Genomic DNA, 143,646 nt, shown 5'->3' with positions numbered 1-143,646 from the left:
GAGAAGCAAGAGTGACATGGGGGATGTAGAGAGGGAAGGATGGCTAGCCCTCAGAGATGCCTTGATTTCTCACCTTGCTGAGGTCTTTTCCTAGATTGCATTGCAACCAGGAGAACCATAACTAGAACTCTGATCTAGAACCTCAGGTGAGAAAGATGCCATTTCCTGTCATGTCTTCAAGCCTGGCATATACCTGTCCTCCATCTCAAATGCACTTCCTTTTCCTCTCTGTCACTCGCACTTACTTCTTTTTAAAGAACAGTTTGAATATCACTTCTGCTGGGCTCCCTCAGAACAAGTTACAACCCACTCTTTGCTCACCTTTGCTCACCCAGGATTTTGCTCATATCTTTATTCCTTTCCACATTAAATTATAATTTCCTGTTTACTTGTCTTCTCTACTCGATTTTGAGCTCTTCAAGGATAGAGGTTATGTCTGATTTATATTTTTCACCAGTATCTAATGTAGTTCTTGCCATATAGAGTTGCTGAATATAAGCTTACTAATTGAATACATTCTTAAAGATCAAATGGGCCTGAGTTTGTTAAACTTTCTGTTTTCTCATAAACGTGGAAAAGGATTGATAAACATAAAGTCTTCCCAGAATTCCAGATCTGAAGCTTGCAAGTAATTTTCCCCATAGTTTCTTATTTAAAATATCTACTAAAAACCCTTAGCAGAAAATGGTCCTCTTCTGTCTTTAAACATAATGCTTTCACAGAAAATTTAAAACAGAACTAAGACATAAAAATAATAAGATTAGTTTATCAACAACAAGGTCCTACTATATAGCACAGGGAACTATATTCACTATCCTATGATAAACCATAATGAAAAAGAATATAAAAAAGAATGTATATATATGTATAACTGAATCACTTTGCTGTAGAGCAGAAATTAACACAACATTGTAAAACAACTATACTTCAATAAAAAATTTTAAAAAAATAATATTTATTAGGCTGAACCTGTTTTGTTCTTTAATGGCAGTATGCCTTTACAAATTAATTATCCAAACAATTAAAATGAGCCAGTTAACATACTGCCCCAAACATTGGGAAACTTGCCAACTTAACGGTTTCTACAGTGACACAGTGACTCGAATTACATCAGTGGTTGTGTAAATACTTGACACCTGGAACCAAAATGGAACTATATTTTGCATACCTATCTGAGCCAATTGTGAGATACCTATGAGTGTATCTGGAACTCTGCGGATAGCGTATAAACCTCATGGAAGTATGTTTTTTTGGCTGTGACCCTTCATTTATGACTTTGGATGCATTCAGTAAAGAGCTATAGGTCTTGTGTTACAGTCCACTGCTGGCAAGTCAACCTCTAATGAGCCAAGTGTGAACCAACTGAATTAAGAGTATTTTTTAAAATTTAAAACTTTTTCACCTATTAACAAAGTATATCCTTTATCCTCATTTCTTCATTCCCATTTTCCTCACCTTTCCTACCAGCAAGCAATTTAATCTGCTCAGTTTCTATTTTCTGTGTGTGTTCTTGGAAAACATATAATCATGCTTTGTGTGCAGATGCTTTTATTTATTCTTTAAAATTTTTTGTTTTGAGATAATAGTAGATTCACAAGAAATTTATAAGAAATAGTACAGAAAGATCCCATTTGCTCTTAACCCAGTTTCGCCCAATGGTGACATCTTAAAAAACCATACAGTAACCCCCCCCCCAACCCCCATGTACAGTTTTGCTTTCTATGATTTGTTACCCATGGCCTATGTGGTTGACATGTTGGTCTAAAAATATTAAGTGGAAAATTCCAGAAATAAACAATTTACAAGTTTTAAATTATGCATTGTTCTGAGTAGTGTGAACAAATTTTGCTCCATCTGACAAGATGTGAATCATCCCTTTGTCCCGCACATCACGCCTGTTATTCATTTAGTAGCTGACCTGGTTATCAGATCAACTGTTGTGGTATCACAGTGCTTGTGTTCAACCCTTATAATGTAACCCTTGTGCTGTAACCCTTATTTTATTCAATAATGGCTATACCTTTTTACCTTCCCACCAGCAATGTATGAGTGATCCGTTTCACCACATCCTCACCAGCATATAGTGTTGTCACTATTTTTATTTTAGGTATTCTGATAAGTAAATCTATGATGGGTTATATCTGATTGTGATTCTATTTTCCCAGTGGCTAATGATGTTGAACATCTTTTCATGTGCTTTTTTTTCTATCTTTATATCCTTTTTGATTAAATGCCTTTTCTTGTCTTTTGCTAGCTCTCTAATTGGATTTTTTGTATTTCTAATGTTGGGTTTGAGAGCTCTTTATATATTCTAGATTATAGCCCTTTTTTGGATGTGTAGTTTGCAAATATTTTTTCTAGTCTGTAGTTTGACTTTTCATCCTCTTAACAGATTTTTTTCCAGAGTAAAATTATAAATTTCGATGAAGTCCATTTTATCCAATTTTCTCGGTATGGATTTTGCTTTCCATGTCAAGTTTGAGGCCTCTTTATGCCTAGCCCTAGCTCCTGAAAAAATTTTCTCCGTTACTTTTTTTCTACGAGTTTTATAGTTTTATGTTTTATATTTATCTATGATCCATTTTGAGTAAATTTTTGTACAAGTATGGGACTTGGGTCAGGGTTCTAAGGGTTTTTTGTTTTTTGTTTTTAAATCTATGAATGTCCAATTGCTCCAGCACTATTAGTTGAAAAAGCTATCTTTCCTTCATTAAATTGCTTTTGCACCTTTTTGAAAAATCGGTTGGATGTATTTGTGTGGATCTATTTCTGGGTTATCTGTTCTGTTCCATTTATCTGTGTGTCTACTTGAATGCCAGTACCACATAGTCTTGATTATTGTAACTATATAATAAGTCTTGAAATTGGGTAGAACATTTCTTGCCACTTTATTCTTTTCCAGAATTGTTTGAGCTTTTCTAATTCCTTTGCATTTCCATGTAAATTTTAGAATAATCTTGTTGATATCTATAAAAAATCTTGCTGGAAATTTGATAAGAGTTGTGTTAAATCTGTATACCAATTTGGGAAGAATTGACATCTTTACTATGCAGAGACTTCACATCCACTCACATGCCTGTCTTTCTATTTGTTTAGATATTTTGATTCTTTTCATCAGTATTATGTAGTTTTCAGCATACAATTCCTATATGTATTTTGTTAGATTTACACCTATGTATTTTACTTTTTTAAGAGATTGTACATGGTATTAGATTTTAAATTTCAGTATCTTCTACGTGTTCACTGCTAGCATATAAAATATAATTGATATTTGCATATTTATCTTGTATCCTGCAACCTCTGAACTCACTTTTTAGTTCTAGGTGGGCTTTGGGGGAAGATTTCTTAGGAGTTGTACATAGACAAATATGTCATTTGCAAGTAAGAGCATTTTAATTTATTCATTTATGACATAAATGCCTTTTATTGCCTTTTTGTATTGGTTAGAACTTGTATTGGTGCTATGTTGAATAAGAGTAATGAGAGCAGACATCTGTGCCTTATTCCCAGTCTTAAGGGCAAAGCATTTAGTCTTTCACCATTAAACACAATGTTAGCTACAGGTTTTTTTCCTGCAGATGCACTTCATCAGGTTGAGGTAGTTTCCCCTCTGTTTCTATTTTTTTGAGAGTTCTTATTATAAATGAGTGTTGAATTTGTCAAATGCTTTTTTCTGCACTGGTTGATATAATCATGTAATTTTTCTTTTTTAGCTTGTTAATGTGGTAGGTTACATTGATTTTTGAATATTGAATCTCCGTGATATCACTGGAATAATCCCCACTTGGTCATTTTGATAATTCTTTTTACATATTGCTCAATTCTCTTTGCTAATATTTTGTTAGGGATTTTAAAGAATATGTTCATGAAGGATATTAGTTTGTGGTTTTCTTGCACTGTCTTTACCTGGTTTTAGTATTAGGGTAATATTAGCTTCATAGAGTGCATTGAGACATAGCGCCTTTCTATCTACTTTCTGAATGAGGCTGTATAGGACTGATATTAATTCTTCTCTAAATTTTTGGTAGAATTATCCAGTTAAACCATCTGGGCCTGAAAGTTTCTTTTTGGAGAGTTTTAAAATTATGACTTCAACTTCCTTAATAGTAATTGGGTATTCAGAATTCACACCTATTTTATATTGGGTGAGTTGTGCTAGTTTGTGCTTTTTGAGGAAGAGGTCTATCTTGTATAAATTGTCAAATTTATGTGTGTAGAGTTGTTTGTAGTATTTTCTTATTATCCTTTTAAGTCTTCAGTGTCCAGAGTGATATCTCTTGCTTCGTTCCTAATACTGGCAATTATGTCTTCTCTTTTTATTGTCTGCATTTTTAGAAATTTGCCAATTTTATTGATGTTTTCAAAGAACCAGATCTTCTTTTCATTGATGTTCTCTACTGCTTTTCTGTTTTCAATTTTATTTATTTACGCTCTTGGTTTATTATTTCATTTCCTCTTTTGCTTTGGGTTTATTTTACTTTTCTTTTTCTAGGTTCTTTTTTTTGTTTTTTCCATCATGCTAATCAGAACCACACACAATATAAAACTTAGGAGTCTATTCAAGTCATTTGCTCATTTTTAATTGTCTTGTCTATTTGTTGTTGAGTTTTAGGAGTTCTTTATTCTGGAAATGAAACTTTTATTTTTTTCTTTTTCTTTTTTTTTCAAAAAAAATTTTTCTTTTAATTGAGGTATAGTTGTTTTACAATGTTGTGTTAGTTTCTACTGTGTAGCAAAGTGAAGTGAAGTTCCCTGTGCTATACAGCAGGTTCTTTTTTTAGGTTCTTAAGGTGGGAGCTTAGATTATTGATTTAGGACTTTTTCTCTTTTCTAATGTATACATTTTAGTGCTATAAATTTCCCTTTCAGCACTGCTTTATCTGTGTCTCACAGCTCTGTTCATTTTTTTTCTGTCCATTTTCTTTATTATTCTGTTTCCCAGTTCACTGCTTCATTCCTCTGTTTCCTCCATTCTGCTGATGAGCTCATCTGCTGAGCCTTTTATTTTGGTTTCTTTATTTTTTTATGTCTAAAAAAACCCTAATTGTTAAATAAATATTAATTAAATGAACAAGTTGTTAATTTTAATGAAATAAATGCAATATCTATACATATTAAATTATTTCAGCAATATTAATTAAAATAATAAGTAGAAATAAATACTATTTTATTTAGAAATTAAAATGAATTTTTTCTAAAATAATAAATTTCTAATATGTCCATTTAGTTCTTCTGTAGTGTTTTCCAGGTTGATTTTTTTGGTCAGGGAGCTAGCATCAGTTCTCATTCTTTTTCATAGAAAAAGGAAGCTAAATCAGAAACATAATCATAATAGAACAATATGCTGTAACACTGCCCTGTTTCTACTACCATCTTTGCTAGTAGAAACAGGAGGACTTTAAAAAAGATAAGATTATATTTAGAGATGCTGTTGCAACACCATAGCTATCAGCAAAAGATTCTTCTGATAGCTGTCCTCTACTATTCATGCTAAAGAATTAACATAGAGCTACTCCCCAAAAGGATAGAGGAGCTTTCAGAGAAGGCAAAGTTCAAAGGTATATTACATAATAGGCTAGATGATGCTATAGTAACAAACATAATAAAAATAGGAGTGGATTAACACACCCAAAGTCTCTCACTATGCAAAATCTACCATGAGTCAAGGGCAGCTATCTTCTGTATGGATATGGCTCAAGATTCTAGGTGCCTTTCTTGTGCATCTCAATACAATTACATGTTTCCTTAGTTAATATGGTAAGGGAGTAGAACATGGAGTCTCTTAAATGTGTGCACCATGATTGAGTCACGACATTTCTATTCATATGTGCCTGGTCCAACAAGTCACATGACCATGCTCAAATTCAGGGGTGTGAGAAGAGAGAGAGGGAAACAGAGAAAAAGAGACAGAGAAAGAAAACCCTACTGTATATAATGCACCTTGTTAGGCAATTGTATACATATTACAGTGCAAATTACTTTTAATTTATGCAACATTCTTGTGGTGTGTTTATTTTCTCCACTTCTACAGAGAAGGGAATGGAGGCTCAAAGAGGTTGCCTAAATTGTAAAGTCAGGATTTGACTTTGTAAAGCCACCCAGGGCTCTCCGACTTTAACACTCATGCTTTTTAACATTTACAGTGATAAACAACCTATAATGCTCAATCCAACATCCTCTCTACTGATTCTAATTTGGTTGAGCATGGAATAGGCGAGGTGTGAAAATTAATCACACTAGATGGAGGCAATACAGTATAGTAGAAGAGTTCAATTTAACAAATTTTTAGTCAGCCCCTTCTATGTACAAGTTACCAGGAAAGCTCATAATCTAAGAGAGATGTAACCTAATGGACACCACTTGGTATATAATACAGTAGAAATTTTCACAGAGTGCCATGCAAACATTTAAAGATTCATTTAGTACAATAAGTGGAAGTGGAGTCGGTGCATTCTTCTTGGAAAAGATGATGTCTGAGTTTAGTCTTTTAAACTTGATTATCTCTGCTACTTTGGGGCTAATTTCATTCATTATATTCTCCTTTATCACTCCTCCCTGTAACCTGTTGGTCTCCCAAACATCAGCGAAGACTTTGGCATCTGGCTGGGAATTATCTTTCTCACCCCCTGTTATGCCATCATTCCAGGTAATGAGTATGTCTATGTGGATAATCCATTCAACACCTTGGCCTCTAGTGATCTTCTCAACCCCATTGACTTCTTCCTGAATTCCACTCCAATGACTTGCTTTCATCGTTGTCATTAAGAACTCAGAACTGTGGGTATTTAAGTTACAGATCAAGTCTGTAAATTATAATTCTATCAATTAGCTGGGCCATTCGGATTGTGTCCTATTCCACCATTCTCTAACTCCACAATTCATTATTTCTAACCAGGCACCTGAAAGATAGGGGGACTACAGGGTTTTGTGAGACAGGCTGAAGCTTGGGGGTATGACCCCTACAGATGCATCATTTTATTTAGAGATAGCAGCAAGAAAGATGAGGAAATTGATAAGAAATTTAGTCTATAATCTGTAGTAGCTGTGGCAGTTTCAACGCCACTTCTTTACTGTAACATCTTCTGAGTTGCTTTCCTAGTCCAACCAAAAATGGTTCTCGATCTGGCTAGGTGAACTGTCAAAAGAATATGAAATAAATTATCAAAGAATGAGGAATAATAAACAGGCCTTCCAAATTTCATGAAAGGAAAAAGTTTGCTAAAAAAGTGTGTATGTTTCTTCTTTAATTTATACCACACCTCCCCAGAGAAGAATGGGGTGAAGTTTCCAAAAAAAGTCTTAGGGCTAAATAAACTTAAAACTGAACTGAAAACATATTCTGTTTTTTAATACAACACTTGTAATTAAGCAAAACTGAAGAACAATAAATTGAACCTAGAAAAAAGAGTGTCCTGTGTTAAAATTTGGAAAAAATAGATTAATAAACAGAGAATGAGGACAGAGATGGGAAATTTCCTGGTTCTCTGAAGGGATCTTCTATGCATGTGCAAGGGACTGTGGGATGATTTCTCAGACCTGGCATTTTGAATTTGGTTCAAAACCTATGATTTTCCAAAATGGTGACTCTCATTTTCTTTGGGTAGATGGATAACAGGCAATTTTTATTTCTATCTTCTGGTAATCAGAAAAAAAAAAGCACAAATTATTTCTAAAAGAAACTGTTTTTCTTTTTTCTTGTTAGACACAATAACTACCATTACTCTTATGCATCTTGGTCTTGACTTGGGTAGTTTGGGTACATAGAAAGGAGGTAGAGAAAAGGAGTGCTATCTGAGCTCGGAAATAGGGACAAAAGAAGACCTGTTGTGATGTAAGCATGAGAAAGAATGCCTGAGGACTGTAAGAGGTGAAAGGCAAGGTGAGGAAGTGGGAGACAATGGTTTACGCATAGCTCCTCTGTGTAGAGAGAAAGTAGGTGATGGGAAAGATGCTCATTGGATAATTCTTCATTTCAGCTCCTACGTGAGGAGAGGTGGGTGTGTTTGGAGGGGTAGAGATCAACAGGCCCTTTATGTTTATAAGACAGCTATAAATTTTCACAATCACAGTCTTATAACTTGTACTTTTATTGTTTGGACCTAAGTTTCCTTAATCAAAGCTGTTATTGCATTTAATTCTAGAACTTGCCATTTATTTCTAAGTGTTTTTCCTAAATAATGTTCAATTATTTGCCAGAAAGCTACAGGCAGACGTACACCATTTTGCTGACATAAGTGTTTAGCACCCTTTTGGGACAGCATAGCTTCTCTGCAGCAATTTCACGGTCAGGGGATGTAATACGTGGTGATGAGGATGCTTTGCTCCTTTAGAAATAAAGGGCTGGTACCTAAGAGCTTAGTGAAGAGCTGCAGGGGCCTGCCTCTTCAGGAGGCTCTGTCTGTGGATTGCTTGGGATGAGGAAAATTCTTAATGAGTGCTTTATTCTCATTATGAGATAATTTAATTTTCTGGGTATCGAAGAACAACAGTACACTAGCACCTTTGTTAATTCTCATCAATTTATAATTTCCTGCTAGTTGCATTTTCTTCTTTCCTCCCAACCTCTCTAAGATGTTAAAGTGGATTTGACCCCTGTGTAATCTAAGCCCCTAAGTGCTATATGGAAGATCAAAATGAAGTGACATTAGCAGTTAGGATTTTTATGATAATGGAAAGAGACTGGCAAGTGTTTTTATGTGTGGTAGAATGTGAGGTGAGGAAGGATGTGATGCAGAATTTCTAGGAGGAGGAAGCAACTAAATAGTATCAATAGTTCCAAGAAAAGAAAGAACCTGTCATAATAAAGAAGGTAAACTGATTTGCTTGAATAGGAACGGAGATTTTGCTGGTGACATGGATGAAGGATGTTGTTGGATCAGGGAGTGGTAAAGAGGCAGTTATCGTAGAGCTTCTGCCAGAGTGAGGCTTGTGAATTTGACCTAAGGGTTAATAAGAAACCTAAGTCAGTTTTGAGCTGGCGATGCTGCGGCTGTGCACTCAAGGTTACCTAGAGGACTATGGAGGAAGGACATCCGATGTCTCAGCCTTGTGGATAAAAGATCCAGGGCCCCAGGAAGAAGGTGGAATCAAATGTGCGTGTGTGTACAGATGCATAGATGGAAGGGTGGTCATTATTATTTCAGAAGGAGGGGATATGCAAAGGTGTGTTTCTAAAATAAAGTTAAAAAAAATCACTGCTATGTTTAAAAAGGATAACCAACAAGGACCTACTGTATAGCGCAGGGAACTCTGCTCAATGTTATGTGGCAGCCTGGATGGGAGGGGAGTCTGGGGGAGAACGTACACATGTATATGTATGGCTGAGTCGCTTTGCTGTGCCCCTGAAACTATCACAACATTGTTAATCGGCTATACTCCAATATAAAATAAAAAGTTAAAAAAAAAAAAAGGTGTGTTCCGTCTCAGAGGAGATCATTGCTTCCACTTATTTCTTTAGGTTCTAAGTCCACACGAAGTGAGAGTAATTAGTCCCATGAGAGACAGAGCATAGATATTGTACCCATTTATGGGCCCATCTCCACCATCCCCCAAGCCCCCCAAATTCCTAAGGTAATTCTCAACCATACACTTGTTACTGGACTAGTTTCATTTGCTCGATGTGCAGCAAGTCAAATGCTGAGACACCGAGGTTTGCAGCAGAGAAAGGGTTTATTCACGAGGCAGCCAAGTGAGGAGACAGGAGAACAAATCTCAAATCTTCCTCCCCGAAGGTGAGGGGCTCATGATGTTTATGGGCTAGAGCTGAGGCATGGAGAATGTGGGGAAGGGTGATTAGAAATAAGAAAAATTTGAGATAATGGAAACCGAGCAAAGGGCTCATATGCCCGTGGCACAGAAAGCTGCACTCTTGACAGCAGGAGTTTGCAGCAAAGTAAGGATTTTATCGCAGGGCGCCAAGTGAGGGAGTGGGAGTCTCAGATCCACTCCATTTTGGTCTTTGTGTCAGGGGTTTTAAAGGGGAAGAACAAAAAAGCTAGTGATTAATCATCTTCTTGTGCTATTTCTTCATCTGTTACGTGTTTTTGGTCTACTGGTCCATGACCTGAGGTCTGACCCTACTTAATCTGTGAAGGTCACCTTACTCTGAAAGATAACTCAGAACAGCACATAAACAGGGATGCTTATCAGAAAGCTGTTCCTCAAGACACCTGACATTCATTACTCCTTACTGATTAGGCAAACGTGATCAAACAGGCATGGGCTAGGACCAAAGGGAACGAAAGGGGAACGAGAGGAACAAGAGCAGAAATCCAGGCATTAGCTTTAATTATAAACTAGTCATAGGACTCAGTTTCATAATGGTCGTTCTGTGCAGGTGCAGCTAAGCTACAGGATTCTTCACGGGGCGCATGTTTAGAAAATGGTGGCATTAGCATGTTCTGAGTGTGGAATTGTTGGCCCTCTAAAGTCAAAAGGTCACCGAGACAGGCACCCACGCATGCCCAGTTGGAGAGTCAGTGGTTCCAACCAGCTTCAACTGGCCAAACTTGAACTGGACGCAGCTGACTCCAAGTTCCTGGAAAACAACTTGAACAAACAGCTTATTGTTTAGGCTACATGATGCTTGAAGGACATGCAAGGCTTTTGTAGCAGCAGTTAAAGTGAGCTTGATCGGTGAAGGCAGGTTCCAGCTCATTATTTATTAAGCAAGTTACAGTTTAATGGATCTGATAACTACCCTTTGGTTTCACATTCACCCACCTACCAAGTACTCCCCTCCAAGGAGGCCAGAAAGTGACCAAAGTCTCCTTGAGCAGTCCCAAATTCAAGATTCTCTTCCAGGCAGATTTTTCACCCCATCAGCTTTGGGACATTTTTCTATTGCCTGTACAGTAGGAAGGGGGATGACATCAGAGGGTGATGTTCTTTTTCTAAAACAATGTCCTGTAATTCCTGACTTTCTCCATTTCTCTTATTTACGGCAAGCTCAGAATCTGCTCACAGGCAAAACAGCTTAAGGAAAATGTAAGCAGAGTTTACATGCAGTTGAGATAAATTACAGGTGCCTCACCTTTACTAAGTGTAAGCTTGAAGAGGCAGACAGTCACTGGTGGACTCCCTGATTTCATTCTCCCTTTAGCATGGCTTGGGGTCATTATTTTAAGTCAGGAAATCACTTACTCTCACACTCAGGAAGAGCTTGTTTACTGGTTAATGTTATTTCTCTCTCTATTGCTTTCACTCTCTTTTCTCTAGCCTTCTCCTCCTCCTCCCAAATCTATGAGAAAAATACATTTTTCCTGCTGGAGCTGCAAATCCATCCATGAGCTTTGCCCTCAGACTTTTCCTTGGATTTTTGAGCAGCATCTCTTCAGAATCTGGGCACTCAGAACAGTTACTTACATTTGATTTGCCAAATGTCTTACCTTAGCATAAACCAGAATCTCTTTGGTAGTATTTCTTCATCTGTTCTCTTGTTCTATCTTTGATATTTTTCTTGTGGGATGATTATCACAGCACCTCCACTTTATTCAGCTCTTCTTTTGTTCCTTGTGATGACTTTCTAAATCCAGTTTCTTTAAACATTTCCCACTCCCCCAATTTCTCCACCTCACCTCATTCTCTCTCTACCACCATTTCTTTAACCTCAGATAGATCACTCACAGCTTCTAGATACAAGTAAAATATGTTACAAAATTGCTTATAAATGATTTGGGGGGGGGAGGGGGAAGGGTAAGCTGGGACGAAGTGAGAGAGTGGCATGGACATATATACACTACCAAGTGTAAAATAGATAGCTAGTGGGAAGCAGCCGCATAGCACAGGGAGATCAGCTCGGTGCTTTGTGACCACCTAGAGGGGTGGGATGGAGAAGCAAGAGGGAGAAGATACGGGGATATATAAAGCAGAAACTAACACACCATTGTAAAGCAATTATACTCCAATAAAGATGTTTTAAAAATTAAAGAAAAAAAATGATTTGGGGGTTCAAAACCCTCTCCATTTTTATTACACTTTATCATTTGAACATTAAAGTGATGATAGTTGTGCCCATCACCATATTTAAGTGCTCATGAACTTAATGAGGTATTTGCAGCTCCAGCATGAAAAACTTATTTTTCCCATAGATTGGGCAAAAGGATGAGAATTGTAGAAAAAGAGAATGACAGGTATCCCACAGAAGCACGGCTGTCGTATTTCCTTTAAATTCTGCCTTCAGATCTTTTCTTCCAGAGCTTAGACAAATGTTCATGGGACTCTACCCTGGAATCAGCCTTTGAGATAGATGTACCGTGTTTTTTTCCCCCCAGAATTCTTATGTAAATTCATTATGCAAATAGAAGTTCACCAAGCTTGGACTATTACTCTCACAGGTCTATGGGGAACATACTCTGTAAATCAGATCTTTGGATGGGAAGAGCTATTCTATGTCAGGTTATGGGGAGTTAAAGAGCCAAAAGGGTGATTAGGGGACCAAGAGAAGATAAGCCAAATGGAAACAGAAGAGTTTTGAATAGAGGATGGAGAATGAAGAAGAAAAGGCAAGAATGGGAAGTCTTGCCGGGAATTCTAATTATCAACAGTGGACTCCAAAGTATGATTCCAAATGACAAATCAACAATTTCATCATTACCTGCAACTCAGAGCTGTCTCATTTGAGGCGTAGGATGGGATATTAAGGGTGACCATACAGTATCTTCTGGATATATGTAAAATACTAATAGTGGAAAAACAGGAGGTTCCTCTTTGGTTCTTCCAGGAAAGTCCAAGGAATCCTGGAACAGGAGAAGTGTATCACCAGGGATGTAATTGAGGCAAGTTGGAGAAAGAAAATAAGTCCAGTGCAAGTTAAGTACCAGGATTGAAAACCTACCCTGTTTTTGTGATGAAATGGAGTAGGAAATCCTAAATGACTTCTCAGTAGCTATCCCCATATATGAGGGTGGGGCTGAGGGTGGTCTCCAATCTTTGGTTGGAGGCTAGCAAACACAGAGAAGCCTTCCCATGGTCATGACTCATGATCTTGCCTTCACTCTGCACCATGTGTCATCTTTCCATCATGGCCTTAACAGCCATCATGTCTACCCATTTCCCTTCATAAAATGGTATTAGACCCCCCCCCCCCGCCCCGCCACTTTGTTGCATGGTCTCAGGGAAGTGTACTCCTGCTTCTCCTTAGCTGTGCTTCTGATTTCTAACACTTGGGAAGTTAGGGAGTAGGTGGTGTGTTCTTTTCACAATGTGCAATCCTAGGCACCTGTTCCTTCTCATTGGGCTCCACCTGCATAGCAATTAGCCCAAGTAATACAAGTTAACACACTACTTGGGTGACAGAAGGACTTTAGCTGCATATGAGGAGATTTGGGGACAGAGTAAGCTTAGCTTAGTCACTGAATTCAATTAGACACGGTTCTGGCCTTTCCTGTGTCCATCTCATCACATCTTTAGTGTGATGTTTTCTTCCCTTTCTACCTCTATTGATGAATTCCACCAAAAAAGACACCCCTACTCTCAAACTATTTCTAGCTGATCTATCAGCTGATGTACCTGGTTACATTATGCATTCCAGGATTTAAAAAATGTTACTTAATTTTGTTCTTTCCTCTTTGAACATAGAGTCAAACAGCTTTGGATTGAAGCCAAAAATGCTCCACTCTTACTATGCCTAATGTTTCTCAACATTGCTTTACTTGATTACGTTTATGAGATTTATACTTTTTTATCACAGGCATCATCACTTTTCAGTTTTCCATGTTCTCCTTTTATTATTTTCCCATTAAAATACTTAAATAATTGCACAGACAAAACTGAACTGTTAGATGGCATGGGACGCTGTATGAGATACTTGAAATGTTCATAGATTTGCAGATATATGAACTTGGCAATGTTAAAGGTGAGTTAGGTATGAGTGTGTGCAAGGTCATGTCTACAAAAGTCTAAAGTACACAAATCAAAGATCACTTGTTCTCTGCTCTTTGGGGTTCAAACCCAGGTGCTACCACCTAGGTGCGTCCTAGAGTAACGGCTTCCTTTGTACTATCAGCAAGGAAATGAAGACGCCAATAACAGCTGCTTCATGGGGTTGTTTATTGACTCAGATGAGACAGTGCCTGTGGGAAGCACATGATAAAGGTGTTATTGCTGTGAGAGAGATCAGGAGCAAGGGAGAAGAAGTATGTAATTCCCTGAGTCCTTAGGCAGTGGGGGTGATGCATGTCCTTGGCTTGGTGAAGAAGTCAGGGAAGCTGGTCTTGCTGATAAAGAAGTACAAGATGCCTTTGGTTTTGGTTTTCACAAGGATGGAATTCGACCTCTATTAAAGTGTTTCTTTGCAATATTTTTTCATTTCTTCATAAACTTATGTGATATACAAAATTATAAATAGTACGTGTGTGCATGTATTATTACTATTTCATAATTGTAAGCAGGTCCTCAATTTCTCACTTTGGTTTCAGTTGATATCTTTTCTCTGCTAACCATGACCATGATTCCTTCATCCATGGATTCCTCTCCTCCCAGTACCAACTCAGACATGGGCATTTAGGACTCATGTCCCCTGCTTAAGTGGGCAAACTGAAGCCCTGGGAGAAAATGCTCTGAAGATCATTCTTGGGCAGGAGAGTAAACCTCCCCCAATATCTTGATGCTCAGGTCCTGGTGATTCCTTTTTTTGTAAAAGAGATGTTTTTAGTACTTCAGCATCTCTCTCATTCCCAGTTTATAAGAAAAGAAGACAGTTGGATCCAGTTTTTCCCTCTGGGTTGACCAGAGATGAAGAGATTTCTTAGCTCATTGTCTTTGCTGCTGAGTTGTCTGTGTCTAAAGCAACTGGTGCCCAATGCTTTGCCCCTACTCCCTCTCTGCCTCACCCCAGAGCCCAGATCGCAGGGCTGTTGGGCTGCTCTGAGCCCCGTGCCCAGAGGGGACAGCAGAGGGAGAGAGAGCGGTCACAGCTCCCCGGGAGGCCCTATGGCCTCGCAGTTGCCTGCCTGCACCCTGGAGCCCCAAACTGAGGATGATGCTAGGCTGTTCCCAAGTCCCCAGGGGAGGCAGCTGCTCCTTCAGAACTGCTGTCGTGCTGTATTCAAGCCTGCTGGAGCACAGCGTCAGCACAGAGGAGAGCTGGGCGCTTCCACTTTTCCCAGTGCGTTTTGGGTTCAGATCTTCCACCCAGGAGTGCCTGGATAGCAGGAGGAAGGGAGTACAGAGAAAGGGGCCCGAGCAGGGTGAGGTGTCTCCATCCTGATGTTGTGTTGATTCTGTTGACTCTGGTCTGCCCCACAGGTCCTGGGTTTGGGAACTGCACCCGCAAGAAGTGTGAGAGGGACCTCTTTGCTCCTTTCAACCTACTGCACTTGCGCCGTTGTCCACCGGGTGCGACTACCATGGCGGAGTCCTGCATCTGGACTTGGGCAGCAGGATGGGACCTTACATGGGTGAGTCCCCTGCCTTCCCCCCAGTCTCTGTCATGCCCCTTTCATTGCCTTCATAGCACGTGTCATAGTTTGTCATTTTAAACTTATCTGTTGTCTGTTTTCCCAATTTGCCTGTAAGTTCTGGGTCTGTTTTGTTCACCACTGTATTCCTAGAGCACTGGTAGTATCGAGCGCTATCAGTCATATTTTTCTGAATGAATGAGTGAAGGGTGAATGATGAATGATTCGAGTTGTCTTTGTCCTCTTGCTCCCTGTGCTGTTGCTGATGTGGGGTGCAGCAGTGAAGCTCATGGTGAAAAGACTCCATTCCCTGCATTGGTTTCATCTTGCTCTTCCTCTTGGGGAGGAGCTAAAGGTCTTCTGTGCCGTCCCACTCCTGCTCCTTCCTTAGAGACCTGGTTTCAGGGGACACTCAGCCTAGATTCCTTCCTGATGCATCTCTGTCCTCTCTTCGGGCCTTCTTAGACTTTTCACTGCCTGACACGTCGTCCTCTTGCATCATTCTTCGCTCCAGTTCTTGCTGCCGGCTGGGCTGCTTGCCTCAGTTTGCTGTTTCCCTCTGTGTCCTCCCTCTGTCTCTGCCCCTTGCAAAGGCCTGTGAACCATAAGGGAATATTCAGGTACATACTCTGTCCATCCCTCTATCCCATTCTTCATCCCCACTTTTTCATTCTCTTGAGAAGCGTGACATGTCCCAAGACACTGATGACCAGAATCATTGCTACAAAAAACCGTGGTGGCAGTACTGTCACCCCCGTCTGCATTCCCAGTTATGTTTTTGTTTTTTTTTTTTAAGAGTCATTTTCTGGGGTAGGAAGAGAAGCCAAAATACATAGGAATAACTCAGCCAGGAGAACTGAGAAGATTGATGTGGAGAGAGAAAGATGTGTAACAAGGAGGGGTCTTTCAGATGGCTTCCAAGTCTCTAGAGGCTTATTATATGGAGACAACAGCTTATTATACCTGCTATTTGACATTTTAACAGAAATCTGACCTATAAAACCCACAGCATGAATGATTTGAATAAGATGAACAGGATCTCTTACCAGTGAGGATGCTCACCAGGAATGAGTAAGGGAAACTGAGGACACATCGGGGACCCCAGACTGTCGAGTATAGACAATGTGTGGCCTGGTCCAAAGCACGCACTAAATGGCCAACCAAGGCCTTGACCAGCCTGCTTTGTAATGTCTAAGGCGACACCTGGCCTGGTTTGATGGGGGCACCTCATTATCTCCTGACTGAAGTTGAGTTTGCCTGGGTCACAGGGATGCAGGACTCCTGGGCCTGAGAGAGGTTTTGTTCTGTAGCAAGGGCTTCCACAGAGCCTACACCGAGGAAACTCTGGTCTGCAGAAGACCCCGATGCAGAGAAAAGTTGATTCTACATTCAACTTAAACTTCACCTATGTTAATTTGGCAGTATCATAAGCAAAAACTTGAGATGTAAAATTACTCAACGAGTCCCCCACCGCGCACGCTCCGCCCACCCCAGAGCCTCGCCCTCCACCACGATGAGCAGATGAGTGGGAGCGAGGGCATGAAATTTAAATTCCACTCAGGGAAGGAAGTGCCGTGCTTTGAGCCTGACCCCACCAAGGCGCGAGTGCTGGACGATGCCAAGATTGTCGATGTTATTGTTGGGAAAGACGAAAAAGGCAGAAAGATCCCAGAATATCTGATCCATTTGAATGGTTGGAACAGAAGCTGGGATAGATGGGCAGCTGAAGATCATGTCCTTTGTGACACCGATGAAAATCAGAGATTACAGCGTAAATTGGCAAGAAAAGCTGTAGCTCGCCCGAGAAGCACAGGAAGAAAGAGGAGGCGCTTCAGGATGCCTGGTGTGGACTCTGTCTTAAAAAGCCTCCCTGCTGAAGAAAAAGATGAAAATGTTGAAAACTCAGTCAGCAGTTCCTCTGATGACAGTAGTGAAGAAAAGGATGAAGGAATAAGTGAAGAAAGTGATATTGAAGAAAAGACTGAAGTGAAGGAAGAACCAGAGCTGCACGCAAAAAAAAGAAATGGAAGAAAGAACAATAACTGTAGAAATCCCTGAAGTTCTGAAGAAGAAGCTTGAGGACGATTGTTACTATATCAACAGGAGGAAATGGTTAGTGAAACTTCCATGCCAGACCAACATCATAACTATTTTGGAATCGTACGTGAAGCATTTTGCTATCAATGCAGCCTTTTCAGCCAATGAGAGGCCTTGTCACCATTACGCTATGCCACACGCCAACATGAATGTGCGGTATATCCCAGCAGAAAAGAACGTTGACCTTTGTAAGGAGATTGTGGATGGATTTAGAATAACCTTTGAGGGGCTTCCCTGGTGGTGCAGTGGTTAAGAATCCGCCTGCCAATGCAGGGGACATGGGTTCGAGCCCTGGTCTGGGAAGATCCCACATGCCGTGGAGCAACTAAGCCCGTGCGCCACAACTACTGAGCCTGCACTCTGCAACAAGAGACGCCACTGCAATGAAAAGCCCACGCACCGCAATGAAGAGTAGCCCCCGCTCGCCACAACTAGAGAAAGCCTGTGCACAGCAACGAAGACCCAACACAGCCAGAAATCAATAAATAAAATAAATAAATTAATTAAAAAAAAAAATATATATATATATATATATTTTGCTCTACTGGTGTTAGCGAAAATCCTGCCATTAATATAGCACACTTCAAAAATATATATTTAAAAAAAAACAAAACAAAAAAGAATAACCTTTGATTACACTCTCCCATTGGTTTTGCTCTATCCATATGAACAATTTCAGTATAAAAAGGTGACTTCATCCAAATTTTTTTTTCCGATTAAGGAAAGTACCACAAACACTAGTAGGAACCAGGAGGAGCTCTCTCCAAGCCCACCTTTGTTGAATCCATCCACACCACAGTCCACAGAGAGTCAGTGAACCACAGGCGAACCGGCCACCCCCAAAAGGCGCAAAGCCGAGCCGGAAGCCTTGCAGTCTCGGAGGCGGTCCACACGCCACTTTGCCAGTTGCGACAGGCTGCCTGAGAGCAGCGCCTCGCCTCAGCCCAAGCGCCGGCAGCAGGACACGTCTGCCAGCACGCCCAAGCTGTTCCTGCACCTGGAAGAGAAGACACCTGTTCACAGCAGATCATCCTCACCTGTTCCTCTGACCACGAGCGAGGAAGGGAGTGCGGTGTTGCTGGCTTTGAAGGCAGAAGAACTAATGAAATAAATGAAGTCCTCTCCTGGAAACTTGTACCCAACAGTTACCCCCCAGGTGACCAGCCACCTCCACCCTCTTACATTTATGGGGCACAACACTTGCTGCGATTGTTCGTGAAACTTCCAGAAATCCCTGGAAAGATGTCCTTTTCTGAGGAGAATCTGAAGGCTTTACTGAAGCACTTTGATCTCTTTCTGAGGTTTTTAGCAGAATACCATGATGGCTTTTCCCCAGTCTGCCTATGTTGCTGCCTGTGAGGCACAGGACAGCACGAAGAACCCCAGGGCGATTTATTAAGGCTTTGGTGGCTCTGGAAGAACAGCATCTCTATCTAGCTTTGCGCTCTCGGTTCCCAGTAAAGAACTAGGGAGTTGGTGGGCCTTCCTTACAGGCAGAGCCAATGCGACACCCACCTTGGGGCGGGTGTGGCAGAGGCGGGCCCATTTGTTTGAGCTGCAGAAATAACTATAGTTATTTCTGTGAAGGATTACTTCCTAGGTGCCTGAACGGCCTCCAGCATCTGACCCTTGCCACGGTACCTGTCATCTGTGACGGCGGGAAAAGAGCGGTCGTGTTCACAGTGAAATGTTCACCAAAGTGTGTGTAGGTTGGGCTGTTTCAGGAGACGGAGTTACTTGTTAGCAATAACCACATTTTTTAGTTATATGTTAGCATTAAACAAAATTGTTTTGCAAACCGTTTTCATTCTTGTGATGAGGCTGAGCAATGAAACATTAGTTTTGCTTGGAAACCGCAAAGTAGTCCCAGAATATTTTAGAGGGAGTTGATATTGATGGCAAAAGAAAATTTGCAGCTGCACATTTGCTTGTTACAGTTCCTTTCCTATAAAACCTTATTTTTGGTGATTTAAATAAAGCATTGCCTGAAGGTTAAAAAAAAAAAATTTACTCAACAAGTACAGTGGGTCCTAAAACATAACTCCAGGGGGCTTGTCCTGAGCTGTGGGCTCCAGTTTGCTGAGCTGGAGTCTGGGGGGCCGTGGCTCAGAGTCTTGAATGAACATGAAGGGACAGGCATGCATCGTGGACAAAGAGGGGGCACCAGTCATCAACGCTGAGAGGGGAGGCGAGACCGTAAACTGGGAGAGGGAAGTCTAAGGGTGAAAAGTCCAGTAGACAGGAGAGAGGTTGGCAGGAGGAAGGCAAGATGGGTTGGGGGTGAGGGTATAATAGGAGGTCAGTTTGCAAAGGATGCTGGCTAGTGTGAGGTGGAGTGAAGCCTGCTGCACCAAATGGAGTATTCCTGGCTCCAGGGTCATCCCTGAATTAACTCTTTCACCTCTGATTTCAGGACTTCAGATGTTGTAGAACGTTGAACCTCCGGATGCGATGTCATGGAAACCTATCAGGTAAGAAAGATATTGCTTTCTGGGTGGCAGTGATGGTGAATGAAACATAAAATGGGCCCATGCGTTGAATTCCTCATCATTGCTCATGCCTTTATAACACCCACAGAATGTGACACACATCAGTATGGGGCCGGGTGGGGTGAGATCACAATCGGGGAAGCGGTAAGTGGAGGAGCAGCAGCCCCCTGAAAGCCTGACTGTCGTGGGTTCCCCAGGAGTGATGGAGCACGCAGGGCTGGACCTCTGACTGTTTCCACAGTAATGGCTGAGACCCAAGTTAGATCCTTTTTTTGAGGAAAGGGACACCCTCCCTGTCTCCTCCCCATCAGTGTCTCCTACTCATCACTGATGGTCAACAGCCAGAGATGGGAATTTATTCTTTTATTCTTTAGTACATTCCTTTATTTACCCTTTATTAAATACTCTCCCTGTTTGCAGACCTAAGCAATAGACTTTGAATCCTGTGTTCAGAGATCGGTATGGCACTGTTTGAAAACTGGGAAGATTTCACGTTTGGCATTTTAATGACTGTAAATGAGTAGGCATTGGAGTTAGAAGACTCTGGGTTCAAATCCCAGCTGTACATTTATTAACTATATGACTTGGGATGGAGATCCTTAAACATCTCGAGTCTCGGTTTTTATCACCTGTGATATGGAGATGGCAACTTTCACAGTTGTTTTGTGGTGTAGGAACCAGTACATGGTGGGTTCCTATGAATGAGGAACCTCAGTGAATGAGGTCTAACCATTCACAGCCCCTGATCCACAATGCTGTAATCAAAAATGCTTTGACAACTGAAAGTTCTTTTCTAATTTTGGGTCAAACTAACTAGGTAGTGAAACCTGATCTGAACTTACTGTGAGGCCATTTATTGCCTTTATTTATTCCATTTAGTGTGCATATTCGTGTATTTTGCTGCAGAAATAGTAGTGTATTTGATTATAGGGTGTACCCAGACCCTTCTGGGATTGGATCCTGAAACACACCTGATCTCATCGTGTCCTTCTGATAAGTAATTGTCAGGCCATGCTTGCCCCCTTACCAGCTATTAAAGTCTATAATGCACACATTCAAATAATCATGAAAGAAAACGTGAGTTTCCATTTGGCAAGACTTTTCTTCTCAGGACTAGGAATGAAAACCCAACAGATGTACTCATTCATTTGTTTAACCAAAATTTACGAAGTCCTTACACTTTGTAAGACATGTTGCAGCAGGGTGTGTGAGGGCTATAAAGATGAAAAGAGAGGCCTGCCACTGAGAAATGAGGGATCTAGTGTTTGGGGTGAGGCTGGCACAAGAAAAATTATCATGCAAGGAGGAACATGCTAACTTCCCTCGTTGGGAATTCCAGGCAGGACAAGTTCACATCTGGATAGAGGATGAAGCTTCATAAAGCAGAGACATTTGAAGTGTGGGTAAGAATCTGCCAGGCAGAGATGGCAGGACAGGGTATTCTGAGCATAGGGAAGAGTAAGGAAAGAGTGTGCAAACAGAGGGTGGACTTAATATTTGGAGAATAGCGAGTGGTCCAGCTTGGTGGAAGCACAAATCATGCAGCAAGAAGGAGGTGAATGTTAGGCTGGAGGGGTAGATGGGTAGAACTGTAGAAAACTGGGATTGCCAGGGAGAGTTTGTGCTTGAGTTTTAGACAAGGGAGGGAATAGATGTTGTTTAAAAACATTTTTTTTTCTGATACTGAAATAATATGTGTTCAAATAAAAAGAATTTGAAAAACAAGATATATATACATATGAAAACATTTAAATGCCTATAATCCACACCTAGAGATAGCCATTGTTAATATATTTTTGTTTTTTTTTAACATCTTTATTGGAGTATAATTGCTTTACAATGTTGTGTTAGTTTCTGCTGTATAACAAAGTGAATCAGCTATATGTATACATATATCCCCATATCCCCTCATTGTTAATATTTTAAAATGTGTCCTTGTAGTCTTTTTCTGTATGAAGGTAGATGACGTTGAAAGTAATGTATAAATGAAATAACATTGCCTCAGATTATTAAAAAAAAAAACAGCCTATGGACATAATACTTTAGAAAAACAAATATAACAGCAGTATATGGATAGGTTGGATCCAATACAGAAATGTACAAATACATATACAGAAATGTACAAATAAGAAAGCCATTAAGAATGCTGTTGTGATGATTAAGAGGAAGTGAATCCTTGAACCTAGTTGGTGGCTATGAAAAAAGAAAGGGGACAGGATGAGAAAAAATATATTTCTAAGGATAACAATTCAAGTGGTTTAGAAGAAAGAAGGAGGACTCAGAAATACCTCCCAGGGACTTCCCTGGTGGCACAGTGGTCAAGAATCCGTCTGCCAATGCAGGGAACACGGGTTCAACTACTGGTCCGGGAAGATCCCACACGCCGCAGAGCACTAAGCCCGTGCGCCACAACTACTGAGCCTGTGCTCTAGAACCCATGCACCACAACTACTGAGCCCGCGTGCCTAGAGCCTGTGCTCTACAACAAGAGAAGCCACTGCAATGAGAAGCCCGCATACTGCAACGAAGAGTAGCCCCCGCTTGCCACAACTAGAGAAAGCCCGTGCGCGGCAACGAAGACCCAACACAGCCAAAAATAAATAAAATAAATAAATTTAAAAAAACAAAACAAAACAACAACAACAAAAGAAATACCTCCCAGGTTTCAAGCCTGGATAACTGGGGGTTTGGGGGGCCATGAACACCATATTGGCTTTGGGGGAGGAGAGGATTATGTGTGTATTTTTTACACATGTTGAGTATGTGATAGTGTGAGATGTGGGCTGAGAACAAAAAGGCAGAGTCTCTTTTACATTTTCAAGATTGCTCTCGTTAAGGGAGAAGGTGAGTTTTCTGAAGGAGAGACTAGAGAGAGAAAAGAAGGATGAGAAGAGAGATCCGGGGACATTCGTATTTAGAAAACAGCAGAAAGACAAGGAGCTAGAGAAGGAGCCAGCCCAAAAAAAAACCTCAAGAGTTATTGGACAATTAAGAGTAGAGTGTCTCTACAGTCAGGGGTGGAAGCTATTTCAAAAATGTGTGATTCACAGCGTGCAATGTCACAGAGAAGGCAAGGAGGATGAGGACTGAGTACAAAGGATGAAAAGAAGTAACATATAAGGTACCAGATCCTGAGACATGGGAAGAACTCTGCTAATGGCAGGTGTTATTCTGATTGAAAGACTATTACATTTGGCAGTTAGGAAGGGTTTACCAGACCCAGCCAGAAGTCTGACACAGAGACGGAGCTTAACAAATGTGTTGAATGAAATAATGAATGAGTAGAAGACAGAAGTGTAGGAGCTTAGGAGTGGTGGTGATGTGGTAGTAGCCAGTTCCTAAATCTGTCCAGCAGAAACAGTCGGTTCCTTGCACCTTGGGAACTTCTGCCCTTTGGGAATGTGTCTCCTGGACATTGAATTTCACCATGCATACGGGCCAGTCTGCTTGGGAAGCCAGGCCAGCCATCAGGGAGCAAGGTCAAGAGAGCAGCTGGTGGTGATTTCCCACTAAGACTTCCTGGTTTCTCACAGATGGTACAGGGAATGGGCGTCAAGCGCAGTGAGTAACTTCAGCGTCGTCAGGGAGTTTGTGCTCCTGGGATTTTCTCATCTGCATGAGTTCCAGACCCTCCTGTTTGCTTTCATCCTATTGATATATGTGCTGACGGTGCTGGGGAACCTGGCCATTGTCACCCTCACATGCCTGGACTCCCGCCTCCACTCACCCATGTACTGCTTCCTCTGCAGCTTCTCCCTCGTGGAGGTGCTGGTCGCCTCCACTGTGGTCCCTAGGATGCTGGCCGACTTGCTGTCCACTCCCAGGACCATGTCCCTGGCTGAACGCTTGACCTGGTCTTTCTTTTCCTTCTCCCTGGGCTCCACCAACTTCCTTATCCTCACAGTCATGGCCTTTGATTGCTACGTGGCCATCTGCCGTCCTCCGCACTACGTGACCATCACGAATGGGCCAGTCTGTGTGAAGCTGGTGGTGGTCTGCTGGGTGGTTTTGTCATCTCCCTGACCCTGCAGAAAACCCAGCTCTGGTTCTGCGGCCGCAACATCATTGACCACTACTTCTGTGACTCTGCCCCGCCGCTCAAGCTGTCCTGCTCCGACACGCAGCACGTCGAGCTCGTGGACTTCTTCCTATCCTTTCCTCACTCTTCGTGCTGCCGCCCTGCTGCTTTTCGTGGTCTCGTACATCCTCACTGTGGCTGCAGTGCTGCGCATGCCCTCCTCCTCCGGGCACCAGAGGCCGTTCCGCCGGCACCTCCCACCTCACGGTGCTGCTTCTGGGCTACGGCAGCGCCATCTTTATCTACCTGAAGCCAGGCAAGGGCTACTCCACGCGGCTCAACGAGGTGGTGGCCCCATTCCTCAACCTCTTCATCTTCACCTTCCCGAATGAGAAGGTCAGAGAGGTCATTGAGGATGTGTCCGAAAGGATCCTCCTCAGAGACCCAGCCACCCACAGATGAGAACAAGGAATGAGGACCATCCACTGCAGGTGGCACCAAGGTGCCCAGGCTGGAGCTTCTCAGTCTCCTTCTTTCTAGTCTCTTCTGCTCCCTCACCCCCACAGAAGTCTCTGTTCACTCTCTACAGGGAGCTGATGAGTTCACATTGTCTGAATGTCTCAAAGGCAAGTGTCCGTGAGCCTGCGCTAGTTAAGGAGAGGATGATTTCAAGGAAGCTGGGGGTGAAAACAGTGTGATGATGTCAATTAAAAGAGATAATCCAAATCAAGCTCATAGCACAGGGTCTGGTAGGTACTAAGAACTCAGTAAATGTAGCTATTATTATGAAATGTGCTATTAAAATCTCTCCTCCCTGGTCCTGCTCTATGGTTTTGTTCACATTCCTTTACGTTTCTTTGTGTGCAAATATTTTTGGGGTGTGTTCTTTTCCCAGGAACTGGCTTCAGAGTCTAGGATGGGATTCTGAAAGTGGGAGATTCTTGGAGAAGAGCAGAGAGGCCTGGCATCCTCAAAACAGAAATAATGATGTGCCTTTTGTTGGGACCCCCATGTGGGATTGCTCCTGGAGTAGAAGCGCCACTCACACTCAGGCTGCCCACTACTCCCTCCTGGCCCCCAGACCTCTTACCTTTAAAGAGAAATGACTCTCTGGGGGCCACTTTCTCAATCCCCATATACAGCAAGGTCATGAGGGCCCCATGCCTAGAAAGAAGGGCATGCAATTTGTTCTTTTTTTTTTTCTTTCTTTTTTTCAATCCTTCCTATGCACTCAGGGAAGAGGGAAAAGCTGGATCCTTGACCCCAGACTTGCTACTGTCGTCTTCTCAAGGGCTAACACTCCTCTTCTCCCACAGAACCTTAGATCCGTGGCCCAGAGGGAGGGCCCTCTGAGGTTGGGTTTCCTGGAAGCCGCCTGGCCAGGAGATTGCCAGCAGCCCTGTGGGGTAAGGCAGAGGTGATAGAGGGCTGGTGAGGAGGAAATGGAACAGGACAGGTATTGTGGGTAATGGGCTGTGGGCGGATGAGGGAAGGCATTCCTTGGAAATCTGGGAACGGTTTAGGAAGTCCTGGAAGGAGGGTGTGAGTGGGAATAGCTCTGGTGTCTGATTTCTTATACCAGATTGAATCTGGACTGGGCTGGGATTAGCAAAACAGGACAAAAAGTACATGCAAACTTCCTCTGACTTCTGGAGCTAGCTCCGCCTACAGGGTGTCTAGAGAGGCCCTGGTCCTCGTTTGCAGTGGGGACAGTCACAGTGTGGGAGCCATCCCACAGACCCAAGCCTGTGAAGAAAGGGGGTAGTGGGAGGGGCAAGCATCCCAGGGTGTGTGGCCTGGAGGCCCGAGTCTCCTCTTATTGCCTGGAAGCTTGGTCTCCAATTAAGCTTTTTTTTAAAAAAATAACTACCACGGGACACATTCCCATTTGTGGGCCTCTCCAAAAACGTGGGCAGATACTTTTGGTTCTGCAGTAAAGGCCAGCTGGGAAAACACTTTTTTCATCCTGAGAACTTTCTTTCCTCTGAGTCTCTAGGGACTAATTACTTACCCTCCTTGCAAACTTTGTGAAAAACTGAAAAACGAAATGGGAGGCAATTATCTCCTTCTGATATGCAAACACTTTCCTTCAGCTTTTTCCTTCTCAATCAGCACACAAAGCCACTCAGATTTTCCTCCTGAGAGACACTCTTCTGTGACTCTCATCTCTGCACATTTCCTCCTAAAAATTTAAAAATAACCAACAGCCTACAGCAGTCTCTTGCCTGTTTTTCACAGTGTTCCTGCAGGAGTGGGGTCTCTGGCCAGATTTGGGGAAGGTGTCACATGCTTTGTTCCTCCACAGTGATTGCCCTGTCATAGTCAACATCTCACAGGCGTGGCATTCTTTAAAAACTTGCCTGTGGTCCCTTGCTACTCAAAGTGTGATCCCTGGAACTACATTGGCATCTCCTGGGAGCTTTTTGGAAATGCAGAATCTGGGCCCCCATCCCAGACCTGCTGAATCCGAATCTGCATTTTTAATAGGACCCCAAGGTGATTCACAATGCACAGTAATATTTGAGAAGTGCTGATCTAGACAATTAGCTGGTGGGATTTCCGATCAGGAAATTGTGTAAAAAGCCCTTGTCCCAATCTCAACAATGTGAAGGGCACTGGAAGAGGGAATTTGAGGGTGTACTTGCTATTATTGGAGCCATCCTTTCTTAATGACTTTTATCCCAGGTCCTCTTTCTGGAGACCGTAACCAGGACTTAGATCCCCAAGATTTTCATCCCAGTTTGACTTCAGGCTTCTTGAGTGACTTTAGCTTAATGGTCCAGCTTTCTACTTGCTGTTTGAATCCTGCGTGGACACGACCTGGAGATACTTTGGTTCCACACATTTGTCTGGATGTGACAGGGACCCTCAGTGTACACAGTGTCAAATGAAGCAACTGCATAGACATAACCTGGAAAGTAATTTGAACTTATTTTTCCAGCTTGCTGGAAGGAATATGGGGATCCCAGTTCTAAGACAGAGTGTCTGTACGAAAAGTCTCCCTAGGTTTAGAGTCATGATGTAACTAAACCACTGCCTCATGGAATTGCAGGGGAGTGTGTAGCTCATCCAGGTCCACCTCCTCTGAGCTCAGGCGTCCCCACGGCAGCACACACACAGGCCCTGCTGGAACCCAGTCTAGAGATGGAGCCCTCACAGCCGTGAGGTGGTCCCTCTCTTTGCTGCTGTGTGCTAATGTTTAGGATGAAGCCCTTATATCCAGCCTCACTGTGACTCTAACATTCATCCACTGTGCAATTTTGGTTCACACAGGCAGACCAGCAAATAAGTGAAGGCAGCTAGATATTCCCCTACAAAATATTCACATTTACTAGTGAAATGTTGCCACTGAACACTTTCTAGACCTCTCACTATCCACACTGCTTCCTCTTGTGCCTGTTGTTATGTGGGTCTTAACAACTAGTGCTAGTTTAGACAACTAACCGGGATAGAGGTGCAGTGGGGTAACTTCTTCCTGCGCTTTGGTTACCACACATCTATTGCTGTCAACTAAGATGGCCTTCCGTGTTTTCGTTTACAGAGTCCACTCATATTCCAAATTCATCTGCAAACCTCATTGCTAAAGACAGTTGGCATTTACTGAACATCTCTGTTGTTGGTACAGGAGATACAGAGGTAGAGAAGGCATGATGCCTAACTTGAAGAGCTGAGAATTTAGTGTGGGAAGACTAAACTATGTGTTAGTTACTAGGATATGCAAAGCACTCTGGGAATACGGGGAGGGAGTTGGTTAAATTGAGTCTTCTCAAACGTGGTGTCATTTGAGTCGAGCTTTGAAGTATAGAGCAGCTTCACAGGCTGCGAATGGGAAAAGTGAATTCCAGAGAGAGACAACTTAATATGTAAAGTAACGTAGAAATAAAAATGGCACATTGGGTAGGCAGTGCAAGCCCGGGGAGATGGAATTAATGAATGCTCTCTGGAGAGTGGTCATGGGTATCTTCACTAATCAAATCCAGGTCTCTTGGGGGTTTGCAAGTGTCCTCTGAAAGATGCTCCACTCACTCAAGATGAGTGATGGCACTTACTCCACTCAAGATGGCAAATTTTGTAGTGGGTACAGAGGTTATTGATGTGGAAACCTTTGCATGCTAGGGCAACTCTACTGTATTCACAAGGGTATTATTTATGGTCAGTGCTGGAATTTCATTGCCTTAAATTTTGAAAATGACCTAAGTAAGTTCATAGAGAGCTTAAGAATTGTTCTTTTAAAGGGCAATTCCATGAGGTTTCCTTCCATAGCATTTGATGCTTGTCTAACTCAAGGGAAGGAGAATGACAGAGATGCTGGGTTGAATGCAGAACAGGATCTAAGGGAAAACCCCGAGGCAGAGTACTACACTGATGGCCTGGAGCCCTCCTGAAAATTGATGGTTAAATTTTCAGGAATTAAACATAGTCATTATTAAAAATTAAATAATAGACACTTACAATCAAATAGATTTTTAAAAACAAAGGTAATCAAAACTCAAAACTCCTAATTATTTTACTGCATTTTACTTTGGTCTATTCCACTGAAGTTGTGTCACTTGTGTCAGTATGGTAGAAATACTGTATATAGTAGAGTGGGAAGCTGCCACATAGCACAGGGAGATAGCTCTATGCTTTGTGATGACCTAGAGGGGTGGGATAGGGAGGGTGGGAGGGAGGCTCAAGAAGCAGGAGATATGGGGATATATGTATACATATAGCTGATTCACTTTGTTGTACAGCAGAAACTAACACAACATTGTAAAGCTATTATACTCCAATAAAGATATTTTTTTAAAAATCAGAAAAAAAAAAAAAAAAGAAATACTGTATAATGGTGAGAATCTCTTCCCATCTCCACACTCAGTGATGTCATGTGGGTAGCTTGAAAGTAGACATGATGAGAGTGAAACTGACACCATGGAAACTGGTGAATGCTTCATGTCAGCAAATGCCACAACTGGGGAGCCAGTGATTAAATATTTATCGGCAGACTGCTGGGTCACTATCACTTTTCTTCTGTATTCATCAGGCGTGGTTGCAAGGACCCTATTTACATCAGGAAATTTAAAGCTGAAAGATTTGGTGAAACTAGACTGATATGAACATGGTGCTCTATAGGCAACACTCAAATTTTCCAACTTGGGCTTAGAAAGTTTTGCACTTCACCTAACTCCTAAAATCCCATATATGCAGGACGTTCATGGTACCACTGGTCATTCTAGGACCCAGGCCTGACTTTTATATGAAAATGATTTGATTCCTTTATCTTCCTTCATCAGAACTTCCATACCCTTGATTTCTTGCTCCCTAGTCCTCTCAGCTGATAGGAATAAACCTACTTTTATTTCCCACTGGGATTTCCATGTGTGACAATGGGCTCTTGTGCTAGCTGTTCAGAACCTTGTATTTCTAATGGTTGCTTACTGGGAGGACACTGTATCTCTGGGGCTGGAATGTCAGACAAACGAAGGGAAGATGGGGGAGGTGTCAGGAAATCCTGCCACTGATTCTACCTATATTTAAATTAGCTCTGGGTGGGGAGGGATAGATTGGGAGTTTGGAATTGACATGTACACACTGCTATATTTAACATAGATAACCAACAAGGACCGACTGTATAGCACAGGGAACTCTGCTCCACATTCTGTAATAACCTAAATGGGAAAAGAATTTGAAAAAGAATAGATATATGTATAACTGAATCACTATGCGCTACACCTGAAACTAACACAACATTGTTAATCAACTGTACTCCGATATAAAATTTTAAAAAAATCATTGTCATATGAAGAGACAGAAAAGAATCTAGACATTGACCTTACACTTTCACAAGGTTCAAAATGGCTCATAGACCTAAATATAAAATGCAAAAATAAAGATTCCTAGAATATATATATATATATATATATATATATATATATATATATATATATATAACTAGCTCTGCATGTTACAGTGTCATTCTACCTGCTGGCAATTATGTTCCAGTGTAAGCTACTTTGGAGTGGGAAGGGTGTTGCCTTCAGTTAAATGACCTTACATCAAGTGACTTTATGTAGACAACTGACTTTATGTAGACTAAGGATCAGATCGGTTGTTCCCATTTCCTTGCATTAACATTGCAAGTAGACTGAATAAAAATATTTCTTGCATATGTAAGTGTTATTTGCTGTCTTTCAAGTGTTTGTGAATACTATTGTGATAAATGCAAATTTTTAAAAGTGACACTGAATCTATAGTTACTTTCTAACAGTATGTGTTCCTTTCAAGGGAGGAATGTAAACATATAGTGACTGTTATGAAGGAGTTACTAGAATTATTGCCATTACAAGTCTATAAATTTGATGGGAACTTGATGGATACACGTTTAATAAGGGGCTAGAGGAGTCTATACCGAGTGACTTAAGATCCTAGAGATTCCAACTTTTAATTTATCCAACTTTGATCTGGACAGGAGAATTTCCGAGGATGGAGAGGTGGAAAAGAAGTTTGAAAAACCAGATTCTGTTGTCAGGTCTGCCATTGGTTTGACCAACTCGTTTTTTTCTCTCAACCATGTCTCCTTTATCCATTAGTGGGTCAGAAAACACTGCTCGGCTGCAGCCCAAGAATCAGTATTTCTCTTCTGGGCTCTTGGGGCACTGTGTTAGAATTAATTGTACTTTTCCTCTCTCTCACAGTTGGAGAACTCTTTGAGATTAGGATCCACATTTCTTTGATTTTTAACAGCTAGTTAAAAATAGGGCAAGGGTGGTTGATGAAGAGGGCATTCTTATTATCAGTTCAACAGACATTAGAAAGTCATTTGTTAAAATTCAATGCCCCTGTCCATTTTAATTTTATTTATTTATTTTTAATTATTTTATTTATTTATTTGGCTGCATTGGGTCTTTGTTGCTGTGCACGGGCTTTCTCTATTTGTGGCGAGCAGGGGCTACTGTTTGGTGCGGTACGCGGGCTTCTCATTGGGGTGGCTTCTCTTGTTGCGGAACACGGGCTCTAGGCACGCAGGCTCAGTAGTTGTGGCTCACGGGCTCTAGAGCGCAGGCTCGGTAGCTGTGGTGCATGGGCGTAGTTGCTCCGTGGCGTGTGGGATCTTCCCGGACCAGGGATCAAACCCATGTCCCCTGCATTGGCAGGCGGATTCTTAACCACTGCGCCTCCAGGGAAGTCCTTCATAAGTTTTTAAATTAAATTCTGTACATTGTATATAGGACAGTTGAGACTGAGGTTAATAGTATTTATTCCTCAATATGGACAAACCTTTTTTGGGGGGGAGGTCCACCTGTAAGTTTGAGGGGTTCAGTCAATCTGATGAGGAAGCTGAGCTGGATTGGGGGTATTTCGTTGCCTTTAGTGAACCACATGCTTCAGGTGTCTTTAGTGGTGGGCTGCTGTCTTGGCCTTAGGATTTCTAGACTGGGTATATGCATTATTTGGATTTAACACAAAACAATAATTGCCTTAATACTTTATATTTGTGAAGTATTTAAAAATCCTCCAGTGTTATCACAACTCTCCCTGACTCTGTTGACCAGATAGATGTGTTTGTATGAGGAATAATTCCCCTATCCCCTGGTCATTGTTCTCAAACAGTTGTTGCTGAGACAGTCTGGTCTTGGTGAAACAATATTTTTACTACCCTTTCTCCCAAATTTATTTTCTATTGTTCCCAAGGCCACAAATGTGCTAAGGCTGCTAACAGAAAAGAGATAACATCCATCAAAGCTGCTGCAGGAACTGCCTGACACACACTGGCAGACACTGGGAGAGCCTGCTTGGGAGTGGATCTAGAGGGAGGTGAGTCAGAGGGTGGTTGGAGTGTAAAGCTAAATCAGGGAGAGTCTGTTGATGGACTGGAGCCAGTCCGCCATCATGCAGGATTAGCACCTTGGCAAGGGTCCTGGGAAGTGGGTCTCCTGTAAGCTATTTGCTGACTCGTGGAATTCTGAAAAAAGTGCCAGCCTTCATTAAATTAAGCAGAGATGCCAAAAATTGCCTTGCAAGACTCTGAAGGAAGGGATCAGAGGTTTAGAAAAGTGGAAATGCTATTATGGGGCTGTTATATAAGACTGAAAAATCCACAGTTGACCATGTTCTTTGGGAGGGAGACCTGGAGGACCCTTTGCCTATTAGCAAGATCATAAAAATGCATGGCTAAGGAGGACATCAGCTGAGGCTGTTGTTAGGAGATGCTGTTACAGAACTGGGCATCCTAGTGGCCAAGGGATACAGGTAACCAGAGTAGCAGAGGCCATGTGGCAGCACCTGACTGTCAGATGCAGGGTATGCATATTTGCCCTGTTAGTCAGCAAGGTCTAAACGGCGAACAGGTGGAGCCTGAACTGCATGGACCTTTGCGTACAGCAAATAGAACATGGTATTCATGGGGCAAGAGATAAGGGTAAGGAGCAAGAGTACCGCTTAGCGTACGTAATTGAAAGAAATCAAGAATGAACAAGAAGGCTCAGACCAGCAACCCCAAAGAAGTCACGATCCCTTTGCCCAGTCTTCAGATTGGAACCGGCTGTCAGACCCAGCATCATCAAATGTAAGAACCTGAGGCACCAGAAGTAGGGCCCTATGATGCCATGACAAGTGTTTGGACTGGCCAGAAAGTTCGTTCGGGGTTTTCTGCCACGTCCGCTGGAAAAACCCGAATGAACTTTTTGGCCAACCCAATATATCCAGTGGGATTTCCCAGACTTGCTGCAAAAGCCTGCAACCATTTACTTGAGTAACCATCACTGGAGAAAGGGGAATACTCATATATTTTAAGAGCTGTGGGATGTAGTATGTGAGTTGAAGCTTGTACTCAAGGATCTAAAACCCCATCCAAGCTCCCCTTATTCGGGGAACTTGTGGGATCCAGGTAATTAATGTAGTGTGGAACCAGATCCATCTCACGGTTCCACTGGATCCATGTATTTTTAACTTTCTCTCTCCTTTTTCTCCTCTCTTTTCTTCTCCATTTTCCCTCTTTCCCTCTCCTCCTTTCCTCTCCTCTTCCACTTTTCCAGGTTCCTCTCACCACCCCTGCCCCCTGTCTCTTACACACACACACACACACACACACACATTCACACACAGTACAAACGAACACTCATTCTGCATCAGGCACTGTGCTAGATGCCGAGAACTCAGAGATGAAATCCAGTCTCTTCCATCAGATCCCTCACAGTGAAGAAACAGAGAGAGGTGGGTTGGTGAGCAGCACTTTGTAATAGGGTCCCCCAGAGAGTCGTGCACAGGGGGTGTGGCAGTACAGAGGGGGAACCTCCGACTCAGCCAGGAGGGGACGAATAAAGGGATGCTTTTCAGAGCAATCATGTCTGACTTCGTTCTTGAAAGAAAAGTAAGTGTTATCAGGCAGAAAATGAGGAATCCTCTGTGTACTTATGCTCATGTTCCAATGGCACCTGACTTATTTCAAGTTTAATCTCTTGGCATGTATTTCTAGTTACGTAAATAGACATTTCATGGAAGATGCTGTTGGTTTTCAACCAGCCATGAGAACACTGAGAAAGGCATCTTTAAGCCGGGACTTGCCCCTCAGGAGTTTGGATTCTAGAAAAGAACTGGCTTCTACCAGATTATTTTATTTCACTCTCACAGATGACCTACCTTCTTGAAGCCTCCCAGAATACTCCATGATTTGAGCAGAAAACTACTGTGGTTAGAGAAGCTAGAAATGCAGAAGACTAGCTTCCCAGTAGCCCGGATTCTTTCTCCTGAATTCAATCTTGCCTTTGGAAGATGATTAATGGAAAAACATGGAATTTATAACCAAACTTAGGCTCAAGTCTTTGCTCTACCAGCTCTGAGTTGCATGATTCTAGGGCAGTTATCCAACCTCTCTATTATTCGGTCAGACTCTTAGACAGAGAAAATTAAAAATACAATATATGAAGGAAGAGGTCCATACCAGATCCTCAATGTCAGAGGTGGAACGGCTGTCTGAGATCATCTCCACTTTCCTTTTACATAAATCATTGTCCAAATTTACATGGCTAGTCAGCGTCCACAATAGAAATTAAACCTGGGTCTTCTGAGCTACAGGCAGAAGGTAGACTGGGAGCAAACGTTGCAGGGGCGAGAAAGTACCTACTTACTAGGCAAGTTCATGGCAACAAACACTGTAAATTGATTAGGTTGCTAAAGGAACCAGCAGAAAACAGGAAAGATTCACGTTCAAATCCTGAAAAGAATTTTCCAGGGAACAGAAGTGTAGCTACAGTATGAAGGAAAGAAAAACAAATGGATGAATGGTGGTAGATGAAGGGATCTATTGATTAATCTGTAGACAGGAGTACAGACTGAAAGCAAGATGGCTCCTCTCTCAGATCACAGGCCAGACGTGATGGGAGCAGGAGGTTGGGGTCCATGGTGCAGAGATGATATCTACTTGACAAGCCTGGTGACAGTTGTTCTGTCCCTAAGTGTGGCAAAATCTGTTTCTTTATAAGCAGGAAGCTCAAGGGCCAAGCCATGTTAAAAGAAAAGGGAACCACACCAAAAATTTTGCTGCAGTGATTTGGGGGCCTCTGAAGGAAGGGAGGTCGTGGTGATGGTGAGCAATGCTTCTAGAATGTTGTGTGTGTGTGTGTGTGTGTGAGAGAGAGAGAGAGAGAGACAGAGTGTAAGCTCTTTGGATAGACTTCATTGAATTATGGAATGAATTATCCAAATAAGCATTTTGAAAGAACTTGGGGTATAGGAGTAATGTGTTAGAAGTTTAGAGAGATTAAAAAAAATTAGAAGAAGGTTGACTATGTTTAATGGCATGATAAATTGACCAATCTCTTATTTATATGTAGGTTACAATTACAGTTCTTTGTCTTGAATCAAAATAAAGAATTATGTGTGGGTGTAAATTTGAATAGGAAATTGCAAAGTCAAGGAAGATGGGGGAGAGACCTGATAGTGACTAGATATCAGCATCACTTAAGACCATGAAATGTGTAGAGGGAAAGAGACAGAAGGGGACTTGATGACCCAGTAAAGAGGAAAGTACTTAATATTAGAAAGGATGATTCCATTTAGAACAGAATGAGACTAGACTCGAGGAAGCAAAAGCGGGGCTTGGAGTGAGAAGCCGAGTCTGGGGCTGGTGCAGCTGGGAAGAATTTACGCAGACAGTATTCAGCTCAGACAACTAGCTCAGTCGGCTGACAAAAGAAGAGAAAATCCAGGGATCCCATAGGAAAGGATGAAGAATGTCTCTAAATACCACAGACAGAGCAAAACTGCTTAAGAGTGAAAGTTTTAACAATAAATACCACTGTTGCTGAGAACTACTTCCAGACCTCATGCTGGTGATATTGCATACGTTATTTCTAATCCTCACAACAACCTTGCTAAAAAAAAGTTATTATTACCATTTTACAAATAAAGAGTATGAAACCCATAGAGGTTCAGAAATACAGCTTGTGACAGAAGTTGTGTTTGAACTCAGGTTCAGTGCCAAGGCAATGCCATGGTGCTTCCCACCCATCATTACTGCAAGGTGCTCGCAAATGTGTGTGTGCACCAAACATTGCCAACACACCGAACAAATAATATGGCTATGTTTAATGCCTGGAGTGGATGCTCTGATAAATGCCCACCCATTGAAAAACACTGCTGATTTTGCCTTTTTGTATTGTACGACTTTTCTCAACTAGGGACGTTAAAATGATCCACTTTATAACTTTTAGTGTCAAGTAGGGGATTTTCATGATTTTTTTTTTCACCATTTCAAAGGGGGTCCTTTTACATAAGGACTGCATCTGCCTTTCCCAAGCCTGCCACGTCCTGCTTCATGTTAAGCCAGGTTGTATATAATTTGCAGGCCAATAACATGCACAGAGCAAGCACCCTTGTCAGCGTGCAAAAAGGCGTTGTATTCTTTATACAGATGTGTGACTATGAGGTGCATGAAAAACACATTATGGAATGAATGAGAAAGAAAGGCAAATGAACTCAGTCTGGGATGCTTAACTAGAATCTGATAGTGACCGGAGGTGATATGAGATGTCTTTGGCTTGAGATAGTGTCTGCTTGACTCTAGGTATCTTCATTATATTTATCTCATTTTTCCCAAGTTAATTAATGTTAACAACTTATTGTTGTTACTTCCTACCCTCCGAAGTAAGAACCAGAAACGTCAGAGATCAAGATACTAAGAATCGCAGGTGTGTACCTTCTCAGAAATGTGTGTACACCCCCACCTAGTGGCGGCTCTGAATAATGCATCGGCGGTACTGACCTCTCAGATCTCCCAGGCGATGATCTGCAAAGTGGGTTCCAGGGATGATGTCACAGGGAAAAGCGAGAACCCTTTTCTGGAGTGGGGAAGGGAGTTAAAAAAAAAAAAAAGGAAAATTTTAGGAACAATGTTTTGAAAACTTGAAAATAAAATACTAGATATTTCTGACATAAATTGGATTTTCAGAAATTGAGGGAGATTCATGAACAGAGAGACTCACTACCTGCGAAGAACGGTTTATTTCCGTGAACAGGAAAACACAATGTAACGACTTTTTAAGAGCTGGATTGAACTATGGTCTTAAGAAAGTAGAATAACTGAAGGAGGTCCAATACTGTATTGATTCCCTCCAGCTGAGCCGAGGAACTGGGGACACATGTTGGTGAAATGGTTACAACTGTAAAACCCAGGGGTCTGTGTCTGGGAAAACCAGATTCTCATATACATATTTAACTGGGTCGATTGGAAACATATGGGGATTGTGGGGAGTAGACATTAGACGGTTTTTACTGAATATGTTGCCCCATGTTAAGGATGAGGAAAACGGAGTTACAGGGATTCTGAATTACTTGCCCACGCTCTCCTAAGTACTCAAAGGCCAAGGTGGAGTTCAAATCCAGGTCTATAATTCCAGATCCTGTTCTCTCTACCACATCATGTTGCTTTTCTTTGAACCATATGCATTTAAAATATAATTTTAATGTTTATTTTAAATTGTACTTCTTTGTTGAATTATTGATAAGCTCAGATGATATAAAGTTCAAAAATTCTAAAAGTGTAAGAGCAAGTGAAAATCAAATGAAAACAAAAAGGGCAAGTGAAAGCAATCTCTCTCCTACCCCAGCCTTCATTTCTCCCTCCTAAGGCATTCCTCTCTTGCCAGAATCTTGTATATCTTTCCAGAGTATTTTATCCATATGTATAATTAAGAAATGGTAACATCAAAATGATGGAGTCTTCAACATTATAACAAATTTTATGATTAATGCAGAAAGTCACAACAGGTTAATTAATTTAAGCCTCAAAATTAAAATTCCCTTGCCTGCTCCAATAGACTTTAAAATTCAATCAAAATTAAGTATAGAGAATTTTAAAAATAAAATGTTAATTCACCATTCATTCGCTTGAATAGTTTTGAGTGACGACTAGCGTTAAGTCCTTAAAATGACGGTTTAATTTTTCTCCAAAGCTTATATGCATTCCCAAAACCCTCTTGCAGATCTTCCAAATACCCAGAGTCTGTCTCCCTTCCCTTTCTTTTATTAAAAATATTCTTCTTATTCCCAAATCCTTTTCTTGGTTATTAGATTGACCCTTAGCCAATCAAGTTGATTTTGGCTAGTGACACTCTCTCATCAGAGTCTGAGCCAAAAATGCCAGTTTGGATTTTATTTCTGGATATATGATGAGTAAGCTAGCTGGTCATTTCTCTAACCAAATGTCTTAAAGTTTTCAAAATGCTTTAAAACTCTTTTCCCACATGTTGTTTTGTCAGTATGGGTCCAGTTTTCACATGCAAAGTGAATCAGATCCACTGCACTCAGTTTTACAGTACATTTTTGCAAGATCTCCCATTTTTAGCCAAGTCACAGCTGAGCTTCACTTTCAGCTAATTAGTACTTGTTCTCAAATTGGGCAGTTCTAACCCAAGCTAGGAGATGAGATGCAATTTACTTCCCCTCTCCTCTCCTAAAATTAACTAAGCTGTAAAATGTGAGCATTCCTTTGCTTTTCCCTTTGCACCAGGGTTTGGTTCCATCATAAAGAATTTGACAGAACTCACAGTGTTCCAACCAATCTTGCTGTTCTGATTTGAACAAGAATGGAGTACTTCCTTTCTAAATCTCAGCTCTTTGGTTGCCAAGCAACCATTAATTTACTGTGACCAGCTAATATTTAAAATTATACATGATGATTAAATAGAACAGTATGCTTTCTCATATTCCTGAATGTATGTAGCACTGGCCAGATCGGAATGAGTATGGTTGGTCTTGCAGAATCAAAAACAAACTACAAGGAATGCTTCTTGAGATTAAAAGGTAATCCTCCTGTTGCTTGCCTGAGCCCTGTAAGGGCGGTCCTAGAGAACACAGTGTATGTGGGGATTATGCAATCCGATGTAACAAAATTGGAGGAGCCCCTGGTACTGGAAGACCCTTGTCCCTCAAGAGGAATGACATGAACTGTGAATAAAATATAGGGCTCCCTTGAAAGGCCCTGACAACACTTCCACTAACTTGGTTAGGCTGAGTCTTTTAATCCATGCTTTTTAATGTAAGGACGTTTCAAAGTGTGTGTAGCTGATGTATCAAATAAGCTAAATTTAATGGAATAGAAAAAGGAAATGGCTTTCTTTTTTTCCAACCTTTTCTTCCAGCAAGTTCCATCAGACTTCCCTTCCCTTCTTCTGTGTGACATTTAGGGGAGCTCCTGCAATTTTCCAGTCACTGCACTTATAAAAACAGCTTCATATTGTTCATAAAGACCCATTATCTGGTGTTAAACCATGCATCCCAGTCTATGTTAGAACCTCAATATTTTGTCTCATTTAAAGAGTTTCTTCTCCCCTGGTTGTGTCTGACCTGTGCCTTGGAGCCGTGCAGGTGGAGTGCAGGAACAGTTTGCTCTTTCTCTCCTTCTTGCTGGTCTGCTTCAATTCTCCATCTCTGCTCTGAGCCTTCTGGTGTCGGGACAGGAAAGAGGAAGTTAGGGGGAAAGAAACAAGTCTTTTTACTTGTCTGGAGCTGTTTATTCTTTGCTGAGTTGCTAATGCCCTTTGTGGGGCAGGGGTCCAAATGGTATCTTTCTCACTGGGCACATTTGTGGATTCTTTAGGTATCCTGAAAGGACATCTGCATTTCACATTGCTTAATGATCCTCTCTGCTTCCTGCACTGCTTGTTCAACGTACAGCTTCTCTGTGCCAGAGTCTCCTCATGCAAGGAAGTAGCCCTCTTAGACCAGGCACCTTGAAGATATCTCCCACCTTCCATAGTATCTACCTGGCCCCTTTTGCCATATCGATGATAGGCGTGAAGGCTTGCTATCATTGTCATATTTGATGAGGCAAGAGTTCTCCCTGCTCTCTCAGACTCTGAGGATAGTTGTTCATTTCTTTCGAAAACTCTGCCACCATGCTGCTCTTCTAGCGGCACCAGGGTAGGCCCATGGGATTTTGCATCCAGCCAGGCAGTGGGATAAATAACAGATCATGCCTGCATCTCTCATCTCTGTGGGGTTTTGTCTTGGAGACTGCCTTTACTTGCCTAGGGCATGTGGGACAGGGGGACTATAGAACTCTACCCCTATGAATTTCTTCCCTCTAGTAACTTCAGTCTTGTCTTTATAGCTTGGATGGATGGTGAAATGAAAGTCAATGGACTGTCATTCCATTTTTTTTTTTGGTCATTCCATTTTTAATAAGTCTTGCCGAGTTATATTTGGCATTTCTCCTTTAGAATTTGTGGTACTTAACATCTATTTCCAGAGCTTTGGCCTTTGAAACTCTGAGGTAATGAAATGTCCATTCAATATGTTGTTATGTGGACGATCAGAAAATGAGCAACCTTTCCACAAAAGAAACAAAACTGCAGGGCAGTATGATAGCTGCCCACCTTGGAGTCCACTGATTTCGCTCAGATGCCTTTGGTTTACTTAGGTTGAAAGGTAGATGGGAAGTTTAGAGTTGAGACAAGGTCTGGGATCAGGAGAATGAAGATATTGAGAGGAAAGCTATGGTAAGGCAGCAGGACATGTGGCTGGCAGACAGACAGAGGCTACGAAGTTTGGGAAAGAATCTGCAGGAGAGAAGATGGGGAATAAAGTATTCTTCTACCCTTGCTCCTATCCTTCAAACATGCTCAAGGCTATTACACTCTGTGTTAGACTGGGTCCTCCAAGAAGTAGACACCTCACAGGATCAGAAGCCCAAGACATCTCTTAGGGTAAATGCCTATGGGAGAGAAAGAAGAGGAATCCTGGGATTGGGAAGCCAAGAAGAGCCATCAGATTGTCATGCAGGTGTGAGCATTGTGAAGGAGAGAGGGCGGGTGAAAGAGTCTTACACTGCAGCACATTCCCAGCTAAGTTCACCAAGGACTTGAGTTGTTCTAGAGCCTAAGTGGCCATCTGAGCTGTCCTGAATATCCCAGGAACAGACCTGTCTTGGTGACCCTGTCATCCACAGTCATCAGCTGGGAGCAGCCCATGGGAAGTGTGGCCCCAGTGAAGACAAGGAAAGGGTTTCAGAGCACGGTGGCCCATCAGTTACACTCTCGCACTTTGAGACATGAGAGTTGCATTTGCACGGTCACCTCACACCCTGAACAAAGAATGAATGAGCACCCCAGTATTCATTGCAGCACTATTTACAATAGCCAGCACATGAAAACAACCTAAATGTCCATCAACGGAGGAATGGATAAAGAAGATGTGGTGCATATATACAATGGAATATTACTCAGCCATAAAAAGGAATGAAATTGGGTCAATTGTAGAGACATGGATGGACCTAGAGACTCATTCAGAATGAAGTAAGTCCGAAAGAGAAAAATATCGTATATTAATGCATATATGTGGAATCTGAAAAAATTGGTATAGACGATCTTATTTACAAAGCAGAAATAGAGACACAGATGTAGAGAACAAACATATGGATACCATGGGGGAAGGGGGGGGACGGTGGGATGAACTGGGAGATTGGGATTGACATATATGCACTATTGATACTACATATCAAATAGATAACTAATGAGAACCTACTGTACAGCACAGGGAACTCAATGCTCTGTGGTGACCTAAATGAGAAGGAAATCCAAAAAAGAGGGGATATATGTTTACATATAGCTGATTCACTTTGCTGTACAGTAGAAACTAATATAACATTGTAAAGCAACTATACTCCAATAAAGGTTAAAAAAAAAAAAGAATGAATGAGTAAATGAATATACTTTCCTTATTCTGGCTTAACCAGTAAGTTACCATTCAATCTATTCTTTCCTTCTTGGCCAAGTTTCCTGAAATAGAAGTACACATCCACTGTTATTTCTCCCATACTTTTCATTCATTTCTTCACCCACAGCAAGATGGATCCTCCACTGCACTGCACTGAAACTGCTCCAGCCAAGGCAATCATTGACTTCCTAACTGCCCTATTTCAAGAGTTGTGTGAGTTTGGAGCTCAGAAATAAATTCAGTCAGGGATGATAGTTGTGGATACAGGAATGTGGGAACAACCAAAAATCTAAGGGAGGAAAGGAGGAGATAAAAATATGAAAGTTTTACAAAAGCAAGGGAAGAAAAGAAGGAGGCAGAGAAGTTAAAGAAAAGGGTGGAATTTAAAAATAACTTTCAGGATATTGAAAAATCTTTTCAGATAGGCAGCCCAGGAAAATGCAGGAACTTCTTGGGGAAAACATTCAAATCTGCCATCTTCTGACTGATTTCAGATTTGCCAGAAGAGGTCAGCAAAGACGGTAATATCAGTCTTCGCGCTCCTTAGAGGCAAAGTGGCTGGCTAGGAAAGGATGTTTACCTCTTCACTTAGAGCTTATACAGGTCTTCCATTTAACAGACTACTGTCTTTCTCTGGCCCTCTTCCCAGAGTTTCACAGACGCCCGTGCTCCTGGTGAAGGGATGGATCAGAGGTTACGTGTCTCACGAAATGTCAGGCCTTCAATTTAAATGTATGTACTTCCCCTGTAAGTCAGAGTAAATTAATTAAAGCTTCTGGCATGTTAGCCAATGCAGTTAGACAAGAGAAAAAATGCAGGTGTAAAATATTAAAAAGGAGGAGAAGACAAAGTTAACCTTAATTTCAAATAATTTGATTGGCTATCTGGAAAACTCAAGAAAAGAAACTATAAAACAGTAAGATGACTCAGTGATGTGGCTGGGTACACAATTGATATTCAGAAACAAAATCCTTCACATACACCAAAAAAAAAAAAAAAAAAGGAAAAAATCCAATTAGAAGACAAGATAAAGGAAAAGGAACTCATTTACAAAAGCAACAACAACAAAGAAATATAACTATTATATAAACTTTATAATTTTTCAAGGTCTACATAAAGAAACTTCAAAGTGCTCCTGAGAGACATAAGAAGACTTGAACAAATGGAAAGGTGAACTTAACAATGCAAAAATATCAATTCTCCCCTAAGTTCATCCATAAGAATTATAAAATTCCAATTAAAAATGACAGCAGTTTTTTAGGGCTTCCCTCGTGGCACAGAGGTTAAGAATCCGCCTGCCAGTGCAGGGGACACGGGTTCAAGCCCTGGTCCGGGAAGTTCCCACATGCTGTGGAGCAACTAAGCCTGTGCGCCACAACTACTGAGCCTGCGCTCTAGAGCCCGTGTGCCGCAACTACTGAAGTCCGCGCACCTAGAGCCCATGCTCCACAACAAGAGAAGCCACCGCAATGAGAAGCCCGCGCACTGCAATGAAGAGTAGCCCCCGCTTGCTGCAACTAGAGAAAGCCTGCATGCAGCAATGAAGACCCAACGCAGCCAAAAATAAATAAATTTTTTAAAAATGACAGCAGTTTTTAAGCTAGACAGCTGATTAAAATTTTATGTGGTTATATGAGCAAGGAAAAAATAGCCAAAAATATTCAGAAAGAGGAGAATAATGAGGAGGAACTCCACCTGTAAAGCAGAGTATGTAGCTATAATTAAAACACTCAACTACGATCATTTGAAAAAGGTGGATTTTTCAATATATGGTGAGACAACTAGGTGGCCATCTAGGAAAAAAAAAATTAGTTAAATCCATTCCTGCATATGTTGCACCAGGTTGAATTTCAAATGGGTCAAAGGTTTAAATGCAAAAAATAAACCATAAACTTAGCATAAGAAATAAAAGAATGTTTATAGGAATGGACAAGACTTTTCTAAGTGTGACATAAAACAAAGAAGTCAAAAAAGAAAAGATTGGCAAATCTGACTTTATTAAGAATTTTAAAAAATATGGTTAGTACCACCCAAAACAAAGTAAATAGACAATGACAAACCAAGAAATATATCTGCAACTCATATCATAGAAAGTTCATTTGCCTAATATATAAAGAACTCCTACAAATCAATAAGAAAAAGTATAGTAATCTCGTAGAAAAAGTAGGCACAAGATAAGAACATGCAAGAATAACCTCATCTTTACTCATAAAGGTGCAATGCAAATTAAAACTACATTGAGATACCGTTTCCACTTATTAAATTGGCAAATATCAAAGTTTTATAACACACTGTGGGAATATAGGTAATGTAAAATGAAATAACCTGCATACAGGGCAATTTTGTAGTATCTGTCAAAGTTAAAAATCTACCCTTGACCTAGCAATTCCTCTTCTAGGAATTGTCATTCACATATTCTGGCATGAGGACATGACGTCTGTATTTGATTATTAAATGCATCATTGGTTGTAAAAGCAATGATTGAAAACAAATATTGATCAGTAGGGAAACAGTAAAATAAACAATGGCACATCCATATGGTGGAATAATCCAGAGCCACTGAAAAAGGAAAAGGAAAAAGAGGGATTCCCCATGTATGGATATGTAATAATCGGCAAGATATGTGGCCAGGCATAGGACATGTGTTTAATATACTGCCATTTGCACAAAAAAGAAAAATGTGTTTGTATGTATTTGCATATATGTGCTTAAAATACTTCTATACATGTGCACTAGAACATTGATAACACTGGCTGCCTGTGAGGGAGAGGGAATCAAGTGGTTGGGGACAGATGGGGAGAAAAATGTTTCAAAATATTTTTTGAATTTTGAACCATGTGAATATATTCTACTTTGATGCTTTAATATTTGAATATGGTTATATCTTCCTTTGATATTCTGGCACTTAAAAAATGCCGTGTTTGGGATAGTCTAGAATCCTAGTTCTCTATATGCTAATTTATATGTATAGTAAGATCTTATTCATCCAAAATTTAACTGTAGAATCACCTCCCCTTTCTAGATTCTGGCTACGATCAGGAAATAGCAAAAATAAGCCATCGAGCAGGCAAAATAGATGTCCAAGTCCATGTACAAAATAAAGTTTAGGCACGTCCCTCACCAGAAATCTGTTAAGATTCCTTCATTCTATTTATTTAATTTATTTCTTGGAGACAGTTATATCAAGCTTGATAACATGATTTACTCATGGAAAGTAGATAGGAAGGGGCAGGGTCTACTGAAAGCGCTGAAAGTGTGTTAGCTCACATTCTGAGACGCATGTTGGGAGGAAAAAACTCTACAAAGCCAATCCCAGGATTTAAGACAGCAACATATGGGTTCATTCTGTGCAGGAACAAACCTCAGAGATCATATCTGTATGACTGTGACCTTCTAATGGTGGTCATGAGGGACCGAATCACATTCAGGTATGCTCAGTAGGATCTGTTGAGACTGGTTTTCATACCTGATGTTTAAATGAAATAGAAAAGCTTTCAATGATAAAGAGTTTAATACTTAGGCTCTCTGGAAAATAAAATGATAATTTTCAGATCGGTAGTGTTTTGGAGTATATTGTTTAAAATGCTTAACTGAAGATGTCATCAAAATGGCAGAATAACCGGTCAGAGATTCCTTTTTGTAATGAACACAAGAAAATTCCAACACAAAGTCTCAACAACTGGAAACATCGATATCTAAAATTCACAGTGGATAGGCAAAAATGAGTCAAGAACAGTATTCTAGCACAATAAAACAGTTGCATAGTACATAAGAGCCCAGAAGAAATTCTAACTTCTCTGTAATGTATTGACTTCAAAAATCATGAACAAAATATAAAGAATGGAAATCTGTTAGCAAAGAAATGAGAGGAATTGTAGCAGTTGTGAAACCAGGGCAGGTTAGAATAAAAGAAGCAGTAACATAATGATTAACTATCATAGGGTAATTAAGAATGTTACTTTGACCCAGCTATCCATTTTTAGGAATTGTTCTTCTAGATATACTTAGACATGGGTGCAGAGATATATACACAAGGATTTGTGTACCCTTGTTGGAAACATATGTCTCCTTTGCTTTGAACTAATGAAACTAGAAGCAACTTAACCACTAACTGAAAAGGGACAGATTAAATAAATTAATTATGTTTTATCTACACAATAAAATTCTATGTAGTCATTAAACAGGGAATACTATATGTACTGATGTATAAAATTGTGCACTTTAAAATAAAAAGGCAAGTTGCAGAATATTATGTAAAGCATTATTATGTTAAAATTTTTTTCTCTGTGTGTGTGTGTATCCTTGTACTTGTGTGTTAGGATATGAATGGGAAAAAGGCTTAGAAAGATACACACCACACTGTTATAGCAGTTGATTGGAGATTTGGGAGGGATGGGCAACAGGCCAGAAACTTTTACATTTTATGTTGCACGTAGCAATATTATTTGATTTTTTTAAATTATTTTTTAAGTGTTTAGAAAGAAGAATGTTGTTAACTCTTAAAAGTCCAACTGATGGCATAGACGAAGAAATTAAACCCAAACTATAATTGGATTAAGATGAAGTAATAAACAGTGACTGAGCTTGAGAATGGTATATAATGATTTGTCTTGCGTTTAAAAGGAATTCCTGAATAGGTGGTTTTAAATCAGTAAAGTTGTTATCATGAATAGGGATTGTTTTGTCTGCCTACAACTCCTCTCTTTCTGAGGCAGCACCTCTTTCTCGTGGGAAATACTCCTTTCCCCTTTGCAAACATTTGGCTTAAAGAATATGCAATTTTCTTTCCAACTCCATGCTCCCCACCACAAAAGATAGGCCAAAAGGCAGATATCTAACCCAAACTGAACCAATCATATAACCACCACTTCACCCCAATTATAATTGATCATGCAGGTATCTACCTGACTCAGGCAAAACCAATCACAGCTCTTTCTCATCATTTTTCAAACTGGACTTGGAGGAGAAGAGTCATTCCTGCTTTGACGGTGGGAATTAAGGGACATGCATCGTTGGAACAATAACTACCCCTGTGGAGGAGGCCAGGCTGCAGTAGATCATGGAGCCAATATTAGAAAGAAGCTGTGAAGAGAGATGGAGAGGAAAGTAATCCAGCTATAACTGCCCTGCATTCCTTCTTGCCGTCATGTGGGGAAAAAATTCTCCTTTTTGACTAAGTTGGTTCAAGTTGGGTTTCTGTCTTTCACAACCAAAAACATACTGGCTAATAATAGAAAAAAAAAAAAAGATGAACAAACTAGCACATTTATTTGCTTCCACCTTCATTTCAATGACAGTGTAAAGATACGTGAATCTAAAAAGGAGCTGATTAATATTCAAAAGATTACAGATTAGAATAACTATTACTTTTAGAATCTAAATCATAAAATCCTGGCATAGGGCAGTATTTGTAAATTCTTAAAGAATATCTATTCCTCCAAAGGCCATTTTTCTAGTTGAGTGATCAATCATTTGGGAAAAAAAGGTAGAATGAATATTCACAGGTTCAAAGACTGGAGAGAGATTTTCTGTCCACGTCTCATCTCTAAATAAATTTAGAAGTTATTTTCAGCAGCTAACTGTGTGAGAAAACCGTGTTGAAAGATTTAATTGAAAACTCTGACAACTGCTAGGTGAATATTATGATCAGGATAATGCTGGACTCAGAAGAATATATGAGATCAAAAAACGGAATGAACGAAACACACATTTAGACATGGTGAAATTAGTGCAAAGCTTCACGTCAGAGAACAGAGTCCAAAGTTCCTGTTTCCGGTGTTTAATATGAATAGAGATAAGAATGTTTTTGTTACTTAACCTTGTAGAATTGAGTTAAATAAAACTATCTTCAACCCATTTTAGAAAATAGTACATATAAATGCTGTCTATGTATAAAAAGGCATAATTGTTAAAGCAAAACAGAACAACAAGTAGGGAAGGGAGAAAAACAATTCAGTAGAGTGGACTTCAAACTTAACTACTATTTCTCAAAAAGATAAAATCCACTTCTCAAGAAAAGTCTCATTCTATATTTAAAAACAAAGCCAATTTATAAAGTTTAAAAATAGAAGATGAGGGCTTCCCTGGTGGCACAGTTGTTGAGAATCTGCCTGCCAATGCAGGGGACACGGGTTCGAGCCCTGGTCTGGGAAGATCCCACATGCTGTGGAGCAGCTGGGCCCGTGAGCCACAATTACTGAGCCTGCGCGTCTGGAGCCTGTGCTCCGCAACAAGAGAGGCCGCGACAGTGAGAGGCCCCGCGCACCGCGATGAAGAGTGGCCCCCGCTTGCCACAACTAGAGAAAGCCCTCGCACAGAAACGAAGACCCAACACAGCCATAAAAATAAATAAGTAAATAAATTTAAAAAAAAAAAAAAAAAAAAGAAGATGAACTAGAACTAAGACATCACTACTAAATTATGGGGAAAGTATAAATGGCATTTCGATATGCTAGAAGACAATGGATACATTATTAATCATAATAGTCACTGTATAACATAATGAAAATGCACAATAAAAAAAGAACACTTAATTTTACATTCAGTCGACGTAGCATTAAAACATGAATGAAAACTTGTTTGTTTTTTAAATTAATTAATTGATTAATTAATTTTTGGCTGCATTGGGTCTTTGTTGCTGCACACGGGCTTTCTTTAGTTGCGGCAAGTGGGGTCTACTCTTCGTTGTGGTGCGCGGGCTTCTCATTGCGGTGGCTTCTCTTGTTGTGGAGCACGGGCTCTAGGCGTGCAGGCTTCAGTAGTTGTGGCATGTGGGCTCAGTAGTTGTGGTGCACGGGCTTAGTTACTCTGCGGCATGTGGGATCTTCTGGGACCAGGAGATCCCGGACCAGGGATCAAACCCGTGTCCCCTGTATTGGCAGGCAGATTCTTAACCACTGCGCCACCAGGGAAGTCCCTGAAAACTTGTTTAAAATGGAGGAAAGTATGGCAGCTGTCAGAACTCTCCTTGCAGCCCTACAAGTCCATGGACTAATTGAGGAGAGCTCCAGCTGCTGGGCTGTGACATCCATCCCTGTGGGAGGCTATGCCACCCACAGGCTGCTCCCGTGGGATCTAAGGCACACCCATCCCTGGAGACAAGGGATTTCTCTGACTGACACTTTCAGCTTGAGGACTCCCCAGTGATTTCCCAAGCCTCCTTAGACTCTGTGGCAGTCTAAGATACTTCCACCCACCCTATCTCTTTCTTCCCTTCATTCCAGGTCAGACTTGCATTGTGCTTGATGACTCTCCCAGCCTTCTCTGGCTCCCTCCCCATATTCTCTCCCAGGCATTTCCCTAATAAACATTTGCCTAGTTAATCTGCTTCTCTGATAACCCAGACTAACTCAGAGAGAGTGACAAAATAATGCATTTGTGGTGAGAGTGCACAGTATCAGGACGTGAGTGACCTCAGCAAGTTCAGGTAGCAGGCATGCTAGAACCTTCACATGTTAGTTGTGGCAAGAGAAGGAAGCGAGGATTAGATTTAACAGTCTAGTGACTTTCCAGGGTGGGTAGATCCTAGGGGCAAACATGGATTTTGGGGAGGCAGAGTTCAGTACTTTGAGAAGGTCCCAAATAGAGCCTCAAATGCAGGAAGTGTCAGCACCAGGCAGTAACCAGGGACACATAAGTGTGGCTGGCTCATCTGTTCATCGAGAGCTGAGGGTTCAGGGAACAGAATCAAGCTTCCCAGGGAACAGCAATGGTTGAGGTGGAGCTGAGATCCAGTCCTAGTGGAGATTACAACCAGAAGTGGATACAGAAGTTCTTTGGCACCAGTCATTGTAGAGGTCACAGTAGGAAAGTGTTGACCCAGGAGGCTCATCCAGCCCCACAGATCAGCTGTTCGGAGCACTCATCTCACTCTTATCAAACTTTCGTACTCATAGTACAAAGACCTGTATGTAATTCTTGTTGGTTAGTATTACCTCAAAGAGTGGTGATTCTTTGGGGTGGGAAAGGCAGGGATGGACAACACCAACATGATAAAATAATAAATGAAAATATTGAAGACTTGGATGATCCAATTATTCAGGCAACTTAAACAAATGCTTATGAAATTAGATGAGAAAAATGCAAAATATACTTGTATATACTGTCACCCAAAAAAATCATGAACAAGTCATAGAGGTGTTTTTATTTTTATTATTATTTATTTATTTATTTTTAAACATCTTTATCGGAGTATATTTGCTTTACAATGTTGTGTTAGTTTCTGCTTTATAACAAAGTGAATCAGCTATACATATACATATATCCCCATATCTCCTTCCTCTTGTGTCTCCCTCCCACCCTCCCGATCCCACCCCTGTAGGTGGTCACAAAGCACTGAGCTGATCTCCCTGTGCTATGCAGCTGCTTCCCACTAGGTATCTGTTTTACATTTGGTAGTGTATATATGTCCATGCCACTCTCTCAGTTCGTCCCAGCCCACCCCTCCCCTTCCCCTTGTCCTCAAGTCCATTCTGTACGTCTGCATCTTTATTTCTGTCCTGCCCCTAGGTTCTTCAGAACCATTTTTTTTTTTTTAGGTTCCATATATATGTGTTAGCATATGGTATTTGTTTTTCTCTTTCTGACTTACTTCACCCTGTATGACAGACTCTATATAGAGGTGTTTTTAAAATACCAGCCACTGACCTTCTAACAGCAGGAATTCTGCTAACACATTCTGTAACTATAACCCATTTGAAGAAGAAATGAATAATAAAAATATTAACAAGTTAATTTCTTGGTATATTAAAAATACTTTTTGTAAGTAAAAATTGGCTTAGGAAAGAAAATTAAGAATGCAATAAATAACTATTTTAAAGTAATAATAAACATAGCTCTGCATATCAAAATATGTTGGGATGTGGCCAGAACAGTGTTAAGAAGAAAATGTACTCATTTAAACGTCTTTAATAGGAAATTTTAAAAAAGAGATATTAATGAAAAAACTACTATACTGCAAAATTCTAGAATAGAACAAAGTATTCATTTAAAGCAAAATGGGAAAATAATGTAAAAGTATAAATGAATAATATGAAATATAACTGGTATAAATCATTCATAAAATTAAGAGCTGGGTGTTTGAAGAGGAGAAGAAAATTAATAGACCTCTGATAAATGTAATTTAAAAGACATAAAATAATTCTAGTGCACAAAGGGATCTGGATAGATATCCATACATCTCCCGTTGCATCTCTTGGATTATCTGCAACATCTGCCAGTTAAAAACATCAAAGTACACACATGTACACACGCACACACATGAAAAATCCCAATATTCCCCCAATTGATCTTCTCTGCTGGCTTCTTCTCTTTCTGGCCATCAAATATTGGAGAGGTCCATGCTCTGACCTCTTAGATTGATCTCTAGGTGATGTTCTCTGGTCTCTTGGCTTTAAAGATAGTCTTTTTTTTTTTTTTTAGATTCTCCAATGAACATTTTACATGTTTTATAACATATCCAACTATCTATCCATCTTTCTACCTATGCAACAATCCATTTTATTTTTGGATGCGTTTCAGAGCAAATTTTAGACCTTTGCATAGTTACCCCTATATTCTTCAGCAAACTTATCATTATAAAGTAGTCTTTTTAAATTCAAACTTCCAGTTTGTTTTCTCTATCCTTGAACTTTCCGTTGATCTCTAGATGTTTATATTTAATTTCCTACTCAACATCTCGACTTCAGTGCCTAATAAGGTTTCTACATGCACCCACTCACGGCTTGTTTCTCCCTCAGTGTTCTTTCCCTTAGGAGATGACACCACGATTCATCGAGCTATTCAGGTATCAAACTTAGGCATTATGCTTGATACGTCTCTCTCTCTCTCATCACACATGGAGTCCATCAACTCATCTTCTTGGCACTATCTTAGAATACATCTAGATTTCAGCTGCTTCTTACCACCTTCATTGCTATCGCTTTAATCCGTATCTTCATCATCTCTTAATGTGGATTTTGCAATGATTCTAACAGCCTCCTGCTTCTATTCAACACCACCTCCCCCAGGAGACTGGGTGATTCTTTAAAAACTTTCCAGTGTCTTCCCGTCACACATAAAGGAGAGTTCAGAGTCTTCCCTCCAATTGCACAGCTGACTCCTTCACTCCTTCTGCGTGAATGCCAGATCACATTATCAAAAATGGAACTTCATCACCACCACCCTCCATCTCTCTCCACCCCCTTTTCCTGTTTTATTTTTCCTCACAGTTATAGCTACCTAAAACAGCTATAGCAGTTATAATTACCTAAAACTGCAGCATTTATTTGTGTATTGTTCATGGTCTGCCAGTCTCTCCCTCTGGGTGCCAGAACACTGTGCATACCCTTGCCCTGCCCCACCTTTATTACTTTTTTTTTTTTTTTTTTTAATCTAGAAACAGCAATTTCCCAAAACAGGCAGAAAGGTGGAGTGGAAATCCAGAAGGTAGTGCATGTTCTGAGGCTGTGAGAAGCCCATGTGTCATGGTCAGAGGCAGGTACAATGAGCACAGTAGTTTCATCATGCGCTAAGGATTAGAGGTTTAATGCAAAATTGAGAAGCTATGACCTCAGTTGAAAACAGGCGTACCAATGAATACCTGCTAGAAATATAGACAAGGCCTGGAACTGCTACGTGCTCTCCATAAATATGAGAATTGGAGTTGAAGGTCCCTGGACTTGGATTTTCTTTCTGGTTGCTGGATGGTGCTAAGAATGGATACTTTATTTCTCTAAGTGCATCTTAAGGTATCAACAGAGCATGCTAGCTTTAATCCACCTTTCAGGGGAGAAGCTTAAATCAAAGAAAGGATTAAAGAGTTATGACTTCTCACTACTCCAGGGACAGTGTATGGAAGTGCTGGGAGAGAAGTTTGGGGATCATCTTGACAGTCTGCGAGCCCTCAAGGAAATTGGCTGTAGTTTTAAGTGGATGTCAGGAAGCTCGGGACTAGTAGCCTGGACAGAGGTCACCCACAGACATCCACAGACAAGTAGGCTCTGGATCATCTCCTTTCAGGAGAACCGCAAAGTGTGGTTCTGACCTTATCAAGAATGGTTGGCCATTCCAGGCTCAGTTAACTCACTAGTCTTTTAAATATAGATTGTAAAAATCCAGTAACACTCTTACATTTCAAACATAGCATTGGCACCAAAAGCTAAACTGCTGTACTAAAATCAAGTTACATCCGCCAGTTCTATATTTATGGACCACAGGCTTTAGAAAATGTAGAGGACAATCTGGAAAGCAAAGTAAGAAAATTTCATTTCAGAATAACATTTGGTTGGGAGACTCCAGTCCCCAAGAAAGAATTGTCCTGGAGACCCCTTACCAAGATAGTCACACAAGTAGATCTAGAGCATGGATGGAGGCAAAATACACATTTTATTATTGTCATATGATAAATCTGAAAATCTTTTTTGTTCAGTTAAGAAGTAAAAACCACCTGGGACTAGACTTACAAGAATCCGGTGTTAGGAATGCAAATGATGTGATGAAGATATTTTTCTCTCTCCACTTTTAACTACATCTCCTGAATAAAAGCTCTGTTTCCACATAGGCTTCCTGCAGCCCTATAGCTAAATACCTTCTCCTTTACACTAGGCCAACCTGGATGGTAGTAGAAGGAAGAGAACTTCTAACAAACATGAGTCTTGGGTTTCTTAAAACTGGACCAAAATAGGTCATATGCCCACTCTTGGACCAATCTGTGGCCAGAAGAATGCCTGGCACTGTTTGATTATAACTGAACTAATTACCTTGGTGGGGCATTGGAGAGAGAGAGAGAGAGAGAGAGAGAGAGAGAGTGTGTGTGTGTGTGTGTGTGTGAAATCATTCTGATAGCCTTAGGTCAAATAGCATGGTGGTGGAGTCAATTTCACCTAAACTGCATTTACCCTGGGATACGAGTAGAATAGGTATTGGGGAATTCATTGGGGTTATTACTGGATCCTAGATTTCAAAAGATTTTTGTCTTTTTTGTGCTTTTTTGATTCTCAAATTGGCTGTAATGAACATGTATTTTGTAATAAAAAAGGAAATGAAATAAAAAATAAGATTAGAAATAAAGAGAATCTATAGCAATGGAGAAAGTGTTGAAAGTTTAGGCACACTGAATACAATTGAAAAGGTCAGTGAAATGAATGACTTGTTAATAAAAATACAATATATCAATATTGAATCGAGAAATAAGGAATAAGAAGAATTGAAGGGGACAATGAGAAAGTTATCAAAGAGGCACACTTCCTTCCTTCACCTCCCTTGTTCACCAGAATTTGAAAATTTTCTTTAAATTTTCAAAAAGTAAATAATCCCTTTTGGCAAAACATGGTATTATAACTGTGGTGGACATTTGCCATGTTTGTGCCTGACAAGTATGTTTTGAACACCTTCCTATCTTGGGGGAATTTCCCATATTGTAAATCCCTCTTTTCCAGGGTAGAACTTGGACCATGCTCTCTCAGACTCTCCTGCAGTCAGGCACAGGCTATGATCTTGGCTTTGCCAATCAGAGACACCTGCACAAGATATCAGTTGTAAAGTCAATAATAGGAGAAAGTATGGAGTGTGGATCAACTTTGGGCAAATGTAGTGTCAGAGCTTCTGCTGTCTGTTCCCCAGAATCACTCATGGGGGCCACAGGGTCTGAGCAGCAGTGGCAGCAGGAGGGGTACTTTGGCCAGAGCATGATGTGATTCTAGTGTTTTTGCTGCATAGACTCTGATTCTATCTCTCTGCCTATCTCAGATATCCACATATCTTTGAATTGATTCCCTTTCTGACTACACTGTCTAAAACAGATTCTGTTGCTTGTAATAAAGAAGCAAACTGATACATTATCCAGTTTATTCTATGGGACAATTTTGGACCTATCTTGCAACTTGACAATCATTTTAAAGTTAAATTTTATATTTTAAGATACCTGAAGATTCACAATCAGTTGTATGAAATAATATCGAGAAATCCATGTACCCTTTACTCAGTTTCCCCCAATGGTAATGTCTTGCAAAACTATAGTACAATTTCACAGTCAGGATATTGACATTGGTATGACATTGATACAGTCAACATACAGATCACATCCATCACCACAAGCATCCTTCATGTTCCCCTTTTACAGCTGTGCCCACTTCCATTCTACCCCTACCCTCCTTAACCCCCGGCAACCACTAATTTTTTCTTTTCTATAATTTTGGCATGTAAAGTATGTTACATAAATGGAATAATATAGTATATAATCTTTTGGGATTGACTTTTTTTCACTCAGCATAATCCTTTGGAGATTTATCCAGAATGCTGTATGTATTGATAGTTTGTTACTTTTTATTGCTGAGTAGCATTCCATGGTATAGGTTACTATAGTTTGTTTCATTATCTACCAACTGAAGGACATCTGAGTTGTTTCCAGTTTGTCTGTTATGAATAAAGCAGCTACAAATATTTGTGTACAGGTTTTGTGTGAGTGTAAGCTTTTATTTCTTTGGGATACATGCCCAGGAGTGCAACTGGTGTGTCATATAGTAGTTGCATATTTAGTTTTTTAAGAAATTGCCAATTGTTATCTAGAATGGCTATACTATTTTACATTCCCACGAGCAAAGTATGAATGATTCAATTTCTCTGCATACTCGCTGGATTTAGGTTGTCACTATAGGTTTTAGCCATTCTGATATGTAGTAGTGATAGCTCATTTAAGTTTTAATTTGCATTTCTCAAATGACTGATGACACTGAACATTTTTCAGTGTGTTTATTTGTCATCTTTATATCCTCTTTGGAGAAATACCCCTCCATGTCTACTGCCCATTTTCTAATTGGCTTGTTTATTTTTATAATGTTGAGTTTTGAGAGGTTTTTAAATACGTATGTGTATATATATACACACACACACATACGTATTTTTTAGATGCTAGTCTTTTGTCAGATATGTGGTTTGCAAATATTTTTTCCCAGTCTGCAGACTGTCTTTTTTTTTTTATAAGTTTTTTTTTAAAATATAAATTTATTTATTTATTTTTGGCTGCATTGGGTCTTCGTTGCTTTGCGCGGGCTTTCTCTAGTTGTGGGAAGCTACTTCTCTAGTTGAGCGGAAGCTACTCTTCGTTGTGGTGCCTGGGCTTCTCATGTTGTGGAGCACGGGCTCTAGGCGCATGGGCTTCAGTAGTTGTGACGCGTGGGCTCAGTAGTTGTGGCTCATGGGCTCTAGAGCACAGGCTCAGTAGTTGTGGCCCATGGGCTTAGTTGCTCCGCGGCATGTGGGATCTTCCCAGACCAGGGATCGAACCCGTGTTCCCTGCATTAGCAGGCGGATTCTTAACCACTGCACCACCAGGGAAGTCCCTGTAGGCTGTCTTTTCATCGTCTTAACGAGGTTTGTTGAACAGCAAAAATTTTAAATTTTGATTAAGTCAGATTCATTAATTCTTCCTTTTATGGGTTGTGCTTTTGATCCGAAGGGCTGAGAACCAGGAACGCCAGTGTCTAAGGGCAGGAGAAGGTGGATGTCCCAGCTCAAGCAAAGATAGCAAATTTGCCCTTCCTCCACCTTTGTGTTCTATTTGGGCATACAGCAGATTAGATGATACCCACACACTTTGGTGAGGGTAATCTTTATTTCCCTCCAGCTTCATTAAAATATAATTAACATATAACATTGTGTAAGTTTAAGGTGTACAATGTGATGATTTGATATACATATATAAAAGTGAAATGAGTACCACGTAAGGTTAATTAATACAACCCTCACCTCATATAACTATTTTGTTTTGTAGTAAGAGTGTTTAAATCTACTCTCAGCAGCTTTCAAGTATATAATATAGCATTGTTAGCTATAGTCACTATGCTGTATATTAGACCCCCACTTTTATTCCTATTATAACTGGAAATTTTTACCCTTTGACCAACATCTCCCCATTTCTCCCACCCCTCGTCACTGGCAACCACCATTCTGATCTCTGTTTCTATGAGTTCAGCTTTTTTTTAGAATCCACATAAAAGTGAAATCATACAGTATTTGTATTTCTCTGACTTACTGCACTTAGCATAATACCCTCAAGGTCCGTCCATATTCTCACAAATGGCAGGATTTCCCTATTTTCTGTAGCAGTATAGTATTCCATATACATTATACCACATTAATATATATTATATATATAACATATATAATTATATATGTTTGTATATGTATGTATGTATGTATGTGTGTGTGTGTATATATATATATATCACAGTTTCTTTATCCATTCATCCATTGATGGACATTTATGTTGTTTCCATATCTCGGCTATTGTGAATAATGCTGCAAAAGCACATTGGGGTGCAGGTCTCTCTTTGAGATCCTGATTACATTTCCTTTGGGTATACACCCAGAAATGGGATTGATAGTTCTATTTTTAATTTTTTGAGGAACCTCCATACTATTTTCCATAGTGGCTGTAACAATTTGCATTCCCACTAACAGTGTACAAGGGGTCACTTTTCTTTACATCCTTGCCAGCACTTACCTCTTGTCCTTTTGGTAATAGCCATTCTAACAGGTGTGAGGTGATATCTCACTGTGGTTTTGATTTTCATTTCCCCGATGCTTACTGGTGTAGAGCATCTTTTCATGTACCTGTTGTCCTTTTGTATGAATTCTTTGGAAAAATGTCTATTCCATTCCTCTGCCCATTTTTTTTTAAAGTTATTTCTGAGGTATACATTTTAAAGTAAAAACCAGAATTATGACTTATAACATTATACCAGAACATATAAGATTTTTAGAAATTTCATGTAATGTTTGAAACATTTATATTAACATATTTCCATACAAATAACCCAATGAAACTTTAGTATTAGTTGTTTTGTTTGTTTGTTTGTTTATACTGCAGGTTCTTATTAGTCATCAGTTTTATACACATCAGTGTATACATGTCAATCCCAATCGCCCAATTCAGCACACCACCATCCCCACCCCACCACAGTTTTACCCCCTTGGTGTCCATATGTCTGTTCTCTATGTCTGTGTCTCAACTTCTGCCCTGCAAACTGGCTCATCTGTACCATTTTTCTAGGTTCCACATACATGCGTTAATATACGATATTTGTTTTTCTCTTTCTGACTTACTTCACTCTGTATGACAGTCTCTAGATCCATCCACGTCTCAACAAATGACTCAATTTCGTTCCTTTTTATGGCTGAGTAATATTCCATTGTATATATGTACCACAACTTCTTTATCCATTCGTCTGTCGATGGGCATTTAGGTTGCTTCCATGACCTGGCTATTGTAAATAGTGCTTCTGCCCATTTTTTAATCAAATTATATATTTCCTTGGTATTAAGCCATATGAGTTCCTTATATATTTGGCATATTAACCCCTCTCTGATATACGGCTTGAAAACATTTCACCCATTCTATAGGTTGTCTTTCCTTTTTTTTTTTAATTAATTAATTTATTTGTTTTTGGCTGCATTGGGTTTTCATTGCTGCACGCAGGCTTTCTCTAGTTGTGGCGAGTGGGGGCTACTCTTCATTGTGGTGTGCGGGCTTCTCATTGCAGTGGCTTCTCTTGTTGCAGAGCATGGGCTCTAGGCGCCTGGGCTTCAGTAGCTGTAGCACATGGGCTCAGTAGTTGTGGCTCGTGGGCTCTAGAGCGCAGGCTCAGTAGCTGTGGTGCATGGGCTTAGTTGCTCCGGGACATGTAGGATCTTCCCGGACCAGGGCTCGAACCTGTGTCCCCTCATTAGCATGTAGATTCTTAACCACTGCGCCACCAGGGAAATCCCTGTCTTTCCATTTTATTGATTGTTTCTATTGCTGTGCAGAAGCATTTTTGGTTGATATAGTCCCACTTGTTTATTTTTGATTTTGTTGCCTGTGTTTTTGGTGAAATACCCACAAAATCATTGCCGAGACCAATGTCAAGAAGTTTCTAACCTATATTTTCTTCTGGGAGTTTCACTGTTTCAGGTCATACATTTAAATTTTTAATCCATTTTGAGTTGATTTTTGTGTGTGGTGTGAGATAAGGGTCTAAGTTCATTCTGTTACATGTGGATATCCCATTTGTTGAAGAGACTATCCTTTTCCCATTATGAATTCTAGACTCCATTGTCAACGACCAGTTGAATATATATGTGTGGGTTTATTTCTGGGTTCTCTGTTCTGGCCCATTGGTCTTTATGTCTGTCTCTATGCCAGTATCATACTGTTTTGTTTTGTTTTTTAAGATTTTATTTTGTGAGAGCAGTTTTAGTTTTAGGTTCACAGCAAAATGGAAAGGAAAGTACAGAGATTTCCCATATGTTCCCTACCCCCCACTAGCATAGCCTCCTCCATCCTCAACATCCCCCAGCAGAGGGGTATGTTACCACTGATGAGTCTACATTGACACATCATAATCACCCAAAGTCTGTAGTTTCCAAGGGTTCACTCGTTGTACATTATATGTGTTCGGACAAGTGTATAATGACATATATTCATCAGGGTAGTTTCACTGTCCCAAAATTCCTCTTTGCTCCACCTATTAATCCCACCCTCCTCTCCTGAAATCCCTGGCAACCACTGATCTTTTTACCATCTCCATGGTTTTGCCTTTTCCAGAATGTCATATAGTTGGAATCATACAGAATGTAGCCTTTTCAGATGGACTTCTTTCACTTAGTAGTATGCATTTAAGGTTTCTCTATGTCTTTTTGTGACTTGATACCTCATTTCTTTTTGGCAGTGAATAATAGTCCATTGAGTGGATGTACCACAGTTTATCTGTTCTCCTACTGAAGAACATCTTGGTTGCTTCCATGCTTTGGCAATTATGAATAAAGCTATTATAAATATATGTGTGCAGGTTTCTGTGTGGACATAAGTTTTCAACTCCTTTGAGTAAATACCAAAGAGCACAATTGCTGGATCATGTAGTAAGAGTGTGTTTAGTTTTGTAAGAAATTGCCAAACTGTCTCCCAAAGGGGCTGCACCATTTTGCATTCCCACCAGCAATGAATGAGAGTTCCAGCTGCTTCACATCCTCATGAGCATTTGGTGTGGTCAGTGTTCTGGATGTTGGCAGTTCTAATAGGCCTGTATTGGTATCTCAGTGTTGTTTTAATTTGCATTTCCCTAATGACATATGATGTGAAGTATCTTTTCAAATGCTTCTTTCCCATTTGTATATCTTCTGTGGTGAAGTATCTTTTAAGATCTTTGAACCATATTTTAATCAGGTTGTTTGTTTTCTTACTGTTGAGTTTTAAGAGTTCTTTGTGTATTTTGGATAACAGTTCTTTGTTGGATGTGTCTTTTGCAAATATTTTCTCCCATTGTTTAGCCTATCTTTTCATCCCATTGACATTGTCTTGTACAGAAAAGAAGTTTTAAATTTTAATGGAGTCAAGTTTATCAATTATTTCTCTCATGGATCATGCCTTTGATGTTTTATCTAAAAAGTCATTGCAAGGTCATAGCCTAGGTCATCTAGGTTTTCTCCTATGTTATCTTCTAGGACTTTTATAGTTTTTATTTTATTTCATTTTAATTTATGTTATTTTATATTATTATTTTTAATAGATCTTTATTGGAGTATAATTGCTTCACAATACTGTGTTAGTTTCTGTTGCACAACAAAGTGAATCAGCCACATGCATACACATGTCCCCCTATCCCCTCCCTCTTGAGCCTCCCTCCCATCCTCCCCATCCCACCCCTCTAGGTTATCACAAGGCACAGAACTGATCTCCCTGTGCTATGCTGCTGCTTCCCACCAGCCAACTATTTTACATTCGGTAGTGTATATATGTCGATGCTACTTTCACTTCGCCCCAGCTTTGCCCTCCCACCCCATGTCATCAAGTCCATTCTCTATGCCTACCTCTTTATTCCTGCCCTGCAACTAGGTTCATCAGTGCCATTTTTTTTTTTAGATTCCATATATATGCATTAGCATATGATATTTGTTTTTCTCTTTCTGACTCACTTCACTCTGTATGACAGACTCTAGGTCCATCCACCTCACTACAAATAATTCAATTTCATTTCTTTTTATGGCTGAGTAATAGTCCATTGTATACATGTGCCACATCTTCTTTATTCATTCATCTGTCGTCGGACATTTAGGTTGCTTCCATGTCCTGGCTATTGTAAATAGTGCTGCAGTGAACATTGTGGTGCATGTCTCTTTTTGAATTATGGTTTTCTCAGGGTATATGCCCAGTAGTGGGATTGCTGGGTCATAAGGTAGTTCTATTTTTAGTTTTTTAAGGAACCTCCATACTGTTTTCCATACTGGTTGTATCAATTTACATACCCACCAACAGTGTAGGAGGGTTCCCTTTTTACCACACCCTTTCCAGCAATTATTGTTTCTAGCTTTTTTGATAATGGCCATTCTGACCGGCGTGAGATGATACCTCATTGCAGTTTTTGATTTGCATTTCTCTAATAATTAGTGATGTTGAGCATCTTTTCATGTGCCTCTTGGCCATCTGTATGTCTTTCTTGGTGAAATGTCCATTTAGGTCTTCTGCCCATCTTTTACCTGGATTGTTTGTTTTTTTGATATTGAGCTCCATGAGCTGTTTGTATATTTTGGAGATTAATCCTTTGTCAGTTGCTTTGTTTGCAAATATTTTCTCCCATTCTGAGGGTTGTCTTTTCATCTTGTTTATGGTTTCCTTCCTTTGCTATGCCAAAGCTTTTAAGTTTCATTAGGTCCCATTTGTTTATTTTTGTTTTTATTTCCATTTCTCTAGGAGGTGGATCAAAAAGGATCTTGCTGTGATTTATGTCAAAAAGTGTTCTTCCTATGTTTTCCTCTAAGAGTTTTATAATGTCTGGCCTTACATTTAGGTCTTTAATCCATTTTGAGTTTATTTTGGTGTATGGTGTTAGGGAGTGTTCTAATTTCATTCTTTTACATGTAGCTGTCCAGTTTTTCCAGCATCACTTATTGAAGAGGCTGTCTTTTCTCCATTGTATGTTCTTGCCTCCTTTGTTGTAAATTAGGTGCCCATATGTGCCGGGGTTTATCTCTGGGCCTTCTATCCTGTACCACTGATCTATATTTCTGTTTTTGTGCCAGTACCATATTGTCTTGATTACTGTAGCTTTGTGGTATAGTTTGAAGTCAGGGAGCCTGATTCCTCCAACTCCATTTTTCTTTCTCAAGATTGCTTTGGCTATTTGGGGTCTTTTGTGTTTTCATACGAATTGTAAGATTTTTTGTTCTAATTCTGTGAAGAATGCCATCGGTAGTTTTATAGGGATTGCATTGAATTTGTAGATTGCTTTGGGTAGTATAGTCATTTTCACAATATTGATTCTTCCAATCCAAGAACATGGTATATTTCTCCTTTTTATGTCATCTTTGATTTCTTTCATCAGTGTTTTATAGTTTTCTGAGTACAAGTCTTTCGCCTCCTTAGGCAGGTTTATTCCTAGGTATTTTATTCTCTTTGTTGCAATGGTAAATGGAAGTGTTTCCTTAATTTCTCTTTCTGATTTTTCGTTTTTGGTGTATAGGAATGCCAGCGATTTCTGTGCATTAATTTTGTATCCTGCAGCCTTACCAAATTCATTGATTAGTAGTTCTACTAGTTTTCTGGTGGCATCTTTAGGATTTTCTATGTATAGTATCATGTCATTGGAAAATAGTGACAGTTTTACTTCTTCTTTTCTTATTTGTATTCCTTTTATTTCTTTTTCTTCTCTGATTGCTGTGGCTAGGACTTCCAAAACTGTGTTGAATAAGAGTGGCGAGAGTGGACATCCTTGTCTTGTTCCTGATCCTAGTGGAAATGCTTTCAGTCTTTCACCACTGAGTATGATGCTTGCTGTGGGTTTGTCATATGTGGCCTTTATTATGTTGAGGTAAGTTCCCTCTATGCCCATTTTCTGGAGAGTTTTTATCATAAATGGGTGTTGAATTTTGTCAAAAGCTTTTTCTGCATCTATTGAGATGATCATATGGTTTTTATTCCTTAATTTGTTAATGTGGTATATCACATTGATTGATTTGCATATATTGAAGAATCCTTGCATCCCTGGGATAAATCCCGCTTGATCATGGTGTATGATCCTTTTAATGTGCTGTTGGATTCTGTTTGCTAGTATTTTGTTGAGGATTTTTGCATCTATGTTCATCAGTGATATTGGTCTATAATTTTCTTTTTTTGTGATATCTTTTTCTGGTTTTGGTATCAGGGACATGGTGGCTTTGTAGAATGAATTTGAGAGTGTTTCTCCCTCTGCAATTTTTGGGAAGAGTTTGAGAAGTATCAGTGTTAGCTCTTCTCTAAATGTTTGATAGAATTCACCTGTGAAGCCATCTGGTCCTGGACTTTTGTTTGTTGGAAGATTTTTCATTACGGTTTCAGTTTCATTACTTGTGATAGGTCTGTTTATATTTTCTAATTCTTCCTGGTTCAGTCTTGGAAAATTGTAACTTTCCAAGAATTTGTCCATTTCTTCATGGTTGTCGATTTTATTGGCATATAGTTGTTTGTAGTAGTCTCTTGTAATCCTTTGTACTTCTGCAGTGTCAGTTGTGATTTCTCCTTTTTCATTTCTAATTTTATTGATTTGCGCCCTCTCCCTTTTTTTCTTGATGAATCTGGCTAAGGGTTTATCAATTTTGTTTATCTTCTCAAAGAACCAGCTTTTAGTTTTATTGATCTTTGCTATTGTTTTGTTTCTATTTCATTTATTTCTGCTCTGATGTTTATGATTTCTTTCCTTCTACTCACTTTAGGTTTTCTTTGTTCTTCTTTCTCTAGTTGTTTTAAGTGTACGGTTAGATTGTTTATTTGAAATTTTTCTTGTTTCTTGAGGTGAGATTGAATTGCTATAAACTTCCTTCTTAGAACTGCTCTTGCTGCATCCCATAGGTTTTGGGTCTTCGTGTTTTCGTTATCATTTGTTTCTATGTATTTTTTAATTTCTTCTTTGATTTCTTCAGTGATCTCTTGGTTATTTAGTAGCGCAATGTTTAGCTTCCATGTATTTGTGTTTTTTACAGTTTTTTTCCTGTAATTGATTTCCAGTCTTGTAGCATTGTGGTCAGAAAAGATGCTTGATACGATTTCAATTTTTTTAAATTTTCTGAGGCTTGATTTGTCACCCAAGATGTGATCTATCCAGGAGAATGTTCCATGTGCACTTGAGAAGAAAGTGTATTCTGCCACTTTTGGGTGGAATGTTCTGTAAATATCAATTAGATCTATCTGGTCTATTGTGTCATTTAAAGCTCGTGTTTCCTTATTTATTTTCTGTTTGGATGATCTGTCCATTGGTGTAAGTGGGGTGTTAAAGTCCCTTACTATTATTGTGTTACTGTTGATTTCTCCTTTCATGGTTGTTAGTGTTTGCCTTATGTATTGAGGTATTCCTATGTTGGGTGCATAAACATTTATTGTTATATCTTCTTCTTGGATTGATCCCTTGATCACTGTGTAGTGTCCTTCTTTGTCTCTTGTAATTGTCTTTATTTTAAAGTCTATTTTGTCTGGTATGAGAATGCTACTCCAGCTTTCTTTTGGCTTCCACTGGCATGGAATATCTTTTTCCATCCCCTCACTTTCAGTCTCTATGTGTCCCTAGATCTGAAGTGCGTCTCTTGTAGACAGCATATATATGGGTCTTGTTTTTGTATCCATTCAGCCAGTCTATGTCTTTTGGTTGGGACATTTAATCCATTTACATTCAAGGTTATTATCTATATGTATGTTCCTAATACCATTTTCTTAATTGTTTTGTGTTTGTGTTTGTGTGTCTTTTTCTTCTCTTGTGTTTCCCCCTTAGAGAAGTTTCTTTAGCATTTGTTGTAAAGCTGGTTTGGTGCTGCTGAATTCTCTTAGCTTTTGTTTGCCTGCAACGCTTTTGACTTCTCCATCGAATCTGAATGAGATCCTTGCTGGGTAGAGTAATCTTGTTTGTAGGTTTTTCTCTTTCATCACTTTAAGCATATCCTGCCACTCCCTTCTGGCCTGCAGAGCTTCCACTGAAAAATCAGCTGATAAACTTATGGTGATTCCTTTGTATGTTATTTTTTTTGTTTTTCCCTTGTTGCTTTTAATATTTTTTCTTTGAATTTAATTTTTGTTAGTTTGATTAATATGTGTCTTGGTGTGTATTTCCTAGGGTTTATCCTCTATGGGACTCTCTGTGCTTCCTGGACTTGGGTGACTATTTCCTTTCCCATGTTAGGGAAGTTTTCCACTGTAATCTCTTCAGATATTTTCTCAGACCCTTTCTTTTTCTCTTCTTCTTCTGGGACCCCTATAATTCGAATGTTGGTGCGTTTACTGTTGTCCCAGAGGTCTCTGAGATTGTCTTCAGTTCTTTTCATTCTTTTTTCTTTATTCTGTTTCTTGGCAGTTATTTCCACCATTTTGTCTTCCAGGTCACTTATTCATTCTTCTGCCTCTGTTATTCTGTTATTGATTCCTTCTAGTGTATTTTTCATTTCAGTTATTGTGTTCTTCATCTCTGTTTGTTTGTTCTTTAGTTCTTCTAGATCTTTGTTAAACATTTCTTGTATTTTCTCAGTCCGTGTTTCCATTCTATTTCCGAGATTCTGGTTCATCTTTACTATCATTACTCTGAATTCTTTTTCAGGTAGATTGCCTATTTGCCTATTTCCTCTTCATTTATTTAGTCTTGTAGGATTTTACCTTGCTCCTTCATCTGTGACATATTTTTTTGCAGTCTCATTTTTTTTTTTTTTTTTTTTTTACAACTGGGATTGTTTTCCTGTTGGCATGACGTTTCCAACACTGGAGTTTGTAGGCTATTGGGTAGAGCTGGGTCTTGGTGCTGAGATGAGGAACTCTGTGAGACCTCACTCCGATGAATATTCCCTGGGGTCTGAGGTTCTCTGTTAGTCCAGTGGTTCGGACTTGGAGCTCCCACCTCAGGAGCTTCCACCCAACCCCAGGCTCACAAATCAAGATCCTGCTAGCCACGTGGGGTGGCAAAAAAAAAGGTAAAAAATAAAATTAGACTACGAAACTAACAGATATGTTAGAAAGAAAGTAAAAATAAAAATATAGATGAATCAACAACTGGAAGGTACATCACTACCACAGTAGTAAAAAAGAGGAGGAGGGAAAAGGAAAAAAAATAAAATGGTGGCAGGGGGAAGGCCTTGGCTGTGGCGAGTGGGGCCTAAGCAAGGGTGAGGTTTGGGTGGTGGGCGGGGCCAATGCTCAGGACCCACTAGGATGGAAAAGGCCCTGGGGGCTGTGGGGGGTGGGGCTTAGGCTCAAGGAACAGAAGGGGCCCAGGTGTGCCCCTGACCCTGGTCTCAGAGGGTGGGGGACCTCACCTGGGAGCCCAGCAGGCTTCCTGGGCTCGAATGGGTGGGGCAAACGCCCTCCTCTCCTCTCCTGCTCCTCCAGTCTTGGGTCTGGGAGTCCCCCTCCCTCCTGCCTCTCCTGATCTCCCTGGCCTCCCTACTATGCTCCCAAGACCAATGCGGAGAGAGGCGGGTGGGGAAGGGGAGGCCTTGGAGGGCAGGGGACTGGCGTGGGAGTTCAGCAGGCTCCCCATGCCCAAGTGGGAGGGGCAATCACCCTCTGTTCCTCTCCCACTCCTCCCAGAGGGCCCCTCCCGCCTGCCTCTCCTGATCTCCCTGGCCACAGGGGCCCCGATCTTGTCTGGCCTCCACTTCTCCTCCCCCCTCGGTCCCCCTACATCCTACTGGTTCACTCTGGGGTTCCTCCTATTTCCTTGGGAGTCAGAGTCTCCCATCAGCGGCCGGCAGGCACCCTAGTTGTGGGGAGATGCTAACTCCACATCTTCCCACACTGCCATATTACTTTTATAGTTTTAAGTTCTATATTTGGGTCTGTGATCAATTTGGGGTTAGCTTTTGTGAAGAGTATAAGGTCTGCATCAAGATTTTTTTTTTTTTTTGCATCTGGATATACACTAGTTCCAACATGATTTGTTGAAAAGACTCTCTACTATATAGCACAGGGAACTCTGCTTAATATTCTGTAATAACCTAAATGGGAAAAGAATTTGAAAAAGAACAGATACTTGTATACATATAACTGAATCACTTTGCTGTACACCTGAAACTAACACAACATTGTTAATCAACTATATTCCAATATAAAATAAAAATTAAAAAAAAGAAAAGTGTCTCTTGCTACATTCTGTTGCCTTTGCTCCTTTGTCAAACATCAATTGACTATATTTATGTGAGTCTATTTTTGGACTGTTTTCTGTTCCATTGATTTGTCTATTCTTTCACCAATATCACATAGTCTTAATTATTGTATCAGTATAGTAAGTCTTGAAATCGAATTGTGTTAACCCTCTAACTTTGTTCTTTTCCTTCAGTATTGTGTTGGTGAGTCTTTTGCTTCTCCATATAAATTTAAAATCAGTTTGTCAATCCACAAATTACTTGCTGGGATTTCGATTGAAATTGCATTGAATCTATGGATGAGTTGGAAAGAAATGACATCTTGACAATATTGAGATTTCCTATCCATGAACAAGAAATATTTTTCCATTTATTTAGTTTGATTTTGTTCATCAAAGTTTTGTAGTTTCCCTCATATAGATCTTATACATATTTTGTTCTTCTTATACCTAGGTATTTATTTGGGGAGGGGGGTACTGATGTAAATGTTATTGTGTTTTTAATTCCAAATTCCACTTGTCCATTGATAGAGTTCGATGCTGTTTTGATTACTGTAGCTTTGCAATATATTTTGAAATCAGGAAGCATGATGCCTCTAGCTTAGTTGTTCTTTCTCAAGATTGCTATGGTATTCTGGGTCTTTTGTAGTTCCATATGAAATTTAGGATTGTTTGTTCTATTTCTGTAAAAAATGTCATTGGAATTTTGATAGAGATTGTATCTAATCTGTAGATTGCAGACTATTATGAGAATAGCCATGTTCATTCCAAGGATGCTGTTTCTAGATGAAGAAAAACATCTAATTCTCAAGATACTCTTGAGATTTGTATAAGAGAAGATAGAGTTTTCTTCCCAGCTTTGAGTCACCATTGATTATCTGGGCCTTGAAGCAGCAGTGCATGTGCCCAGAGCCTTACAAAGACAAATACTCTTAAAAACACTTGTTTGTTTGCAGATCAATTACCTGACCTCTTCTGCCATGCTCTGTATCATAAGAATCTAAGTTTCCCAAGGCCCCCTCCTCTGTGAATTCTAGGAAAATTCAGCCAAGAGGAAGAGGGTGGAAGTGGAGATAAAGCCAGGGTATTTATCCTTTTTTGTCTGCTTCAGCTGGCACTTCAGTGCCACCTGTATCTCCTCTGTGGCTACAGCTCCCCCTGGACAGCTCTGTCTCCTATGGTCCAAGCTTGCTGAGCAGATCCAACATGACTCCATCTTTGCTGGGTGGCCCCAACTCCAGGTATCTGGTAACATTCTATCCTTTGTTCCCCCAGCCTTAAGGATTGTAGTAGATTCTTGATGATAACTTTGGGATTGTCTCATTGTCCCCCCACCCATTCTCAATTCTTCCATCATCTGTGTATCCAATTACATGTATCATATTTCCTCTATCTGAAATATCTACAGTGGTTTCTGTTTTCCTGGGAGGACTCCAACTATTAAAGGCTCTCATAAAAATAATGCCAAGTTGAACAGTTTGAACAAGGACACCTAGGTCTCTGGGTGAAACAAAGCAGTATAGGAATAACATAGAGATATAAAATCTACTTCCTCTTTTCACATTATGTTAGTTGTTAAGTATAGGGTTGCCCTGTGGCACAACCATATGGAAAACCATTCACATTGTAGTCCGTGTAATTGACAGTCCTTGGAGTTGTGCAGTTCACAACATGGTCATCTGTACCTAACAAACTTGGGTGGGTAGATATTGCCCAAAGCTCATTTTTATTGGTTAGTGACATCTAGTTATTAGTAGGACTGGAGTCAACTCTAAGAAATAGAAAGAAAGAGAAAAAAACAACCCACAGTAGCCTAAATAAAACAGTAATTTTCTCACCTATAAAAGACTGTAGGGATGTAGTTCAGGGCTGGTATAGATGCTCATCTCCACAAAGTCCATAGCCACCCAGACACTGGATTCCTTTTAGCTCACCAATCTGCCATCTCTCAAGTGTGAACCTCATTCTTATTATCCATGAGGCATATGCCTTCCAGACAGCAGAATGGAAGAAAGGGCCAAAAAAAGTAGGGGGAGGGGGCACAGGTAGGCAATGGGAAAATGCCAAATATCCCCTAAGGAAGATTTCAAATAGGTACCACATGGCACTTCTACTTAGATACCTTTGGCCAGAACTTTCAGGAGTGAGGGGTGGGTGGACCTAGGTTTTTCCTTCTCTGGACTCTGCTTATCTTTAAGGGGGAATGGAGAAACAGTTCCCATAAGTTGATGCTGATGCTCTGGCCTTAAATCTATAGCGACTTCTAAGGCCCCCAGAGAAGGAAGAAATAGAGACTAAATCAGGAACCTAGACTCACAGGCTTTGAGTACTAGATTTTACAGATATGGGAAATTAGGTAAAAATCACCTAACTAGTTAATGAGAAATGTAAAGCTGAAAGGCAGGTCTTCTGTTTCCTAGTTCAGTGATCTTTTCATGATATGTCACCTCATGGGGAAGACTGTTCTTTCTTTTCCCTGGGGCATATTACATAGCTGCAAATTCTTGGCAGTTCCTCTCCTCAGGTGGTGGAGTTTATTTTTCTATTCCTTGAGTCTGGTCTGGCTTTGAGACTTGCATTGATCAAGAGAATATGGCAGAAGTGATGTTGTATGAATTTCAAGCCTAGGTCTCCAGAGATTTGCAGCTTCCACTCTTGCTTTCTTGGAATCCAGTTGCCATTGGAATGAGCCTGAGCTAGCCCCTGGAGGGGCCCCATGAAGGAGATGCCCTGGCTAACAATCCCAGCCAACCACCAAACAGGGAGGGAGGCCATCCTGGACTAGGCAGCCCTGAGCTGCCATTTGAAACCAAACATATAAACGAGTGCAGCTGACACTCCAACTGTACCTAATTTGCCAAGCCATAGAATGGAGAGCCAATCCATTGTTTTTTAAGGCACCAGATTTGGGGGTTGTTTATTATAGAGCAATACTGGTACACTTCCTAACAGGTCAATCATATTTCTTGTGTTTTTTAAGGGTTTCACAAAGGGAGACCACACAATGTGTTCCATTCTCTTGTTTTCTGTTCTTCCAAATGGGGAAATTATTGTTCACCAATCCTTTATGCAAAACAGAATAGTTACTGAACATTAAACAGGACCAATCCATGCTAAATGTTTTATAACATTAGTATTATTAAGATAGACTTACTTGAAATAATGCAAAGTATAATTCTTTCAATTTTCATATGATGAGAAAAGTCAAGTTCCTTATCCTTGGTCATGCAGTTAATGCAGCTGGTTTAATAATGGACCTAGACTCAGCAAGGCACAAGCAGAACTGTCTTTATTCTTTCTTACAACTATTCCCACAAAACCTGCTCCAGCAGCTTATTCATCACCACTGGGTGGAATCTTTCACCTCTGGGTGAAATCTTGGGGAAGTCCAGTAGCTTTCCAGTTACTTTAGCTAATAACAGATTCTCCAATCATTTCTAGGTAATAACGAGGGCGGTCTGATCTACCACCAAAACTCTGGATTTTTGTTGCTTTCAAAATTTTTCCCCTTCCCCAGTTCGCACTTGTCTCAGGCTTGACGGCTGCAATAGGAAATGCAGGTCATGGTCAGCATCTCTCCTTCTCCACCGATCTCCTTTCTAACTTGCAACTGCAGTTTTGGTTCCTTCCAGGTTGATGCTTGGGAACAGAGGAGAAGTAAGAGATGGAAAAGGATTCACTTTTAATCTGATTCGGAGCCCTCTAGATGAGGCTGATATCCAAAGTTGTCTCTCTTGTGGATTCTTTTGTGGGCTCTTCAGAGTTATTCTCACTAGAAACATCTGCCTCAAGACCTCCAAATGGAATTACGCTTCTCCTGGCTTGCCCTTCATAAATTTGCCTTACTTTTTTCTTCCAAAGGCACGTGTCCAGCCTCTTCCTTCTGGGTGGCCTCTCTTCCGGTAGGAAGCCCTGCAGCATGTACATTTCACGTCAGCTCCTGGCCAGCTCCTTTCCACGGGATCCACAGAGCACAGACAGTGTACTGAATACGCGCATCTGTAGCGGTGCATCTTGTGTCCACGGCAGTGTGCTTTGCTGTGCAGGTACCCAGCCACACTCTCTTGTCTTTAAGATTTTCAGGCATAAGTCATTTGCTACTTCCTGGTATCTCAAGTTCTCCAAATCATTCTCTTGAACCTCCTTATTAGGCTCAAAGTGAGTGGTAAACACGATTCATGGTGAGGTGAGGGAAAGGAAAACCCACACTCTCCCCAAACTCTTTTTAAAGAAGACATTCTCCAATGTCCTCAACCTCTCAGCAAATTCTTAGCCTTGTCTGATATTCCATCGAGATCTGAGACAAACTAAAAGTAGAAAAACCAGGTTCAGAATCATTTATTCTTTACTGCACAGATGAAATGATACTATTGTATTGCTCTTGGAAACTCTGAAACAATATAAACAAACACATGCAAGTGATGATAGCTATCATTTGTTCTTGGCCTACAATTTGCAAGGCAGTGTACAAAACACGGCTTCCTTTACTTAGTCCTTATGCTAATCTGTCATAGAAGGTATGATGATTTTGTTTCATAGAAATTAGGGGTACGGGTTCATTAAGAGATTTTCCCCAACATCACATGACTGTATTTGGTAGAACCCAGATTCAAATTAACTCCAGCCTGTCTAGAGCTAAAATTTCTGCTTTATGCTAGATCACATCATTTCTATTGGAAAATATACTGAATATGTTTACTGAGGCTATCAGATGAAGAATGGTAGAACCAAGACTGAAAAAGGGGGGCGGAGGAGGTTAGACCACAGGAAAGGTGTGGCCCATTGAGATGTCAATCCCACTGATTGCCCTGCTGCTGGGAAGGAAAAAGGGAGAGAAGACCAAAACACTCTGTCTTAACAGTTCCAGGAAAAGGTAGACCTTTGAAAATAAAGGATACAGAAAATTACAATCCAGGAAATAATATTTCCTAGATGATGCTCTATGTGTGTGTATGTGCATGTGTTTAAATAGAAGTAAGTGAATGAACTGAATTTTAGGGGGGAAAAAAGGAAAAGAAAGAGTAAAGGGAATAGCATCCCAGGTGGAGATATGACTGTGATTCTCAATTCCAATTCAGAGTAAACTTCCCCTGTTGGGTGACAATACAGTTAGTCAACAGCTAATGAATGATATGGGTAGCAGATGCTCTAACTTAAGAATCAGGGCATCAGTAAAAAAGATGTGGTATATATATACACAATTGGGTATTGCTCAGCCATAAGAAAAGAATGAAATCTTGCCATTTGTGACAATATGGATGGACCTAGAGCGTATTATGCTGAGTGAAATAAATCAGAGAAAGACAAATACTGTATGATGTCACCTATATGTGGGATCTAAAAAACAAAACAAATGAACAAACATTATGAAACAGAAACAGAGTTATAGATACAGAGAATAAACAGGTGGTTGCCTGACGGGAGGAGGATGGGAGGAGGAAAAAGATAGGTGAGGGAGATTAAAACGTACAAACTTCCAGTTGCAAAATAAATGAGTCATGCATATGAAATGTACATTATGGGGATATAGTCAATAACTATGTAATGTCTTTGCATAGTGACAGATGGTAACTAGACTTACCGTGGTGATCATTTTGAAATGTATAGAAATATTGAATCACTGTGTTGTAGAACAGGAACTAACATAGTGTTGTAGGTCAATTATACTTCAAAAACAAACTCATTTAAAAAGAGATTGCAGGAGGAGCTTCAAGATGGCGGAAGAGTAAGACGTGGAGATCACCTTCTTCCTCACAAATACATCAGAAATACATCTACATGAGGAACAACTCCTACAGAACACCTACTGAACGCTGGCAGAAGACCTCAGATTTCCCAAAAGGCAAGCAACTCCCCACGTACCTGGGCAGGGCAAAAAACAAAAAAGGAAAAACAGAGACAAAATAATAGGGATGGGACCTGCATCTGTGGGAGGGAGCTGTGAAGGAGGAAAAGTTTCCACACACTAGGAAGCCCCTTCACTGGCAGAGATGGGGGGTGGGCAGGGGGGGATCTTCGGAGCCATGGAGGAGAGCGCAGCCACAGTGGTGCGGAGGGCAAAGCGGAGAGACTCCCGCACAGAGGCTCGGCGCTGAGCAGCACTCACCAGCCTGAGAGGCTTGTCTGCTCACCCACCGGGGCGGGCGGGGCTGGGAGCTGAGGCTCGGGCTTCGGTCGGATCGCAGGGAGAGGACTGGGGTTGGCAGCGTGAACACAGCCTGAAGGGGCTAGTGCACCACAGCTAGCCGGGAGGGAGTCCAGGAAAAAGTCTGGACCTGCCGAACAGGCAAGAGACTTTGTCTTGCCTCTTTGTTTCCTGGTGCGCGAGGAGGGGGATTCAGAGCGCCGCCTAAACGAGCTCCAGAGACGGGTGCGAGCCGCGGCTATCAGCGCGAACCACAGAGATGGGCATGAGACGCTAAGGCTGCTGCTGCCGCCACCAAGAAGCCTGTGTGCGAGCACAGGTCACTCTCCACACCTCCCCTCCCAGGAGCCAGTGCAGCCCGCCACCGCCAGGGTCCCGTGATCTGGGGACAACTTCCCCGGGAGAACGCAGGGCGCACCTCAGGCTGCTGCAATGTCACGCCGGCCACTGCCGCCGCAGGCTCGCCCCGCATCCGTACCCCTCCCTCCCCCCAGCCCGAGTGAGCCAGAGCCCCCGAAGCAGCTGCTCCTTTAACCCCTTCCTGAGTGAAGAACAGACGCCCTCAGGCGACCTACACACAGAGGCAGGGGCCAAACCCAAAGGTGAAACCCGGGAGCTGTGCGAACAAAGAAGAGAAAGGGAAATCTCTCCCAGCAGCCTCAGGAGCAGCAGATTAAAGCTCCACAAACAACTTGATGTACCTGCATCTGTGGAATACCTGAATAGACTATGAACCATCCCAAAATGAGGAGGTGGACTTTGGGAGCAATGAGATATATATATATATATATATATATATATATATATATATATATATATATATATATATATATATATATATACACATTTTTTTTTCCCTTTTTCTCTTTTTGTGTGTATGCGTATGCTTCTGTGTGTGATTTTGTCTGTAAAGCTTTGCTTTTACCATTTGTCCTAGGGTTCTGTCTGTCAGTTTTTTTTTTTTTTTTTTTTGTTTTTTTTTTTTAGTATAGTTTACAGCGCTTGTTATCATTGGTGGATTTGTTCTTTGGTTTGGTTGTTCTTTCTTTCTTTTTTTTTAATTACTTAAAAAACTTTTTTAATAATTATTTTTTGTTTTTTATTTTAATAACTTTTAAATTTTATTTTACTTTATTTTATTTTATTTTATCTTTTTCTTTCTTTCTTTCTTTTTTTCTCCCTTTTATTCTGAGCCGTGTGGAGGACAGGCTCTTGGTGCTCCAGCCAGGCATCAGGGCTGTGCCTCTGAGGTGGGAGAGCCAACTTCAGGACACTGGTCCACCAGAGACCTCCCAGCTCCACGTAATATCAAACGGCGAAACTCTCCCAGAGATCTCCATCTCAATGCCAAGACCCAGCTTCACTCAACGACCAGGAAGCTACAGTGCTGGACACCCTATGCCAAACAACTAGCAAGACAGGAACACAACCCCACCCATTAGCAGAGAGGCTGCCTAAAATCATAATAAGGTCACAGACACCCCAAAACACACCAACAGACGTGGACCTGCCCACCAGAAAGACAAGATCCAGCCTCATCCACCAGAACACAGGCACTAGTCCCCTCCACCAGGAAGCCTACACAACCCACTGAACCAACCTTAGCCATTGGGGGCAGACACCAAAAACAACAGGAACTACGAACCTGCAGCCTGCAAAAAGGAGACCCCAAACACAGTAAGTTAAGCAAAATGAGAAGACAAAAACACACAGCAGATGAAGGAGCAAGGTAAAAACCCACCAGACCTAACAAATGAAGAGGAAATAGGCAGTCTACCTGAAAAAGAATTCAGAATAATGACAGTAAAGATGATCCAAAATCTTGGAAATAGAATGCAGAAAATACAAGAAATGTTTAACAAGGACCTAGAAGAACTAAAGAGCAAACAAACAATGATGAACAACACAATAAATGAAATTAAAAATTCTCTAGAAGGGATCAATAGTAGAATAACTGAGTCAGAAGAACAGATAAGGGACCTGGAAGATAAAATAGTGGAAATAACTACTGCAGAGCAGAATAAAGAAAAAAGACTGAAAAGAATTGAGGACAGTCTCAGAGACCTCTGGGACGACATTAAACGCACCAACATTCGAATTATAGGGGTCCCAGAAGAAGAAGAGAAAAAGAAAGGGACTGAGAAAATATTTGAAGAGATTATAGTTGAAAACTTCCCTAATTTGGGAAAGGAAATAGTTAATCAAGTCCAGGAAGCACAGAGAGTCCCATACAGGATAAATCCAAGGAGAAACACACCAAGACACATATTAATCAAACTATCAAAAATTAAAAACAAAGAAAAAATATTAAAAGCAGCAAGGGAAAAACAACAAATAACATACAATGGAATCCCCATAAGGTTAACAGCTGATCTTTCAGCAGAAACTCTGCAAGCCAGAAGGGAGTGGCAGGACATATCTAAAGTGATGAAAGGGAAAAAGCTACAGCCAAGATTACTCTACCCAGCAAGGATCTCATTCCGATTTGACAGAGAAATTAAAACCTTTACAGACAAGCAAAAGCTAAGAGAATTCAGCACCACCAAACCAACTTTACAACAAATGCTAAAGGAACTTCTCTAGGCAAGAAACACAAGAGAAGGAAAAGACCTACTATAACAAACCCAAAACAATTAAGAAAATGGTAATAGGAACATACATATCAATAATTACCTTAAATGTAAATGGATTAAATGCTCCAACCAAAAGACATAGACTGGCTGAATGGATACAAAAACAAGACCCATATATATGCTGTCTACAAGAGATGCACTTCAGACCTAGGGACACATAGAGACTGAAAGTGAGGGGACAGAAAAAGATATTCCATGCAAATGGAAATCAAAAGAAAGCTGGAGTAGCAATTCTCATATCAGACAAAATAGACTTTAAAACAAAGACTATTACAAGAGACAAAGAAGGACACTACATTAATGATCAAGGGATCAATCCAAGAAGAAGATATAACAATTGTAAATATTTATGCACCCAACATAGGAGCACCTCAATACATAAGGCAAATACTAACAGCCATAGAAGGTGAAATCGACAGTAACACAATCATAGTAGGGGACTTTAACACCCCACTTTCACCAATGGACAGATCATCCAAAATGAAAATAAATAAGGAAACACAAGCTTTAAATGATGCATTAAACAAGATGGACTTAAGTGATATTTATAGGACATTCCATCCCAAAACAACAGAATAAACTTTCTTCTCAAGTGCTCATGGAACATTCTCCAGGATAGATAATATCCTGGGTTACAAATCAAGCCTTGGTAAATTTAAGAAAATTGAAATCATATCAAGTATCTTTTCTGACCACAACACTATGAGACTAGATATCAATTACAGGAAAAAAAATCTGTAAAAAATACAATTACATGGAAGCTAAACAATACATTACTTAATAACCACGAGATCACTGAAGAAATCAAAGAGCAAATCAAAAAATACCTAAACACAAATGACAATGAAAACACAACAACCCAAAACCTATGGGATGCAGCAACAGCAGTTCTAAGTTGGAAGTTTAGAGCAATACAATCCTACCTTAAGAAACAAGAAAGATCTCAAATAAACAACCTAACCTTATACCTAAAGCAATTAGAGAAGGAAGAACAAAAAAAAACCCAAAATTAACAGAAGGAAAGAAATCATAAAGATCAGGTCAGAAGTAAATGAAAAAGAAATGAAGGAAACGATAGCAAGGATCAATAAAACTAAAAGCTGGTTCTTTGAGAAGATAAACAAAATTGATAAACCCATAGCCAGACTCATCAAGAAAAAAAGGGAGAAGACTCAAATCAATAGAATTAGAAATGAAAAAGGAGAAGTAGCAACTGACACTGCAGAAATACAAAGGATCATGAGAGATTACTGCAGCAACTATATGCCAATAAAATGGACAACCTGGAAGAAATGGACAAATTCTTATAAATGCACAACCTTCCAAGACTGAACCAGGAAGAAATAGAAAATATGACTAGACCAATCACAAGCACTGAACTTGAAACTGTGATTAAAAATCTTCCAACAAACAAAAGCCCAGGACCAGATGGCTTCACAGGCGAATTCTGTCAAACATTTAGAGAAGAGCTAACACCTATCCTTCTCAAACTCTTCCAAAATATAGCAGAGGGAGGAACACTCCCAAACTCATTCTATGAGGCCACCATCACCCTCATACCAAAACCAGACAAAGATGTCACAAAAAAAGAAAACTACAGACCAATATCACTGATGAACATAGATGCAAAACTCCTCAACAAAATACTAGCAAACAGAATCCAACAGCACATTAGAAGGATCATACACCATGATCAAGTGGGGTTTATCCCAGGAATGCAAGGTTTCTTCAGTATACGCAAATCAATGTGATGCACCACATTAACAGATTGAAGGAGAAAAACCATATGATCATCTCAATAGATGCAGAGAAAGCTTTTGACAAAATTCAACATTTATGATAAAAACCCTGCAGAAAGTAGGCATAGAGGGAACTTAGCTCAACATAATAAAGGCCATATATGACAAATCCACAGCCAACATCATCCTCAATGGTGAAAAACTGAAACCATTTCCACTAAGATCAGGAACAAGACAAGGTTGCCCACTCTCACCACTGTTATTCAACATAGTTTTGGAAGTTTTAGCCACAGCAATCAGAGAAGAAAAAGAAATAAAAGGAATCCAAATTGGAAAAGAAGAAGTAAAGCTGTCACTGATTGCAGATGACATGATACTATACATAGAGAATCCTAGAGGCTACCAGAAAACTACTAGAGCTAATCAATGAATTTGGTAAAGTATCAGGATACAAAATTAATGCACAGAAATCTCTTGCATTCCTATACACTAATAATGAAAAATCTGAAAGTGAAATTAAGAAAACCCTACCATTTACCATTGCAACAAAAAGAATAAAATACCTAGGAATAAACCTACCTAAGGAGACAAAAGACCTGTATGCAGAAAATTATAAGACGCTGATGAAAAAAATTGAAGATGATACAAATAGATGAAGAGATATACCATGTTCTTGGATTGGAAGAATCAACATTGTGAAAATGACTCTACTACCCAAAGCAATCTACAGATTTAATGCAATCCCTATCAAACTACCACTGGCATTTTTCACAGAACTACAACAAAAAATTTCACAATTTGTATGGAAACACAAAAGACCCTGAATTGCCAGAGCAATCTTGAGAAAGAAAAACAGAGCTGGAGGAATCAGGCTCCCTGACTTCAGACTATACTACAAAGCTACAGTAATCAAGACAGTATGGTACTGGCACAAAAACAGAAATATAGATCAATGGAACAGGATAGAAAGCCCAGAGATAAGCCCACACACATATGGTCACCTTATCTTTGATAAAGGAGGCAAGAATATACAATGGAGAAAACACAGCCTCTTCAATAAGTGGTGGTGGGAAAACTGAACAGCTACATGTAAAAGAATGAAATTAGAACACTCCCTAACACCATACACAAAAATAAACTCAAAATGGATTAAAGACCTAAATGTAAGGCCAGACACTGTTAAACTCTTAGAGGAAAACATAGGCAGAATACTCTATGACATAAATCACAGCAAGATCCTTTTTGACCCACCTCCTAGAGAAATGGAAATAAAAAGAAAAATAAACAAATGGGACCTAATGAAACTTAAAAGCTTTTGCACAGCAAAGGAAACCATAAACAAGATGAAAAGACAACCCTCAGAATGGGAGAAAATATTTGCAAATGAAGCAACTGACAAAGGATTAATCTCCAAAATGTACAAGCAGCTCATGCAGCTCAATATCAAAAAAACAAACATCCCAATCCAAAAATGGGCAGAAGACCTAAACAGACATTTCTCTAAAGAAGATATACAGATTGCTAACAAACACATGAAAGAATGCTCAACATCATTAATCATTAGAGAAATGCAAATGAAAACTACAATGCGATATCATCTCACACCAGTCAGAATGGCCATCATCAAAAAATCTACAAACAGTAAATGCTGGAGAAGGTGTGGAGAAAAGGGAACCCTCCTACACTGTTGGTGAGAATGTAAATTGATACAGCCACTATGGAAAACAGTATGGAGGTTTCTTAAAAAACTAAAAATAGAACTACCATATGACCCAGCAATCCCACTACTGGGCATATACCCTGAGAAAACCATAATTCAAAAAGAGTCATGTACCACAATGTTCACTGCAGCTCTGTTTACCATAGCCAGGACATGGAAGTAAGCTAATTGTCCATCGACAGATGAATGGATAAAGAAGATGTGGCACATATAAACAATGGAATATTACTCAGCCATAAAAAGAAACAAAATTGAGTTGTTTGTAGTGAGGTGAATGGACCTAGAGTCTGTCATACAGAGTGAAGTAAGTCAGAAAGAGAAAAACAAATACTGTATGCTAACACATATATTTGGAATCTAAAAAAAAAAAAAAAAGGTTCTGAAGAACCTAGGGGTAAGATGGGAATAAAGACACAGACCTACTAGAGAATGGACTTGAGGACACAGAGAGGGGGAAGGGTAAGCTGGGACAAAGTGAGAGAGTGGTAGTGCATATATGGACATATATACACTACCACATGTAAAATAGATAGCTAGTGGGAGGCAGTCGCATAGCACAGGGAGATGAGCTTGGCGCTTTGTGACCACCTAGAGGGGTGGGATAGGGAGGGTGGGAGGGAGGGAGACGCAAGAGGGAAGAGATATGGGGATATATGTATATGTATAACTGATTCACTTTGTTATACAGCAGAAACTAACACACCATTGTAAAGCAATTATACTCCAATAAAAATGTAAAGAAAAGAAAAAAGAGAGATTGGGTTTGTGGTTACCAGAGGCTGGGGTGGGGGTGTGGGGGAGGGAAAATTGGAGGAAGGCAGTCAAAAGGTGCAAACTTCCCGTTATAAGATAACTAGGGATGTGATGTAAAACACGATAAGTATAATTAACACTGTTGTATGTTACATAAAATGCAATATTTGAAAGTTGTTAGGAGAATAAATCCTAACAGTTTTCATCACAAGGAAAAATTTTGTTTCCTGTTTCTTTAATTTTGTATCTATGTGAGATACAAAATTAAAGAACTGAGATACTAAACTTACTGTGATAATCGTTTCATGATGTATGTCAGTCAGATCATTACGTTGTACACCCTAAACTTATATAGTGTTGTATGTCAGTTATATCTCAATAAAACTGGAAGAAAAATAAAACAAAGCAAAACTGAATCAGGGCATCAGGCCAGGCAAAGGTGATTCTTTGGACACCAAAGAGAACACACACAGCTGATTGCTATCTATGCAAATTTCCCCAGGCTCTGAAGTTAGATACTCTTTTGTGTTGTCCCCGCCTATCAATAAGTAATGTTGTGGTTGGACCAGCTCTGGTGGTTCTTATTATGATTGCAAGATGGCCTTTAGCAATAACCATCAGAAAGCTCTGAAAAACATAACGTTTTATTACTTACAAGACCTGGAAATTACACAGCACACCCGGGGCCACACAGGGAGGTCGAGGCTAGGGAGAGAGAACGCAAGGCCCTGGGGTTCTGCTTTTATTGGGGTTGAGGGTGAGGGCCTAGGGTTTTGTGGCTCGCTCTTTGTTGGTGAATTTAAAACATAAGAGCAGGAACTTAAAGCATGGGAAGAGGAAAAAAACAAGTAGCCCAAATGGTCGGTTACTGAAATCAACCACGATCTCTAATACAAAGCAGCCTCAGTGGGGGAGGCAACCTGGCCCTTTATCTATGGCTGGTGATATTTGGCTTTGAAGTGGACGCCTCTTTGAAATGGACGCCTAGGGAATCTAAGCTTAAGTCAGGCACCTGCATTACAAAAAGAGAAAAAAAACCAAAAACCACCTTTCAGGGCTTACCATACGGATACTGTTTTCTGGAGCCTAGTTTCCTTGCCAGCCCCTGGCAGCTTCATTCTATCTCTAATTCTTGAACTCAACACATCTTACCAATGACTTAGCCTTGATTTTGGAGTTTTTCTATTCATGGTTTCCAAAGGATTTCCACCACCTGTAATCCCCATTTATGGTTCACCTGGGGTACTATCCAGCCAGTGTTGGAGATTGAGAATAAACTCTGTGGGATGGAGCTGGATTATAGGACCTTTCCTGATTCTGCCGGGAATTGAAGATCCAAGGCATGAGTGTAAGCCAGAATCCTCACAGTGTGTACAAACTTAAATCTGCGTAAACAAGCTCAGGCATCAACTGTGAAGGATGTGTGCTAGGCCTAAAAGAGGGGACAGAGCCGAGAGTCAGCAGGAGAACCAGGAAGAAATTAAGTGGTCAAGTTCAATATTAAATTGGTAAGAGTTTTGGAAAAAATTTTTTTCTGCAGAAGTAGGGTGGCATTATGACATTTGCATGAGTGGACAGCCTAGTGTAAAGGTTCATAGATGAGGGGATGCCACATTGCCACATGCCCTGAGATGCCCTGCAGTGCCTGAGGGCAGATGAAACAAAGGCCACCATCTGTGTGACGTAAAGATCTGTGGGCTTTCCTCACATAGAACGCTGAACCATTTGGGTTCCTGCCATTTCTTTTCTGTGTAGATTTTTGCTGGTCTCACCTAGGGTGCTAATATTTCTGCTACCACACAGGTGAACCAAACCCCTCACACTAGCTGGAGAGTATGTAAGGTTTTCAATGACGTAGGTGCAATGGTTTGGATTTATTATTTAGCAAATAATCACTACTTTTCCCCTCCTATGAGGAAAGTGTTCTTCTCCTGGTCCGTTGACGTTGGCTTCAGCCATGTGATTAACTTTGACCAATGGAACACTGGTGAACATGATAAAAACTGAGTCTTAATTACTTGCATGGTTTGGCTTTAGTCTTGCACTCTGGTGATTCTTTATGGGAAAACATGACTTGCTTAGCTTCTGCCCCTTCAGCCTGGGCCCTGGAAGAAACACACATGCAACAGACCTGCAGGAACCTAATGCCTAGATCCAGGCCCACCCAAATGCAGCCCAAAGCACAAACGAACACAGCTTACATCAGTGGAACAGGTGGCGACACACAGATCTTTGATCATGAGAAGAAATGCTTGTTTTTGCAACCACTGAGTTTTGAGTGGTATGTTACAAGGCATTATTATGGCATTATTTGACTAAGACAGTAGATTTAGCAAGATCTTATGCAAATTCTTTTTGAGGACACATACATTGAATTGATACCTGTGTCAATTGGAGTCTCCTGCTTTCAGAGTATTGCCCTGGACACCTGTTGGATTGGGAAGAAGAGAGTGGTGGCTTGGAAAAAAAATACTAAGAAAAGTAAAGGACAAGTATCCTCCTTTTGAGACGTGTTGATGTACACATTTGAAACTTCAGTCTTTGGGGCATTACTTTCAAGTTTTTTCCATATTCAGTACCAACCGAACTATTGCTGTTAAATATATTTTTGGTTGATTTACTAATTTAATTGAACAGGGATTATGTATTTTAGTCTTATATCTATAAAAGAAAAAGTATATATGCAAATTAAAATATTAAGAGCATTCCATCACTTGCCGCTGGAACTGTTTCAAAAGTCATAAATTCTTCTTTCCCAAACGTGATCCCCACCTCTCAATATGGCTTCTTTTGAAAGAGCAGTTAGAATGCCCCCAGACTGACCCAGGAATCTCTTTCTTCCTCATCTTGTCAATCCCCAGCATTGCCTGTGACATCAAGGCCTCCTGTGGCTCATTCAGAACCAGGTTTATTGCCCTTAGGAGGTAGCTTCTTAGTTGTTATCACCAAAATCAAGTGATCTTAGATGTGTACACCTGAGAGTGCCACCATAGGTAGATAAACGGTCCATTCTTGATTTTGATACCTTAACCACTGTAGATGGTAGCTGATTGTGGACAGACAACAAAGGCCACAATCTTCAAAAGGGGAAATTAGATGTTTGAGTGTTTGGAGAATAACAGCCCCCAAGGCAGTCACAGAACAAGGTCAAGCCATGAAGGATAGTTTAAAGAGTTTAGACAAAGGAAGACCGACTAGGAAGAGACTTCCAAAAACGGAATCTTAATGACCAAGAGGTTCAATTGTTAAGGCTGTGGTTCCATTCCCAGCTCTGATGGTTACTGACTTTATAACTTTGGGTAGGTTTACTGTACTTCCATGTAGCTCTGTTTTCTCATCTGTGAACTGGGGAAAATAGATCTTATCTCCTTCATAGAATTACTGTGAAGACAGAATGGAAAAATATAGGTAAACAAAGCATTTATGGTAGTCCCTGCACCATAGGAAGTAGTCAGTAAATATTTTGTTATAAATAATGCTCTTATTATTTGGACATCATTATGGTATCAAACAAAAGATCCTGGGCTTAGAATGGACTGGACAAAACAGTGAGAGCAAGCAGGAGGCAGTGTCTGCGAAGATAAGTGTGTGTCTGCTCCCTGAGCCCGGGGTTGGTTGCGAGCTGGAGCTGCCTCAGGGCTGCGTGGAGGCGCTTGGTGGGACTGGGAATGGCTGCGGTGGCGATGACGCTGCAGAGCAGGACGTGGGAGATAAGGGGCCTCCTGCTCCAGAGGCAGCAACCAGAACAGGGGTTACTCTGCCTTTAGGTGGCAGCAGGGTAGGGAGGGGTGGCCTGACGGCTGTATCTCCACGGTTGGCTCAGAGCCTAAGCCCAGGCCAGGGGGGCTGTTTACAGGGCTGACGTCCCACAGCGCACTTGTGCCTCAACTTGCTCTTATCCAATCGGAATTGTCCCTGTTATCATTTTCCTAGAGAAACTTCAGCCCAGAGGACTTGGTTGGTGGAAAAGGAGTGGGGAGGGGAGTAGGTGTGAAGGACGCTAGAAGTCCATGGGTAGAGTACTGGACTTTTGGAGAAGGGAATAGAGAAGGTACGATGGATTTGTATCCAAACAGAGCAGAAACCTCTAAAATCCTGAATCATCATTTTGCTCTCCGTGCTTAACCAACTGGCGTCACTCTTCTCCTAGACATCCAGAAATAAACTCGGAAGCTCATTTGCGGCTGTTATACACCACCCCCCTTCAATCGGTTTCCGTGACTTTATTTTCCTCTATAAGTGTTTTCTTTCCATATATTTCCCTCCCTCTGCCCTCACCCTGGGCCAGGCAGCACTTCATCACTCCTGTACCACCGAACCAGCACTGTTTCTCTTGTCTTTTATCTAATCAATCCAGATCCCCAGGACCACACCAGCCTTTTGCAGATATTATTTTCATTATGTCACACTCTTCCTCAAATCCTTCAGTCCCTTTTTATTCTAACGTGTGAAGTCGTGCCTTTTCTTCACCGACTCTCATGATGCTTTACAATATGCCGCCCATCAGCATAGGAGCTTTATTCCTCTTCTCCAGCCACAGAGCCGTCCTTTCCCCATCCTAGCAAGTGCACCATAGCACAGTGCTGATGGGGAAATACTGTCAAGGTATCATTAGTGTGACTATCCTAGTAAGTTCCATTTTGCCTGAGATGGGGAAACAAGGGACAGAGGTGAAATACTTTCTTTCAGAAATGTGCTAAGACCCCAGGTGAGGACTCAGTATGATGTGGGAAAGAGAATTTCTGGCTTAGAATGCAATTCATTCCTACAAGTATTTATGAAACATCTTAGGTGGGTGTGAAGGAAAAAGGGACATTGACCCTGCTACCAAAGAGTTTGCAGTCAACAGGGAGATGAAGATACAAGCCACCTGGGTAATAGAACTAGAGGGTCAGTCATGCCTCTGTCGACTGAAAAAAAATGCACAACCTACAAGTTGAGAATTATGTTTTACTTAATGGACTTACTGAGGACTTAAGCCCAGGGTACAGCCTCTCAGCTCTCAGGGACTGTTCCAAAGAGGTAAGGGAGGAGCCAGGATATATAGGAGTTTTACTGCTAATTAAAGAAAAACCAGACATCTCAAGTTAATGAATTTAGTGCCTTTCTATGTATGGGAAGATGCAAGAGTCTGGACTTATAGAAATTATTCCTTTCATACGCACTTTACTATCTAGGGCCAGGATCCTGTTTTTCCCCATCCTGAGTCCTCTCTGCATGCACCATTGGGCCGGCTGCAGTAGCTAATGGCTTTATGGCTGTAACAACCTTTGTTTACTAAGATGACAGGCGACATTCTTTGTCCACACTTTACTCTTTGTAGAAGGTATGAGACCGTGTGAGATATTCAAAGGCAAATATCATCCTCATTTTCCAAAAGACAAAACTTACCTGCCTGAGAGTTTAAGTGGCTTGTTCATTGTCACAGGGCTAGTAATTAGCAGATGTCCTAGTTTGTTGGGCTTTTTCATGGACTGCTTTGCCTGCAGCCAGCAGGGCTCTGACACACCAGGGAAGACATCAGGAATGCTTGGGAGCAGGGGGAATGGGCGTGGAGCAGGGAGACCTCCCAGGGAAGGTGGCATTTGACCTGAGAATTGAAGGACTCAAGAGGTTTCAATCATAGAAGAAAGGAGAGAAGAAAGAATATTTCAGAAATAAAGAAACTCTGTGAGCAGAGGCACAGAGCAGGGCAAGAGGAGCCACCCAGGGCAAGACTGCTTGGGGAGTGAAGTCTCCCTCCCTCGTCTCCTCTGAGAGGCTGAGATAAAGGGGGAGGAGAGGCTGGGGTGTCTCCTGACTGATAAAGAGGCTCCACCCAGAGGCCAATGGCTTGTGAGCGGCACAGGGGCACCAGGTGGCAGAAGCGCCCTTTCTCCAGGAAAAAGGAACTGGGGTGGGGTAGGAGGGAGGCCGTTTCCTGAATCCCCGTCCTCAGGCTCAGCACCTAGAGCAGGACCAGGAAGGATTCTGGGAGCCAGAGAAAAGGCCAGACAGACGGCAAGTCCCCTGGAGAAAGCCGTTCCCTTTTGGAGTCAGATGCCTAGGGCGGGAGGTGGGGCTGGATGGTGTGTGTGAGCGCCCTGCCTGCCCCTGGAGAGGAGGGATGTGAGGCTTGGAGAATAGGAACGGTGAAGGAGAGGGAGGTGACGGGCGAGGGAGGGAGGTTAGGGATACCTTTAGGGGAGAGGTTCCTTCTGAAGCACTTCTGGGAACACTGCCCTGGCGTGCAGATACACAAGTGTTTGTGTGTGTGTGTGTGTGTGTGTGTGTGTGTGTGTGTGTGTGTGTGTGTGTGTGTATGGGGGAGGAGGTGTCAAAATGGCCTGATATAACTCTCTTTAATGTCCCCCCTTCCTGAACCAGCTTCTCTGTCCTCCCTCCTCCTCATTCAGTTCAGGAGGGTGGAGACGAGTGGGGGAGAGCCATGGGGTCTGAGCCAGCAAGTGGAGCGGGGCCTCGCAGGAGACGGGAGGTAAGTGACCTCTGTGACCTGTGTGGGGCAGATTTATGACAACCCTGCCAGCTCCCAGGGGTCCAAAGAGGGCTGGGTTCGGGATAATGAGGGGTGTTATCTCCATACAAAGGGGCCCTAGCACTAACCGTTCCTTCTTTCTCTTCTCCCCCTCCCTTTCCCCACCCCTCTCCCAATCCTCTCCATCTCGTGGTTTTCACCTCCTGGTTCTCTGCGCAGAGATCTCCAGAAGAGGGGCTGCCCACTGTACAGGGCGGACAGTGGGCGATGGCCAGGCGAGCGCTAATGACAGTCCTGCTTTTCAGTCTAATCCTTGGTGGTTCTCTGCTGCTTTGGGGCTACGTTTTCCAGGGCTGTGGTCCTGGTAAGCAAGATCCTAGATCTCCCACAACCCACTCAGCCCTCCCTCATTCTTGGACCCCATCCGTCCATCCATCATCCTGAGGCTCTGTGTCCACTGACTTAACTGCCACTCATCCTGACCCTCCGGGGCCCCGGGTTCCCGACCTCTTCCCCCTTGAATCACGCTCCTGGTCTCCAGTCAGACCGTTTCCTCCTCACCAGGATCTCTGTCCCTTTCCCTCACCAGACATTCCTTTGCTTAGCCCCTTGGGGGAGCCCTCATCACTTTCTCTTTCCCAGCTCTGAGCTTTTCCCCACAGCCCACTGTGAGACGCCTGTGTGTCGGGACCTCCTGAGTCTTTACCTGGCCTCTGGAAACACCAGTGTGGCCCCCTGCACTGATTTCTTTAGCTTTGCCTGTGGAAACACCAACAGGACCACTAGTTCTTTTCAGGCTCTTGCAAAGGAGAACAAGCACCGACTTCAGAGAATACTGGGTAAGGAAATCAGGGTGGAAGATTCTCTTGCCGTGGGTGCCGCTGAGCCTAGAATGATCACAACTGTTCCAAGCCTGTGTGCCTGTGGAACACCTGGTTTGCACCGTCCTCCATTGGCTCTCAGGGAACTGCTAGGTTTGCTTCACCATCACCGTACATTTCACCGCAGGTACCACCTCTCTTCCATCTCTTCTTGTCCCTCCCTTCATCTTTTCTTTACCTAATCCCTATCCTCTCTCCTTTCCCATTTATCCACGATTGCTCCATTCTCTCCAAGTTCTCCCTTTCACCAAGTTCCATCTTCTGTGTTATCTCCCTTAAATTTTCAATTTCTACCCTATGCCAGGTGTCTTCCCACACTGGCATCTCCTCAACACCTGTTGCACTTTAATCTTTCTCTCCATCACTCTCATTGTCCAGCCTTCAAACCCTTCTTGTCTCCTAATGCGCCCTTGTCAGTGTTATTCTCTCCCTCCCATCGCTTCCCAGACCCCCCTCTTCTCACCATTATATCCTGTTCTCCCTGAAACCTTGGACCATGGTGTGCAAGTTGAACTGGAAGAAACTGAATTGGGATGATGGAGATGAGCGATTGGAGATGATGGTGGGAGGAAAGAAGTGGCGTAGTGGGCGAGAAGTGATGAAGGGGTCTTTATTGGGTTGTGTGTAAATGAATGAATATAGATGGGCACAGAAGAGATGCTGGAGGGAGAGGAGGACCAAGTTAAAAAACCTGGAGGTAAGAAGATTCCTGTAGATGGTGACTGTGTTGAAAAGAACTGAGAGGAAAACTGTGAGGGAGGAACCAAGGCCACATAGGAAGTAGGAAGTTGGTCCCAGGAAGTTGGTGGATGGTGGCGAGGATTTGGGAGTAAGCATGTAACAAAAGGAATGCATTTCCTGCATATGGGAACCCAGAGAACCTGTTGACGGTATCAATTGGAATCTGGAAGAAATAAATGTATCCCTTTGCCCTCCTTCTTTTGATGGGAAAAAAGTGGAGGTGGGTATTCCCTGCATGGTAGAGGGGCACGCTTTCACTTAAGGTACGGAGATGAAAAGAAAAAATACGCTTCGGACAAATTCTGCTGCCCATGATAGAATGAAAGGATGTCAGGGGGACTGAGGGAGAGGTGTTAGATATTAGAAGGTGGAGGATTCAAATGGGTTTGTGTTTGGCTTATTGTCCTGTGTTTGTTTGTCTGTTTGTTTCCTGGGATCAAAGAGAGGGGAGAGTCCAGACTAGGGGAGCCTGCCCCTATTTTTTCTCTTTGCTAAACATTTCCTCATGAGCTTTCCTCTCTCCGATCCCTCAGAAGTCCTCTGATTTCCCCAATATTTCTAATTCCTTCATTCATCTCCCTCCTGCCTCTCATTTCTACTTTCTCCTTTTTCCATACTCTACTTATTCCATCTCTTTTATTTCCTTCCCTGTCTTTTCGTCTTTATTTCCTTTCTCACCTTTCCTCCTTTTGTTTTGTTTTTTTTTTTGGCCGCGCTGCTCGGCTTGTGGGATGTGGGATCTTAGTTCCCCAACCAGGGATCGAACCCGGGCCCTCGGCAGTGAGAGTGTGGAATCCTAACCACTGGACCGCCAGGGAATTCCCTCACCTTTCCTTTACCTTCCTCACTGTCTTCTCCGTGCTCCCATTCCCAGCTCTTTTTCTTCCATCAAGTTGATCCAGCTCATCCCATCTTCCCAGTTTTCCTCATCCCTCTCTTTCTCCCCTTCCCTCCTTATCCCTGGAAGTCTTCCTTTTCCTATAACCTTTCTGTCTCCCACCTTCCCGGCTGGTTTCCTTGCTGCCCCACTCCTTTAATTCTCCCACATTTCCTTTCTAGAAGCCCCAGGTTCCTGGCGCCTGGACTTCTCTGGGGAGGAGAAAGCCTTCCAATTCTACAACTCCTGCATGGACACAGGTGCCATTGAGGCTGCAGGGGCTGGTCCCCTCAGACAAGTTATTGAGGAGGTGAGACCTGGGGCATCAACTTTTCTGGATGCATAACACTCAGGACCAACGTATGTTCAAGGCTGCCATTTTTTCCCCCTAGAGGATGGGTCTCTTTCCTAGGGATTTGGGAGGGAGACGGAGATGGCAATGGCCTGTGGATGTATTAGGACCTTGGGTGAGGGTAGGGAAAGAGGGATAGAGGTGGAGCCCTAAAGGGGTTAAGGGGCTCAGAGTAGAGGTCAGGAAGTAGCAGTGGTGGTGGCGGGGTTGGTCTCAGAGACTGTCCCTGTGCTGAGCCCTCTCTCTCTTCTTCCCAGCTTGGAGGCTGGCCAATCTCCGGTAATTGGACTCCCTTAGACTTTAACCGAACTCTGAGCCTTCTGATGAGTCAATATGGTCACTTCCCATTCTTCAGAGCCTATTTGCGACCTCTTCCCACCCCTCCGTACACGCCAGTCATCCAGGTGAGGGAGGCACTGTCAAAAAAATGCAGTAAAACCTGGGCCTGACTCAGATTTCCTCTGAGAGGAAAAATGTGCAATCCAGGGAAGAGACTTATCTTTAGGGAAATTATTGATGTGAGAACCAGGGACTTTAGGTGAGATTAGGGAAAGGAGCAGCAGGGCCAGTTCTGGGAAGACAGAAGGAGTCTTGGTCTTCCTTGTTGCTTCTCTGAATCACCCTCAGGGTCTCTCAGCTAGTTCCCCTGTCTCCAGTATTGCCCTCCTATCATTTAGTTTTCATTTTCCCCAGAGGGACCTTTCTAAACCAAGAGCTAATTATGCTGTTGTCTCTGTTTAAATGCCTTAAATGGCTCACTAGGTCATCAGGATCTGGTTCTTAATCCTTAGCAAAGCCTTGCAAGTCTGACCCTTACAAACTCCTCCAGCCTTATCTCCTCCTTATACCCCAAGCCATGCTCGCTCACTTACAGCTCCAAGGATATTCTTCAGTTCTTTGCATACATGGCTCCCTTTGCCTGCAACGCTATGCAAAAACTCATACATATTTTTCAAATTTTGGCCTTGATTACTGTCCCTTCCAGGAAATCTTCACTGAAACCCCGGCTGAGATGTAGGTGAACCCCCCTGTTCTCCCATTTCCTGTCATCTCATCATTTAGCACTGTGTTGAAGACTGAGCCTCTTAAGAACAGGCCCACAGCTTATTCAGCTCAGGTCCTCGGGACCTAGCACAGGGCCAGGCATCTAGAGGCCCACACCAGGTGTTTGTTGAGCGGGTAAAAAAAATTAAAACCTTGGAGGCATCGGTATTGTGGTAGGCAGTGTGACCCTATATATTTGGCCCCTACTCTGAAAAATGCCACGAAATTATATGAGGATGAATATACAAGAACTGATAATGCACACGAGGCATTCTCAAATTCAGTTCTAAAGGGTGTGCTGAAGAGTTTAACTGGTGTGGCCTTTGGAAATTGGTTAAGACCTGAAATGGTTAAGGAGAAGCTCAAAGGAGGGAGAGTGTGGGCTGAGCCCTGAGGCCTGGTTGATTCGTACAGCTGACAGTGAAGCTAAAGGGCCTTATAAGGGCTGCGGGGAAGTCCTGAGCTAAGGGAAGAGCCTGGAATGGTGTGACCCCTCTGTGGGGTCAGCAAGGAGGCTGGTCTGTTGAACAGAGGATTTGCGGGTAGGGGTGGGGTGCAGTGGAAGGTAAAAGTAAGGCTGAAGACATGAAGTTGAGACTGATTATTCCCGGCCTACGACACTGGACTGAGGTGATAACTTTTGACATAATAGAAAAAAAAGAGCTACAGAGGCCTTTCAAATATGATGGTTGTACATAGAGCCCAAGTACAGTCAGCGGTTTTTGAGGTCAACCTAGAGGTGCTGAGGCAGCTAGATGAGCCACCTTGATTCTGAACTAAGATGATTGTGGCAGAAATGGAAAGTGAGGCCAGGCATGAGGATGTAGGCAACTACCTACATCCTCGTCCTAGTGGTGATGGATGGTCCATGATGATTCGACAGGACCTGGTGACTGACTGAATATCAATAAGAGAAATGGAGAGACTAGACAGTGACCCCACGGTGTTGGTTTGGTGTGAATGGGAGGAGGGTGGTTCCCATCACCTTGAGACTGAATGGTCTCTGAGGGGAAATACAGGTAGAGAGAGTGAACTACAGAGGGAGCACCCTGATGAGGTGGTGCCGGAGAAGAGTAAGAACGGTCAGGAGGTGGGAGTCAGACCAGCTCAGCTGAGCCACAAGGACAGGGGAGAGACCAGTTCAGGAGGGAGGGGTTATCTTTGATTTCAGAGACTTCTGAGCTTAGAAAATAAGGAATGAGAAGACACCATTGGAAACCTTCTAGACATAGCATCAAAATAGTCATGGAAATGGACTCAGATTTTATGGAGTTAGGAGGAAGGTAAGGAAGCTGAAGCAAAGGCATAGATGACTTTTAGTTCTTTAAAGTTTGGACAGAAAATGTGACAAAGGAGTCAAGTGAAAGCTTTATTCAAGATAGCAGAAAAGTATATAGCTCCAGGTGGGAGTAGGATATTGAAGTCGGAGAAGTAAAACAAAAAACGTGAGAGCAAAGATCTTCGGGATAGAAACAAGGACACACCGATGTCAGAAGTAGGGTGAAGCACGTGAGGGTAGTGGGCTACTTGCCTGGGGTGCAGAATTTAAGAGGGTACCAAAACTCACTAATCAAGATAAATAGTATTTCAATAAATATTTTTTAAAATGTCAAAATCAATGCAAAAATCCATGATGAACAAAATATCAAATTTTTGTTCATCGTGGATTTTTTTTTTGAAAAAACAATGGATCAAAACTCTGTTGCGGACTTTTGGGGAAACATCTACAATTAAAAAAAAAATGATCAAAAATACATTGTGGACTTTTGGGGAAAATACATGATGAGCAAAGTTTTGCTATTTTATTTTGTGGGGATTTTTAGCATTAATTTAGATTTTTAAAATTTCAATTAAGATATTATCGATCTTGATTACTGAGTTTTCAGTGCCTCTCAAATTTTGCACCTGAGACGGGTATCTCACTCCCTTTACCCTAGACCTGGCCCTGGCACAGACAGTGATTCCCTACAGGACATGGGTTATCATGCTTCTCTCTTGCTGAGCACCCCCACACTGGTTGAAATACCTTCTTTGCACATTTGCATGTCTGTACTCTTCCCCCATGTCCCTCGCCCCCAATCCCTGCCTTTCTTTGCTCTCTGGCTCCTCCTCTGTGCCCCCTTTAGTCCATCTCCTGGGGCCATCTTCCTGAGGAATCCCCATCTCCCCACACCTGTCCTCTCCTTCCTCCACATTCCCCACATCTCTCAGTCTCTCTTGTGTCCAGATAGACCAGCCAGAGTTTGACGTTCCCCTCAAGCAAAAGCAGGAAATGAACTATGCCCAGGTAAGATGGCACTGGGGACTAAGGTCCTGACCTCTTGTGCTAGAGAAAGGCAGGGGCCGATGGTGGCTGTGACTGAGGTTGCCTCTCCCCCAGATCCTGCGGGAATACCTGACTTACCTGAATCGCCTGGGAACCTTGCTGGGAGGAGACCCAAACAAGGTGGGAGAACACGCCTCCTTTTCCATCTCCATTAACTCACAGCTGTACCAGTTTCTGAGGACCCCGGAGCAGCAGCAGGCACAGGGAAAGCTCTTCCAGATGGTCACGATTGACCAACTGCAGGTACCTTGAACCAGGGACCGGAGGCAGATGGGCATGAGGGTCTCGCTCCCAAACTTTCTTGACCTTCTTGTCTTCTTTCTCCTTATTTCCTTAATTCCATTCCATCCCTAACTTTCCCGGCTCCATCCTTTCCCTCAACCACCCCCCTCCCCACTCCCTTTCCGACCTGAGGGAGGGCATGCCCCCTCTCCTCCTTTCCTGTCCCCCCAAGCCTCCGTATCCCTCCTTTAAGGAAATGGCCCCTGCCATCGATTGGTTGTCCTGCTTGCAAGCGACATTCGCACCAATGTCCCTGAGCCCCTCTCATCCCGTCGCAGTCCATGACCTGGAGTATTTGAAAAACATGTCGCAACTGGTTGAAAAGCAGCTGTCGAAGCACAGGTTTGCCCCACGTGGGAGGGTGATGGAAAGAGGGTCTGAGGACTGGAGGTCTCAGGGACAAAGAAGACTGGAGAATGCAGGCTAGTAAGGGCCTTGCAGAAAGATGGGAGGGATCTGGGGCCATATGGGGGCAGAGAGGGGGTGGGATGGACGGCCCAGGAAGACATGGTGGAAACAGGAAGAGGGGCTTGAGGGGCATGGGGTAGGGAAACACACACGAAATGAGGGATCCAGGTATCTGACAAGACATGGGGTTTGCTGGGAGTAGCACCCAGCCTGTGAAGAACCTCTGGGCTGTGGGAGATGCTCGAAGCCCAGTTGCTGAGGACAGCTGGGCGTTTATGTCTTGTCAGCAGCTGAGGGGTGTGGGTGGGAGGAGGTGGTACATGGGATGAGTAGATGGAGGAGGTGAAGGCTGGGAAGAACCTGGGGGAGAGGCTGTTTCTCATCTGTAGTGAGAGGATTCTGGGGCCCTGTGGGAAAGATCAGGACGTCGAGGAAGGTGGGAGGAGGGAGAGTGAGGTTCCGTGTTGGGCTCACTGCTGTCCCTGATACTGTGTGGCCATCACTTGGAGGCAGTGACTTCCTTCCAGGGCCTTGGGCTCAAAGCCCATCTTCATAGTAACTCAGTGGCAGCAACGTCTAGAAATTCTTTCAAGGAGAAGCAAACAACCATTCACACAGGTGGGAGCAGGTCTATGTAAGGATACAGATCAAACCCGGTGAGAGAGTTGCCAGCAGGGCAGAGAAAGGTCCTGGATCCCAGCTTTGCTGCTCTTAGAAGATGCATCTTAAGATGAACTGAGGTTTCTTGGTTGTGGAAGTAGCTGAATCTGTTTGGTTGAATCTAAGTCCAGCCTTCAACTAACCCAGATCCTTCCCCCGCTGTGACTTGAGAGGTCCGCCTCTTCATCTGGTTCTTTCTTCTATCATTCTCCACTCCAGCCCAATCCACATCAAGAAAAGCTCTCCTTAAAACTGACAAAAGTTTTGAACAGTGGTTGCCAGGGGCTGAAGGGTGGGGAAATAGGGAGAGGTCGCTGAAAGGGTACCAACCTTCAGTTGTAAGATGAACAAAGTCTCAGGATCTAATGTACAACATGGTGACTATAGTTGATAACATTTAATTTTGCTTCGCTGTATTTTACTTTGTAGAGGCTGTGGTTTTTTACAAAGGAAAGGTTTGTGGCAACCCTGTGTCAAGCAAGTCTGTGGGCACCATTTTTCCAATAGCATTTGCTCACTTCATGTCTCTGGGTCACATTTGGGTGATTCTTGCAACATTTCACCCTTTTTCAGTATTATTTTAATTGTTAAAGTGATCTGTGATCAGTGAACTTTGATGATACTTTAATTGTTTTGGAATTTTTTAGCAATAAAGTATTTTTAAACTAGGGTAAAAAAAAAAAAAGGTAAAGAAAAGCCCTTCTTGACGTGTTCACATGTGAAGTAGTTATTCTCTATAAATACAGAGAAGGGCTTCCCCGGGAGTATCAAGGTGACCTATACAAGGGGAAGCTTTTCTGGTGGTTTCCCCAGAGCCCGGGGGTATATTGTGGGTCTCTTTTCTCTCCACAGGGACTTTCTGCAGAGCCACATGATCTTGGGTCTGGTGGGGACCCTTTCTCCAGCCCTGGACAGTAAATTCCAAGAGGCACGTAGATTGTTGAGCCAGAAACTGGGGGAGCTGACAGGACGACCACCCACGGTGAGGAGAGGAGGAGAGGAATTCTCCCAGATCGGGGGCTAAAGGAGCATCTGTCATTTGGGGGGATAAACCTGGTCATAGCCCCCTCAGGGAGGGGCATGAAGATAGATGCCCCAGTGTCTGGGCTCTCGTGGAGGCACTCAAGGCTTACACTGAGAGCTGAGGCACCAGGGACCAGAGCCTTAGGCACACGTCTGGCTACCTCGAGGGCCTTTTGCTGAGTGTTAAAGTCTAGATATAAAGCTCTAAAGTGATCAAGATCTGCTTTTCCTTTGTCATGACCCCTAGACTGTTTGCCTGGTTATCCTGAGCGCTGTGATTTGAGGAGCCGGACATACAGCCTAGGGTTCACTGGAGTAAGAGGCGGGTGTAGCGAGCAGGGGCCTTCCCTTTGTCTAGGTGATTCCAGTGTTCCATGTCCAAATGTGCTTCACAAAGAGCTCATCTCTGACATCCCGGGGGTTCTGTCAGCCACACCGTGGGCTTCGTGGTGCAGATCCCAACGTATCAGAGGAGGGAGCTGTACCAAACGCGCTCCACTAACCAAAGTCTACTGTGTCCACACTCAGTTACTGAGAACTTTGAAATCCTAGATCAACACATCCAATCCCAAGAGGAGGCGTCTAGAACATAAGATGCCCTCCAACCTCAGGCAAGGCCTCAGGGTAGTCTTGAAAATCACTGGGTTTCTTTTCTTGGTAATTTGTGGACCATTTCTCTGCCTTGAAGAAACTCATGGCTTTGGCAACCTGAAAATATCTGTGGAATTCAGAGAAGGGAATTGTGAACACAGGGACTGGAATGTAGTTATTGCCTGTTGAGACTTTCAAATGTGCTAGACATTTTTCTAAGCCCTTTAGATATATGAGCTGATTTGATCCTCACAACAATTCCATGAGGTGGGCAGACGGTTCTGTCCCTGTTTTATTGATGGGTAAATTGAGACCCAAAGGTTAAGGATCTTGCTCGGGGTAATATACCTAGTAAGTTGTTGGAGCTAGGATTTGAACTCTGGAAGTCTGGCTCCAGAGTCTGTGTGCTTAATCATTGTTAAAAAAGAAAAACCAAAAAACTTCCTAGAATTTTCACTCAAGTAGGCTAGTCCCCAAGAACCTTTGGCTCAGCCTTTCCCTTGACTCAGAAGAGACAGAGCCCCAACCCCTCTTAGTTAGGGTTGCAACAAAATCCCTGGCACCAAACAACTTCCTGGAAATCCCAGAACCATGGCCTGGTGGCACTTCTTGAAAGGTGTTAAGAATGCCAACATTGAAATTCACACTTAAAAAACTTAGAAGGCTTATGAATTGCTAAAGTCACCACCCTTTATACACATATATACCCTTTATATACATATTATAAACATCCTTATATATCTAATAGGATATATAATTGTCCTTGGGCTTAAAAGCTGAATCATACCCTACCAACAAATAGTTCTGTGACTTGGTGAAGCCCTTTCACCTGTCTGGAACAGCACCAGGTATGACACATATTAATAATAAAAGCTGAAATACATTGAGTAGTTACTCTGTGTCAGGCATTGCTTATTTTATTTACTACTCCCAGAACCACTCTGAAAGGTCCTCAGAAAGGACATGTAATGTTCCCAAGACCACACAGCTCCTAAGTGAAGGAACCCACTCCAAAACAGGTCTGTCTGACCCGTGAGGCCATATTTTTAACCACAAACTGTGCAGGATTGAGAAATAGTGGGTGGTAACAAAAAATGCTTTGGCAAATTCTTTCTATAAAGGTCAAGATAGTAAATATTTTTGGCTTTGTGGTCTATGTGATCTGTGTTGCAACCACTCAACTCTGTCCTTGTAACACAAAAGCAGTCATACGCTAAGTAAATGAATGGGCGTCACTGGGTTCTGAGAAAACTCTGGTTTAGATACTCTTGGAATTCCTAAGAGGGAGAGATGAGGGTGGGTTTAAATGATCGATGGGATATCTGAACGGGAGGTAGGACGGAAGCAGTGTCTAGGGAGAAGAACGGGTTTTCCGGCAGAGAAAGGGATATCATTTCATTGCAACAAGGCAGGGGGCAGGCTGGCTAAGGCTTGGTGCAGCGTGAGGGACCCTCCTGGTGGCTCTGGCTGAGTAGAGGTGACTGGGCTTGCAGGCAAGGCTGTCCTACTGCTGCTGGAGCCTGGCCTGGGGGTTTGAGAATCAGCCTGGAAGCCAGCACAACTGGAACAGAGAAAGCAAATAGGATAAGAGTAGGGAGGAAATCAGAGAGGGGAGGAGGGGATTATACTGGGCCTGGTAGGTCACTGTGAGGACCTGCGTTGTTCTCTGCATGTAACAGGGGCCTATAGAGGGATTTATCTGTTGTATGTTTTAAAAGATCATATTTTGAAGGTAAGCAGCAGTGTTTCCTGATGGATGTGTGGTGTGAGAGTGAAAGTGGAGTCAAAGATACCACCAAGGTTTTGGCCTTGATTTGACCAAAATTTGTATTTCTATCCAGTGGTTATTAATTACAGATGTCTCACCGTATTCTTCTGAACGAATTCTAATGGATAATGCCCTTATTCAGAAGGACTGTTAGGTCTCATTATCTGACCGTATTTTGTTTATGACTTTTGAATATATCGTCAATGAAACTGGCTGTTAAGCCAGGTCTTCCTCTTATTAAACTTGAGAAGCTGAGTTTGGGGAATTAAAAGCAGAACTTCACATTTTTTCCCATTAAATGTGAACTGTTTACGTTCAGCCCAACATCCCAATTTATTCAGGTAATTTTAGCCTTTGTTTCAATGATCTGTTATTTCTGCCTCGGGTCATTCGTGGTTTTATTTAGTGCATCTTCATCTAGATTACTGGTAAAATTCTGCAGAGGGAAGAGTGTTGGGTCAGGTTATTGAAGACCTAGCGTAGAGTCGTCAGTTCATTTATGCAACAAATGTTAATTGAGCCCCTATTATATGCCAGACACTTCTCTAGGCTCTTGGGAATCTTCATGAACAAAATAGACAAAAATCCTTGCCCTCAAACACTTATATTCTAATGGAGGCAGAATGACAGTAAGCTGAATAGAACATATTGGATGGTGTTAAGTGTTATGAAAAAATAAAACAGGAAAGAGAGAGAGGCACACTTGGTGAGGACGTGCTACAGCGTCCAGTGGGGTGGTCGGGGCAGCTCGTACTAACTTGGAGTCATTAATCACTGATGTTCCCTCATGGATCAGCCAGCCAGAATCCACTCAGATCACACTGTCATTTAACGTGGATTTCTCCATTGATTTCACAAAGATGTAATTTTTGGTTTCACCAACTGCTATCTTGAAATCAAAATAGTGCCAACAGAGTGGGGTAGAACTTTAGAATTTACAGAGCACGTTCCACGTAGTATTTCCCCTGCTCTCCCAAGCAGCTTTGTGAGGAAGGCAGAACAGGCATTAGGCTCATTTTTATAGCTGGCGTAACTGAAGTATGAGGGTTTAAGTTAATAATCCACAGTTAGTAAATACTGAATTCTCTGCTCAGAGGAAGCACTGCGGTGGTCCTTGAGGCTGAATCTGGCCCATAGATGTGTGTTGTTGGCCTTTAAAGCTTTTTACAAACTGTTAATGAACGGCCGGCTTTCAAATATTAGGTGATGGCACAGCAAGAGTCAGAGTTCCAGCCTTTTTTGTTGTTGTCAATGTGAAGCTCTGGCAGCACTGAGCTAGCCGTCTCCCGGGGCAACACATGACTGGAGCTGAGTGATGCAGCCAGTAGGGCTGCGTCCCTCTCTCCGGTTTGCCGTACCCCTTCTTGTCCTGGGGTTCTGATGTTGGACTGCTTGTCTCACTTAGGTTACCTCATGGCCCCTGTTTGAGTTTGTGACTCCTGATCTACTGTTTATCCTAATTTAATGATCCTTTAAAAGTGATGACATTTAAAAAGGATTTTGATATTATTCATCCTCAGTGATGCTATGCTGGCCCTCAGTAGTTACACATTATTTTCCACGTGTTCAAAAATAGTCGGTTTAATGATTCATTCTAGAATTTTGTTTAGAAATTAACATTAAGGATTCCTGACTCACCTGTAATCTCTAAAATCTACCTTCCCCTTACTGAAAATTGTGCAAAAATTTGCTTCTCTCCAGACTCTTGGAATTTTTCCTGATTTTTATCATGTCTGTCATTACTCATGGTTCTAAGCTTGTATCTGCACCTTTTTTTCTTTCTTTTTTAAAAGATTTTTTTTTCAAGTATAGTTGATTTAGAGTGTTGTGTTAACTTCTGCTCTACAGCAAAGCGATTCAGTTATACATATATATCCATTCTTTTTCATATCCTTTTCCATTATGGTTTATCACAGGGTTTTGAATATAGTTCCCTGCGCTCTACAGTAGGACCTTGTTGTTTATCCATCCTGTATATAATAGTTTGCATCTGCTAATCCCAAACTCCCATCCATCCCTCCCACATTCCCACTCCCGCAACTTTTTTCTGTTCCTTAAAATTAATCTTTTGAGCCTCATTATCCTGGGTTTGAAGTATTTCTTCCATCCTTTATATTTTAGCAATGATTTTTTTTCTTTTTCTCGATTTTCAATCAGTGTGGTATACTCTATCACTCCATGTCTTGAGAGACAGCTCAGATACTCATAACCCCCAGCAGATGAATATACAACCTGCCAACCTCCACCCCTGAGACTTATGTTCATTTATAGATTCTGGAAGTTATTTTCCTGCACATAGAACATATGACTCAGCACAGCTGTGACCAAAAGAATCCCAGAGTGGCACAGGGGGAGCAGTGGGTGGTCTGAGGTGGTGTCCACACTCTCCAGGAACCAGGTCAGGGCCTGCTGTGGCCTGGGCTATGGGCAACAGCATGGAACAGGCAAAGGTTGTTGGAGAGAAGGGCAGGCACTGGCAAAAGGGATCAGGAAACAACTCAAGAACCAGGAGGTGTAGAAAGGGCAGGCAGGTTCACACATTACCAAGCTCAAGGCTGATGTGTTTGCTACTGTCCTGGGTGCAGCCCTCCACCCCCAGCAGCAGTCTGATGAAAGGCAGTCTCAGAGCCGAGCTTGTCATCGGGGGCCTGCAGGGGATGGACATCGAAGGTGGCCAGCAGCACCTGCACTTGACCCAGGCATTGGTATCAGACCGAGGTTGCCTTTCTATTTGTATTTGTTTTTCACATTTTTGAGTTTCAGAGCTCCAAGTAATACACTATGGAAAGTGTCTGAGTCCCTTCTCCTCACCAGGAGAAGGTCCTTAATAGGTCTCACGGTGAGGGGACAGACAAGAACGCACAGATGTGGGCAGCCGGCTCTGGAGCAACCTCCAAAATGATAAATATTCTAATAGGCAGGCCCGGGAGTGTCTTCAATGACAGCAGCAGTGGCCTTCCTTTCTATTTCCTCTTTCGTCGGAAGCCCCATAAATTCTCTCCAACCTTAGGACCGGAATGCGTGGTGGAAGCCTAACTACCTTACCTGCCAGGAGGTCTGGGGGAATAAATAAGTTACAGGAATGAAGTCTTGTGACTTCATCCCACTCAGCCCAAATTAGCATGTTAGCTGGTTTTTCCTAAGTCCCAGCTCAGCTTTCCCTTAGGCCGGCTTCCTGAGTTTGTTTCTCATCTGCCCTGCGTCATCTCTGGGCCTGCGCTTGGTCGTCTCTTCAAAGCCATCCACCCCAACATCTCTCTCGTATGTTTCTTATTCTTTCCATCCTGCTGTTAACACATTATTTGACCGGGGGATTTTTGCAGAAACTAACGCCTGTGACAGTAATATGTATCTGGTCAAACATGTGTTAAAAACCACCCCAGTTGCCAAGGCCCTCGTTGAGTTTTTATTTTTTTATTTTTTAATAAATTTATTTATTTATTTTTGGCCACGTGGGGTCTTCGTTGCTGCACGCGGGTTTCTCTAGTTGTGGTGTGTGGGTTTCTCTAGTTGTGGCGAGCGGGGGCTACTCTTCATTGCAGTGCGTGGGCTTCTCATTGTGGTGGCTTCTCTTGTTGTGGAGCACGGGCTCTAGGTGCGCGGGCTCAGTAGTTGTAGCACATGAGCTTGGTAGTTGCGGCTCGCGGGCTCTAGAGCACAGGCTCAGTAGTTGTGGCTCACAGGCTTAGTTGCTCCGTGGCATGTGGGATCTTCCCGGACCAGGGTTCGAACCTGTGTCCCCTGCATTGGTAGGTGGATTCTTAACCACTGCGCCACCAGGGAAGTCCCCTCTTTTGAGTTTTTGTCTAACCGTTTCTCTGCCTTTGAAGTTGAAGACGTCCATCCTCTCATCCTATATCCTTTTCCCTGATTTGGCAGAAAGTGTCTTAGCGCTCTGAATTTGTATATTTAGTCTTTTCTTATTTCCTCTTCTCCCACCAAATAATATGGCATCTAAAACCCAATTTCACTTTCATAACTTTCTTCTTTATAAGACAAGGTCTTACCATATGATCCTCAATAACCATTTGGAGAGTGGGGGAGGAAGGCAGGAGGCAGGGAGACTTTTCCTTCTTCAATTTCTCTTTTAAGGAAAGAAGCTCGGGAGGGTGGGAGTCTCCGCTGGGCTCCGCAAGCCCTGTGCATGGTGGGCGGGGACAGGGTGGCAGGCAGAGCTGCTGAAGTGAGAGGGTTGGCTCTCGTCCTGTCCTTCCCAGGAGCCTTTCAGTCATCCAGAATGATGGCTCCCAGCGGCCTTGCTTTCAAGTTCAATAGGCAACAAACAAGGATAGTTGGCCCAACCCAGGCTCATGAGACTAATCCTGGAGGAGATGTGAGCCCCTTTTTGCTAAGCAGCATGACCCCATGTGTGTCACCAAAAGGGGTTATAAAGGGAGACAGAAAGTCCAGCAAAGAGAGTGTGCTCTGGGGGTGAAGGTCTAGGTAAGACTGGCCTGGGAAAGTGGATGAGGAAGAGGCCTGGGCGGGAGCCATTCATTCCAGCTTTGTCTCTGTAGCCCGCCCACCCTCGCTGGATGACGTGTGTGGAGAAGACAGAAGCCTTCTTCAAGCCTACGCTGGCAGCCTTGTTTGTCCGTGAGGCCTTCGGCCCCAGCACCCGAAGTGCTGTACGTGAGGGCTCTTCCCCAGCCCACGTCCTTCCGCCCCTTCCCCGCCAACCCATCCTCTCCTAGTTCTAGTGACTTTGCTCTTCTCGATGGTCTCTGTGGTCAGAGAATCAGGCAGTTAGAGAGAGAACCCAGAGAGGGACACGCTGCATCCCTAGGGTCTGCACGGTTTAGCTCTGAGACACAAAGTCTGCACGACACACGCTAACCTGGACAAGTCACCCAGCTTTCCTGCTCATGTGTTTCTTCAACCATAAAACGAGAAAATTGAACTGCATGACCTCTAAGCCTACCCCTTGTTTACCTATGTTTTTTTTTTAACAACACGTGAAATGACATCAGAATGGAATGCTATCATCTTAAGAAGTGCCAATAAATAACTACTGAATACTTTTCAGTGCCTACCATGTGCCTGATACTCTTATAAGCACTTTGCACCAACTACTTTAATTCCTACTATTATTATAATTTTAAAGCAGAGAGAACTGAAGCACAGAGAGGTTAAGTAACTTGCCCAAGATCGCACAGCTACCAAATAGCAGAGTTAGGATTTGAACTCAGGCTCCCAATGTTGTCATCCATTTTCCTCCATCAAGAAAGGAAATACACACGATGGTAGATGGCTGAGAAAGCAGTAAGTACACAGTCAGGGTGTGAAGCTGGGCAGGCTTCAGCTTGTTGCGAAGCTGAGGAACCCCGGAAGATGGAGAGAGGAAATGCAGGCTGTAAGAAACAGGGTGTGAGGACGAGGGCCCACGAGAGCAGAGAAGCAGATGGTGGTCCACCTCCTCCCGCCATTTTCTGAGAGGATTGCCTGGCCGAGAGAAAGGACAGTGTCACGGAAAGGAGCTGTCTACCCCGTCAGCTGTCAGGAGTGACCAGTCGCCACCTTCCCCTTCTGTGCTTGGTACCTCCTTCGCATCCCCACATCTTTCTGTACCCTGAGTTTTTGGTCATCTAGTAGATATCACTTTCCACTTTCTGAGACCTTCCTCCTTCTGGCAGCTCTTCAGGGCCAAGGCCCCTTCCTAGAGGCCCAGTGGGCAGGGCCCAGGACTGAAGCTGATCTTCATCCTGTTTCTTTCTCCCTGCCCCGTCCTGCCCACAGGCCATGGAATTATTCACTGCAATCAAGGATGCCCTCATCGCTCGCTTCCAAACGCTTCCTTGGATGGATGAAGAGACCCGGGCAAAGGCCCAGGACAAGGTAAGGCCAGGAGAAGCAGACAGTGTGGGAACGTGTAGTAGGTGTGAATTGAGTGTTGGATCAAGGGATCACAGGGCCTGGAAGAGCGTGCTCAAGGCACAAGGGCACAAGGCAAGTATAAACACCAATATGCCGCACACACATCCTGGTGACATTACCAAAGGAAGGGACAGGGCAGTGAGCAGGAGAGGTTCCTTCTGATAAGACTTGGGGCAGCTAGGTTCCTTCCACCTTTGTGTCTCTTCCCAGGTCGCCCAGCTGCAGGTGAAGATGGGGGCCCCGGAATGGGCCTTGAAGCCAGACCCAGCCAGACAAGAATACAACGATGTGGGTTCCTGCCCTTGCCAGTTACTCTTTAATCCTCAAATTCTTCACCCACCCTGATCCACCAGAGTGGCAGACCGTCATTTTCCCTAGCTGATCCTAAAAAACCCCTTCCCTGCCCTGGTGCTGCTGGGGCCTGATGGGCGAATAGCCACACTATGGATCTTGCCAACAGAAGAGTAGAATCTTTGCAGGTCACATTGAGCGTGTGTGTGCACTCGCACCCATGCATTCGTGTGACTTGCCTGAGTGTTTGTGTGCTGGTACGCGTGAAGCCCGTTTGTACCACATAGGCGCTGGTGTCCTGGTGCTGGTTTTCCACCATCCCGGGGATGTCCACGCATCAGGGCTTATCTGTCTGGGTTCAGATGTCCGCATCAGGGTATATCAGTGTGCATCTACATTTGTCTCCGTGTATTCGAGTTGCCTCCTGCCTCCTCCCAGATACAACTTGGACCCAGCTTCCTGCAGTCCTTCCTGAGCTGTGTCCGATCCCGCCGAGCTAGAATCATCCGGAGTTTCCTGCAGCCTTTCCCCAACCACAGGTATGAGAGCGAGGGAGACACAGAGACCGCATCCCAAAGATAGCCGTCCAAAATTAGCAGGAAAGAAAGCCAGAGGCTCAGGGGAACAGGAACAGTGACAGTATTTGAGAAGGATGGCATGTAAGTGATAGAGCTGGTATTCATATGTGCTCTTTCCACAGGTGGCAGGTGCTCCCCTGGGGCGTAAATGCTTACTATTCAATACCTGACCATGTGGTGGTCTTCCCAGCCGGACTCCTCCAACCCCCGTTTTTCCACCCTGGCTACCCCAGGTATGGGCCATTCTAAGTTTCCCAAGAGCAGTGGACCAATGTTATGATGAATGATGGATGCGACTTATGGTTGGAGAATTGGGGCCAAAAACTTGGAAGGATTCTGAGGGTAAGACAAGCCCTTGCTCCCTAGAGCTGTGAACTTTGGCGCTGCCGGCAGCATTATGGCCCATGAGCTGTTGCACATCTTCTACCAGCTCTGTGAGTAACGGTGGGCCGTTGGGAGATGGGGCCATCGGGAACCCAGGTGAAGGCCCCAAAGGCAGCCTAGAGAGGGAGGAGGGAGGCTGTGCGAGGTCTCCAGGGGGGGCAGTTCTGAAGCCTTTGCAGTGCTCCTGGGAGGCAGCCCACTTTGTGGTACCCCCATGTCTTCACCCCTGCATCACGCCTCACCATTTCATTCCCTTGCCCCATTTTCAACAGTATTCCCTGGGGGCTGCCCAGCCTGTGACACCCATGCCCTACAGGGGGCGCTAGTGTGCCTGGAGCGCCACTATGCTGCCTTTCCATTACCCAACGGAACCTTCTTCAATGGCTCCCGCACGTTCCTGGAGGATGCTGCAGACACGGGGGGACTGGCCATTGCACTGCAGGTAACTCACATCCCAAGGGCTGCGATCTAGTTTTACCAGCAGACTAGACAGCCTGTCTCCAGTTTTTCCTTCCACCATCCCTCAGACAAACATAGCAAAACTTTCTGCCCTTCACATCCCCACCGAACAGGCGGCAACTTGAGGACCCCCTCCAACTCCATAGAGCCCTCTTTTCTAGATCCATAGATCTCACGGCAAGTACATTTTCTCCTGGCTCAGAGCAGTGTGTCAGTGCAGAACTTGGGAAGAAGGACCACGAACTGGTTTTGGATATTGTGCGTAGGGCATCAGATTTCCAGATGGCCACGGGTCTAGAGCCTAAGGGCGACTCTCCATCCCGCTCCCATATCCAGGCATACAACAAGAGGCTATTATGGTACCGTGGGGAGACCACCCTGCCCAACCTGAACTTCAGCCCCTGGCAACTCTTCTTCCGAAGCTATGCCCAGGTAGGCAGCCGACATCTCCCACCAGGGCTTAGTCCATGTCAGATAAATACCCTATTGTTAACACTCAGATATTGTTAAACATCTTCCCCCAATGCCACCAACCCTCTGCTGCACAAATCCCCACTGTCATCCTTTCACACATGTCCCCTTGGGACCATCCCTTCATCCTACTATAAATTCTTCTACCAAATTCAGCACTGCCTTCAAAAAAAGGAAAACAACTCTATTCCCAAATCCCTCCTTGAGATGAGCCCAACTTTTACCTTCTCTCATTTCTTCTAGAAACACAGATCCCTTCAAAAAGAGCCTTAACAGACAATCTGTAGACCACATTCCTCCTTGGAGACCTCGCCACGCAGTGGGGTCCCCACCTGACATAACCCCCGCTAAGTGCCATCTTCTCCCTCAGCAGATAGTGTCCCCAATTCCTCAGGATACTTAAAGACCCGCACAGTGTTCTTACAACAGACCCACCTCTAGGGCACTTACAAATGGTATGATTGCACAGACCAGCCCTCCCCAGATACCCACTGCCAGATTAAATGACCTGCAAATGGCAAATATCTTCCTTTCTCCGTGTGGCCCTCGGAGCATTGCTATCCCTGCTTTTATCTTTGCTGTCCCTAGTTACCACCTGGTCACCAGGTCTGCCATGTCCTGCTGATCCTGATACCCTGCTGTTCTCCTTACCCTGTATGGACCTCTCTTTCTCCCCAGGTGATGTGTAGGGGCCCCAGCACCCAGGATCCTCAGGACACTCACAGCCCTCCTACCCTTCGAATCCACGGGCCCCTAAGCAACAGCCCAGCCTTCGCCAGACACTTCCACTGTCCCCATGGCACCCTCATGAACCCCTCCAGCCGCTGCCAACTCTGGTAACCCAGCTGGCTCCCAAAGAGACCTCAGTACAGGTGTATCACCATCTCCCTGCCCCATCCCTGGAATCAGGGCAATACCTCCTCTCCCCTTCTGTTCCAAAAATAAAAGCTGGCCCTTGGCTTCTGCCTGTCTCTTAAGAACACTTTCCTGCTATGTCCGATGCCTAGAAGTCAGAAAAAATCAGCGGAGAAACTGCCAAGCAGAGTTCCAAGGACGTGAGACAAGGAAAGAACCAGTGAATGAGCTAAAGGTTGGTGGAAACTGGTTAGAGACAAAATTAAGCCGCCCCCAATTGTTCCAGGATTTGATTGTTATTACTTTTATTGTTGCTGCCTCCCTACCCCTAATCTGTTGTCCTGAACAAAGCCAGGAGAGGCTGGGGAAGAGAGAAGGGCAGGGGTCTGGTGTCTCGGCTCTTGGAGATGGCCCTCAGAGCGTGGGGAGGAAGGTGGGCAGGGGCCATGGACCGCTGAAAGGCCAGCACGGGGTCTCTCTGATGCTGCGTCCTGAGGGGGAGGGTCGTGGGCAAGAGCCAGTGAGCCGCATTTACGTCACCCTCGGGAGAAGCGCTCCGGAGCCCCACGGGGAGATGGTCAGTAAGCTATCATGAAGCGGAGGTAGATGTCCAGGTCCTCATCCAGGAACCAGGCCACCACCTCTCCCTCCATGTCCCTCATAAAAAAACCACGATGCTGGCCAGGTTAAAGCAGAAGGCAAGGTCAAACAGGTGGTCACAGATTGCCACCGCCTCTGACGTCTGGTCGTCCTCTTGCTGGGTCATGTCCACTGCCTGCCACAGCTCGCCCACCGAGGAGGCCACAAAGTGCTCTTCAAACTGTTCTCGATCTTGGTCTGAAGCAGGGGATGGGGGACAGCGTGAAAGGACTGTTTCTGACTGCCCCCGCTCCCCGCCCCGGCCGCCTTGGAAAGAGGAAGGCGTTGGGGAACCTGGGAGCCCAACGGCCCACACCCTTGTTCTTGACCACAGAGGCGATGATCCATCTGGGGGGTCTCTTCTGGTCTGTGTGCAGCCATGGCCCCAACTCAAGGGCACGCACTCCCCTCTGCCAATTCAAACTGCCTCCTCCAAGGTGTTACCTCATTTGGGGAGTGAGGGACCAACGTAGAGAGGGGTGAACTTCAAAGACTCTCTTCCCGTATTCACAGGGCCCCATGCACATCAGCTGGCCCCGGCACACCCTGAGTGTGGCCCTGGAGAGGAACCACGGCTCTAGACCCTTTACACGACACTCACACTGCAGTAGTAGGGCCTGGGGTGATCGCCCGTAACCCAAACCTATCTCAGCTTTCCCTCTGGCCTGACCGGTGACCTGACTCCAAAGAGATCTGGTCCCCGGCTTCAGGCATCGTCCCCCTTCTTCACCTACCTGTGGAGGGTGTTTCCTCTTTCTGAGTGCTCTCGTCCAGGCCTGGGCTCCCTTTCTGGGGCTTCACCCCCTTGACCCGCAGCAGCAGCAGGATGGATGCCAGGAGTGCTGCCCTGCGGAGCCGGGGGCCCAGGGGAGTCATGGGCCTTCCCCAGTCCCCGTGTCCGGCAGGACCCCTCCTCCCTGCCCTGCCCGTGGTCCCGGCCCTTACCCCTTCCCAGCACCGTTTTCTCCCCTTCCCTTCCATAGGACCTCTGATGTCATGAGCTCTGTGACATCACAGCCGTGGGCCTGACCCTCATCCCGTCCTCTCGGAGAGTTCCGTTGGCAGGCAAGAGCGTGGAGAGTGTCTAGCGGGGGGCAACTGAGGCTTCTAGGATGAGCACAGTGGGCCATTCTGTGCAGAGCCACAGCAATGACTTAAGAGCTTGTGGAGTCCTTTCACGTCCATTATATCATTAGATCCACATAGTAACCAGGACTCAAAGTCACGGTATTGCCATACCCATTTTACAGATGAGGAAACTGAGGTTCACAAAAGAAATGATTCACCCACTGAAGATCACACAGATAATAAGGCGCAGAGCAGGGCTCTTGGCCGATTCTTTAGATTCTAAATATCACACCTTCCCGCTCCTCTGTGCAACCGTTCTCAAAGGAAAGCGACTTGCATAAACTGAGACCCAGACCGGATGTCAAAATGGGGATCTTCAAGTCCTGGGCTGTGCATGAGACTCAGGTCCATCAGAAATGAAGGAGGGGGAGGGCGTAGGTGGAGAAGGGGATAAGTACCTGCTCTGGGTGTGAGAGAGAGACAGAGAGCAGAGTGCCTTGGACCCAAGTGGAAACCTTTCTCTCACTCCTCGTCCTCTCCCGGACTTCCCTCTATCCTAGCCATTGCCCTCTTGTACTGATAGACTGAACACCATCTTCCCTCATTCCACATCCTCCTGTACTCAGACACAGAGGAAAAGTTGTTAAGAAACCCAGTGCCTAAACTCAATCTCTAAAGGGTGGGAGGAGTTACAGTCTTCAGAGAAAAATCAGTGTGGCAGACAGAGGCAAGGATCCCAAGTAACGGATCTCAAGAGACCTACCTTCACGTCCCAATGCCTGCCCTGCCCATGACCCTGGTGAGCACAGACCTGTTGGTGGTAATGGGCTGTGGCTAATTAGCATCTGCTTCCTGGAGCAGAGAGATGGGGAGACAGTATGAAGCCCCACCCTGAATAACCAGAGGCAGATACTGGCCATGAGCGACAGGAGGGGGTGCCAGGACAGGTGGGAGGGGGGGTCTTAGACACGTTGGAACTATCACCACCAGCTCACACCACTCCTGGCGTCCACGCACCCCACACCTGAAGGAAATGCAGGGATGAGGATGTGCGCAGAAACACGTACCCTTCTTGAAAGAGGGGGTCGCAGAGATGGAAGGGCCCGTGGAGCTTCCCTCCCACGGATGCCGCCCACGCCGGCAGACAGGCTTATCGGGAGACTCTCCCGGACAGCCGACACGGCCTCCTGTGTACTTCCTGTTGATCCAAGCCAGGTGACGGGGTGACTGGGGAGCGGTACAGGAGGTCACCTGATGATGGGAGAGGCAAGATTCAAGTAAGCAGGCGGCCCTGTTCACCTGTCCCTTGCACTCATTGACCTGCAGGTTCAGGAAATGATGCTTGAATGGAAAAAAATCACTAACCTCCTCCTGGCTATTTGGGGGAGGAGCCTGTTGGTTCAAGGCTAAATGAGAAGCCATCTCCGGCTCTGTGAGTTTGCCTGGGGAGGGTAGTTGGGCGTCAGGGTGTCTTACAGGGGTGGCTGGAGAGGAAAGAACCCGGTGGCACCGCTACCACTGCCCCCATTCCCTCACCACCCACCTGCCTGATGCCCTGTGCTGAGGAGATAAATCCTTGTAGGAAACCAGGAACCCCTTCACAGTTTTTTCTTATTACAAAAGTATATTAAAAAATTATGAAAAACAAAAAAGGCAAATAATTCCACCATCCAATGACAATTCCTCTTCATGTTTTAAAGGATAGTATTCAAATTCTTTCCCTACATGGCTGTGGGGAGGTGGGGTGGGAGGGTATGACAAAAACATCGAAATCTGGGTTTATATGTTTCCCTCCTCCTCATCACATCAGAATAAGAGATCTGGCTCCCTTGGCGCCAAGGGTCTCTGGGATAAGACAGGGAGGTCGGGGCCCTGGACCGGCTCTTACATACTCGCGCTAGACCCTGAGGCACCATCTTGCAGGGAAGCTGCTACCTGAGGGAGAGAGCTTGTAGGACTCCTTGCCTGCAGAAAGCTGCCAGAGAATGAGGACGGATGAGAGGAGAGAAGGGAGAAGAGGGTGGCGATGCAGGACGTGACCAAGGGTATGGGGGGATGGGGAGGGAAGCCAGAGGACGGAAGAGGAGAGAACTCCTTAAAGATTAGGAGGCCATTTCTGAATCTCCAGCCTACCAGGTAGGACAGGAGGGACAGCGTGGTCCCCTTCAGGCAGCTTGTTCCCGCCCCTCTCATTGGAGAGGACAGTGCAGGCAAAGGAGCGCAAGCGGGAGGGGAAGACCCAGAGGTGGAGGCCCACGCATGGAGGGGGCCCCCCTTTCCTCCTCCGGGACCCAAGGACCATGCCCTTGGTGGCCAGCCCTGCACACCTGCTCTGTGCGGCTCTGACCGGGCCCTCCCGCCTCCACTCCCTCCCTGACTAGCATTATGGGTTGAGTGTTTCCCGGGCAGGTGCTCCTTTCCTCTGCTGGCCCTGCTTATCAGCACATCTACACCCCCAGCTCACCTTTATCGCTCCCTCCATCTCCTTAGACTGGAAGTCCCAAGGCTTCAGAGGTCATTACAACCCCACACTGCTCCAACCCCCAGCAAAGCAGAAAAATGTCCCACAAGGTGACCCCTCCCCCTTCCCAGCCGGCATCTCCCCCCCTTCCTGAGGGAGAGCGTGCTTCCTCATCTCAGGCACCTCCTCTTCTTTTCTTATTTTCCTTTCAATTTTCATCCCTCTGTAAAGGTAATTTTGTCCATCCTTCAGTCTCTAGAGACGCGCTCTCTTTCTTACAGCAAAAGAAAGGAGAGGTCCCTGCTCCTGAAGACCTCCAAGAGGGAGGTTCCCCAGCCTGTCTCCACCCAAGCCTCTCATCTTTATAGGCAGAAGGTTCCCAAGAAGCCACGAGGTCTGACGGGTGATTTGGACCTAAGGTTCCACCTTGCAAGCCAGCTTTGCCACCAGCCGTGGGTAATCACACGCACGTCTCCCTGCTCTGTCTTCTCATTTAGGAAACAGAGAACCTTCAGCCCGTTCCCAGGTACCTCGTAAATCTGTTGAATGACTGCAATTCAATAACGTGGATATACCTCTTGGAAAACAACAGGAAGAAAAGTGGAAACTGTCATATCATAAAATAATTGAACACTGTCTTATCTTTATGTGCATACCCCTCCTGTTGACTTACTCGTGGAGAGAGTCCCATGATTTCCTCCAGGTTCCTGCTGTTCAGCCTCTGTGGGAGTGCAGGGCTCTCTGGGGTCTCCTCTGACTGGAAGGGAGGAGCTGGAAGGGAAGAGGAGTCACTGGGCTGTGTCAGGAGGAGGCTCAGCCAGGAAACCTCCTTTGAGGCAGGGCTGCAGGGCTGCAGGGTGGAGGGCAGAGGTGACCGCAGCTCAGACAAGCAGGTCTGGGGGCTTTTGAGCTCATCTATGGAAGAAGAATCAACTGTCCTTGAGCTGTTATGATTGTGCTTTACAGACACTTCCGTGAGAGCATGTAAGTATTACCCCGATTTTACAGATTAGAAGATTAGAAGACTGAGGCACAGAAAGCTCACCTAACTGATTTGCAAGGGCTCAGAGCCAGGATTCAAACCTGGACCTGCCTGATTGCGGAGCTGGAGGGCTTCACTTCTGTACTCTCTTGCACCCAAGGTAATCGCTCACCTGGCTTGTGGGACCCACCTTTAGGCTCTCTCCAGGCTCCCAGTCCAGATTCCTGGGCCACGCCCCTCTCCCTTCCCGGTCTCAGCCGCCCTAGCCCACTGATAGGAACAAACTCCTTCCCCCTCCCCTCCCAGCTCTGGGGCAGGCTCTGTGCCCCAGGGGCTCTCCCTAGAAAGAGCTCCTCCCCCTCCAGGTAAAGCCTCTCTCTCCCGGCAGGGCCCCCAGTCTCCTCAGTGCACGTGCACACGTCCCCACACCCCACAGCCCACGGCGCACACAGGGCACCCAGGAGGTACACTCGGTCTCCATCCCAGCCCCCGCCTGCTCGCCTCCGCTTCAGCTGCTGCTGAGTCCTAGACCAGCTCCCCTGAACCACATCCCCGTAACTTGCCAGTGCCCGAAAGGAGAAGACATGGGGCCTCCTCCACCCAAGGCCAGGGGACTCTGGATCCAACTCCAGAAACTTCTGACCTCCTGGCTGGGGGGACAGCAAGACTGGACTCAGCATCTGGACGAGGCGTACATGCTGCAGCAGAAGAGGTAGGCTGCCCTTCCTCTCCCTGAGCCTCAGACCCGCTGCCCACTTGGGTCTGTCTCCCCGCCAGAGCAGTCCAGAGTTCAGTGCCAGGCACCGGGATGGGCCCAGCGCACCTGTCACCAAAGCCCGGCTGCTCTGTCAGTGCCGATGGGGGTGTGGCATTGGGCCACAGGAAGGGGGGGCAGAATGATGCCAGGGCTCTCACCTGGTGGAGGAGGGCAGCAGGGGACCCAGAGGGGCCAGGCAGGAGAAGCCAGGGTGTATGGCAGGGGAGGAGCGGGGCAGGTGGGTGCGGACTGGCGGAGAGCAGGGTGCCGGGGAAGCACCGAGATCCTGTGGGTTTTAGGACACTTGTTGGTTGAAGAGAGAGTGCGGAATTACTGTTAACGGGAAGGAGAGGTGATGACGTGCGAACGGGGGAGGAGAGCTCTGGTCTGTGTAACACCTGGAGCTGACCAGCTGAGCGGGGAAACCCAGGTGACACTGGGGAGGCCCAGGGGGGACTCATAGAGTCCATCCATCTTTTACTGAGTCTCCTGGGTGCAGGGCTGTGCTAGGTCCCAAGGAGACAGAGATCGAATAAGGCCTGGGCCTGTTCCTAGGGCAGTTCAGGCAGGACTGGTGCCCCCGGGGGCCAGAGCATTTCATGGCCAGCCCTGAGGTCCAGACCCTGGAAGACTAGCCGGGGCAGGGACCCGTCCTGAAGGCAGGCCTCTGCCTCGGGATGTTCGGGGGACTTGTCTCTCGTCGGAGAGCTGCCGTTAGCAGATCTGGGGGCAGCCGGGGCTGGACGCACGGGCAGTGGCTTCTCCAGGCCAGAGGCCTGAGCACCAAGGCTGTGAGCAGAGCCCTTAGCACAGGGGGTGGACCCTGCAATCCTGGCCCTGGTTGCTCTGAGCTGGACGCGCTCACACAGAGGGTCTAGGTGAGATAGTGGAGGGAGCTGGCCCTCACTCTCTGCCCTGGAGAGCACTTCCCTGAGGCGCAGACCCGAGCCCTACCTTGAAATCAGCACTTCTCCTTCCAATAAAAAGCTTCTTTCCCCTGGCTCCTGGGACCATTGGAAGAGAGGAACTGGGGGCTGGGGGACATCACAGGAACCACCGGTCAGTCTGTTTTCCTGCCTTTCACCTCTCCCCTCCCGACCCTCTACCTACCATCCCTGTGTTCACCTTCAGAGCCAACACATACTTGCCCAGCAGGAATCGGCTTCAGCTTTATCTCTTGTTTGGCTCATCCAGGCGGGGGAGAAACAAAGATTAACCGCAGAGGTACTACAGGATGGATATCTCCACAAGCTCCTCCCACCCACTCCGAGACGCACATGCTCAGAGAAGCTCACAGCTATGCTCTTCCTCAGTTACAGACAGCGTGTTTAGATGCTTGAGTCTAAGGGTCACCATAGGAGGGATAGATCCTTCACGGTCCACCTCAAAACTCTGCCTCCCCGCAGCAGGAATGTGTATCCAAACAGCCCCCAGCAGAGTCAGAACTTGGGCAGCTCCCAAGTCTCCTAGCTCTAAGAGCGGGCCTGTCTCTCAGCCCCCTTCTGGTCTCTCAAACTCCCCTTGGCTAAAGAGAGCTGGTTCAGCAGACCTGGGAGCAGGGATGAAATCGGGCAGAAATTCCCTTTCCTCCACCTGCTCCAGATCCCCAAGTTCCCGAAACATTTATTCAGCTTAGACTGACTCAGCCAGGCCCACCAGGACCACTCCTTCCGTGGCCCGAGCCCTCCTCCCTCAGGCACGCCACCCCTCATTCAGCTGAGCCACGAGGCCCCCCACATGGGAAGAAGTGGCACGATGTGACCACACGGGGACCCTGAGACAGGCTCTTGCCCCAGGCTGACCCTCAGCTAGAGTCCAGGAAGCAACGCTGCAATGGGTCACTGCACATGTTGTGTGACCCATGTCTGTCCTAGGCACACACTGTCTCTGTTTCTCTCTGCCCTTGCCCTCTCTGCCATTCTGTCTCTTCCTGACTCTTGTTCTTCCTCTCCCAGAATTCGAGAGTCTCCTCTGCTTCGGGCAGCCAAGGACAATGACCTGTGTGTCCTGAAGAAACTTCTGCTGGACCGAACCTGTGACTTTCGGCAACGAGGTGGGATGAGAGTTTGATGTGATGGAGATGGGGCAGAAGCCCCTGCCCCTCCCCTACCCAGGGCTCTGAGGGTTCCTGCAAAGGGGCCTTGGTGCGTGTCTCTGGGAAGTGTTTGATGCTCGTGTCTCCCTCCACTCCAGGAGCTCTGGGGGAGACAGCGCTGCACATAGCGGCCCTCTATGACAATCTCGAGGCCGCCATGGTGCTGACGGAGGCCGCCCCGGAGCTGGTCAAGGAGCCCGCCATCTGTGAGCCGTTTGTAGGTGAGGAGCCTGAACGGTTTTTCAAGGTGGACACAGGTAGGAGAAGGTCTGAAGTCATCTCTTAAAATGAGCCTCAGAGGGTAGGTCGGGGAAGGAGTGATGGAGGTTCAGGAAGGTCTCCCTTGAGTTGGAAGGAAGGCAAAGGTCCTGGTCTTGGCTTTGGGTATCCGTGACCTTCTTGAGCCATTTATTATTTCCCTTCAACTCCTTTCATGTTCCCTGAAGGACAGACCTCTCTTTCTTTCATAGCAGCACAGAGTGATTACCTTTATATGCCACCCCCAGTAGTCGAGGTGGGGACAGCTAAGTGAACTGCTGGAGGGATGACTTGTTCTCAGTCTCACACCACTCTGCTGAGTCGAGGGCAGAAATCCATGCAAGGATCTATCCGGGATCTCCTGTAAGCCAGGCGGATGCTGTGTCTCCGAGAGAACCGGGAACAGACCCCATGACTGAGGGCTCTCTTGTCCAGGTCAGACGGCACTGCACATAGCCGTCATGAACCAGAACGTGAACTTGGTGAAAGCCCTGCTCGCCCACGGGGCCAGTGTCTCTGCAAGGGCGGTAGGCTCAGCCTTCTGCCTCAGTCCCCACAACCTCCTCTACTTTGGTGAGAGCCAGGGCCAGGGCTGGGAGGATGCGGAGGGGCCAAGAGCAGAGGGAGGGCAGCCTGACGAGGCTCCATGCCTGGGGAAGTTGGGGGGGGTCCGCCCTCTGCACCGTCCCGCCTCTGGTTCTGCTGACAAGTGTCCCCAGGCCCAGAGCTGAGAGGTGGGGAGGGAGAGGCAGTCCCCTGGAGAGACTGCCCATCCCAGCCTACACTCTCAAGCCGCGGGGCCCTCTGCATCCCCAGGGGAGCACCCTTTGTCCTTTGCGGCGTGCGTGGGCAGCGAGGAGATCGTGAGGCTGCTCATTGAGCACGGTGCTGACATCCGGGCCCAGGACTCCCTGGGTGAGAGCCGGGCTGGAGGGGGAGCTGGGTTGCTCAGGAGGGGCCGGGACAGCCCTCAGGTCCACCCGGGGTGTGGGGGGGGGGTCATGGGGAGCATCAGGGACTCTAGTCCCCATGGCCGCGTGACAGCCCGCGTCCTCCCCCAGGAAACACCGTGCTGCACATCCTCGTCCTGCAGCCCAACAAAACCTTTGCCTGCCAGATGTACAACCTGCTGCTGTCCTACGACGGGCGTGGGGACCACCTGCAGTCCCTGGACCTCGTGCCCAATCACCAGGGCCTCACCCCCTTCAAGCTGGCTGGAGTGGAGGGCAACACCACGGTGAGGGACCCTCCCCCAATTCCAGTGTGTCCTTCTCATGACCCTTTTTCCAAAACTCCCCAGAAGGGTGGTGGTCCCTCACCTCCCAACACCATCACTGAAATCCTCAGCCTCAGAAATTCCTGACTCAGGAGGATTAGAGAATCTTACTTGGGAATATCTGCTATGGTAACCCAGAGTTCTGCTCCCCTCGCCTGTTCTCTTCTTTCAGATCTTTATAGGGTTTGTGGGAAGGAAAGGTAGCCAAAAAATTAAAAGGTTCATGTCAGCAGAGCCTTGTCAGTTCTCAACTGTCCGTCAGTCCCAAGGAGTAAGCGAGCATATGCTGTTGCCCTTGACCTGCTCCTTATACGCTGACCCCCCCCCCACCTCACCCCTGTGTCCACACAGATGTTCCAGCACCTGATGCAGAAGCGGAAGCACATCCAGTGGATGTGCGGGCCGCTGACCTCCACTCTCTACGACCTCACGGAGATCGACTCCTGGGGAGAGGACGTGTCATTTCTAGAGCTTGTGGTCTCCTCCAAGAAGCGCGAGGTATGGATATCATGGAGGATCAGGAGCTGTCAGGTGTCCGTGCAGAGCCTGTCCGTTTGCTAAGATCCTGGGCTCCAGACCCTTCCCTGCCCTGTAATAGATGGGGATGAGGACGGACTCCTGGGACCTTTGGGAGAAAATGCCAATCAACACCCGTTTCCTAACTCCACTCTCCCTCTGCTTAGCTCTGGTCCCTTCCACTTACCTTTCTCATACTAACATTGCATATGAGGAACTCTCCAAATGGAAATTGCTTCCTCTCATTCATTCATTCATTCATTCATCCTTTCAGCATATTGAGCTTCTTGCTGTGTCCCAGCCACTGTGCCAGGAATTAAGAATACAGAAATAAATAAAACACAGTTCCTTTCAATCAACTTTGTCAATTGCCCATCCCTGTCCTCAATAATTGTAACAGGGTACAACATAAACCATCAAAAGGGTCTGTACTATGCACAGTGGCAGCAGAATGGAGGTTGGTTTATCTTGGCTTGGGTAGACCAGAGAAGATGTCACAGAGGATGTGCTTGAGCTGGGGCTTCATGGAGGAGTTGGGAATCACCAGGAAGATGAAGAAAAAGAGAGCTTTCCAGAGACGGAAAAACACGTGGGTCATTCAGACAGTACTGGATTGAGTGATATGAGGGAAAGGAAAGTTTGTTGAAGACTTATAGGGGGAATAAAATAGTTTGTGTTTTCTGGAACCTCCAAGATGGTGGCAAAATGTAGTTCCCATTGTGTATCTGCCACCTGACAATTTCCTAGGAACCCTTCTAGAGCCCAACTCGGGTGATCACTGGTACTAGTGAACAGAGGAAAAGGTGAGTGGCTGGTTGGTATGAACTTCCTCGGGGCAGGATTTCTTAGGAATTGGAACCTCAGTCCGTCTCGTGGATTGTGCCACCACAAATCCTTGGTCTCTGATTTCAGCTGCTTCTCAATGTTCCGCTACAGGTTTTATTCTTGTCTTGGTCAACTATTCTATTCCCTCAAAATTCCTTTCTAGCCCCTTCTATATCCCTCACTGCCTTCACCTTCAGTTCTATCAGGAGACCCAGATTTGTTCATTATGATGAAAATAGAGGCTGTCTGGCTGGAGCTTCTTCAACTTCCTGCCTTGTCCTGCCCAACAGATCTGGAAACTGCCCACTGTCTCTCTCCTCTTCCCTCTAGGCTCAATGGAAAAGGTATTCTTTCTGCTAGTGAATACTCCCGCCAGCTACGCTCTGACTTTGCCTTTTCCTACTTTCTCAGATGTGTTGTGCTGTCCATCATCCTCTCTCAGAGCATCTTTAACATCTCACTGCCTACTTACATCCGAGCACTAGCCCACCTGGCTGAGATTATGGCCGCGCCCCACTCTTTGTGTCCTTTCTTGCTCCTCTCGGGTCCACAATACTTGTAGAGCAAATCTGACTGCCTCCTTGCTTGAACCTTCCAATTGCTTTCCATTGCATTCAGAAAACAAAGTCCAACTCCTTACCTTGACATTCACGAGGTACCATGATCTGGCCCTTAGCTGCTTCACCCATGATAACCCCTGCCCACCCCTCCAACAGGTTCTGCCATATCCCCAGCCACACCTCATCTGCCAATGTCTTCTCGCACCTTCTTGCCTTGGCAACTGCTGCTACTTTATGGAATGACCTTGCCTAACTGTCCCTTCACTCAACCATTTACAGCTCATCCATCCTTCAGAGCCTCTGTGGTGCTATAGGTCCTGGTGTTTACTTCTGTCATGGTTTATCTACAGCACTACCATGAGGCGCAGCATACAGTAGAAGCTGACTGGTTGTCTGTAAAAGAAATGATGGACGAACTGAATGCATGATGCTCATGGTGATCATGACCCTGCCCATCTGGGACCCAGTGGGAAACCCAGCACTGCTTCTCGCTACGGTGGTCACCCCCAGCTGCACTCTTCTTCCATGGCAGGCTCGCCAGATCCTGGAACAGACCCCAGTGAAACAGCTGGTGAGCTTCAAGTGGAGGAAGTATGGGTGGCCGTACTTCTGCATCCTGGGGGCCTTGTACGTGCTCTATATGATCTGCTTCACCATGTGCTGCATCCATCGCCCTCTCAAGTCCCGTAGCGGCAACCGCACCAACTCCCGAGACATCACCATCCTCCAGCAGAAGCTGCTCCAGGTGACTCTTCTCAAAAGGGGATGGAGGGAGCTGATAGCATGGGGTGATGGCGCTGGAAACCAGAAGCACGCTACCTGGGAAAGATACCACTCGCTTGGCTCTGGCAGGGGCAGGCTTCTGACCACCCAGACAGAAATTAGGAGGGAGAGAAGGGGACCAGAGTGGGGGCTTAATGAGTAAGAGTGGACTTGTCCAGGGAGCGATGGCTTTCTTGTGAACTTTGAAAGAATGCTTGGTATTAACAACGTCATACTTTTGTAAAATTCCCTGTCATTTACAAAGAGGACCAGACGTTTGTAAATGTGACCCTCAGCAGAAACCGTGCTGCTGTAAAGGGAAGAAAACTGTGCTCCAGGTCCACTTCTGAGTCTGTTTCTGGTCTGTTAGGGCAACACAGGCATCTTTCTGACCTGCATTCTCTTCTGAGCACTGTCAATGCGAGCACACTGGCAACGATGTATCAGCTGTCTGGCCACCTGTCAGGTGTGCTGCAGAAGGGCGCCTGGACTGGGTAGCAGGTGGAAGTAAATAGTCTCCAAGGTCCCCTCTACTCTTGTGGGCTTGCCATTCTGTGGGTCACCTTCAGAGACCTGGGGTGAGGATGACTGAGTAGAGGTGTGGAGTAGATGTCAGAGTCTGCTGTTGAAGAGAGCAAACCCCTTGGCATGACAGGATGAGCAGACTCTCATGCGTACTTCTGGGCATATACATTCAACACTGGGTTCGTTTAATAGGTAACCAAAATTCTTGTCCTAGTGACCTGAAAATAGCTGAAAGGGAGTGAAGGCATGTGGGCAGAAAGCAAAAGACAGAGGAGGAAGAATTTTGCCAGGCGAGTAAGAGCTTGATGACTGGAGATGTATGCCCAATGCAGGATGGGCCAGCCACAGGTATAGCTCAGCCTGGACTTGGAAGAGGGGTAGTTTGGGATAGTTAAGGAGCAAAGAACCTGAGTCAAGTTAGACCAAAGAGAGTGCTACCAAAGATAGCACAGAGAAAGAACAGGGCAAAGAGCCTCATGGAATCCTGCAGTAGGTCAAGACACTCCATGCTTCTGTAACTTCCTCTCGGTATGTATACAGTGTGCTGTTGTATCCAGAGCCTCTGTGTCTCACAAAGCAGGGTTTGCTGCCTGGAGAAGACAAGCCTGAGTCGGGTGGGGCTGCCTTGTTAGAGGTGGGCAGAGGCGTGCTCAGGGGAGGTTGTGTTCCATGCATCTCAAACTAGACATGAAGGTTGTCCCTGGTGTGGAGACCACACAACAGGAAATAAGGACATTTAGGAGATGGCCAGCTGAGACAGGTGAGTGGCTAGTGACGGAGGGAATGGGTAAACATGGGGGTGGCTGGACTTTTCCAGCGTTCTTGGCTCTATTTCCTCAGATGCATTCTTTTCCAACCTTCCTTTGTTTCAAACTTACTTGGGGGATTTTCTGGATCTAGAATGTAGATAGCCTTCTAGCCTAAGAGTTGGGTGGTGCTGAGCAACTGATTACCACTGAGTCTTCTTCCTATGTGTCTCTTTCTCTTTGGGGCAGGACTAATTATGTACAGACCTGTTCCTTTGACCCAGATAGTCTAAATTATTATTAGGAGATCCCTCCCCTTGCCTCAGGACTAGGTGAAGCATAATTATAGCTGAGTGCACGAACTTTCCTTCTGTTTGCTCTCCTTTTCCTTCCTTGTCCCCTTTGGCATTTTTACCCTTTTGCCTTCCACTTCGATTAAAGCCACTTTGGCCCAAATAGAAGACTCCTGACTTTCAAATATTCTTTTCTTGGTGGGGGAGTGGACTTAAGAATGCTGCCCTAAGAGGTTTGAGTAGCAAAGAACATCAGTGAAGGTCTGTGTCTTTTGACATTACCCCTTGAGCCTTAGTCCTGAGTTGATGGAACCCCTATGCTCCTCTTAACTCAGTCGGAAGTCAGTTGGGATGAGATCGGGGGCTCCCAAACACATCACCACGACTTGAAAGATTCTGCTTTCATGATGTGCCACATTTGTTAAATAATAGGAAATTCTTTTTTTCTACATTTTTATTACTTGAAAGTCTTAGAAAAATGAAAATGTACCAATACAGGGTCTTGACTTGATTAATGCAATTGTCGCCACATTAATTAACCCATGGAGCTTTTTCTTAGTTAAATGAATACTTTTATATCCAATTATATTAATAAATCTGGACATATGGAGCTCTCGGTCACTGTAGGATTTCCTCTTTGGGTCTCATGGGATCTAGAAAAGTCGCTGGGCTCCATGAGAGTAGCCCAGAACACCATCTCACGAGAGTTGAAATGAAAGAAAATACTCCTTTATTTATATGAGGTGGCACAAGCTACACAAAAGCAGACATATATGAGGGTAGAGTCAGTTTATCTCTGTGCGGTTTTGGAGATATCTCAGTGTCTTCACTCTAAGATGCCTCATTGCTCAGCCATAAAAGTTAGGCTTTTCCAGGGTTTCCCAAGAACTCTATAATTAATTAGAGTTCATTTTCTGTCTCCATTCAGTGTCTACTTGGTGTAGGCAGGACACCGTGCACTATGGTCCTAGTTCTCTTAGGTTTCCAGGTGAGCAGAAAGTTCAAAGTCTGGGATTAGGAAGCTTAGGTTTGAGTCCTAACTCTGAAACCAAATAGCTGTTTGACCTTGGGCAGATCCTATCTCTTGCTAGATCAGTAGTTTTTAACCAAGACTACACATTAGAAACATGGGAGGCTGGTAAAAATACTGGTTCCTAAGCTGCCCCACACCTGATACATTAGAAAGACTGAAGCTGAGGTCCAGGCAATGGTATTTTTAAGAAATTCTTTGAGTGATTCTCATTCTCAGCTCGGACCGAGAGCTTCTGGCTTCATCTTTGAGATCTACTCAGCTTTCCCGTGTGAAGTCGATCACTCTGATCATTTAGAGCCCTGATTTGCTGTTCAGCAAGAGGGCATTGATCTCCCATCATCAGATTTCCTTTTGATGTCTTGAAGATTTCCTTGATCTCTCCGCTGCCCTTTCCCCAAAATCACTTTGCTAATTCATTCACTACACAAGTAATCACCAAGAGCCTAGTGGGGCCTGAACATTGCTGTAGGTGTTGGAAATTCAACCTGGTCTGAGCAAAACGCAAGTAACCTCTGCCCTTTTCGAGCTTACAGACTGGTTGACATTAATTAAATGAATAGATATTGCAACCTGTGATGGTTACAATTCACATGATTTTTTCCTATGATGAGAAAACAGACAGGGTGCTGAGAGAGCTTATAACAGGGGCCTGGGCACTCTGGGAGGTCAGAGAAGGCTTCCCTGAGGAAGGTAAGTGAGCTAAGATGTGGGTATGAATTAAAGGTGGAAAGTGAGTTCTAGGCAGAGAGGATGCATATGCAAAGGCCCTGAGGCAGGAAGACCCTTGCCAGTGTCTAGGAACTGAAGGAAGACTGGCTAGAGCAGAGGGAGCTGGGCAGGGGCCTCCAGATGAGGTTGTCCTGGCAGATCTTTCCCAAAACTTTCCCAAATTATACAGGACCTTGCAGGCCATACGGAGGATTTTACTCTTTATCCTAAAGGTAGTGAAAGGCTCAGAAGGATTTTAAACAGGGGAGATGCTTGATAACACTTTTGTTTCAGAAGAATGTCTCTGTTTGTAGGGTGGAGGACAGGTTTGAGGGGGCCAGGGAAGATGTGGGGAGACCAGTTAAGAGACTATTACAGTTCAGCGAGCAAAGATAATGGTGGATTGGCCTCAGGATGTGATGGGGGGATGGAGAGAAGGGGTTGGCGTCAGGGGACTTATCAAAGGTAAAATCATCACTACTGCACAGTGGATGGGATGTAGATAGTCAGGGAGAGGACGTGGCAGGAGTGACTCATAGGTTCCATTTATTTTAAATCATCCTCTACCTGTAACGGTCAGTGGGATTGCTTTTTCTACACATCACAATTCCTCATAAGCTCTCGACAATCCAAAGCACTACAGCTATTTGAAAACCCAATTGATCTCCAGCTCTGTACTGCTTTACTCAGGGGTCCTAACCAACTCACTTTGGAACAAGCACAGCAAATTAAAGACAAGACAGAGGTGAGGAGAAGCAGGGATCCTGGTAGATAAAAATAACATCTACTGGGTGTTTGTTTTGTGCACTTGATGTGCATTTACCAGTGCTTCTGAGATCTTATTAAAATGCAGATTCTAAGAATAAGGCTGGCGTGGGCCCTGAGATTCTGCGTTTCTGACTCACGGCTGGGTGACGCTGATGTTGTGATTCTATGGACCACATTTCAGATGACAAAGCATTGCACCATTTGATCCTCATAGATACCTTAGTAAGTAAATAAAATTATTATTACCATTTTAAAGATGGTGACTCTGAGGTCAAGAGAGGTTTAGTACTTCGGTAAAGACACTCAGCTAGTAAGGGCAGCGTTGGGGTAGGGGTTCTGGTCTGCTTCACTTCAGAACCTTTAATACGAAGCCAGGCCATTTCTCCCTCCAGAGTGATGTGCTCAGTTCCAGGCTTCTTCCTTGGAGGATCCACTGCGTGAGGAACTCATGTCTCCAGGCTTTGAGAGCTAGCCAGGGCCTGGCACACTCACCTGTTCCTGGGCACACCTGATAGTTCCCTGCCAAGATAAGGAATGCTGGAGAGCAGGGGTGGGGAGCCAGATCTGGGATTGTCTCCAACCTCTAGCTACTGAGCTACTGTCTGGGCTCTAGTTCTGATACTAAGCCACAGTTTTGATGTGATTAACCTTTTGGTGGATAGGGTACGTCCTGCTTCTGTGGGAATGGGTAAAGACTCCTCTGGAACGAGCAGACCTTTCCCAAGTTCATCTTCCTGAGAAAACACAGGGGCTAGGACATGGAATAAGCCCTTGGAAAGTAGACTTAGATGGAAATCAGGAGATCTTCCTCTCTTTTTGGCCCAATGGTTCTCAAGTGGGGGTACGTAGCAGAAACATTTACATCTAAAAAAGAAGATGCTGGGTCCCTGCTCCAAACGAATTGAATTAGAGTCCTCAGGGTTGGCCTGGACACGTGTGTTGTGGCAAAGCTTCCCAGCTGATTCTGATGGGCAACCTGCTTAGGAGTCCCTGCACAGTTTAGAGGATGAGAGTAACTCTTCATTAGGAACCAGCAGGTCTCTTTCTGGGAGCTTAATTCCTCTGTAAGAATCTTGGGGAAAAAAGAGGGTCTAGGATGGGGTTTGACAATTGTTTCCGGTGTGTTCCCCCTTCCTCGTGGTTACACTTGCTCCCCACCCTTCCCCACAGTGGTACCCAGCCTCAGCTAGGCCCACCCCTCTCTGGGCATTTCCTTCAAGACAATGAGCTCAGTCAGCTGGGAAGTGAAAACACTCTCTTTTGGCCAGTTCTCAGCAAAGTAGGACCTGTCAGCCTCTGCAGGGGATCTGGCTGTGGACAACTCCTAAAATCCTAAGCCATGTAAAGAGGTAAAGGATTCCAGTCATTGTTGAATGACATTTATTTTTTAAAGGGGCTGAGGGGAGTATTTTCTCAGTGCATTATTAGCTGAGCCTGCTTAGGCGACCTTGCGCTAGGAATCTGGAAATTCCAGACAAGCCCACTTCATTGTCATCCTTTCTGCCATTTGCCTCCTGATTCCCCTTTACCTCCCTTCTGCAACTCTTAGATCCACTCAGCATGCACCTGTCTGTCTACCTGCTCCCTTGTCTCCTTCCTTCTTTCCTTCCTTATGAATGCAGCATCTGCTATGCGTGCACTGTGGATAAACAGAAGATGTTAGAGGTCCCTGCTCTCAGGAAGCTCTAAGATTCCTGGTGAGACATGGAATGTCCAGAGGACTGCAGTGTGCTGGGGAAGGGCTGTAACCAGAGACCGGCACCATGATCCTGCAGGGGAGACACCTGACCTGGCCATGGAGGGGCAGGAAAGGAGACCCAGGAGGAATGCTGTGACTTGGGTCTTGAGGTTGAGGGTGAACCAGAAAAATGGGGTGGAGGAAGGCATTCTAAGAAAAGGGCACAGTCCACACGAAGTCCTGACTTAACAACTGAGGACCCCAATAATTCAACGTGGCCAGAACTCACACAGAGTATGGGGACCTAGGGCAGGAGCCAGACCAGCAAGGGTTCTGTACATCACGCTTGGTAGTCTCAGTCTTATTTTTTATTCCTATCTCACAATGCACATTTCTCAGTAAAAGAACACGTGTGCGACCAGCAAGGGTTCTGTACATCACGCTTGGTAGTCTGAGTCTTATCTTTTATTCCTATCTCACTATGAGCACTTCTAAGTAAAAGAATACATGCCCATGATTTAAAAATCAAACGGCAGGTATAATGAAGATCAAGAGTGCACTGGCTTGCCCCGCCTCACCCATGCCTTACTTCCTGGAGGCAACCAGTGTTTACCTCTTTAAGTTCTTCACCCCTGTTGTCACCTCTGCACTGCTGAATGATGCACTTCTATCTCTGTTCATTAATTAAATTTAGACATTAGCTATTGAATGTCTGCTATGATAAGGATTTAGAGAATACCCATCACTCCCATCTCCCCCTCATTTTTATTCCAAAGACATGGTGGAACTAGGAAAGGCATTAAACAGAGAAGCCATGGGGTTATATTTGCATTTGAGAAAGGTCAGTCCAAAAGCGAGGTGAGGGGGGATTGGCTGCAGGGTGCCATGGGTTTGCATTAAGGCAGTGGTGCTATGGATTGAGGGCCAGGGGAGCATTTGAAAGAATTGGGAGGCTAAATGAACGGGACCTTGAAAATGAGTGTCTCTGTTAATTCACTTTGCTAAATATACCCTTGATCCCTAAACCTTTTCATAAGAACCACAAATCTAGAAAGCTGCAGATCAGTCTCTCCCTATAGACAGGAAATCTTTAATACAATCCCCAAAGAATAAACTTCTAAAAAATTCAAAGAAAAACTCATTACCACTTTGAGTTTAGGGTTTAATTCTAGAAGGGCAAGGGTGGTTGATGAAGAGGGCATTCTTATTATCAGTTCAACAGACATTAGAAAGTCATTTGTTAAAATTCAATGCCCCTGTCCATTTTTATTTTATTTATTTTTTTATTATTTTATTTATTTATTTGGCTGCATTGGGTCTTTGTTTCTGCGCGCAGGATTTCTCTAGTTGCAGCGAGCAGGGGCTACTCTTTGTTGCGGTGTGCGGGCTTCTCATCACGGTGGCTTCTCTTGTTGCAGAGCACGGGCTCTAGGCGTGTGGGCTTCAGTAGTTGTAGCAGGCGGGCTCAGTAGTTGTGGCTCGCAGGCTCAGTAGTTGTGGCGCACGGGCTTAGTTGCTCTGCGGCATGTGGGATCTTCCCAGACCAGGGCTCGAACCCGTGTCCCCTGCATTGGCAAGCGGATTCTTAACCACTGCGCCATCAGGGAAGCCCGCTGCTGTCCATTTTTAAAACACTAAAATCTTTCTCAACTTTGAAAAGAGTATCTATTCCAAATGAGAGCCAACATTACACATGAGTGTGAAACGGTAGAATTCCCCTTGAAATCAAAGAAAAGAAAAATGTTGTTTTTTTTTTAAAGATTGATTGATTGATTGATTGATTGCTATGTTGGGTCTTCGTTTCTGTGCTAGGGCTTTCTGTAGTTGCGGCAAGCGGGGGCCGCTCTTCATCGCGGTGCGCGGGCCTCTCACTATCGTGGCCTCTCTTTTTGCGGAGCACAGGCTCCAGATGCGCAGACTCAGTAGTTGTGGCTCACGGGCCTAGTTGCTCCGCGGCATGTGGGATCTTCCCAGACCCGGGCGCGAACCCGTGTCCCCTGCATTAGCAGGCAGATTCTCAACCACTGCGCCACCAGGGAAGCCCCAGAAAAATGTTTTAAAAGCCCACTACTATCATCATTTTTTCAGCTTTATTGAGGTATAATTGACAAATGAAATTGTAAGATGTTTAAAGCGTTCATCGCAGTGATTTGATACACGTATAAATTGTGGAGGGATTCCTATCGTCTAGTTAATTAACACATCCATCACCTCACATATTTACCTTTTTTGTTTTTGGTGAGAATAAGTTCTGCTCTCTTAGCAAATTTCAGTTGTATAATACCATGTAATTAACTACAGTCACCTTGTTTTACCATTAGCTCCTCAGACCTTAGTCGTCTTATAGGTGAAATTTTGTACCCTTTTACCAATCTCTCCTTATTTTGTCCATATCCCCATGCCCTGGCAACCACTTTTCTACTCTCTTTTTCTAGGAGTTTGCCTTTTTGTTTTGTTTTGTTTTGTTTTGATTCCACATGTAAGTGATACCATGAGGTATTTGCCTTAATCTGATGGGCTTATTTCACTTAGCATAATGCCCTCAAACTCCATCCATATTGTTACAAATGACAGGATTTCCTCTTTTCTGATGGCTGAATAATATTCCTTTGTATATATATGTGTGTGTATATATATGTATATCACATCTTCTTTATCCATTATCCATTGATGGACACTTAGGTTGTTCCCATATCTTTGCTACTGTGACTAATGTTACAATTTACATGGGAATGCAGACGTCTCTTCCAGATTCTGTTTTCATTTCCTTTGGATATATACCCAGAAGTGGAATTGCTGGATCATGTGGTAGTCCCATTTTTAATTTTTTGAGGAACCTCTATTCTGTTTTCTGTAGTGGGTACACCAATTTACATTCCCACCCATAGTGTACAATGATTCCTTTTTCTCTATATCCTTGCCAACACTTGTTATTTCTTGTCTTTTTGATTATAGCCATCCTAATAGGTCTGAGATGATATCTCACTGTGGTTTTGATTTGCGTTTCCCTGATGATTAGTGACATTAAGTACCTTTTCCGTACCTGTCAGCCATTTGTACGTCTTCTTTGGAAAGATGTCTATTCAGGTCCTCTGCCCATTTTTTAATCGGATTGTTTGGGGTTTTTTGCTACTGAATTGTATGAACTACCATTATTTTCATTGCAACTTTTGCACATGTATATTACCTTTTGTTCTCCAGAGAGCAATTTAAAAAAAATTAAAACCCTACTAAAGGGTCTGTGTAGCTGTCTTGGAGAGCAGCAAGGAAGGGGGCTCGCAGGAGGCTGTGGCCCTAGGCGTTCTGCTTTTAAATAGAGGACCTTTGGGGACAGAGTGGCAGAGGCAGCTACTTTAGGGCAATCAGATCCCAGGTGGAGCGGAGGCAAAAGCTTGGGGTCTCTGGGCACCTCTGTTACTCACTGGTGAGCTTGAGCAGGGGAACTCCTACTCGTAAAGGAACCTGTTGAACAAGCAAAGCGGTGCTGGTGAGCGGCAGCCCCAGAAGGAGATTACGGTAACCAAAACTGTCCCCAGTGTTCTCCATTAGTTAGGGTTTTGCCTTTTCATCTCCTGAGGGAGAAAGCTGATGCCACTCTCTCGCTGTCCTCTAGGGGCACTCTGGTTCCCACAACTCTCCTGGCCAACTAGTGCAGTCCTTTTCTTCTTAGTTGAGCCAAGGAAAAAGGTTGGTGGCAGTTTTCCAAACGTATGCAACCAAGGTCCAAAGTTTTTTTAAAAGTTTAAAAATTTTGTACAGACACATATATGGCACAGATGCCGTTATTTTATTTCTATATTTAATGTTATTTTGTTCCTATAGTTAATGAACTTATTATTTATCCTACTACCTGATTCTCAAAAGGAGTTGGCCTGTTTTACAATGAAAGACAGATGCTATAGGAACATTAAGATCACCAGACCCATGATCTGAATTTTAGGATGGAGGAGAGGGGATGCAAAGATAGTTGTTTGAGCTAGGGATTAAAAAAAAAAAAAAAAAAAAGAGAACTCTGAGCTTCCTTGGAAGCAAGGCAAAAGGGAAATGTCCCACTATATGATAAAATAAAATTTGCCAGTTTCTCAAGAGAGATAAACGTCAGAGAAGTTTACAGAACATCAGTTCTTTAAACAACAGCAACAAAGGAACTGATATCTAGTCACAGGTTGTTAGATCATATTGTTTACTAGATATGTAGTCACCAACTCCTTTTCTGGTCTTCCCTGGTCCCATATGATTTACCTGAAACATTTCCACCACCTGTTGGTAAGTCTGGTCCTATTCTTCCCTAAAGACTATATCCTTGGCTTCTTCTGAGCTGACACACACCCTCTGAGCGGCCACAGGACGCTTGGTGGGTGCCTTCTTTATACCACAGATCACCTCCCACTACATAACATCTCCTCCTATTTCAAAAGCTATGCCTCTCACTGGACCAGGGTGTACACTGCTGAAGTAGCCTGCAGAGGGATTCTGCGAGGTTCCAGTTTATCGGCAGGACAGAGATGATTAGCATTTCTCATGCTTAATGAGGGATCACGTCCTTCCCAGCTTAGATCTTCCTCAGGGACTCTCAACTCCTGTCTTCGGTGCACAATTCAGAGATGTGACCGTGGAGAATAGAGTTCCCAAAAGTCTAAGGGGTACTCAAATGTGTTGAAATTGTTTGTATAATTTCACGTGGGAATTACGTATATATGAACACAGTTTTCTGGAAAGAGGATCTGTGGTCTTTATGATATTCTCAGATGGGCTCATAACTTCAAAAAAGTTAAGGAGGATTATTGTAGAATTCTATTGCTGTATCTGGGTAATATTGCAAGCCTTTTCCTGTGAAGTAACATGTGCAGAAGCAGGATGGTTTTTATTCCATCTTGACCTTAGGACTGTACCTTCTACACCTACCGTCCAGGATAAGGCAGGGCCCTTCCTCAGAACTGAAATCCGTATAGTGTCTTTAGCCCTTTTCTATATTGCCAAATCATAATAAAACCACAGTGACTATATCTATAGTGCTCTGTGGTTTATACACATCCAAATACATCTAATTTGTTCTTCACGGTAACCCTGGGAGGTAAGCATTATAGTTTCCATTTTACAGATGAGAAACCCCAAGCTCAGGGAGTTTTAGTGACTGATTCAAGGTTTCACTGGAGCTGACAGGTTCTGGGTCCATATGGGAACCTGAATTCTGTGATGTGTTTATATTCTACTTGCTGGGAACCGCAATGAGATTGGAAAAGCTGGCCTTTCAGCATAGCTGAAATCAGTCCAAACCACTAATACCTCTTCCTGTTGGTTTAGCCTTCTTAACTTGATGCTCTGAAATGTGACCTCAGCCCCTCAGTACACACATCATCGTAAATAACTGCTCACAATATATATATAAGGGGTGACTTGCTAGGTGGTTACTCAAGTTGTTAGTATATGTAACATATGTATATTAAGCCTTGGTTACTTAGACTAACGCCTTGGTTATTTAATGCCCTGGTCACAGACTGAGCCACAGTGGCAGGGGGGGTGTTGATGGTGTTGGTCAGGGGAGCTTTTCTTCATCTTGGATAGAGTTGAGCTGCTTTAGACCACTTACTCAAAAGGATTTGACTCTCAGACCATCAGAAAGCATTTCTTATCCTGAATTTCTCACCACAGGAGGCCTATGTGACTCAGCAGGATAAAATCCGGCTGGTGGGGGAGCTGATGACCATCTTCGGGGCTGTGATCATCCTATTCCTAGAGGTGAGGTGCAGCTGCTTTCAGGCGGAGGCCACCCACCAGAGGCCTCAGGTTGAACTGAAGTCCACATCGATCATTGTTCTGTTTTGTTTTGTTTTCCTGGCCTTTTCCCAGATCCCGGATATCTTCAGGGTTGGTTTCTCTCGCTATTTTGGACAGACTGTCCTCGGGGGGCCGTTCCATGTCATCACGTGAGTGTCCTTCCTTCCAGCCCCCTGCCTTCCCTTGCCAGAAATGTCCCAGGTCTCCCAATCCCTCTCTGGGACTCTCACTTCCAGGGGTTTTTCTCTAGTGGGCTTGTGTGTGTGATGGTGTATGTGTTTAGGTATGAAGACTGAGCCTGAGTGTTTGGGGCCCATGTAAGTCAGTGCCATGCTGAAGGGGACCTAGAATATTTCCAGCCCTCCTCTCACTTCCCCCCTCTCTGCTCTACCCCCAGCATCACCTATGCCTCGCTGGTGCTGGTGACCATGGTGATGCGGCTTTCCAACACCAACGGGGAGGTGGTGCCTATGTCCTTCGCCCTGGTGCTGGGCTGGTGCAGTGTTATGTACTTTGCTCGAGGATTCCAGATGCTAGGTCCCTTCACCATCATGATCCAGAAGGTCAGTGCTTTCCCCAGAGTTTCCTCTGGCTTCAGACATTGGACCTTTCCCAGACAGAGGGAGGGAGTGGAAGCAGAAAGGAAAATGCTCCTCGGAGTGGATCTGGTGGAACTCTGGTGACTTCCAATCTATCAGCTGTAGCTGCAGAGAGGCAGGTGGAGAAAGGTTCCCTCCACCCTCCCTCCCCTCTCTGTTTTCTGTAGATGATTTTCGGAGACCTGCTGCGTTTCTGCTGGCTGATGGCTGTGGTTATTGTGGGATTTGCCTCAGGTAAGCGCATCACTGTCTCTTCCATCAGATCATCGGATTCGGTTCTCCAGAAAGTTCTCTCTCACTCTTGCTCTCAGTTATTTCTCCTTTGCAATCCCCTTTGCCTTTTTTCCCCCTGGTGGAAAGTGAATCAAAAAACACACTTGCATTCTTAGGATCTGGGTCACTCAGGGTGGCCTAGAGAGTAGACTCATGTGCTCTGAATTTCTGGGCCAATAACATTCATGTTGACTAACTGCCCTGCAAGATCTTTAAAGGAGAGATAGAAAAAGGGCTTTGGAGAGAGAAGAATATTAAACAGGAAAATCTGGCCAGTCGTGAAAGGTGCCATAGGCAAAAAGTCCAGTATTTAATTCTACTATGTTTACACTTCAGAAGAAGAAACGAAAAGCATTCAATAACACATAAGGTGCCCTTTTTTCCCCTATGTGTGGTCAAAGTTGAAAGAAAAGAAAGGAATTTGAAAAAGGAGGTACAGAAAAAGGGTTTGGAGATTGTGAAGAATGAGAAAGGAAAGCAGAAGAGCTGTGAAGAGAGGCTGGAAGAAGAATGCCCAGTGGGGACCCAGTCACGGCCCAAGGCACAGGGGAAGGGTGTCAGAGAGGGGAGGAGAGGAAACATCCAGAACAGAACAGACAGAGCAGAGGGAGGGAGAGCACAAACGAACAAGTGGAAGACAGTTCTTAGGGAAAGGCAGAAAGAGGAAGGAAGAACAAAAGGCAGCAAGTCTCACCCAGTCCTCCATGTCGGCAGCTGAACCTCCATAAGGCAGGTGGATGCACCTGATGACATGTGAAGACCCACAACCCTAAAGACAATGACTTTTAGTACAAAGGACGCCATTCCTGTCCTAGGCGTTCCCCTGCTTAATGGGGGTTCCCACGAAACAGTAGACTGAAAAACTACACCAAGATCTGAACTCTGAGAGGGTCAAACTTTGATAGGCTGCCTGTTTGGAGGATTCCTCATGTACCCTTCCTCCCCACTCTCTACTCCACCTGCAGCTACACTTATGCAAAATGAGGAACTATAACAGAGTCGTTTTCTGTAGATCTCCTAAAGCATCTCTTCTTTGTTGTTGCAAAGCCATACTTTGTCATAGACCCAAGTTCTGCTCTTGGGGTCACCTTATTTATATTTCCATTCCCCACACAGAGATGGGTCTTTTAGAGGTTCTAACGCTGTAGTAAGTTTCTAGGATGCCCAGTACCATCAAGTAGGCTACACACTGAGCAGGGAAAACTTTTTTATGATGGTCCAAGCTCACCCAGGAAATCTCAGAGTGATGGATGGTTATCTAGAGGATACTGAGATTTTTTTTAAAGGTGCTTTTCTATTAGCCCTTTCATGTGCTCAGTTCTTTAAAATTGTTGGAGATTCCATGCGTTCTTGTAACAACTTGCCTTTTAAATATTTGGTTCTAAAATGTAAAACCCAGTTAGGTGACATATACTATATTGATAGATCGATCGATCGATAGATATTTGCTAAATTCTGAGTATTACTGGTATGGTAAACTTGGTCATAGGACATCTGAGGGTTAGCCAGGTCCACAGGGAAAATGTGACTTATATGTGTAATTCTACATTTATGTGCCTGTGTGCCTATATGTGCTTGTGTGTAAATGTATGGAGATATATACTGGAGGTAGAATGAATGCTGACCAGGCCCATGCTTATTGTGATAACTCCCCATTTCCTGATCTCCATGCCCTCTTCGTGGGCGGAGCAGCGTTCTTTATCATTTTCCAGACAGAGGACCCATCCAACCTGGGGCAATTCTATGACTATCCCATGGCGCTGTTCAGCACCTTTGAGCTTTTCCTCACCATCATCGATGGGCCTGCCAACTATGATGTGAACTTGCCCTACATGTTCAGCATCGTCTACTTTGCCTTTGCCATCATCGCCACACTGCTTATGCTCAACCTGTTCATCGCCATGATGGGCGACACACACTGGCGGGTGGCCCATGAACAGGACGAGCTCTGGAGGGCCCAGGTGAGTTCATTAGTGTTAGTCTTTTTTTTTTTTTATTAAAAAAAATTTGTATTGGAGTATAGTTGATTTACAATGTTGTATCAGCTTCAGGTGTACAGCAAATTGAATCAGTTATACATATACATATATCCACTCTTTTTTAGATTCTTTTCCCATATAGGCCATTACAGAGTATCAAGTAGAGTTCCCTGTGCTATACAGTAGGTCCTTATTAGTTATCTATTTTATATATAGTAGTGTATTTATGTCAATCCCAATCTTCCAATTTATCCCTCCCCCCCCCCCCTTACCCCCTGGTAACCATAAGTTTGTTTTCTACATCTGTAACTCTATTTCTGTTTTGTAGATAAGTTCATTTGTACCCTTTTTTTAGATTCCACATGTAAGTGATATCATATGATATTTGTCTTTCTGTGTCTGACTTCCTTCACTCAGTATGACAATCTCTAGGTCCATCCATGTTGCTGCAAATGGCATTATTTTGTTCTTTTTTATGCCTGAGTAATATTCCATTGTATATATGTACCACATCTTCTTTATCCATTCCTCTGTTGATGGACATTTAGGTTGCTTCCATATCCTGGCTATTGTTCTTAGTGTTAGTCTTACTAAGGGGCAGGGGATGGAGAGAAAAATCAAAGTGGAATATGCCACGGTAGATGACTCTTAGGAGAGTCACAAAACAACCCTGTGGGGCTGTCACTTCAACAGAGGTACTTTTGGATAGATGGAGGGGACTTTTAGCCTAAAGTCTTTTTTTATCTAAAAGAGTGTAAGATGGTAGGATAGGGTTAGGATCAACTCCCAAAAGCGCAGGGAAGGGTAGATTCAGGAGTCAACCTTGAATCCAGTGGGAACTAGAAACTGTTTTTGTTCTTATATGTTCTAGTTTTTAATTTGGATCTTATTTTCTATTTGCTTCTATAACTGTTTCTCCATAATCTTTTCCTTATATCATCATAGGCTAATAAAATCTTAGAGTTGGAAGTGCCTTTAGTGGTCTTCTAGTTGAGCTCCTACCCAACATACACTCATTTATTGGTCAGAGGATCATTCAGTATCCTCTTTAATGCTGATTAGGATCTTATTATCATGTGGATCTGGGTAGAGGTTGGAAGGAGAGAGCTTTTTTATATTTCAAAAGTTTTTGTTATTAGAAAAGTCCATATTGCATTGAGCTGAAACCTTATCTTTCTGTAATTCCACTCTTTGGCCCAAGTTTTTCTTCTTGTATAATGCAGAACACACTCTCCCATAGGAGCGCCATTCAGATATTTGAAGACAGTCATCATTTATCCCCTCAGACTTTTCATTCATTAGCAATAATTATTTAGAGCCTGGTTTGTGTTGGAAAATGTCTAGGACCTGGGGACACAGGTATGATGATGTAGTCTGTGCCCTCATGGAGCTTACAGTCTGGCTGGGAAGACAAACATTAAATGAATGACTTCACAGAAAGCTGTACAATTAGAATAGCAAACGTGTCATAGAGACGTGAAGATGCTAAAAACAAGAGGCAACAGAGGAGTTTGACTGGAAAGTTAGGAAATGCTTTCCTGATGGAGTGACATTTAAGATGAGCGCCTAAACATGGGTAATAGTTGGTCAATTAAGAAGAATGAGGGGAAGGAATGGAGGTTAGGATTTGCACCCATTGGGACTTTTGGCTACAGGGACAGAAAACCAAATAGACTTAAAAAAAAATGGGCAGTGGGAAGAGGGTGTGTTGAGCCTCATAACTGGAAAGTTTAAGGAATTAAATCAGCTTCAGACATGGCTGGCCAGAGTCTGGATCTCCATTTTATACTTCAGTTTCTGTTCTTCTCTCTTTTGTCCTCTCTTAAGTCAGTCTCTCACATCATGTTGGTGAGATAGCTTAGAGAAGCTCTAAACTTACAAGGAATGAGCAGGTGCACTGTGTTCCAAATTCCAAGGGCTCATTCTTATTGTATTCTGTGTGTCTCCCAATACTGTGGATCTGTAGCTTTTAAAAGAGCATCTCCCTCTGTCCCCCGAACCCATCTCATTGCAACAAGTTTGATCATAGGCGCAGGTGGTGGTGGTGGTGGAGTTTGGGGGAGAATAGACTAATTAACCAGGGCTGTGTGAAGTCCAGTCTACTCTAACTGATGGACTCAGAGTAGAGAAGGAGTGATTCTCTAAATGAAAGCTGGGTTCTCTTACCAGAAGAAGGTGGCGGGGGTTGCTGAACAATGGCACAAGAAGAACAATAAATGTCCTTTTCAAGATAAAGAAAAAGCGCTGTCCAGGGAAAGGGAATAGAATGATTGAAAATCCTGAGGTTGGGGACTTCCCTGGTGGCACAGTGGTTAGGAATCCTCCTGCCAATGCACGGGACACGGGTTCGAGCCCTGGTCCGGGAAGATCCCACATGCCGCGGAGCAACTAAGCCCGTGCGCCACAACTACTGAGCCTGCGCTCTAGAGCCCGCAAGCCACAACTACTGAGCCTGCACGCCCAGAGCCCGTGCTCCGCAACAAGAGAAGCCACTGCAATGAGAAGCCCGCGCACCGCCATGAAGAGTAGCCCCCACTTGCCGCAACTAGAGAAAGCCCACGTGCAGCAACGAATACCCAACGTGGCCAAAAATAAATAAAATAAATTTCTATATTAAAAAAAAAAGAAGTCATATCTTTAAAAAAAAAAAAAAGAAAAGAAAATCCTGAAGTTGGAGGGAGCTCGGCGCAGCTAAGAAACAGAGAGAAGGCCAAGAGAAGCGTGGAGTACCGAGAAAGACGGGGTGGAAGAAGACAAAGTGGAGAATTGAGCTATTTTAAGGATTCCTAGTTCCTTCAATTAATCAAGCTTCCTGAGCCCAATCCATCTTGACTGACCCTCTGTTCAGACCTACTATATCCTGGGCCTTTCAAAACTAGAATGGTCCTGATATGATTGGAGGAATGCAGCATGAAGAGGGGTCATGCTTTTCCTTGTTTTGGACACTATACTATAAATAGCACCTAAAATGGCATCAGGTCTTTTAGAAAATATGCAATGGGTTCTTACTAGGCTTATGATCAACTAGAACCCCCGCATCTTTGTTACATGACTGACTTAGCTAAGCTCCTTTACCGTTTTTCCTGTACTTAACACAGACACTTTAGTCTTTCTTTTTTTAAATTTTTATTGGAGTATAGTTGATTTACAATGTTGTCAGCTTCAGATGTACAGCAAAGTGAACCAGCTATACATACACATATCTCCGTCCTTTTTCTTTTTAGACTCTTTTCCCATATAGGCCATTACAGAGCATTGAGTAGAGTTCCCTGTGCTATAAGGCAGGTTCTTATTAGTTATCTATTTTTATACACAGTAGTGTGTATATGTCAATCCCAATCTCCCTCCCCGCCTTATCCCCTTATCCCCACAAGTTTGTTTTCTACATCTGTGATTCTACTTCTGTTATGTAAATAAGTTCATTTGTACCCTTTTTTTTAGATTCCACATATAAGCGATATCATATGATCTTTGTCTTTCTGTGTCTGACTTACTTCACTCAGTATGACAATCTCTAGGTCCATCCATGTTGCTGCAAATGGCATTATTTTGTTCCTTTTTATGACTGAGTAATATTCCATTGTATATATGTACCACATCTTCTTTATCCATTCCTCTGTTGATGGACGTTTAGGTTGCTTCCATATCCTGGCTTTTGTAAATAGTGCTGCAATGAACATTGGGGTGCATGTGTCTTTTTGAATGATACTTTAGTCTTATACATAAATGTAGGACCTTACATTTGGTTTACTTAAATTTCATATTAGTGGTTTTTGACCAGCATTCCAGTCTGGTGAGATCATTTTTATATTGCTTTGTCATCTTGTGTATTACATATCCCTCCCAGTTTTGTGTCTCAGACATATTTGATAAGCTTGTCTTCTATGTTTCATCTAGGTAATTAATGAGGGCTGGGTAAAGGACAGAACATGTGACATGCCACTAGAACTTTCCCTGCCAAGTTTGGAGTCATTCACGCACCCTTTTCCTTCTTAGCATATGGGTATTTATTTAATTTGCTGCAAATTCCCTGAATATCAGCAGCATCATTTCATCCCCAAGATCATAGAGATCCTATTTAATCACATTATTTAAATCAAGATAATTGGTTTATGGCTTTCATATGAAAAAGGAAATGAGATTAGTTTGGAGTGACTAATTTTCCAAGAACCTGAGTAGTAATGCAGGGGTCACTGTTTTATTCAAAGCACTCGTAAAATATCCTCTCCTTTTATGGTAGGTGATGAGTAAGGCAAGTAGCATGGCACCTCCCACAGGCTAGGGCATGGGTAGGTGGCTGTCACCTCCACTGATCTCTGGCGTCCTCATCCCACAGGTTCCTTTTGGTTCCCTCTGTCAGTAGCCTCAGGGTTCTCTGAACCTCGTGGCTCTGAGTTCTTCCTCTATCTCTTGGCTCCTCCTAGGTCGTGGCCACCACGGTGATGCTGGAGAGGAAGATGCCTCGCACCCTGTGGCCTCGCTCCGGCATCTGTGGGTACAAGTACGGGCTGGGGGACCGCTGGTTCCTGCGGTGAGTGACAATGTAGACATGTGAACTGTCAACCAGTGTGAGGCCATGGGAACAAGGCTGACTGGTTCCACATTTATGACCCTCCCCTCCATTCTTGAGATCCCAAATTGGACCCAAAGGAGATATCATCACTCCGTAAAGCGAGACTGCGTTAGCCTGTATGGGGGAGGCGGGTGGAGCTGAAGTGATGGGGTGCAAAGAATGCTGAGAGCTGATGTCAGGCTATGAGTACATAAGGGCAGTAATGTGAACGGCTGAGAATATGAGTCCGTGCTCGAATGTGGGCATGGGTCACCCAACTTGGTCTAGTCTTGTTTCCACCTGACCCCCACTTCTAGTACATTCTTGAAGCTTCTAGTTTAGCCTTGAAGCTAACCTGCTCCTTCGTACTCTGCCTTCATCTCCTGACCTGGCTCTCCTCTCTCATTTATTTCCTGAATTGCATCTTCTCATCCTGACGACACGCTTATCTTTTAATTGGCTCTGTTTTCTCTTTCATACTCACCCACATTCCCCCCACCATCACACGCCCACACAAACCCTACTACCCTCCAAGTCCTGAATGCACAGCCTTTTGGGTCTCTCTCCTAGTTGTCCTCCATCTCCCTCTACTTCCCTTCATTTGATCCTAGAGGGTCTTCTGGCTTCAACGCTGCTAACTTCCTCCCCCTTTCCTCTCACTCCTGTTTCCCACCTGTGCCCCGCTCACTTCTGCTTCTCCCCATGGCCCATCTCTCCCCAGCTCAGCTGAGTCCTCTCCCCTTTCCCCTCCTCAGAGTTGAGACCAACCAAGATCAGAATGCTTTGCGAGTACGTCGCTATGTGGAAGCTTTCAAGGGCTCAGACAAGGAGGAAGAACATGAGCATCTTTCTGAGAAACAGCCCTCTGTGGTTGAAAGTGGGATTCTAGCCAGAGCCTCCCTGGCCCTCCCGACTCCCTCCCTGTCCCGGACCACATCTCGAAGCAGCAGCAGTCACCGAGGCTGGGAGATCATTCGTCGCAACACCCTGGGACACTTGAATCTTGGACTGGACCTTGGGGAGGGGGATGGAGAGGAAAGTGTCTATCACATATGATTAGGACCCCTGTTACTCTCCTCCCGACTCCAGGTAGGCCTGCGGGGGGCAGAGAGAGAGACACTGCCTATGCAAGCATCTGACCTTCATGCCCATTAATCCTGGGAGGGTGGACAGAATAATTCTTAAAGACCATCCATGCCTTGCCCTTCACATCAGCATCTAGGGATGAGCAAAGGGCCCCACATATCTTCTGTCTTCTTGGAAGTCCCACATCTTGGGAAAAGAGGGTATCTTTTCAAGCAAAGTTAGACTTGGCAACTAAAGACACGAGGTAGGGGTGCTAGGCCAGTAACTGGGTCATCTCCCTTTCTACCCCATGAGGCACTAGATTGTAAGCTGTGAATCCTCCCTGGTTCCACAGGGCTTCATGTGGGAAGAGCCAGGCATGGCATTGAGGTTGTAGCCTCTCGCCTCTTCTTGTACCCTATAGGACTCCCTCCCCACCTACCAACCAAACCCCAACTAGAAAACTGCAAGAAAAAAGGTTCTTTATCCTTCCTTTATTTAAAAAAAAATGCACTGTGATATACATAACATAAAATTTACTATTTTAACCATTTTTAGGTGTACCATTCAGTGGCATTAAGTACATTCACATTGTTGGGCAACCATCACCACTGTTCATCTAGGGAATTTTTTAAACTGAAACTCTTGTACCCATTAAACATTAACACCCCATTATCCCCTCCCCATGGTCCCTGATAACCAATATTCTACTTTCTGTCTATGAATTTAACTACTCTAGTTACCTCATATAAGTGGAATCATCCAATATTAGTCCTACTGTGCCTGGCTTATTTGATGTAGCATAATGTTTTCAAGATTCATCCATGCTGTAGCATGAGTCAGAATTTCATTCCTTTTAAAGGTCAAATAACATTTCATTGTATGTATATTCCACATTGTGTTTATCCATTCATCCACTGATGGACGATTGGGTTGCTTCCACCTTTGGCTATTGTAATGCTGCTATGAACATTGGTATACAATTATCTGTTCAAGTTCCTGCTTTCGATTTCTTTGGGTGTATGACTAGAAGCAGATGGCTAGATCTTATGGCAAGTCTACGTTTAATTTTTTTGAGGAACTGCCATACTGTTTCCCACAGCAGTTGTACTGTTGTATGTTTCCTCAGGCAAGGCACAGGGTTCCGGTTTCTCCACATCTTCACCAACACGTTACTTTCTGATTCTTTGATAATAGCCATCCTTTTGGTTAGGAAGTGGTATCTCATTGTGGTTTTAATTTGCATTTCCCTGACGACTAACAACATTGAACATCTTTTCATGTGCCTATTGGCCATTTGCATATCTTCTGTCTTGAAGAAATGTCTATTCAAGTCCTTTACCCATTTTTGAATTGTTTCGGGGTTTTTTTGGTTGTTATTTTTGGGTTGTCTTATCCTTGTTTTTTGAGACTTGGAGTCTGAAGTGTTTGTATCTCATTTGCATCCTGGTGTGTTTTTAAATATGTGAGGTAAATTATTCCTTTCTATGCTTGGATGGCCCCATCATTTGTTTTATGAGACCATCCCTGGCCTGTGTCTCTGGTTGTCTGTTAGCAGCTGTTCATCCTTGCCTCTGGAGGTAACAGGCTCCCAACCATGTTTCCTGCAACAGCCATCCTCCACCCCCATCTCCCTTTGTCCCTGTGCTGAGCTGTGGGGTAGACAGCAATAATAGAGCCCGGGCCATCCCTTTCCAGGAAGGAAATTGGAAACTAGGTGTCCAGGGTACCCATTACAGCCTCGCTTTGGCCTCCAGCCCTTCTCATCCCAGCCCTGACATCACCCTGACCACAATGCCATGACAACTCTTAAGAGGACTGTGGTCTGGAACGGCAAAAAGGTAAGTGGGATTTGCAGCACCACAGACAGGTTCATCCAGATACTCATGCAAGGCACAAATGAGTGCAGAACAGTGGGGGATCACACACACACACGCACACACACACACACACACACACACACACACATATACACACACACACACACACACACACACACAGGTGGTATGGTTTCTAAGCGTGCTCAGCATGACTCCTCTAATCTTCTTTCACAGTGGAAACTCTCCTTCTCCTGTGTAAAGCTAAACTCCCATCTGTGTTCCAGATGCAGTTTTCTTTCTGTCTCTTCAGGCAGCTCTGTCTATCACTGTGTCCTGTAACTCCTCTCACTCTTGTGTCTTCAGCCTCTGTCTCTCTCCCCTAACGATGCTAGTCAGCAATTAACCATGCTCTGCTCTTTCCCACCTGCAAAGACATTGTAATCGCCCTCCCTCAACTCCCATTTCTCTTTTCAGCTCCTGCCCTATCTTTTTACTCCCTCTTCAGGGCCAAACTTCTTAAGAGAAGACCCTATTGTCTGCTGACCTCTCACTGAGTCCTCACCCCATTGTGAACTGACCTTGTCTCTCCTTGATGCTAGTGATAGCACTCGCATCAAGGTAATCTACCTGTAGCTAACCCCACTGAGCAATCCGAGTCTTGCGCAAACTCCGTAGCGTTCAGATGCTAGTGGACCACTCACCTCTTCTCAGCACGTGCCTAGTGCCACGTACGCCTCCTACTTTGCCTGCTTCTCTTCTATCCATCCCTTAAATAATTTTGGTCCACGAGGCTCTCTGTTTTCCTCACCTGGAACCTGGGAAGTTCCAGCTGCCTCCGTAGACGGTATTGACACACACACACATTCATGATTCCCGACTCCTTACCTTCACTTTAGATCTGTCTCCTGAGCTCCAGGCATGAACAGCTTGGATGCCTATCATTTAGACAGCTCTACCTGGATATTTTACAGACATCTGGAACTCAGCACGTCCCAAACTGAACAGCTTTTCTTCCTCACCAAACCCACTCCTCCACCAGTGTTTCCAACCAAATAAGTAGGCAAAATTGCCCAAGCTCAAATCTTAGGTGTCGTCCTCTACACACCTGTCTCAACTCTCATATGCAGTTAATCTCAAGTCTCGTAGATTCTATAAAACATCTCCCTTGAAAAAGAATAACTTTTGAGTAGATGATACACCACATGGTACAAAATTCAAAGAGCACACAAGATATACAGAGAAAAAAGCATTCCTACCTCTTTTCCAGCCCCTCATGTATTCTCCCCAGGGACTCTCACAAACAAAAGTTTGTTATCTATCCTTCCAAAAATACTCTATGCATATCTGAGCATACCTATGTATATATTCCTCTAAAAACACATATAATATAGTGCAACGTATTAGAAAAACACTTCTTGCTTTTTTCACTTAATATGCTTTGAAGACTGTTTCATTTGTCTCTACCTCTCCAGACCCTATTGCTATTCTTCCAAAATGGGCCCCCATCATGTCCCACCTTAATTCCAGGAGTGGGTTCCTCCCTGTGCTGTCTGCATGCAGTCTTGGTTTTCTCCAATCTATCAGTCACACTAGAGCCACAATGATCTTTGTAAGATGCAACTCCTGCCTCAACCTGTGATCTTCTAGAAGCCCTTCCATGAGCTGACACCTGGCAACCTCTCCTGGCCTTCTGTTTCACCAAGATGAATTATTCATTCCTCCTCTATTTTCCTTCCTTTTGGCCTTCACAGTTTCTGGACCTTTCTACCTCTCTGCACCATTCTCCCTTCCATCTTTGTAACTTCTATTCATCCTATTAGTCTCAGCTTAACAATCGTATATTGTGTTTGTGTGTGTTTTGGGGGGTGGGGGGCCCTGACCCATAGGCTAGGTTGGAGTCTGCCTCTTCTGTTTCCAGGCCACCTATAATTTCTTCTTATTATACACCCTGCACTTCATTGTACTTACTTGTTTAAATGTCTGTTTTCCTTAACAGACTGTAAGCTCCACAAAGGAGAATGTGATACCCATCTTATTCATCTCTGTGTTCCCAGTGCTTGGCATGATTCCTGGTACAATGTAGTGGGTAATAAATATTCATTAACTGAATCTATGAATGATTGACCTGTTTTTATTCTATTCTCCTACTGGACATATTTCAGATTTTTTTTCCACTTGTCAAAGGTGGTTAAAAAAAAATTACCAGCCTTTGTGTAGGGTTGTAATAATTACAGACATAATAGGGGTGGAAACACATTGCAAAGGATCAAAAACAATGCAAACATCAGTCATCGTGGGGAAATTTTCTCAGCTTATATATACTTCTGTGTGTGCAAGAGACAGAAAGAGAGAGAAAAAGAGAAAGTGAGTAGGGGGAAAGGAGAGCTTGTGGAATATTATGAAGATGGAGAAAAAGAGGGAAGGATCCCAGCAGCAAAGCTCTGAGGCAAAGCTCACGAAACCGGGCGGCACGTGGTGCCTGCTGAAAGAAGCACTCCAGGCAGCCTACAAGATTCTACATCTGCCCGCAGGAGCCCAGGTGAGAAGTGCAAAAAAGACACCCAGGTATCGCTGTGCAGCACGACAGATGCAGTAAGTGAACTGGGTGCTGAAGTGTTAAAGAAGCTGATAGATGTTTTTGTCCCAGTGACTACAGGGCAGCTGCCAGGCTCATCGATGGGGCTGCCGAGACTGGGACACGCAAACGGAGTAACAGAAATACTGCGGTTCCTGCGCCTGGAAGTCTTCAGGTACCCCCAACGCTTACCATTCTCCCCTGTCTCCCCCTTCCCTGGTTTCTTCAGAATAGAGAAGCAGAACATTCTGGTTCCCGTGCACCTCACCAACCAGGGGCAAGGAGCTCATGAGAGGTTGTGTCCTTACAGGTATCTCTGGACTTTAAAAATGTGTCGCCTCCCAGCTATTTGCAAAGTGTTTGATTGACAAGGTTCTGAGTTCTGGTGACAGTGGTGGTACAGCCCCTGGAGAAAAGCTCTGCCTGCAGCCAAGGGAAGGAAGGGCAGGGCCAGTGTCCCCCCTGGTGCTGGCTGGAGAAAGGCCAGCTGAGGTCTGGGGCGCTGCAGCTGAGGGAGGGAGAGAGGCTGAGTGGAGGCCGGGAGCCTCTGTGGGCCCCGTGAGCACAGACGGGGCGGCACATGGGGGCTGGCAAGGCCCCTTCAGCAGCCGAGATCGCTCGATGAAAATGGAGAAAGTGCCTTGACTTTGATGTAGGAGCCAGGATCATTGACTTCTCTGGGTTGGACCCTCCTGTTTCTTAAGGCTAATGAGAAAAAAATAAGAAATATGCCAGGAAAGAAACTACTTTGACACACAGAGTGGTGTCACACCGACAGGGAGGTTGGATCAAAGGGCCCCTCTCTCTGCCCTGGGAGGGCGGCCAGGCAGGAGCCCCTTGGGTGGGACTGGACACGCCTGTTTCCCATCACCTGCATTGCTTCTTTGTCGTCCGTGGCATTGAGGAGGTGGCAGTTATAGCCACGGGGCCGGAGCGGGGACTCTGCCAGGCCAGGCTGCAAACAGGGGGTCCCCACTCACCTGTGCGGTGGCAGGCATCTGTGGGAGGGGTCTGCTGTGTGAGCACAGGTGCCAGTGGTTTGCTTTGCTTCCTTCCGCTGGTTGCTTGCCGGACTCCTTCCCGATCAAGCTGTGGAGTCGACTGAGGGGGGCTGGCACAAGTTTCCAGCAGACACCATCGCTGCCACCCTCCCCGCTGCCACCACCTCCGAATTCATTGGCCAGGGGCTGCCTTGGGTGCTGGGCTAACCTGAGGGCCACTCCGCTGCCCTCTGCCAACTTCCTCATCCCCAGGAGCAGCCCCACTGGACAGCCAGGGCCCTTCGGGGGTGATGGGTACAGGTCAAAACCCAGTGTCTGGTTCCTGCTCTGCGATGGGATTAGCTGATGACTTCTGACCTGTCTACCTGCTGTGATTGTGATCATCAAACAGCAGCACCCACAGGAAAGCACGTGAGCTGCTAGCAT

General features: G+C 43.8%; 4 protein-coding genes and 1 pseudogene across 7 annotated transcripts; 4 read left to right on the top strand and 1 right to left on the bottom strand.

The window, feature by feature from the left end:
• The first annotated feature begins 15,392 nt into the window (after positions 1 to 15,392).
• Positions 15,393 to 18,894, top strand: LOC309632692 (MSL complex subunit 3-like; annotated as a pseudogene). The gene is made up of 2 exons: positions 15,393 to 17,732; positions 18,117 to 18,894. The product of its transcript is annotated as an MSL complex subunit 3-like (transcript).
• Positions 18,895 to 21,523: 2,629 nt separating this feature from the next.
• On the top strand, positions 21,524 to 24,783 carry OR6V1 (olfactory receptor family 6 subfamily V member 1; the record flags this gene model as incomplete). Its single annotated transcript, XM_082400413.1, is given in 5 exon segments — positions 21,524 to 21,539; positions 23,499 to 24,004; positions 24,007 to 24,140; positions 24,142 to 24,252; positions 24,254 to 24,783. Coding segments are annotated over 5 exon segments (978 nt in total). The 3' UTR covers positions 24,465 to 24,783.
• Positions 24,784 to 70,214: 45,431 nt separating this feature from the next.
• Positions 70,215 to 105,813, top strand: KEL (Kell metallo-endopeptidase (Kell blood group)). Its single transcript, XM_082400440.1, has 19 exons — positions 70,215 to 70,344; positions 73,637 to 85,763; positions 85,983 to 86,127; positions 86,426 to 86,602; positions 88,445 to 88,572; positions 88,872 to 89,018; positions 91,886 to 91,945; positions 92,039 to 92,227; positions 92,460 to 92,608; positions 94,187 to 94,316; positions 101,234 to 101,344; positions 102,453 to 102,551; positions 102,801 to 102,878; positions 103,320 to 103,420; positions 103,582 to 103,692; positions 103,826 to 103,893; positions 104,116 to 104,285; positions 104,639 to 104,734; positions 105,452 to 105,813. The coding sequence occupies exons 2-19, from the start codon at positions 85,716 to 85,718 to the stop codon at positions 105,611 to 105,613; spliced, it is 2,169 nt and encodes a 722-aa protein (XP_082256566.1). The 5' UTR covers positions 70,215 to 70,344; positions 73,637 to 85,715; the 3' UTR covers positions 105,614 to 105,813.
• Positions 105,814 to 105,916: 103 nt separating this feature from the next.
• LLCFC1 (LLLL and CFNLAS motif containing 1) lies at positions 105,917 to 107,173 on the bottom strand. The gene is made up of 2 exons (XM_082400456.1): positions 107,002 to 107,173; positions 105,917 to 106,465 (listed from the first exon to the last, which is right to left on the bottom strand). The coding sequence occupies exons 1-2, from the start codon at positions 107,141 to 107,143 to the stop codon at positions 106,287 to 106,289; spliced, it is 321 nt and encodes a 106-aa protein (XP_082256582.1). The 5' UTR covers positions 107,144 to 107,173; the 3' UTR covers positions 105,917 to 106,286.
• Positions 107,174 to 111,166: 3,993 nt separating this feature from the next.
• LOC309632680 (transient receptor potential cation channel subfamily V member 5-like) lies at positions 111,167 to 141,753 on the top strand. 3 transcript variants are annotated; one of them, XM_082400439.1, is made up of 15 exons: positions 111,167 to 111,490; positions 113,491 to 113,588; positions 113,729 to 113,851; positions 114,324 to 114,461; positions 114,705 to 114,803; positions 114,950 to 115,125; positions 115,516 to 115,662; positions 117,598 to 117,810; positions 129,231 to 129,317; positions 129,429 to 129,505; positions 129,754 to 129,919; positions 130,123 to 130,189; positions 131,921 to 132,189; positions 136,632 to 136,738; positions 137,515 to 141,753. In XM_082400439.1, exons 1-15 carry the CDS (start codon positions 111,363 to 111,365, stop codon positions 137,813 to 137,815), a joined length of 2,196 nt encoding a protein of 731 aa, XP_082256565.1. In that variant the 5' UTR covers positions 111,167 to 111,362; the 3' UTR covers positions 137,816 to 141,753. The 3 variants fall into 3 exon arrangements, with proteins under 3 accessions (XP_082256565.1, XP_082256564.1, XP_082256563.1); XM_082400438.1 differs by having other exon boundaries at positions 113,729 to 113,887; XM_082400437.1 differs by having other exon boundaries at positions 129,231 to 129,505.
• Positions 141,754 to 143,646: the final 1,893 nt, after the last annotated feature.

The sequence above is a fragment of the Balaenoptera borealis genome (genome assembly GCF_965194805.1).
Source record: "Balaenoptera borealis genome assembly, chromosome: 7".
In the NCBI taxonomy this organism is placed as follows: domain Eukaryota; kingdom Metazoa; phylum Chordata; class Mammalia; order Artiodactyla; family Balaenopteridae; genus Balaenoptera; species Balaenoptera borealis.
The sequence above is the reverse complement of the archived record's forward strand: the minus strand, read 5'-3'. Positions and strand labels throughout refer to the sequence as shown.

Excerpts from the sequence above, each read along its gene's own strand:
- LOC309632680 (XM_082400437.1), top strand. The coding sequence starts at position 111,363 with ATGGGGCCTCCTCCACCCAAGGCCAGGGGACTCTGGATCCAACTCCAG. Across the intron at positions 113,852-114,323 it reads CATCTGTGAGCCGTTTGTAG|GTCAGACGGCACTGCACATA; the intron begins GTGAGGAGCCTG and ends TCTCTTGTCCAG. Across the intron at positions 114,804-114,949 it reads CCGGGCCCAGGACTCCCTGG|GAAACACCGTGCTGCACATC; the intron begins GTGAGAGCCGGG and ends GTCCTCCCCCAG.
- KEL (XM_082400440.1), top strand. The coding sequence starts at position 85,716 with ATGGGGTCTGAGCCAGCAAGTGGAGCGGGGCCTCGCAGGAGACGGGAG. Across the intron at positions 92,609-94,186 it reads AAGCAGCTGTCGAAGCACAG|GGACTTTCTGCAGAGCCACA; the intron begins GTTTGCCCCACG and ends TTCTCTCCACAG. Across the intron at positions 102,552-102,800 it reads GGGCAAAGGCCCAGGACAAG|GTCGCCCAGCTGCAGGTGAA; the intron begins GTAAGGCCAGGA and ends GTCTCTTCCCAG.
- LLCFC1 (XM_082400456.1), bottom strand. The coding sequence starts at position 107,143 with ATGACTCCCCTGGGCCCCCGGCTCCGCAGGGCAGCACTCCTGGCATCC. Across the intron at positions 106,466-107,001 it reads AGAGGAAACACCCTCCACAG|ACCAAGATCGAGAACAGTTT; the intron begins GTAGGTGAAGAA and ends CCCCTGCTTCAG.